Raw genomic sequence first — 102,433 nt, 5'->3', positions numbered from 1 at the left:
CCCAGTAATATTGATGGGGTGAAAGTTCCTTTTGGGGATGATTGTAAGTATCTGGGTGTTAATATAAGGAAAGATATTCGTTGGGGTAATCACATAAATGGGATTGTAAATAAAGGATACAGATCTCTGCACATGGTTACGAGGGTCTTTAGGGGTTGTAGTAAGGATGTAAAGGAGAGGGCTTATAAGTCTCTGGTAAGACCCCAACTAGAGTATGGTTCCAGGGTATGGGACCCTCACCAGGATTACTTGATTCAAGAACTGGAAAAAATCCAAAGAAAAGCAGCTCGATTTGTTCTGGGTGATTTCCAACAAAAGAGTAGCGTTACAAAAATGTTGCAAAGATTGGGCTGGGAAGAACTGGGAGAAAGGAGACGAGCTGCTCCACTAAGTGGTATGTTCCGAGCTGTCAGCGGAGAGATGGCGTGGAACGACATTAGTAGATGAATGAGTTTGAGTGGCGTCTTTAGAAGTAGGAAAGATCACAATATGAAGATAAAGTTGGAATACAAGAGGACAAATTGGGGCAAATATTCATTTATAGGAAATTGAGTTAGGGATTGGAGATGTTCAATAAATTTCCAATGTCATTGAAATCATTTAAGGAAAGGCTAGGAAAACAATAGGAAGGGAATCAGCCACCTCGGCGACTGCCCTAAATGCAGATCAGTATAAATTAATTGAAGCATGATACCCTTCATATCCACTTTCAATATGCTTAAATCTTGGTCAATTGATGTGAAATTATGTTTTAAGTCTGCCATGGCAGAAAAACGATTGTATCTTGAAAATTCGACAGTCAGGCGATTATTACATGTAATAAATATCATTTTTGGTCCGTATTGATGATATTTGATTGAAATAATAACTTAATGTTATTATTTCAGTCAGGCGATTACCGGTTATTAATGGACCAGAATGGCATATTTGCAATGGCTTGTCTCGCATGGATATAAACCTGTAGTCTTGTACCTTTAATCAATTAAATTTGTTACCTCAACAAATATATTGCCAAAATTTCCGTAATCTACATTCCTTATTTCATGGTATGTGGATATATTTTCTGCCAGTGTGTGTTCCACCATAAACAAACATTGGGATTACATGCTCGAAATCAGATATAGGATTAAGCTTGAGGGAATGGTATAATCTGAACTCAGATCAACTCTTAAAAATTGTGCTTGATAAGCCAAAGAAGGCCTACAACAGAATAGATAAGGCAAACTAAAGTTATTTCATGTGCCAGTAAATTTAATGACATGAGACTGTCTTTTATACCACTGAACTGGGCCAGAGGGAAACCTGTAAACTAGGGCTCAGAAGACCAGTGCTTTACCATCTCAGCAAGCTCTTCTTGTTATAGTGACCACTGAGTAAATAGTAAGAAATAAGAAGATCACAGTCCATAATGAGGTTTGATGGTGCCATGGTCATAAGACAGCAGTTCCAGTTTACAGACCACAGAGTCCACAAACAAGCATTTTTACTCTGAGTTGATAGTGGGTGAACACTGAGTTGGAGGTCAGAAGAAGCGATTTGAGAATGTGATCAAGGCTAAATGAGAAGGTTCAACAATTCTATTGATCATTGGGAGACCTCAGCACTCAACCATTCATCCATCATTAGTCCACTATGGTATAATGCGTTTTGAAGAAAACTGCCAACAAACAGTGAATGCCAGAAAGCAACGTAGAAAACAAAAAGACCAGCTGAGGAGAAATGGAAGAACTCTGGCTGACGCCCATGGGAATCTCTGTCCGTGCGTGTCTCCCGCATTGGGCCACACAGTTACCTCCGGACTCACACAGATGATGTCATAATAATGTTCATTTCAACAGTTAACAGCACCGAACTTAATGACTTTAAAAACTTCGCTGAGTTGTCAGCATTAAGACCAGATTTGATTCCTGGCTGGGCCAGGGATTTTAGCTGTGTTTGGTTAATTCCTTGAATTTGGGGCTGTGTGTTCATGATAACAACTAGGAATATGTAACAGTGAATAAATCCTGCCAGGCTGAGTAGCTTGGACTGTTCTTCTGAGTTCAAGTTGGCATGTTCGATCCTGGCTCAGTCTGGTGCTCAAATACGACAGACTTTGTCTGTAAATTTACGGACACATTACTCCCACGGGACAAACATTCTGGCACATTGGAGTTTCTGAAAACCATGAAACAAGAGTTACTAGGATATAAAACCAACAACAATATTATGAATACATCTCTCCACGAAGGGTTGGTGTCAGGAATGGCATCTGACATAAAGCTGGCCTTAATCCACATCAGTGCTTAAAGCACATAATTGGGGAAAGGCCAAGAAATACGAAAATTACTCCTTGATATATCGTACACAAACTTAGAAAAATTTAAAACAAAATTGCTCATTTTTGGAAATCATGTCTGCATCATATTCCCTTCATAAAATACGGCCCAGTTCTCATTATATCTCACAGGATACATGAAGCTGATGATCATAAGCATAATTATTTATTTATAAGGGGCGATTAAAAAGTTTCCATTCGACCGCCATACAGTCCAGAATCGGGATGACATCAGGCCAAATCGCTGTGAGCATTGAGGGATTCGTCCCACCGACGCACTAGGTTCAATATCCCCGTGTGGTAAAACGCTATGTCCTGCTGCACATCTTTGTCCGACAAGAAGCGTACACCCTTCAAAGCTTTTTCAAGGGGACCAAAGGCGTGATAATCGCATGGGGAGACATCAAGACTATAAGGTGGGTGCTCGAGTGTCTTGCACTTGAGATGGTGTACCTTCTGCATCAGGCTGGCCTCCCAGATCGACCAGGTCTTGTGTCAAAACGCAACCTGCATGGAACCCAACCACAGACATGCTGCCCATCACAATCTTTATTCTCCGATGGATGTCCACCGGTGTTTGTCCTTCGGCAGCCAAGAGCAGAACAACAGCACGTCGGTCCTGTTTGGATGCATCTTGTGGTACACGTGGCCGCATGCAATGCATGCACCTTGGCACGACATGACTGCCACACTAATCCCTTTGCCTCGCATGTCCGCTGCAGCAACACCCTCAAACAGAAACTTTAGGTCACGCCTTATATTTAGCATATGGCTTTATGCTGGGAGTGTCCGAGGACATGTTGGGGTTGAACAGTGCAGATGTTTCTATTTGGTGCCCATGGGCGACCTGTGCATCTGTATGTGGGGATGATGATGATGAAGTAGGCACATTGCCTACTTCGGTCGAATAAAACCAAGGGGTCAGTTCAGGGTTTTAATGTTATATCCACGAAGAACAAGATGGCATCAATGAATATTTTTGTTCTTCCAGAGCTCATCCGACGTACAGATCATCGCCAACAGCATCACATGCCCTCACTTGATATGAACACTGCGTAGAGGTTTGGAACTGAATCCAGGCTTATGGCACGCAATCTATTGATTAGAAATTGTACTATTTATTTATTTATTTACACTGTTTACGCCCACATTGGAGCACAAAAATCAAACCTTATACAACAAAGTCTTCAAAGAATAAGTTCAGCTTTAAACCCTTGACAACTTTCCCAAAACTTCTTGATTCTGGATATATAACATACTGCTTATGCAGTATGCTGCAATATTTTTAGTGATAGTCTTGTGCACTTGTTATATAGAATCCGTTTCTCTTCTCTATTTTCAATTTGATCTTTAGTAATTTTCAATTCATCTAAATCCATTTGTATTTCTTTAAACCATGTGTTTTTTGTTTTACTATTCCAAAAGAAATCAAAAAGTTGTTTCAGGAATCTAGTATTTGGTAAGCGGTATGTGTGTCCAAAGAATGCAATCCTTCATTTTTGCATTGTGTCAATCAATTCAATTTCCTTGTAAAGTACTGAATTTCGCAAAAGTCTGCACTGGCCATCAATCTGGTATTTTTAATAATAATTCTCCGAAGAATTCTTCTATCAACTTTCAGCAGTTTGTCTGTTGATTGGGTATTCAGTTTACACTTGCATATGCTGCTTCTGGCTTAACGACGGAGAAATAACGTAGAAATTTAGCATTAATCGAGGGACTTTTTCTTGTAACTCGGCCAGGTAATTTGTTGTGCTCGTCTCAATATTTGAGTTCTACTATCTATGGGTGCTTTTTAGTTAGCATTCCAAGTTATAATCTCACCAACATATTTAAATTTGTCTACAACCTTTATTTTCTATGTTTTTCTTTTTTGCTAGTTGTTTTTACGTCGCACCGACACAGATAGGTCTTACGGCGACGATGGGACAGGAAAGGGCTAGGAGTGGGAAGGAAGCGGCCGTGGCCTTAATTAAGGTACAGCCCCAGCATTTGCCTGGTGTGAAAATGGGAAACCACGGAAAACCATTTTCAGGGCTGCCGACAGTGGGGTTCGAACCTACTATCTCCCGAATACTGGATACTGACCGCACTTAAGCGACTGCAGCTATCGAGCTCGGTATTTTCTATGTTAACAGTCAACTTGAAAAGATGGCATAATTTCTGTTTTCTCAAAAGGAATTTTCAACCCAACCTTCACTGCTAATTGTTCCAATTCCTCTACTTGAAATTTAATTTCTTCAATACTATTTGCTAATAATGCTGGATTATCAGCAAATGCAAGACAAATACTCAAATATTTCTTCCAATCTTAACAGTCGGTGGACATACCTTATTCCATTCACACATAATTTTTCCCAACACACAATTAAAGAATGGGGATAATCCATCTCCCCGTCAAAGACCAGTATGAATTTCGAATGGCTCAGAGATTTCATTTCTGAACCTAACTCTAGATTCTGCATTTCTAAAAGTGACCGCAATAAGGATAACAAGTTTCCGATGTAAACCAAATTCAGTAAGGATATGCAATAATGATTCACAGTTCGACTCGTTGGCTGATCTACTATTCTTCGGTTCAGAGGGTCCCGGGTTCGATTCCCGGCCAGGCCAGGGATTTTAATCGCTTCTGATTAATTTCTCTGGCTCGGGGACTGGGTGTATATCTGTCCCAACACTCTCCTCATCATATTCAGACAACATACCACACAACAAACCACTACAGAAACACGCAATAGTGATTGCATCCCTCCATATAGGTTGGTGTCAGGAAGAGCATCCGGCCGTAAAACAGGGCAAAATCCGCGCGCGTGTAACTCAGTTTGCACCCGTGACCCCACACGTGTGGGGAAAGAGCGGCAGGAAAAGAGGATGCAATAATGATCTACGATGGATACTATCATAAGCTTTTTGAAAATCAATAAAAGTGATCATTAAATTTTTGCTCCTAATCCTTTGATGTTTTATAATCCATTTGAGACTGATAAATTGATCTGGACAGCTTCGTCCTGGACGAAAACCACCCTGATATTCACCAAATTCACTATAAGTTATTCATGAATTCTGGAATATAAAAACTTAAAAGTGATATCCAGCAAAGAAATTCCTCCATAATTACTAGAATCTGATCTATCACCCTTTTTGTGTAGTGGGTGTATAACTGCAACATTCCATTCTTCAGGCAATTTTTCAGTATTCCATATGTCAATGAGATGTTTATGTAAATTCCGAATAGTCTGTACATTTGTTGCATTCCGTGAAATAGCTGATTCCCTCCTGCCGCTTTAACATTTTTAAGTGCATCATTAGCTGCATGCACTTCAGCGTAAACCAGTTGTATGATCTTTTCCAGAGGTGTTTTATTTCTCGGATACAAATCAAATTCAAAAGAATCTTCAGCTTCATCACTATTAAGTAGTGTTTTGAAGTATTCAGCCAAAATTATTGCATTGTCATAATCATTATGGGCCACCTTTCCATTCGTATCCTTCATCAGAAGAGTAGGGGGAGTATAATTTGTTTGGTATTATTTAAATGTCCTATAATGGTCTCTTGTTTTATGGTGATTGAAAGCTTCATCAGTATGTTTTAATGTTTCCTTCTAACTCTCCTGATTTCTTCGGCCATTAATCATCTAGCATGGATTAATTCTTCCCCCAGGCTTTCAGTTTTTTGTTGCTGGTCATTCAACCAAGCTTTATACTGGCGTATTTTTGCTGTATCACACTCTTCATTCCATCATGCCCGGCCCCATGGCTAAATGGTTAGCGTACTGGCCTTTGGTCACAGGGGACTCTGGTTCGATTCCCGGCAGGGTCGGAAATTTTAACCATAATTGGTTAATTTTGCTGACACGGGGGCTGGGTGTATGTGTCGTCTTCATCATCATTTTATCCTCATCATGACGCGCAGGTCGCTTACGGGAGTCAAATTGAAAGACCTGCATCTGGTAAGCCGAACTTGTCTTCTGACACTCCCGGCACTAAAAGCCACACACCATTTCATTTCATTCCATTCCACCAGGCATTATTATTTGCTTTACGCCGCACCGACACAGATAGTTCTTATGGCAATGATGGAATTGGAAATGGCTAGGAGAGGGAAAGAAGCAGCATGGCCTTACTTAAGGTATAGCCCCAGCATTTGCCTGTTGTGAAAATGGGAAACCACAGAAAACCATCTTTATAGGTGCCAGCAGTGGGGTTGAAACCCACAATCTCCTAAATGGAAGCTAACAACTACACGACCCAGACCGCACAGCCTCTCGCTCTGTTTTAGAAACTGTATACCACTACCTCTCCCACCATACCAGCCAAAATTCTGATGAAGTTTTTCCACCAATGAGACTCAAACTAGCTAACCACTGTCTTCAAACCCTACAGAATAAACTAATTCACGTTTATGACCTACATGCAACTATCTTCTAGAAGTATTAATTTAGCAATCACAATGCCTAGAGACAGGTTTTTTTCGCATTAATTTTTGTTTGATTTCGCGAAAAGAAAACAATTTTTCGCGTTATTTCGCGAAATAGGGCTGATCGCATCGCTTTAATCATTTCGTAAAATTATTCACAAAATGTTTAATTTGTGAGATTTGTGAATTATTTATGTAAAAGATAAATAAAAAGAAACAAAATTACTAATCATTCATTATGCCTTATGTAACAATCTTGATTAGAACTATAATATAGGCCTAATCAAAAACAAATTGCCCTTTTCACTATATATGGCGGCAGCCGTCACTCTATATCGCCATACCGTTAAGGGTTTTTACAATTTTAATTAATACGAATTGAGAAATCATTATTCTGTCATCTGTTTCTCTTCACACGCGTGATATTCAAATACAATTTCAAGATCGTTATTTTCAATTAATTTCGCTGCATTTTTGCACTTATCGCAAAATAAGTTCATTTCGCTTTAAACTGGCCTTATCGCTTTAATTCGCTGCAATTCACGAAAACAAAATCACTGATTTCGTAACCAGAATCATATGATTCTTTAAGATATCTCAAATTTGCTTCAAAATATTTTTTGTCGCGTTTTTCGTTAAAGCAAAAAAATCATGCCTCTAACAATGCCTATTTCAAAAACAGGAGTAACACAAGAATTTACATTTGCGGTACAAAGTAACGCTTCAAAATTTATCAACAGCAGCGAGTCTGCAAAATACGAAGCTATGATGATACAGAAACAAAGGAGTATGTAATTTCGTCATCTACAGAGTATTTTCTTCTTGTTGCCTTCAAGAAAACAATTTATGGCAAATATTCCTTCATGGAAAGGGGGGGAAACAATGAAAGCTGCATTTTATTCAGTGCAGGTTTCCAAGGTCACTCATTCAAAGACAATGGGAACTGCTTTAAAAAAAAAAAAAATCAATTTTGATTTTACGTTAACAAACTGTTTAAAAAATATTTACAAAATTAAACTGTTTTATAAAATATTTAAGAATGATGAAAAACGTTATTACAACATGCTAATACATTTTTGCATTTAAAAACACACATTTTAAACACACAAGTTAAATTTCGTTCTTTTACCTTTTCAGAAACAGTGAATAGCTTAACAACTGTGTAGCATTCATCATTGAAATACTCTTAGTAAGAGGATGTTCAGGTGCTCATCACGGAGTACACGTAACAAGTTGAAATTTATTTCATTTATGGGTCTACAAATCAATGTGCACAGCATATTCATGCAACAGTCACTCGTCTGTTATTCTGGATCATATCACGCACTTGTTCAATATAGGCATCAGTTACGGCTGCTGATGAACGCCAAGATCTTTCCTCCTACTTCAAGCTTGTGGGACCCCTTTTGAAATGTTCCATACACTGGTAAACACTTCGCTGTGGTAAAACATTGTCCCCGTATTGTGCTGAAAGTCCGTACCTGGTACACCGTCAGACCACAAAAACCCGGATTACGGAACGCTGTTCACCCTTGGTGCAAAGAGAGAGTGGCGCGGCCATGTTTACGTCGCAACAGTGCAAGCTGTACTGATCTAATAATGCTGAAACCTACCACAGATGTAGACAACGGTGCCATCTAGCGGCTGGTGAGCACACAACGCCATAGAGCCAATCTAAAGACAATTAGAGCAAAATTGCAGATATTTATTGACTTGCCTATGAATATTCTATTAAAGAATGGTTGGGCCTGTTGAGTTTTTGATTAAAATCATAAGAATTTCCCCTTTTGAAAGGGAAACAATAGTAATCAAAGCTTTTTTTTTTTTTTTTTACAATATGCTTGAAAGTGTGAACTATCACTCACCAAACTGTGAGTTTAGACTGATGACTAACCACTGGTTGTTAAACCTAGATTTTTAAAAAAGCCCTTTTAGTAAATTTTATAACAAAACCTGGAACAAATAAAGCAGAATTAAAGGCAATATTTTCAAAAACCAATCAACACAATCTACAAATTTTTAATCTTATACACTACAATTACCCTGTCGCCATTAACAAAAAAAGATAGTTTTCTGTAGTCACGTGCCAACACGCAGACCCGTCTCCAGTTCACTTATTATTGCTTTAGGAGATAAAGTAAGCACAGTGAAACTAAATTCTTTCAAAATTACAGTTTAAAATATTAACTACAGGTACATACATCCTCAGGTCAAATACAGAACAAAAAAAATTTATGCAGTTCTTCACTGAACTTGGATTATCTTCATACTCTTTTTGTGACTGGTCATAGTAGAAAATTTCCCCGACTTTCCAGGCCACTATGAACTTTGCTGTACATCAATATAACAATACGTACTGGAGTGATTTTATATATATATAAAATAAGAGTTTTGTCTGTACATTGCTCAGAATTTAAAAAGGATGGCATTTCTGTATCGGTCATATCCATAGTAGCAAGGAAATGCACTTTTTAATTTTCCGTAATTTCTGTCTGTCTGTATATATACGCACCATGAGAGAATGGCTGAAGACAGTTTAATGAAAATCGGTATGTAAAATCCGGGAATAAGTCGCTACAATCTAGGCCATAAATAATCTTATCCACGCTGAAAGAAATGGTAGTTTAGGGCAAGCCTAAACTTTAATTCTCAAAATTGTATGTTATTAGTGGTCCTAACTTAATGAAAATCGGTATACAAAGTCGAGAAACAAGTCGCTACAATCTAGGCCATAAATAATTTTATTCACGCGGAGTGGAATGGTAGTTTAGGGGAGAGCCTAAAATTTATTTCTTAAATATTTGTGTTATTAGTGGTCCTATCGACAAATACTACATTACTAAAGTTATATAGTATTAAATTTCCGATCATTTATGTCTTACATATTTTTACCGTACCGGCTATGATAGAGATATTCATGAATTTGGGTTTTGTTGCTAGGTCCATATCAGCGCCAAGTCACGAGAAAATGGGTAAACAGAATTTAATGAAAATCAGTATGTAAAGTCAGTGAATAAGGAACTACAGTGTACGCTATAAATAATTTTGTAAGACGCCCTAATATCACAAAGTCGAAAGAAAACTAAATGTGAACGCCTACAATACAGAAAGCTCAGTACATTCAACAACAATATTACACTGTCCATTGTTTATTGTGATGTGCTTTGTGTCTTCTGTTGCCAGTCATGTCCAATAGATGGGATTACCGCTGTTTACCGATTTTTAATTTTTTTTTAAAACTTGCTTTACGTCGCACCGACACAGACAGGTATTATGGCGACAATGGGATAGGAAAGGGTTAGGAGTGAAAATGAAGCGGACTTGGCCTTAATTAAGGTACAACCCCACCATTTGCCTGGTACCACGGAAAACCATCTTCAGGGCTGTCGACAGTGGGTTTCGAACCCACTACCTCCTGGATGCAAGGTCACAGCTGCGCACCCCTAACTGGACGGCCAACTCGCCCGGTTGTACCGAGTATAACAGCCTGCCTGAATATTGGCGGGAAGTAGCTGGGGAGTTAGATAACTTTCTTCTTTAGCATGCTATTTCCTCTGGCTCAAATTTTCTGACATAATTAAAAGTGGCGTAGTGACAAATTGAAATATGTACATAGTTTTTTACCATTCAAAGATTAAAAGAAGGTTTTGATATGTTATCAAAGTAAAAAAGTCTTCTATTAATCTTAGATTGGTAAAAAAGCCATGTTCATATCTCAATGTGTCACTACGCCAGTTCTAATTATTGCTATAAATTCTTGTTATTTTATTAACACAAGGTGTGAATGGACTTTAGACTTTCGTACTTTGATAACATATCAAAACATTCTTTAAATCTTTGAATGGTAAAAAACTATGTACATATTTCAATGTGTCACTAGGCCAGTTTTAATTATTACACCCTTGCTCTTTTGTTTGTGATTAATGTGTTTATGGCCGATGACGACATTTAAAATGTCGAAACCGGTCCCATATTAAATGAATGTTATAAATAATATCAACACAATACGTAATTCGTATTGAAAAGGTTGAACCTTATAAATAACTTAGCTCTATGACCATAGTACTGTTTGTTAAAAGTGAGAAAATATACGGTTTTTCATCTGAGCAAGTATTTTATATGATAACATTGCTTTTAATCCCTACATCCTACTGACGTTTTTGTAATGGCCTCAGTTAGGTAAACCACAAAGACAGTCTATCTGAGAATCCCGCAGCGAAGCATGGGTACATCAGCTAGTAAACAATTAATTTTGAGAGAAGACCACATACAGTTGCAGAGGAAAAAAAAGGCTGGGCAGGCTTATACAATTGTTAGTTTACGAGAAGTCTCACTGGTGCTAAGTACCTAGAAAGGTTAAATGATATTCATCCTCTCATTAATGAAGAAATTGAAAATCAGGGAGATTAGAATGACAGAATGGCTTTAAATGAAAATTTGCTTAGTTAGACAGTGGCTCAATAATACATTAGATGAGTTTGAATAAAGGGGAATACCAAATGGCCTGCAAGAACCCCTGATTTAAGACCCTTAGATTTCTTTCTATGGAAGTACCTAAAACAAGTCTTTTTAAAAACAACGGCCTGGTACAATGAAGAACACTGACAAAAAATAACCACAGCTTGTAGGAATATTCCTAAATGTATGTTTCAGAATGTTAAATGAGATTCTGAAAATAGACTATTGTTGTATGAAATGAAATGCAAGAACATTTCAACCTATTATTTTTAAAAGCAATTTTCATTTTATGTATTACAATTATAATAAATTTAAATAAAATAAACTTAACTTCTGTATTTAAACCACATTTGTGGTTTGTTAAATGCTAACAGATTTAATCTAAATTTTGTACATAATAATGTTTCAGACAAATGTTGATAGAGTTTTTTGTGTGCATAAAACCAGAAACTGATATTTTAGAAATTGGGGTTCCCATTTAAAAAAATAGAGTCAACTTCAAAATCAACCACTAAATAAAGTGTAACTAATATAATGCCCCCACCCCCCCAACTGGAAAGAAGAAAAGTTTGGCATTTTTTTTTTTGAAAATGTATTGCTTTTGATAAGCAATTGGAAAGTTAAAAAATACCTTATGCATTAATACTGTAGAGAGAGAGTTATACCGAGGGTAATCTTAGGAATCACTTAAATAGATTTACAGTACCGGTAAGTAATTTCTTCAGCACTAGAAAAGTTCCAGTTAGTCTGTATATAATTATGTTAGCTTGTTTGGGAGCAGATATTGTTTTTATAAAAGCAGAGCAAGTCAGGAAATTTGGGTGTTTGGAACCCTTATTAGTGAATATGTTGCCTTACCTGTTAGTCCAGTTAAAAATGGAGTGAACCAAGTGTACCTGGAATTGAATTCTCCACAAAACAATAAGTTCATAAGCGTTTTGTGCCTAAAAATTTTCCAGGAAAGAAAATTCTCTTCGATTATTTAGTGCATGCCTTATTACAGTAATAAAAACAAAATAGCCTTATCAAAAAAGGGATAAGTTTTTTCTTCGTAACTATCGGTTTGCCAGAAAAATAAATTTTTACTGCAATACAGGAACATTTTAAGGCTGAAGCCCAGGGCGTTTGAAAGTCGAGCACGGTACAGCCGGGTGGTTAAGGGTGAAAATAATCTTTTACTATCTGTTGGCAGTGCAAATACAGCAATCATAATTTTTCATTCTGTGGCAGGACGTATGAAGTGAAAGGCTAGGGCAAGGAAAGAGAATGTGGACCAAACCAAAGGAAATGCATGTCTGGGACCCTCAGAACAGAATACTCTGCCTAATCTGTTAGAAGTATACAGGTTCTGAAAAATATGTTTCCTGGCTACAGCCTTGGACATGATAACTGATGTACAGGGCAAAAGAGGGTGATAGTGGGTAAGTTATTATTAGACTGTTCGGAACTTTAGCAGCAATGCACAAATCTTAACGCAGGCAGAGCCCCAGGACCTGGTAGTATAAAGAAAGGGGAAAAGTTTTACCTAACAATTTGTCTTTACACAAAACTTCCAGACCACAAAATTGAATTTTCAAAACAAAAACAAAATCTCCTCCTATAATAATAGGCTAAATGACCACAAAACAGAATGAAAACTTCCCCTCTAATAAAAGGTTAAGCTGCGCCAACGAGGCACTAAGATCACAGAAAAAAGTTGTTCAATTCCATTAAACAGGCTTTATTAAAAAATAAAAAGGAAACGAATAAAATTCTGAACGTGTAGCACGCACTCTTGAACTTGCACAATATCCACTGTACACAATGTTTTTTTAAATAGTGTGTTTATCTTTCTTGAAACAAAATAACAAAAACATTTAAAATACATCACTGGTACAATTATATACTTATTATAATGGCAGTGTATCACGTATAGGCAACTAGAGCAATATAAAAAACAAACCTATAAATAAAAAATAAAAAACAACTGAGAATTTCTTAAGAATCTTGTATTCATGCTCATCAGGATTTGCCTAGGAATTACAATAGGATCGCAAATTACCTTACGTGAAACATTAAGTTCCGGCAGTAACATCCAAATTTTGAACTACTTAAAACAGAGACAGAACAAGGAATTTTGAAACCATCAATAGTTCCTATTTCTCTTTTTACAGCAGCTGAAAATAACTTAAGAAAATACAAATCACTGAATACACATATTTATATTATCCCTGATCCATATTTATGTACAATATTACATGAATACCTGGATCACAGTAAAGTTCTCAATACAGCCAAGCCACTCAAAAGAGTCATTTAATGGGACTTATAGTTAGGATAAAATTGAACCTATGGAAACCATTCCTCTATTAACCACAGAAGAGACATTTTGAAAAAAATAAATACTTATAGCTAATCTATAGTACAGTAGTATTCCATTATACCATATCACGATGCAATATGCACCATATTAAATCCTTTCTGATATTTCTTCTTACATTTTAAATACATGTACGTACACTTCCATCCCATTCTGAACATGCAATATGTTAGCAATTGAAGCCAACTGGTAAAAGAATTCAATTTGTTGCATTAGAACTGTCATTACCAACAAAAAATTTCCCCTCATCCACATGCAGCAGTCCATTTGACCATTATTATTAATATCAATAAAAATAAAATAAAATTTAAAATGCAGAAATTGGATGGAAAGCAGTGTGGTGGTAGTGGTGGGGCAGGGGACGGATATTCCAAGGATTAACTGTCGCTCGATATCTTCACCCAGCCAAGGGTCAGCTGCAGGGTCAGAGCACCGACCTTTAGTTCAGAGGGGTCTGGGTCGCAGATTTTAGCCTTATTTCGTTAATTCCTCTGCTTTTGGGACTGGGTGTTTGTGCAATCTTCATAGCAAGAGATAATGTTATTGGCTTTACGTCCCACTACTTCTTTACAGCTTTCGGAGACACCGAGGTGCCGGAATTTAGTCCTGCAGGAGTTCTTTTATGTGCCAGTAAATCTAACAACACGAGGCTGACGTATTTGAGCACCTTCAAATACTACGGTACTGAGCCAGGATCGAATCTGTCAAGTTGGGGTCAGAAGGCCAGCACCTCAACCGTCTGAGCCACTCAGCCTGGCGATAGCAAGAGATAAACAATAGGATATTTGAGGGACAGGTACTGCAAAATGACTAGCAGAAGTGTAATCATGGCTATCCTTAGGATTCTGTTTCTACTTGGGACAAAAAAACTCACCACAAAAATGTGTTAGAACTTAGAGCAACAGACAGTACAGGTATACAAATTCTAGGGGCCGAAATGAGCTAAAAAGATTTTTGTTACTCCTAAGATGTCCCTGTTTTGATACGAAGGAAACCAGGGAACAAAGGAAAACAACAGAGAAGCTTGCTGCCATTCGTTTAATCATGGATGCTTTCGCTGAGAACTGCAAAAAGTGTTACAGTTGTAGTGAACTCATTATGGTTGACAAGATGGTGGCCCTTTAGTTTATTCTGTATAAACCAACGAAGATGGCCTGAAGATGTTTTCCCTATCAGATGCAGGAATTTCTTTTTGCAGCAACTTCAAAGTGTATTGCAAAAAACAACCCGAAGGGCAATATCAGGTGTCAAATTCACTCACTGAATTTGTAAAGAGACTTGTAGGACCAATAGAAAATTTCAACAGGAATCTGACAACATAAACAGTACAACAGTTTTGCTCTTGCCGACTCAAGTTGTGTAGGAACATCATTTTCCTGAGTATGATGAGAAAGAACAAACGTGAAATACCAGCAGATTTCTAACCTGACAGGAAGAAGAAAGTAGGAATATCAACGCCTGGTTTTTTAAAAGACAAAACATTGATGTCTTTCGCACCTAGGAAAGGACGAGCGGTAATCTTACTGTCCACCATGCATGACACCGCTGAAATTGACGAGGAAACAGGGAAATCTGTAATGACTTTAGATTATAACAGGACAAAAGGACGTTGCTGACCAGACGAGTGCCCCATACTCGACTTCACGAACAACAAAAAGGTGGCCACTGGCGTGGTTGTAAGCATTTTTGAACATTGTTGGTATCAATTCGCAGATATACTTCAAGATTTTCGCTCCCCTCAATTTGTGATGGTGACTCAACAGAGACAGACTGTCGTTTTGAATCTTTACCACAGTGATTTTGTCCTGTTTTTTAATTATAACACACTGCAAGTTTTAGACTAAGACGTCCACAACCTCGCGATAATCACAATTGTTTGTTTCCGTCATGTCTCTTCTGTTTTTCATTCCCTCCATTTTTAAACACATTTTTAGCATCAATTATGCAAAAAGAACTTAAACCCTTTTTTCACTGAAGATGACTCAAACGAGTTGAAACATGTTTGATTATTACTATTCCATCTAATAATGGAGATATGTATGTTCTGAATAGGAGGTCATTTTAAAATTTCTTTGCACAGTGATATACTTCTCTCTGAACAATCCAGATGCAAAACTGCAGAGAAGAATATATATCTGAAAAACTTGGCTTGATGAAAGAACAGATGATAGATCGAAAATTCATCACCGCCAGCTGATTCTTATCAGCATAATAATAATGCTATTGTTTTTACGTCCCACTGACTACTTATGACAGTTTTTGAAGACTTCCGAGGTGCCAGAATTTAGTCCCGTAGGAGTTCTTTTACGTGCCAGTAAATCTACTGACACAAGGCCGACATATTTCAGCACCTTCAAATACCACCGGACTGACCCAGGATCGAACCTGCCATGTTGGGGTAAGAAGGCCAACGCCTCAATCGTCTCAGGCACTCCGCCAGGCTTTTATCAGCATACAGACAACCTAAATGTGACGCTGATAAAGAAATGGCAAGTCCTCCACCGAAAAAACCTGGTATATATTACAACATGATATTGATACTGAAGCCTCCACCTTATCAATACATTTATTTACATACTATCATTCACAGTACCGGTTTCGATCCTTCAAGGATCCTCATGTTGTAGCTACAATCAATACGGAAATGAAACTTATAGATTATGGTGGTATATATTGCCATTGATGCTTTCACGGTCCGTACTTATAGACATGATACTGTATAGGCTTTTGGGTTTATGGCGTGTCAAGAAAATAAGGAGAAATTCTTTACGTTTTGCAGAAAACTGTGCTCTGCGTCATCAGAAGAAAACGCAGAGCACAGTTCTCTACGAAATGTAACGAATTTCTCTTTATTTTCTTGACACGGCATAAGCCCTAAAACCTATACAGTATCATTGTATATATTTCCTGTAAGGACGCAAGAAGAACTCTTCTACGTCAATTAAATGTGATAAAACTGACTGGTATGTCCCTTTGGTGTATTATGATAATATAATACGTAACTAATATTAACATTTATCATAATATCGACGCTGTAAAAAGTACGTGCGGCTGCTAACATCACATAACCTAGCGCACCTGCCGGAGAATCCAGCACCCGCACCCATTCATTGAGATGGAATCTGTTTTATGCCACTTAGGGTGGCGTGCACCATCTTGGAGTAAATTACTACGGAAGTAGCGTTTACTAAAGAAGTCCATACTACAGAAGTAAATTACTACGGGAGTTATTTACTCCGGAAGTAACGTCGGAGAGTTGAAGTACAATTTACTCTTTTAGTTACTACTACAGAAGTAGCGTTCGTTACTCGCGGAGTAGTGCTGTGTTCGTGCATCTTCTTTAAAGAAATCCAAATAGATAAGGTTATGTGCGATAGGAAACGGGGGAAAAACGTAAGCGAAAAAGATAAATGCTTGTTAATAGAGATAATGACGATCTATGCAAAGGATATAAGGTGTAAGAAACACGACATAAAGATGCTGGATAAGAAAGGAAATTCATGGAAAGTCGTGGCGAAAGAATTCAATGCTTCGAGTGACGGAAAACGCAGTGAAAAGCAAGTTAAGATTCTGTAGAAGGACTTAAAAGCAAAGCAGAAAGTCATGGACACGCGGGAAAAATTAAAACTGATGGCGGTTTCTTCATACAGATGGCCTACATCCACAGCAAAATTTTCCCATTTTCACACCAGGCAAATGCTGGGTCTGTAGGCCCTACCTTAAGGCCACGGTCGCTTCCCAATCCCTAGGCCTTTCCTGCCCTATCGTTGCCATAAGACCTATCTGTGCCAGTGCGACGTTAAGCAAATTGAAAAAGAAAAAAAACCTCTTCCGATTTCTGAAAAGTTCACCGTTGTCACCGAGAGGGCAATAAATGGGAATATGTGCGCAGTCACAGTCAATTGCACCCACGACGTGTGGAAACCTGCCAACGTGAAAAGTATCCTTTTATTTTCCGAACGATCATCATCATTTGCAGGTGTACCTCCCTCTTAGCCTCAACTAGTGCTTTAACCACGCGATGAAAGATACGGCTAGCAGTTGTGCGGTAAACGTTAATTAGATCACCGGCAACTGTACCGTACCGGTACTGAAATGTTCCGGTACGAAACACTCGTAGGGCACACAGCAACTGTAATTTTACAGATACAACAAAATTAAGACAAGAATTCAGCTGTAAGTGATCTCCAAGTAGATTTAGAAGGAAAGTAAAGGATTCCTTCCTAAGACCAAAAACGTTCCTGAAACTCGCCGTGTTCACATTACACGGCTCTCGCCTTTCACGCACTGTAGGCCTACGCACTATTACATTTCCCATCGTTTACTGCGTCGAGATCGTCAATATAATCTAAGTAATCCATAAACACGTTTGAAACGTCTTTCCTCTCATACACGGCACGATATTATCATTAGTCAACAAGTCTAAACTTAGCTTACTCCATGCACGACGTGAGAGTAAATTCGAACCTATATTCGTACGTTATTTACTTCTTTAGTAATATACTACAAGATGGTGCTCTTCAACATTTTACTCTTGTAGTAATTTACTCCAGGAGTATCTGAGAGGACTAAAATACTTCGGAAGTAATTTACTCTCGTATGGAAGTCGCCGAATGCTGACTTCAAGAGTACTTTACTACGGAAGTAGAACTTACTCTTGGTTGGTGCACGCCACCCTTAGAGTTGGAATGTATTTGGCCCCGTTTTCTGTCGGTGAGGAGACTATCAAGGGAAATATGCAACTGGAAACGGACATTAATGCCGCAACTCATGGATAACGAGGTCTGCTAGGTTGATGAATTGGTCATACCGTGATCGAACACAACACCTTGCATATGGCCATACCTTTTATAGGATCTTGTGCATGGGATTTTGTCAAGGACAATGTTTACATCCTTTCACTTCCAAAGGATTCAGAAGGCATCATTACAGACGTCACTCACGATATGCTTGCAAAGGTTTGGTAAGAACGGGAAAACCACCTTGTCATCTGCCGTGTTACATGTGGGGTAAACACTGAATAATGCATTTAAGGTAAAACAGCACACAGTACTAGAGAAACCAAATAATTATAACCTGTGTATTTTATCGCTGTCTACAACGTTACTAAAGTAGCTAATACACTTTTCATGCTTCTCCTTACTTTTAAATATCTTCATGTAAATGACTTTCTTTAATAAAATAATTACTCTGTACTGAATTGCTTACTGTTGTAATTTGGTAGCTTTTTAAGACCTATTCAAGAATCACAGAAATAATAAATAAAATCCAAACAATGCACAAGAGGAAAGATTATACATTTACACTGTGCAATTGAGGACTGAAGTATGTTTCGTGTTTAATGCTCCTTCAGCTGCAAAGTTCTGGACGGTGAATCTTCACCCCAAAAGGAATTCTCTATAGTACATCTCTATATACCCATACATAACGGTCTCACATTTAAGCTCTTTGATTGGATGAGATTCAGTACTCCAACACTAGGTCAAACTAGCAATTGCAGGCTAGCTGTGTCACGCAGACTGACAAAGACAACCCACAACCTACAAACCCAGTTAAATAATGCATGACAGTTTCATTCATTACACAAATTTCTTTCAGAAAAATTTTAGAATTTCGGAAGTCATATTAGAAGGGCAAGAGTTACCTATACATAGACTTTTCATCTTCTACAGCTTTCCCCACACCTGTGGGGTTGCAGGTGTGAATTGTGAATTTGGCCCTATTTAACAGCAGGATGCCCTTCTGACGCCAACCCCATGTGGAGGGATGTAATCACTATTGCGTGTTTCTGTGGTGGTTGGTCATGCAGTGTGTTGTCTCAATATGAAGAGGGGGGGGGGGGAAGAGTGCTAGAACAAACACAAACACCCAGTCCCTGAGCCAGAAGAATTAATCAGGTGGGATTAAAACCCCTGACCCAGCCGGGAAGCTCTGAACTGAAGGCCTCGCCGCTGACCATTCAGCCAAGGAGTCATATAATGGATATATCTAGAACATTCTTATAAAATAGAGCCATAAATGTGAAATTTGATAATGTCTCTTCTGCAGTCTGGACTCCTAAAAGTATGCATTTTAATTAAAATATATACATAATAGAATATACAGCGATTCCAATCATGCAGTCAGTGATTATTATACACTTTTACAAATACATACTTCAAAAGTTAAATGCAATTACAGGGAGAAAAAATTCAATTTGACTTCAAAACATGCTATGCCAAATGTATTTAATAAAGCTCTTGTAAGAACTCTCTTAAAATTTAAACAGCAAGCAGTATCTACCTTCAGTAGTACCTTCTTGACTACAGTAAGTAGTAATTACAAATGATCCATAACTACGCAGAGAAAATTTTAATTTTGTCAAGCGAAGAACTTAAATACATAATTTGAGAACAGAGCTTCATCATAAAAGTTTACTGAAGGGATCATCATTTTTTGGTATTCTAAAGACACCTGCCACAATTGGACAAGACTCCAAAAGGATGCACACCTAAATTTGATCATATTAGTCACTTTAATCACCATGTTTGTCATTTTGTATTCTGTTGAAGTGTACGAGGTAGATTATTTCTGAGGTTAACGCAGTTGTTCCAAGCCCAGACTAGACAAGGAGTACTAGGACTTAACAAAAGCATCAGTCCTAATAATTGCCACGTACAAACAACTGAAAGGTGTGGTGTAGATATAGGTTTTATGGCAACGATGGGATAGTAATGGGCTAGAAGTGGGAAGGAAGCGACCGTGGCCTTAATTAAGGTACAGGCGGCATTTGCCTGGTGTGAAAAGAGAAAACCACAGCAAACCATCTTCAGGGCTGCCGACAGTGGGGTTCGAATCCACTATCGCCCGAATACAAACTGTAGCTACGTGACCAACAAACCACGCAGCCACTTGCTCACTGAGAGAACTTAGGTTGATAGCCTAATTTACAACCACATAGAGTTGCCAGAGAGATAGGTTTGTCTCCAACAATGAACATTCCTTCTGTATAATAAAAACAGAGAAATTGGTGAAGAGACAGAACAGTGAGATGAAAGTTTTAAGTATGATAGGAAGTAGAAGAAAGGAAAGAACAAGAGATGAGGATATAGGGAAGGAAATCGAAGTAGCAAAGCTTTACAACAGAATGGAAAGAAGACATCTCGAGAGTGTAAAGAGAGACTGCACTGGTCGTAGCAAGGCGATGTGAATTATATAGCCTTTAGAACAGGGCACGATAGTCGAGGCCAAATAGATGGAATATTCCACTGCCAAAGTTGTCTGGTCATTAAAATTCCTCCATCGAATTGGGAATACCTCACGGAAGGCATTAATTACCACCCATAGTGGCTAGAATTGTTTGTGGTAACAAATCACATCCACATTCAATGCAGGAGTTACCAGACACATATCCAGCAGGCCAGTGCAGAGTTCTTCAATGTTGGTGGGATATGAGAGCAGAAGACCTACCAGAGTACACTACACCGGGCTCAGTGTCTCACCTGGGCACGTGATGTTGCTAATTGGACACACATGTAACTGGCTCCAATGAGTCACTGTCCCAATTGTTTCAAGCTGATGGTAGGGACCCAAGTTGTCAATATGGCACCGTACAGGCTGGTGGTGGTTCCATAATGACGTGTCATGGGCTGGATCCAGTGATCCACCTGAACGGTGACTGCTACACTGAACTGATGGGTGACCACTTGCAGCCCTTCATGGACTTCATGTACCCACACAAGGACAAGATTTTGCCTCCTATAACTCTGTTGAGTATTTATGGGATGTGGTGGCAATGTCCATTAACACCCAAGACTCCGCATCTATAAGTAGCAGGAAACTGTACGGTACTATCCAAATGACATAGTTCAAAATCTCTCCACATTTCTTTCACTTGTTGAATCGTATGCTACAATGCATTGCTGCACTTGGCTGAGCCAGAGGAGGGCTATGCAGCTGTGAACTTGCATTTGGGAGATAGTGGATTGGAACCTCAGAGTCGGCAGCCCCGAAGATGGTTTTACGTGGTTTCCCATTTTCACAGCAGGCAAATGCTGGGGCTGTACCTTAAATAAGGCCATGGCCACTTCCTTCCAAATCCTAGCCCTTTATCCCATCTTCGCCATAACACTATCTGTGTCTGGGCAATGTAAACCCAACTGTAAAAAAGTACGAAAATTTAAAAAATCGACAAATTTTCAAGGAATTGAATTTTCTACATTTTGTAATCTTTCCTGCAGTTTCTCCCTTTCATTAGCTCAAGTAACCAGTAATTCACTGTAAGTGGGAAATCAACTTGAAGCAACTAGACCAAACTGGAATGTTTGCTTCAGGCTAATGAAGATAGATGGTAAGGCAAAGCATTCTTCTGGTTTTATAGCCAAGGGGGATTTGAAGGCAAGTTTGATCAGTGATAGTCTGTTGTGGCTGTGCCTCCTTGTGACAGCACGTTATGGCCCAGCCATTTGACAAAGCATTGGTAAAGCATATATCAGCTGCAAAATGAGACATGGGAGTTAAACTGAATTTTTACATCAACTGAGAAGTAGAATGGTAGATACTGCTAATTACTGCATATTAGGAATCGCCATGCACAGTATAACAAATTAATTTGCACAAACAATGTTTAGTTAAGTTTTTCTAGATCAAGCTCTCCATACTATTCAGCATGCAGATGCAAGACTATGTGCATCTATCATTTACAAAATAACCGAACCAACTGCGTGCTAAAAGCGTAACGTATCACAAAACCGACGTCCCATTAATGTCACTAAATTGAGAGCCTGATCGTCAAATGAAGATCCCAAATTCACTGCCTTGCAGAAAACAACAAGTCATTCTTTTCATCCTCTCACACTTCATTTAAGCCAACGAGTAAATGTTACTTCACTTGATACCAAAATGGTATACACTGTCAGTTATGCAATTATGTAGTTACATACAACAGCTTTTTTTCTCTTCTTCAAACTCTTAATGTTTATATTTATTTGCATCCATTCTGACACCAAAAAGAGAGATATGAAAAAATAGAACAGAGGAGAATAAGACCAATCACAAGAGAAAGATGTTCAATGCTCAATAACATTAAAGTTGCTGGTAAAAATATCATCTTCAGTAGCTACCAGTGAGAAAAAGAGGATCATCTTTCATTTCTCCCTATAGTCATACGCTTGTTTTTACATAACGGAGTCTCATGGAATGGCATACAAACTTTTCTTCATGGATGTACTGAATGAAACAACTGCTATCTTTCAAACTACAAAGTGTTTCTTAGGGCAACAGAGATAACAGACATTTTACAGGATGCAAAACAAGCAATTTTATACTGATCTTTACAACGAGGAGCGCCACATTTCAGTAACCTGCTGTTCCGGAAATTTTTGCTCAAATTTTGTCTTATACTGCTGGTTCCTTGCCAAGTAGGAACAGGAAGTTAACAGAATTCAAGATTCCGCAGTCTTCTGGATCACAACTGAATATAGAGAAAATGAAAACCTGAAGCCTGTCATTTCCAACCTCTGGTAGAAGGTTCATGGCATGCCTCCCACCACTCAAATCAGATTATCTCCTATTTTCATTCATTAAGATGCATGTTAAGAACATTCAACAAATCCTTAGAAAAATTTAAACTAAAAATAAATATAAAGAAAATAAAATTCATGATATTAGACAAAAAGAAGCCTACAGGCAGAAAACACTTAAAATTAAATAACACACTGATAGAACAAGTTAGAGAATTCTCCTATTTGGGTAGTGTAATTACCTCTGATAACAGATCCCTTTCAGAAATCAAGAAAAGAATTGTGGCAGTAAAACAAGCCTTCCAAAATAAGAAAAATTTATTGCTAAACAACCATCTCAGTTTGGAGACCAGACAATCATTTCTCAAGACCTTTGTTTGAAGTGTGCTACTGTATGGGTGGCAAAACCTGGACATTAGGGAAACAGGAAGAAACAAAACTTGAGGCTACTGAAATGTGGTTTTGGAGAAGAATTACAAAACAAGTTGGACAGATAAAAAACAAATAACTTTGTTTTAAAGAACGTAAAAGAGGATCGATATTTATTAAATGCTATAAAGAAGAGAGAAACTACGTTCCTTGGACACGTACTGAGACATGACTCTTCTCCAAACAATCATTGAAGGTAAAGGACTGGGAAAGAGATCCAGGGGACGACCAATGATGTCATACATCAAGAACTCCGTCGGTGAACTGGCATGGGGTTCACATAGCAACATGAAGAGGCTAGCAGAAGATCGTCAGATGTGGCTTCAGCGACAAGGCATTGCCTTTAGTAGATGATGGTGAGTACAAATGTTGAAATGGGATGGAACTACCATAAATACGAAGCAGAGACAGAAATGCTACAAATGCCCCAAAAGATGATGCATTAAACTCGCCCTGCAAAAGACCTCTCAACAACTTACAGAATTTCATTTCCCAAAATTAATTACATTCTGTTTACACCCAGGATAGAAATAACACGAGTCGTGCAGTTACAAAACCCGTTATGTGCAGACATATTTTTCAGGAAGGGCAAAAAACTGTCATTTGTTATGCAACAAAGACAGGAGGTTGAAATTTTGTAATTAAATAGTAAGCATTCATTTTCGCCATACTGTAAAATCTCATCAAAATGTAACTTATAAAACCCGCGCTAATTACAAAAAACCTTTGGACATAATAAGTTTTGCAGCAGTTTTGTGGAGATAAAGGTATGTGCAGCAGTATATGGAATATAGTGTTCAGATTTATGGTGAACGTGTTTTATTAGCTACATTTGATAGTATTACACTATGAAAATAGCATGAATGGAAATCATTTCAATGTTAGGATATAATGTTTTGATATCTAATCCTGCTCTTTGATTTTATGATTACATCAAGAAATCGTCTTTCATTCAAAAAGTTTTATAAGTTCTTTAACATTTTGTACAGTTATATTAACAATCCGTTATTGTCCTCAACAAAATCTCCCACATCAGTATCATAGTCTGGCATTTCACTGTTTAAAGTTTGCCGCTGGTCAAACAGTGTCTCGTAAAACGTGAGGCCATGATTCCTTATCCACTCTTTCCCTTAATGTTTGGTCAGCAATGTGTTCATATCGTTGAGCATTTTTTCCTCCACTGGTACTGGCACAATAGCTGAAAAGGGTTTCCCATGCTTAAATATGCTTTTCGCTTCCACCACAATTGCTGTTATAGTTTACTTCACCTCTTATCCCACAGTTGTAAGATAGATCCTCTTACAGGGTACTGGGACATAACGAGCTTCGCTCCATAACACACGCTGGACATAACTACTTCTGCAGCAGTTCCAGTTATTTGTCACCTTTAAACGTATGGATTAAATGGACTTTGCTCACATATTACATTACTGGATTGTGTATTTTGATGAGCTGCATACTATGGCGGTGATAACTCATTGTGAGAAAAAAAAAGTGGACATAACGGGTTTTGCAACTGGACAACTCATATAGTAACATCAGATTCACTGATCTGGACAAACAATAAAACCAAAAATTTAAGCACCTGTAACAATTGCATAAAAAATGAACAGAAATGACTACTTCTAAAAATGTCAATTTATTTTCTCATTTGGCAGGTTAAAAAAAGTTAGGTTTATGTCCAGCCCCCACAATATTTTAACATTGTCTTCGTCTCTCTGGAAAAACAAAGATCTCAAGTAAGTCTGCAGTTAAATAACTCCTTTTCTACACAAGAAACACTCTGTAGGAACTTTACAGAGAAAAAAAACTAATGTTAAATAGTTTGTTGTTCTGAAAGGTAGAAACCACAGAACATTATAATACTGAATTACAAAGAGTAGCTTGTCTTTTATAAAGTCAAGACACAAGGAATGTTAAGAAAAAGGCAACAGGAATGGAACTGTGATAAGATAAATTTTCACCGTTAAACTTTTAACACAGGTAGCTAACAGAAAAATCTATCTCTTGTGATAGGTATCTAGCACAGCTAAAAATGGTAGTCTTACTTTCCTCCAAAAAAAAAGAAACCTGTTCTTAATGAATCTCTCTTCTTGTTCACACTAATATGCAGAGAAAAAGGTGTAAATCTAAAATGAAAACCAGTTGTTCCTTGCAATGTGTCATTCCACATTATTATTTTTCATAAAGCTTAAGTTAAAGCACAGGACATCCAAACTGAATTGTAACAGAACATGCAGAGAGAGCAAATAATATAAATTAAAAGTCACAACCAGCTTCTGGCCAACATGAACCCGCAATGTTGAGATGCTTCTCACATTACTAGAACTTCAAAAACATTTCTCATTCAATTTGAGGAGTTTTCCACATCAATCCTTCCAAATAGTGATTACATCTACTCATTCCCCCCACATTAGTGACAGGCAATAGCAGTGGCGGCTCGTGCTGAATTATGTTGGCTGGTGATTCTGCTCTGTGACGCCCAGTCCATTGCAGTAAGTATAACACACACATCTAAAGTCGTATTGCATAAGGGGAAGAGCCAACTGAGCTCATTTTCATCTGTCCTCCAAACCTGCAGAAACGCTTAAGCCCAAGTCCTATCAGTTTGAAGTTCCAGACAATGTACAAAAAATACAGGTCAATTTGTAAGACCCCAATTTTGGGGGACGTTGATGATATAAATAACTGACTTGCACAAAAAACAACAGTTTAAAAGTTTCAAAAAAAGCCTTTCTATCTATGGAGCGAAAGAGGCCCAGCGGGGACCAGATACAACCAATGCTTCCTGGACTGGTTTGAAGTGATAGTGGTATCATACTATTGTTGCCTTGTAGGTAGAACCGTTATTATTGTTAACAACTTGGGCTCCCAGCTGTCGTAATAATAATAATAATAATAATAATAATAATAATAATAATAATAATAATAATAATAATAATTTCGTGTGGCTATTTCTAGCCAAGTGCAGCCCTTGCAAGGCAGACCCTCCGATGAGGGTGGGTAGCATCCGCCATGTGTAGGTAACTGCGTGTTATTGTAGTGGAGCATAGTGTTGTGTGTGGTGTGTGAGTTGCATGGATGTTGGGGACAGCACAAACACCCAGCCCCCGAGCCACTGGAATTAACCAATGAAGGTTAAAACCCCCGACCCGGCCAGGAATTGAACCCGGTACCCTCTGAACCGAAGGCCTGTATGCTGACCATTCAGCCAACGAGTCAGACCCAGGAGTTTGTTTTTCTACCATCTAATTCCACACACATTACACAGCCCTTGGATGTAGCACTGTTCAGACCCCTGAAAAGAGCATGGTGAAAAGTTCTGGAAAACTGGAAAAGTAGAACTAACAACAAACTTTCAGGAATTGATAAGAAGTATTTTCCTTGTCTGCTGAAAGAAACTTTTGACAGGTTATCTCCAACCACAGAAGAAGACATTTGCTCGGGTTTCAGAAAAACAGGGATCTATCCTTTTAACATGAAGAATATTGCCAGATGAACATGATAGGGAACACAGCTCTGTCAATGACAGCCTAACAGAGTTCCTAAAGAAACAAAGGTGAGGTGGTAATGACAGCCTACACAAACCTGGCAGGAAAAGGAAACTGAATGTACTACCTGGCAGAAGTATCTGTACACATGACTTAGAGTCAATGGAAGAAGCGGAAGAACACAGTGATGGTAACGGTGATAGCGATCATGATCACAACACTGGACAGACAGAAGCTATCACAACCACAATCCCTGATCAACAGTCTGAAGAAACTGGAGCACAGGCATTACATGTTGGTCAGTGGGTGAAAGTGAAATATGAGAGCGTTAAGAGAGATATGAAATGTTTTATTGGGAAAATTACTTTTGATGTGCATGAAGGAGTGACTTATGAATCATCGTTCTTGAGACAAACCTCCAAGGATGAAAACATTTGTCTTTCCAAATGTGGAAGATTTGTATGAATTTGACCAAGATCAAGTGGTTCAAATTATGAAGGAACCAACTGTTAGACGAGGCAGACATAGTTTTAAGTAATGATTGTGTACTGTATCATTTAATGGGTTTTGTACTGTATTTTCTTACATTTATCTGTGTCCCGTCTCGAATGACCCCATCCTCGGGGTGAATAGGGACACATTTTAGTGGCAAATTATTAAAAATTTTGAAACACTATGTGGATGATACTAGGTTCAAAAGATAGCATGTGTCATAATCTTTCACTTTAAAGAGCAGAAAGTTTATTGCAACTCTTATTTCTGGATTTATTGTTTTAAAAATAAATAAAATCTGTCCCTATCCACTCCAGTTTACGGTACATAACTCAGAAGAACTGTACCATTAAGGAGAAACATATTCATGATTACTTGTAGGCTTAGAACTAATTATCTTTGTATGAAAGAGAATGTCGTTGGATAGAATTATGCTTAAGTCCTAGCCATTTACACAAAAGGTACAGAAATATACTTGTGCCCCAATCTTAAACGTTTGAAGACTAAACAAGAACAGTAAATTGATTTTGAGTTACTTATTCAAAACCATCCTCTTTTATCATGCATTTCTCCTGTATTTAAGCTATTTGGGATTTCTTTCTACTGAATAGAACCATCACAACTATACTGTAGTATCTGAGAATGCTGACATACAAAAATTTTAAACCATATTAATATCCGCACAGTTCTCAAAGTTCTCTATTTTTACTGATAAGTACAGTGGCGGGAGCTTCCAGCCAAACAGCTGACTGAGATTTCAACATGCTCTGCTCGCACAATGATTCTCTCGCAGACGGTGGTGCCCTAGTGTATTATTTACTAACTCTACAGTCTCAGCGGCATAGCCTCCACGACGTGTGAATAGGCGTGTTACACGGTACGCAGTTCATAGATAACCTTATGGGAGACTCTTAGCTACCTACTGGAGAAAGCTGTAGTTAAGTGCACTCTCTCGTGCTTTCAATCTGATGTTCTGTTGTTCACAGATCCCAACAAGGTTGCCAGATCACCAGTATCTGAATGGGTATAGATCTTTGGCTCAATATCAAATCTCAATATGAAGGATGGGATCGCTAATCGCTGTATATTGTATCTTTCATTCTGGTGGTTCAGCACCTCTGCAGATTGTATTTTCGAGCCGCGCCTGCCCAACAGGATAAAACGAAGATGGTTTAGCACAAGCAATATGCTACTAATATGGCAACTACTGGCTCAAAACTATTGAATTACACCCAAGTACTAATTTTTCTATTGTTTTTGCATGCAAAGAGGAAAGCAGCCCATTTCACACATCTTCCGAAATATGACAGTAACCACAGGCTGAAAAAACTGATCATCGAAGGCAAGATAGAGGAGAAAGGTAGACATGAACAGAGAAGATTATACTGGGTGCGGAACCTCTGATAGTGGTTTAATATCCACGATACAGCAAGTCTTTTTTTTTTTTGCTAGGGGCTTTACGTCGCACCGACACAGATAGGTCTTATGGCGACGATGGGATAGGAAAGGCCTAGGAGTTGGAAGGAAGCGGCCGTGGCCTTAATTAAGGTACAGCCCCAGCATTTGCCTGGTGTGAAAATGGGAAACCACGGAAAACCACTTTCAACACCAAGTCTGACAAGGAAAATGCAAATTAAGGAAAATCATTACATGATGGCTGCTAGCATTCTATGAGGACGCGACCAGGAATCGAACCCGGGACTCCTTGGATCAAAGGCCGGCATTTAACCGTGGAACTGGACACTGAAGAAATTATCTGAGTAAATACGTTGACATTCAGTTTAAATTAAATGGCATATGGCTTTTAGTGCCGGGAGTGTCCAAAGACAAGTTCAGCTCGCCAGGTGCAGGTCTTTTGATTTGACGCCCGTAAGCGACCTGTGCATCGTGATGAGGATGAAATGATGATGAAGATGACACATACACCCAGGCCCCGTGCCAGAGAAATTAACCAATGATGGTTAACATTCCCGACCATGCCGGGAATCGAACCGAGGACCCTTGTGACCAAGGCCACCCCGCTGACCATTTAGCCATGGAGCCGGACACATTCAATTTAAATATGTCGTCACTTAATTTGCAACTTCAGAAAGTTTCTAAAGTAAATGACTAGTAAAGATAACATGTTAATTTGATTGCTGCAAGTAACACTACCTGAGCTAGTATATTTTCTTGTTTAATTCCTTTCCTAACAATAAATTAAAATGAATGAACAAACCCAATATAGAAATTGCATTAATATGCCTTTATTCCTCTTTCAGTGCACAATATTATGTACCAACTTGTGAGATAATTTAGTCAAATGTTCGAATGAGAGTTGTATCTGCCAACTGCCATTTTGTTGTAAGACATTCTCGACCCTGTAGGGAAATGGAACAAGGAATTAATACACACCTGCATATTCCTACTTTTGTTCTAATGTTTTAAATCTTGCCTTTCCCCTAGTTATAATCTTCACCTCCACTCCGTTCTATCTCATCAAATAGGGACAGTACCGTATATGTGTTTCTGTTCTTTCTAAAGCAGTTTCCTTAATGATGTCTGTTGAGTTCTACTTATTCATCAACAATTTTGCAAATATTTGTTTCATTTTTACATTTAATTAATGCAGGTTTCTGATTTAATGTTTGTTTCTTAAAATTATATAGAAGAAAATAAACTGGGCAAAGACAAGACTCCTAATCGGAGACGCCGCGGTTCCATTCCTAGTGATTTTGGGCAAGATTTTCACTAGGACAAGTATGTGGCAGCCAGAAGGACGTCTGGTCTTAAATCTGCTGCCAAGTCAGAAACTGAGTGTGGCTGCTCTGCTGACTTTACACAATGTGGGAAGATAAGGGGAAAAGAAAAAAGACAATGCTGAAGAAAATTAACTATTGAAATAGAGCCTCAAATATGCTGCCCTATACCACAAAACAGCAACATTCATTTTGGACCCAGTCAATTTCAGAGTCCAAAGATGTAGATCCAAACAAAAATATAAGCTTTGTGTATTAATATGAAAAAGTACACAACGATTTTTAAAACCTAAAAATTTTAAGTTAAATACCATAACTCTTTTGGTTGATAAGTAGCCCCATTTTCAATGCACGTATCTACTAGTAGATACAATTTATTTCCAAGAAATTAATTCTTCAACAAATTAAAAAAAATGAAATTGTAACAGGACAATGTAAGTTAGCATCTCAACATTAAACTTTCCCCATTAAAAGTTCAATATTTCCAAAAAACATGCTAACAGCTTATTCCAGAACAGATTAAATATTGACAAGTTTGAGAAGAAACTTGCTAGAAATAGGAATGTTAGAACATGTGGCCAGGAAGTAGTCCAGCATCACAGAAAATATCAGCAGTATGGAAAATACTAATAATGTAGATTGACACAAAGTAATGCCAATGAAACAATTTCACCAGGATTGCACTATCAAACTTTTCTAATATTACATATTCCTTGCACATCTTGCTTCACCCTTAAGTGCACAGTTTACAGGAAAAGTTCAGTCCTCCTGTAAAAAAAACAAAAAAAAACATTCCAATCAGGCAATGGAAACACACAAGCACATAACAATGTGCAGTAACATGAAGTAGAAAGTACAACAAAATTTAAATCCACATAGCCACTGTACTACGACCTTACACTGAAATACATACAAGAACATTTCTTTATGCATGTTTCATTAATCTTAGAATAATCTTAAAACTTGCTGGCAAATTACACAAAATGCTCTTCCAAAATATAACCAAACAGTCAAAAGATAGGTGGTCATACCTTCAGCTGTCTGTTCCATCTAAAGTCTTTTGCTGCAGAATTTCTTACAAGAACTGAGTAATTACATACATACATTACATACATTATCATTATAGACTGTTATGCCTTTCAGCGTTCAGTCTGCAAGCCTCTGTGAATTTACTAAACGTCGCCACAATCCTCGATTTGCAACTAGTGTTGTGGCCTCATTTAGTTCTATACCTCTTATCTTTAAATCGTTAGAAACAGAGTCTAACCATCGTCGTCTTGGTATACCTCTACTTCTCTTACCCACCATAGCAGAGTCCATTATTCTCCTAGGTAACCTATCCTCCTCCATTCGCCTCACATGACCCCACCACCGAAGCCGGTTTATGCGCACAGCTTCATCCATCGAGTTCATTCCTAAATTAGCCTTTATTTCTTCATTCCGAGTGCCCTCCTGCCACTGTTCCCACCTGTTTGTACCAGCAATCATTCTTGCTACTTTCATGTCTGTTACTTCTAACTTATGAATAAGATATCCTGAGTCCACCCAGCTTTCGCTCCCGTAAAGCAAAGTTGGTCTGAAAACAGACCGATGTAAAGATAGTTTCGTCTGGGAGCTGACTTCCTTCTTACAGAATACAGTCGATCGCAGCTGCGAGCTCACTGCATTAGCTTTACGGCACCTTGATTCAATCTCACTTACTATATTACCATCCTGGGAGAACATACAACCTAAATACTTGAAATTATCGACCTGTTCTAGCTTTGTATCACCAATCTGACATTCAATTCTGTTGAATTTCTTACCTACTGACATCAATTTAGTCTTCGAGAGGCTAATTTTCATACCATACTCATTGCACCTATTTTCAAGTTCCATGATATTAGACTGTAGGCTTTCGGCACAATCTGCCATTAAGACCAAGTCGTCAGCATAGGCCAGACTCCTTACTACATTTCCACCTAATTGAATCCCTCCCTGCCATTTTATACCTTTCAGCAGATGATCCATGTAAACTACAAACAGCAAAGGTGAAAGATTACAGCCTTGTCTAACCCCTGTAAGTACCCTGAACCAAGAACTCATTCTGCCATCAATTCTCACTGAAGCCCAGTTGTCAACATAAATGCCTTTGATTGCTTTTAATAATCTACCTTTAATTCCATAGTCCCCCAGTATGGCGAACATCTTTTCCCTCGGTACCCTGTCATATGCTTTCTCTAGATCTACAAAACTGAGTAATTAAATCAACAATATTTAAAAAAAAAAAAAAAAACATTTAAAAAATGATTTTAAGTCATAACATACAATACAAAACTTACAAAATCCTTCAATTAATTTCCCTTGTGTTGGTTTAATAATACTTCTTTGCTTGACCTATCAATGATCGTTGTCATTATTTTCTACTGAACTGTCACTTGGCATGTGACCACTTTAGCTCCCTCTGTGGATCAGTGGTAAGGTGTCGCTCTGACTTCCAAGATAGCGAGTTCAAACCCAGCAGAGATACAGTAGAAGCTCGATTATACGTTCCCGGAAACTACGTTTTCCCGTATTATTCGTTCAAATTACGTGGTCCCGCGAGCATCCCAATTAAATCACATTGTAAAACTCCCGCATTATCCGTTCCTCGAAGAAACGATTTCCTGGATCAACCGTCCAGAAATTTCAGTCCCATCAACGCCAAATCCTCGATCACGCGTTTTTCAAGAAACTGCATCCTACGAAAGGACGGCTACGGCATACTTACGGATCTTGGTGTTGACGTCCTGTCATTGCGGTAATTTGAAGAAGCACTGTACTGGAAAAGCGATCGGCGGTGAACTCGCATTCGGGTAGTACTGGTTAGAGAATCATCGGAAATCATAAAGCAGAGAGTGTCCACGAAAATTGGAGCGCATTTCAACAGCTCTATTTGAAGACGGAACTAGTTTTGTCAAATGTTCGTACTTTTTTCGAGTGTATCGCCGAACAGGTTTTCGGCATTTCCTTCAGGACACTGTATAGTCACTGGGCTTTCAGGCAGGAATCGAAACTACTCCTTCTTAAGTAACACAAATTTGGTATTTTCATATTATCGAGACCAGAATAGACGTTGCACATAACATACCGTACATAAAGCCATGGGAGGTTTTGGGATTGCCTATTACTGTTTTCGTCCCGTTATTAAGACTGGGAATTTCATGTTACATTTAAAAACTTCGTATCATTTCGCACTCGTACAGACTTGTACAGTGAGCGCGCTTTCCAGCTGAGCTCAAGGTCGCGAATGATCGTAATTTCGGAATGTTAATGGTATTTTTTCTCTTTCCAATTTGATTGTGATTAGTGACGGGCAGAACTAAATATAATGCATTCGAGAACTTGAGAAATGATACTTTCGAAACCATATTCTCGAGTTCAACATAACCTTTAAAAGTCGATGTAGGCCTAATTTATGCGGTACAAGATTTCCATAAAATGACTACGAACAGTATACCGGTGACCAAATTACAATGGAAGATTTAAAAAAAAAAGGATTTTGCCATCATGTTGGACGCTTTTGTACCTAATGTGCTTTATTTTATTAGATTAGAGAATGAAAATCTACTTGTGGTCGATTGTTGCTAGGCGTTAAGGGTATTCGATTTTTCGAAGAGTTTGGCTGATCAAAGTTGCTGAACTGAAAGAAGCTTTCAAAGGAATATGACGTTTTCAGAGGAAACTGACAAAGTTTCCCCGGTAAAACTGAATGTAAAGTTTTGAGATTTTAGGTCGCATACCGGTAATTAACGTTTGAAGCCCCCCGCGGTCTAATTTTCTTGCCTCTCACCCGGAAGGCCCGGGTTCGATTACTGGCCAGGTCAGGCATTTTTACCTGGATATGAGGGCTGGTTCCAGATTCATATATTCTACTATGATTAGCTTTAATTGAGGAGCTATTTAATGGTGATATGGCGACCCCAGTCTAGAGAGCCAGAAATAATGGCCGAGAGGATTCGTCACACTGACCATGCATCACCTCATAATCTGCAGGCATTCGGACCGTCAACAATTTGGCTAAACATCACAAAAATGAAACATGTACACTTATAATCTTACAAACTTTCCCATTTTCACACCATGCAAATGCTGGGGCTGTACCTTAATTAAGGCCACGGCCGCTTCCTTCCTACTCCTAGGCCTTTCCTATCCCATCGTCGCCATAAGACCTATCTGTGTCGGTGCGACGTAAAGCCCCTAGCAAAAAAAAAAAAAGCCCCTAAACCAAACTAGACTACAGCCCCAATGGGCCTTCCGCCTACCAAGCATCCAAAAGGTGCAAGGTAAAAACTCACTGGCAAATAACAAGAGAACGTAGAAAACGAAATTTTTTCACAAGACAAAAGTTCAAGATGCACTGGGTATTCAAAGGTCTTTTAAATCTTGATCTGGAGATTTGAACAGGCTGAAAATGATCCTAACTAAAGGCCGAAACCGGTCCCAATTGTGATCGACTTATAATGTAGCCATGTTAGATTGCATGAAGATAATCTGTATTTTACTATAACTTAACCTTTTTCACTCCTATGTCGAGTGTGGTTCGACATTAAAATATTATACTTGTGCTCCGATGTCGAGCTCCACTCGACATGACAATTTCTCGTACTTTCAGCACTCGTATGACGACTATGCCGTGTTCTGGTATTGTAGAGCTATCTAACGGTCTCTGAGAGAACACGTTTTCCTATTTACAATAGTTCGCGGGAATTGTGGAAACCTTTTAAAGCTCTGTTATTCTCCAATGTTTATGCAAGCTCACAGATGTTGTTTGAATGTAAACATGGCTTCTGCTTCATCTTCACTCAGGGAACTGGATATTTTAGAACAGTTAGTGGACTGTCATAGTGACGATGATGAACCAACAACTGACTTGGATGATTTATTCGTGAATAATGTAAGCGAAAGTGAAAAAAGTGATAGTGATAATGAAACCGGAGGTGGTGATGCTCCTCCATAACCATGGCACGAGTGGAAAGCTGGCCATCCTGATTTACAGTGGAACCTCGATTCTCCGTTTTTCGAGGGACCACAAAAATAAAACGTACAACGCGGGAAAACGGAAAACGTAGGAATGAATGAAAACCATCAACAATTTGACTAAACATCACTAACATGAGATATGTATAATTATAATCTTACAAAAACTCCTAAACCAAACCAAACTACAGCCCCAATGGGACTTTGCCTGCCAAGCGACCGCTGCTCAGCCCGAAGGCCTGCAGATTACGAGGTGACGCATGGTCAGTATGACGAATCCTCTCGGCCGATATTCTTGGCTCTCTAGATCGGGGTCGCCATCTCACCATTAGATAGCTCCTCAATTAAAGGTAATCACTAAGGCTGAGTGGACCTGGAACCAGACTTATATCCAGGTAAAACTGCCTGACCTGGTGGGAATCGAACCCGGGCCCTCTGGATGAGAGGCAGGCATGTTAGACCGCGAAACTGCATTAATTACCGGTACGCGAGTTCAAAATGTGGATACTTTATATTCAATTGTACAGGGGAATCTTCGTCAGTTTCCCGTGAAAACTTCTTTCAGTTCAGCAACTTTGATTAGCCAAACTCTTTGAAAAATCTAATAACGCCAAGCAATGACAATCGACCACAAATAGTTTTTAATTCCCTCATCTCATAAAATAAAGCACATTAGACACAAAAGCGCCCAACATGATGGCGAAATCCCTTCTTTTCTTAATCTTTCATTGTAATTTGGTCTCCGGTATACTGTTCGTAGTCAGTTTCTGGAAATCTATCGTTACCGCATAAATTAGGCCTACATCAACTTTTAAAGGTTATGTTGAACTTGAAAATATGGTTTCGAAAGTAAGTATCGATTCTCAAAAGTTCTCGAATGCATTTAATTCAATTCTGCCCGTCACTAATCCAATCAAATTGGAAAGATAAAAGAAATATCATCAAAACTTCAGAAATTACGGTTATTTTTTACCTTGAGGTTATCTGGAAAGCGCGCTCGCTGCACATTTCACTACGAGTTGGAAATCATACAAATCATTTAAATGTACCGGTAACGTGCGCCAATAAAACGACTGCGGTTTTTGGTATTTTAACACGAAAACTTAAAATTCTCAGTCTTACATTAGGACCTAAACAGTAATAGGCAATCCCAAGACCTCCCATGGCTTTCTTTTTTTAATGTAAGGTGCAACATCTGTTCTGGTCTCGCTAACATAATCGCGTACGATAATATTAAAATACTAAATTTGTGTTACGGAGCAGTTTCGATTCCTGCCTGCTCGGTAGTACGATCGAAAAAATTTAAAATATAAACATCTAACCATGGACATAATGTGAACATTTGACGAAACTTGTTCCGTCTTCAAGCAGAGCTGTCGAAATGCGCCGTGTCTCCTTACAATTCTTGTGACCACTCTCTGCTCTATGATTTTCCGAGATTCTCTAAACAATACTTCCAAATGCGATGCTAAGATGGTCCATTATGCAAGTTCACCGCCGATCGCTTTTCCAGTACCGACACATTACTGGTACTTGCTCTAATTATCGCAATGACGGGGCGTAAACGCCAAGATCCATACGCATGCCATAGTCATCCTTTCGTGAGATACAGTTTATTAAATAAATGATTGATCGAGGATTTAGCATTGATGGGACTGGAATTTCTGGACGGTTGATCCGGAAAATCGTTTATTCGAGGAACGGATAATGTGGGGTTTTTACAACGTGATTTAATTACGATGCTCGCGGGACCACGTAATTTGAACGCATATTCCGGGAAAACGTAGTTTCCGGGAACGGATAATCGAGGTTTCACTGTACCTGCATTCTCATTCAATGAAACAATTTGTGGATACAAAGCATCAGGTAGGAACAATCCCTCAACACCTTACGGATTTTTTCAACTTTAGTGACGAGTTATTCAAGCAAATTGCTGATGAGACCAACAGATATGCTAAAGTCAAAATTCATAAGGTGAGAAAACCAGGTCTCCACCCCGAAAACTGTTTTGAAAAGTACCACACAGTGAAAACATACAAGGATTGATGTATTTTGTGTGCCTAATTGTAAATATATTCATGTAACATACTTATATTTTGTGTTAGATTCCTTTGCATTGTTCACAACCTACAGCTATTCATAGTGGGCAAATTAATTAGGAGTGGAGCAGGAAGCATACGCTAAGGGTAATGGAGTTCAAAAGGTTAACAATAACTAATTTTACAAAACAAATACAGTATAATTATTTTTTTTAAAGCAATGAAAAGATGACAAATTTCAGAGCAATACATTATCTGATCAAAAGTATGGGGTATCTGAAAACCTACTTGAAACTGTCCTCCAAGTGTTCCCTGGCTTTACTATCCAGTAGTGCACATAAATACAGACTGGTCTCTGTGAGTGTCCCACCAGATGTCAGAACATCTCCAGGGAAATGGCAAAACATTCTACCAGTAGAACTGAAGCGTCGTTAATAACGAGGGTTGTTGGGGGTCTGCAGTGAAGTTGCCATATTTCATACCAAAGGTGTTTGATAGGGCTGCAGTCGAGGCTCTGGGCTGGACAGTTCTGGAACAAGGTTGTTCATCAACCACTCCAGAAGAGATCACGCTTTATGGCAGGCAGCATTATGATGATGAAATACACAGGGGTGTAAACAATACGCAGCTGGTCAGTATCCTTATATCCTTCTGTCGTTAAGCGTTCTGTACAAATACAAGAGGACAAACAAAGTCCCTTCCATGAAAAACAACCCCATACTGTCACCCCATATTGGCCAAAATTTCACTCACCAGCACTGTACAGCTAGTATGTACTGGTCGTCTACTATCTGCCACACCCAAACCCTTCCATCAAACGACCAAATGGTGGAGCATGATACATCACTCCAAATCATCTGTCTCCAGTTATCCACAGAATAGTGGAAATGCAGCCCTCAGTATTCACTAGTGAAATTAACAGGGTATGAATGGGTACTCAGGCATTGAACCCGAATCCACATATCTTCCCACACACATTCAAGGTGCTGAACACAATAGTGGCACCATAGAATTCAATGGTGATGGCATACACTATGTCATGTCATTTTCCCATAGTCTTCTTCAGCACTAACGGTTCCTTTTGGTTAACACAGGTGTCCTACTCAACCGTGGTTTTGCCTTCCTGTATCCATATTGCAACTGCATTCCTGTCAGTTGATTCGGACAACTTGAAACGTGAAAATGGCCTTGCTTGATTGCTTACTGATGTGGCAATCGATAACAATTCCCCGTTCAACGTCGCCCTACCATGCAATAGCAATGAAAAACATTGTGCCTTCAGCTGCCTATTATGGCAGCAGTGGTGGGTGTAGAGACATCTAGGCTCTAGTTTACATGTACGAGGGGTGTCAGGATACTTCTGATCAGATAGTGTATGTATACAAATCTACAAAAATGCATCAGAGTTAACACATAGTTCATGAATTCTTTTAATACTAAAATATTCAAATGGTTTCATTTGAAGAGAATTTCAAAACACAAAATACTTACACTGAGCTGGTGTTTGATACTGTTGTGGCAGTGGGTGGGATGTCGATGGTGCGAGTTTCATTTCCTAGGATCAGTCTCAAACGTTTCATGGGTGGGTGAATAACAGGCTCCCTACTGGCACTTGACATGGACGAGTAAAAGCTACCCGAGTCCTTCACGTGGAACATATCCCGCCCCTCTCTCGCCCGCCTTTCCATAAGTTCTCTTAGTTTACGGTGTCTCTTCTCCCTATCTTTTGACTTGTGCCTCTTCTTACGATGAGAGCTATGCCTCTGTTGTTCACGCCCCGCCAAGTCCAGTTGGTTTTCGTTTCCAACACCCTCTACACGCAGCACTTCGTATTCCGGTTCGTAGCTGTCCGCTTCACTCAAACTGTTCCCGGATTCTATCACTTCATCCAGAATAGGACTACGTTTCATGCGCAACGTTAACCTCACGCGGGCAGGTTCTCCTTGTTTAGGACACAAACTGACCCCACCGACAACATTAGCACTTTCACTCCTTACATGAATCGGCTCTACAGATAGTTCAGGCATCTCTTTCGGTTGACATTCTGGAGTATTCCAGCAATTATTAGAGACTGTCTTAGCTGTCATCACCCCAACAGATGGTCTGGATCTTCTTAATAGCCTAGGTTCATCTGCTTCACTATCATCTTTATCATCAAACTCATAAATGTCTTTTGTCCGTTCCAAAACACTACTTCTATGATCAGTCCTTACCACCTGAGCAGGTGGTGTGGTAGTTGCTGGCATTCTTCTGTTAAGCTCATTTTCTACAGTTGGCTTTGGCACACTCCCATTAAAAACTTTACGGTTACTAAGAAGGCTATCCACATTTCTATCACGTGAACTTTTCAACAACCCTATGCCAGATGGACTTCTCCGCGAAGAAGTCACTCTACGAAGATGATGATCCCAGCACCTGTCCAGTTTGCCATTTCCAGCGATTTTCCTTGTAAGCTGCGCACTGTTACAACTGTTAATTACACTTGCACGATCTACCTTATCCGGTTTTGTTTGTGTTGCAGTTTCAAATTTTGTTGTGATCTGAGGAGCCTGTTCCTGCAGCGGATTTTCTACAGTATCCACTGTGACTGATCCTACGTCATTCTCTTTCATTGTTACAGCGCTCTCTATCCTGTCTTCCTGTAGCCTATCCGCAGCTTCATCAGCTTTCTCCTGAGATCCACACGAAATGTCGTTATCTTCAATCTCCAGTCCTTTTTCACACTTAACTTCTTCCTCTAGCTTAAATTCTTCTTCAACCTTATGTTCTAGATTAGGTTTTGCCTCTTCCTGAAATTCATTACTAACAGATTCTTCAATCTCTATAACAGTTGGAGCATCTGTAATCAGATCAGTCAGTCTTTTATGATTTCTTAAAGTAATTCCATGCTGTTCGACAGCTGGGTCATCATCACAACTTTTATTAATTTCTGAACACATTTCTTCTTTCTGGCCAGCAGAATTGCACAACAAAGGGGGTTCATGCTGTTCACTACCTACACTACTACAACTACTGCTAATACTACTACTGCTACTACTACTACCATAGTCATCTAATGGATTAGAAGAATTTCTGTTAATCAAGCTTGACAAGGACACATTATCATCATCGTCATCGTTAGGAGAAGGAGCAGTTTGTTGTGCCTCCAGGGCACACTCAGGCTTGTTCTGAACATTGCTATTTCTGCGCTGTAATCTAACGGGCTTTGCATGCACTCCCGATCGTACACTTTTAGAAACACTTATTTCCCTACGAGGAGCACGGGAACTACGATCTCTAGTGGACCTGTCCGATGACGCTAGACGAGTTTGATGGCCACTCGTAGGCAATGAAGAACCTTCACACGCGGAACCTATTTTATCTGAAGCAGCCCTCCGTGTACCACCACTCAATCCATCGTCGATATCAGAAAACTTGCATCCCTGAGCTATTAGTAGCTCGGCATCATACTTTGTCAGACCTTTTTGCTTCAGTTCCTTCATGCTCAAGGGTGCAATAATCGAGGCCATCTTTCCTTCACTGCCTGTAGAAGAAGATCGGCTGTTAGGATGGTTCTCTTGCAGGGCCCGCTCGCTGCTAACGAATTCTGATTTCTGGTTTGATGTCTGGCGATGTTTTGTACGATTTAAACGGTTATCAGTCTCACGAAGCTTGTAACCAGAATTCAACTCCTCGCTCTTCGATTTGCCTTTTGCAAATGCTCCAGTGCCCCGCCTAGAAACAAAAGAAAATTATACATTAATAAAAACACTTGTCTTGGGTCTCGTCTGGAAAAAGATAATTACTGGAACAGGCAAGATAAAATAGTTATCCAAAACTGGAATATTCCCAAATCTGTAACAGAAATATTATGACTCAATTTCTACAAATTTAAGGCAGGCAGCACACTTGTAGGTATTGTGTTTACATAAACTACAGACCAACAGAAGCAGTCTAGTTTTCAGTTTACTTTGTCTGAAAATTAGGAACAACTAGCTGATGTACCCGTGCTTCGCTACGGCATTCTCAGAAAGACTGACTTTGTGGTTTTCCTAACTGAAATAAACATAGGTCATTACAAAAACGTATGAATGTAGTGATTAAAAGCAATGCTATCATATAAAATACTCGATCAAATGGAAAGCCGCACGTTTTATCACTTTAAACGAACAGTGCTGCGGTTAGATTGCGGTGCCAATCTAATAGTCCAAAGTTCCAGAGCTGGGATGACCAGGCCGTAGATTGCCATGAACACTCATCTCCCATTATTTCGCTAAATATGCACACAGTTCATTCCAATCCGTGCCTCAGAGTAGGGATTGAATAGCCCGAATGCTATGATGATCCAGTGTGTTACGTACCAGTAGTATCAGAAAATTTATAAACCAGGGGAATGGCATGCTAAAGAAGACAGTTATCTAACTCCCCAGCTACTTCCCATCAATATTCAGGCAGGCTGTTACACTCTGTACGACTGGGCGAGTTGACCGTGTGGTTAGCGGTGCGCAGCTCTGAGCTTGCATCCGAGAGATAGTGGATTTGAACCCCATTGTCAGCAGCGCTGAAGATGGTATTCCGTGGTAAGGCCTAAGGCACTCCTAGCCCTTTCCTATCCCATCGTCGCCATAAAACCTATCTATGTCGGTGCGATGTAAATCAAATAAAAAATACTCTGTACGCAGCAGTAATCCTATCTACCAGAGATGAGGGGCAACAGAAGACACAAAGCACATCACGACAAACAATGGTCAATGTAATGTTATTGTTGATCAATGTTATGAGCTTTCTATATTGTAGGCCTACACATTTAGTTTTCTTTCGACTCTGTGATTTGTGAAATATTTTATACCGTAAACTGTAGTTTCTTATTCTCCGACTTTACATACCGATTTTCATTAAATACTGTTTACCTATTTTCTAGTTACTCTGCGGTGATATGGACTTAGTAACAAAAATCCAAATTCATGAATATCTTTGTGATCATAGACAGTACGGTAACAATGTATAATACATGAACAATACAACATTTAATACTATATAACCTTAGTTATGTAGCATTCATCGATTACACCTCTAATAAGAAATATTTGAGAATTACATTTTAGGCCTTCCCCTAAACTACCATTTCACTTAGCGTGAATAAAATAATTTACAGCCTAGACTATAGCGACTTATTTCCTGACTTTGCATACCGAGTTTCATCAAGATAGGACTACTAATAACATCAATATTTGAGAATTAAATTTTAGGCCTTCCCCTAAACTACCATTTCACTCAGCGTGAGTAAAATGATTTATAGCCTAGATTGTAGAGGCTTATCCCCCGACTTCACATACCGATTTTCATTAAATTATCTTCAACCGTTTTCTCGTGATGCGTGTACATACATACATACAGACAGACAGAAATTACGGAAATGTAAAAAGTGCATTTTCTTGTTACTATGGACATGACTGATACAGAAATACCATTATTTTCAAATTCTGAGCAATGTACAGACAAAACTCTTATTATATATATATATATAGATTTAAAATTAGACCATTGCAGTTAATGGAAGAGCAAAGTTATCTTTATTATTACTCATGGAGTAATTACTTAAATAATCTAATACAGAAGGAAACTTGGGAAGGAAGTGGGAGGGGTGTTACACAAAGAAGCAAATTCTGTGTCAAAATTACCTGTACGTAAGTTCTGAAAACTAACCTCAACGGTACTGCATTTACAATTTTTTTTAAAGGTTTCGAAACATCTGCAGATACATAGATACATCGAGAGTCTACTGTATACCATAATATAAAGACTGTAGACATACATGCAGTAAAATGGTTTGAATGAAAATTTGCAAACATTATATTATTATCATTTTTTACAGTTGGCTACAAAAAAGCCAGTCCTAAGGTGGGGTTGTATCTGTAATGAAGTAGTCTTATTAGCTGTGTACACTGCTAACATCATACTAATCTATTTTGAAGAGGGTATTCTGTAATATTTACTGAAGTATGAATGAAACTCTCTACATAAATGCAGGTATTTTGACGAATACTTCTCTTTAACTGTGACGATCTTCAGTCTGCCGAAACAAATGCAGGAAATATAACATTAGAAAACACCTGAAAAAGAAAACATTAATAGAAAATACCTGAAAAAGAAAACATTTAATAACAGATTAGACCTGAAAAAGATATCATTTAATTTCAAAAAAATAAACAAAAACAAGTTCATAACCCTCAAACCAGTAAAATTCCTTCCTTGAAGCTCAAGCCTCTGAAATCCAAAGAAAACCTCACAGCAATTGCAAGTAATTATGTTATCATGTACCTTCCAGAGATGGTTCAGCAAAGTGAAACAACAAAAACAGTACCTATAAACCATACAGGGTCTCTGATATAAACCCAGAACGAAGGCACAGTATTTGTACTCTTGTCGTGTGAACAGTCATACCTCTCACTATTGGTGTACAGAAAATCCGAACGGCATTTTTGAAGTAGGAAGACAGGAAGATTCGCGTTTGATGTGCTGTTAGTACAAGATGAATAATTGAGCCTATTTTTTCGAGACAACAATAAATGCAGAGGGGAACCAAGACGATATTTTGATGCCGTTCTTCCACCAGTTAACGGAAGAAGAAAAATCACATGGGTGGCTTCAACAAGATTCAGCCCCTGCTCATACAGAAGAATATTCCCTTCTTACAATCTCAGAAGTGTTTGCAGACAGAGTGATCAATGCTGTCTATTACCCCCTCATCCTCCAAATCTAACAGAGTGTGATTTTTACTTGTGGGGTAAACTGAAAGAAAAAGTATATCAAACAAATCCTCACACATTGGACGAACCTTATGAATGAAATCGGAAACATGACAGTGGCAGAACTCACTCACGTCAGCCAGAATGTGGTTACCAGATAGAATGGTTGCATAACCCAGGAAAGACAGCATCTTTTATAAGGTAAGATTTCATACAAGATTGCATACATGCTTAAAGCAGGGCGGCCGCGCGTGACATAAGTTCGGCTGAGGCAGCTGCCACAGTGCACAGTACAAACACCGTGAATACGGACTGAGTTTATATGAGAGACCCTATACTTTCATATAACTGAATATCGGACAAGGGCAAGAGTTACAGACTCATATAAAGATACCTTAACTTAGAAGTAATCGGTCCCGTAATCTATGGCAATCATTGTTTTAACGGGACGTGCAGCAACAGACTACTATGGCGAAATAGAAATTTTCTACAAGGGGCAGTCAAATGAAAAATGAACAGCTGCTACAATGTGCCCATGGAATGGTTTCATTCAAAAGTAATTACCAAAAGTTTTAATAAATTTATCCCACTGGGAGATGAGACTATCAATTCAAGTTTTGTAGAAAGAGGTAGGTCGCTGACAGATCCATAACCGCACCCACTCTTGCACTTCTTCGCCCAAAAGTAACCGATGTCCATGGATGACTTTCTTTAGGTCACCAAAATTGTAAAAATCATAAAGTGAAAAATCCAGGCTGTATGGAGGATGTTGAAGTGTTTCCCAACCAAATCGCTGAAGCACAGCCTTTGCCAGATTGAAAGTATGGGGGCGAGCATTATCGTGAGACAGGATGACTTCGCCCGACAGCATTCCAGAGCGTTTTGACTCTGGCACATCGCAGTTTCTGCAAAGTGTCTTCATAGCGCTGTGCAGTGATTGTGGTTCCATGCTTGAGGAAGTCGACAAGCAGAGGGCCCCTGCAATCAAAGGAGGTCATCATGACTTTACCGGAACTTGTGTGAACAGCTTTAGATTTCTTTGTCAGGGGAGAATTGCGATGTTTCCATTGTTGGCTTTGCCTTTTGCTCTCAGGCTCGAAATGGTGGTACCTCACTTCATTCCCTGTGACGATAAGGGACAGAAACTGCAGATGACTCGGACATGATACCATTCTGTCAATCTTTTGTCCCTTTGTCAGTTGATGCAGAACCCATTGTGTACAAGTTCTGCGGGAATGCAAGTGATCTTTGATAATGATATGCATGGAGCCATGGCTATGCCGATCTGAACACGAATTTCTTCCACCGTGATTTGTCAGATTTCCCGGATAAGGCCATCAAACCACCCTATCGCATCAGGAGTAATGGCTTGATGGGCCTGCCCTGGGTGTGCATCGTCTTTTAGTAATGAGCGGCCTTTTCGGAATCTCCTATGCCACTCGTGTGTACACTCAACATGGACATGCAGTGTTCGCCATACACAACGGACATGTAACTATGAGTTTTGCATACTCCAGCAACCTCAGCTACCCCAAAACAAACTACAGTTCTCAGCTCTTCTTTGCTTACAGCTGGACAAACACACTAGACCAGTCCGCGCACCAACGAAAACATAACCCAACAACTGCATGCACCTGTGAGTTGTTAATACGGAGTTCTCCTATCACAGCAAAGGCAGTATCGATATGTAACAACAGTGTTGCCACCTTTCGAAATGCCATGGACTTCATAATTAGGGCAAAGAACTACAAAATTTAGAACCTTATGGCTAAGGAGTAAGAAACAAAAGACCGAAGTTTGAAGGATTTATACTTGGGTCAAATTTCTCAGCAATGGAACACTTATTTTAAAAAAGGCCAGGTAGAAGATGGGCATGGATGTTGCTAGATGCACACAAAGAATGAGACATACTATATCTTAACCACATACAGGAGTACTTTTGTAAAATCAGCCAACTTCAATTCAGCATATATTAGAGTCTCATTAGGGCCAGGAATAAAAGAACATTTTTGGAAGATCCATGGGACAATAAACAGGAATACTTTGACGACCTGAGAAGAGGATTCCTAGACCTATCTGTGCTAGGCATTGGATTGTAAGAATTATGTGACAAGATTCACAACAGCAAAGAAGTTCGGCAGACCTAGTAGAACCACACATTTACCTCCTCAGGGCATCAGAGCTATGACTGGAAAGAGAGGAACAAGGAAAGCAAGGAGAACTGAAAGTAAAAAAGAACAGGATCGAATATGCAGGGATCGAAAAGCTGACAAAAAGGAGTGCAATTTGAAAGCCGAAGATATGCAAATAATATCAGGGAAGCGCCTGAACAAAATACATGAAACTATCTATCGTATTTACTCGTGTATTACACCCCTCCCCTGGCTTTTAGAGACAAAGTAAATCTCGCATATAAGACCCCCCCAACGTAATTTGTCAGAGAACAACAACGATTCCGCTTCGAAGAGGGTACAAGTCTTATTGCAGCTTCTGGTGACATCGCACAAATTTGTGAATAGTTTCGTCCATTCAACCTACGCATTGAAAACGCGTCGAATCCATACGGTACATCTGTGTTTTGTAGTTAAGAAATGTCCGCCTCCGTAGCGTACGTCTAATGCAGCTCTGATGACGTCGCACAAATAGGCGAATAGGCCTAGCTTCGCGTCCTATCTGCACATTGCAAGCATGCATCAGACATGCTATATGTCTCTGTTTTTTAGTTAATAATGTTCGCCAGCGTAATGGTTAGCACAATTAGTTGCTGTTCTCGGGAGTCTGACTTCGATTCCCGGTACCGTACTGCCAGAGATTTATGAATGGCAGGAAGGTTGATATGCGGTAAAAGCGATACATGTAACTCCCCTCCCCTGGGGGTGTGTCTAAAAATAACGGTACCACCTCGGGATGTGGAAAAGAGTTTACTTTAGCAGAGAAATATTCGCGGTTGTTGCTATTTATACAGCAGTCAAGATCATTAACAAAGTGGTCGTTTAATATCTCTAACTCGGGCCAATATAGGTATATATTTGGAGAGAAGTAAACTTAAAACATGATAAAAGCTATCCAATTAAAACAATTGTTTTACTCGCCAATGTACCTAACAAATAATAATAATAATAATAATAATAATAATAATAATAATAATTCTATGTCCCCACGTACTTTAAAAGATTTTCGGAGACGCCAAACAAAACATACTAGGGTATGCGTTAATTAAAAAAAGGGACAACAAACATACGAAATTAAACATTACGATAAAACGCATTACCGCTATACCTGTAGATATCCATAAATGCTGTATATTTTCCTGTTATTTATTTTTATTCTTTCCGTCGAGGAACTTTTGGCACCATCAAGGCGATAATATACCTAACCTAAACAATGTGGTCTGTCTTATCTCCTGGACAGCTGTTTATAAAATCCTGATGTGATAAATGTAGAGAACAAGCATGAAATGTACTTAAAAATAAGGGTCTGTGTTTCAACAGCCATAGTTATCAAAATAATGTTTCCAGTTACTATGTATTACATTCGGGAAGTACAACTCGTAACATACGCTAGTTATCAGCTGATGGTTTGGCATGCCTTCTACAGCACGGCTTTATTCGGAAGGAGTAGCTTCTGCTACATATACACCAACTGGGAATATAAGACACCATCTCCCGAAACCATTTGGGAATAGATTCACACTGTTTAGACTCTATAGTCGGGAACGAAATGATTTTTAACACGTTCCGTGCCCCGAAACATGTTACTCTTACCCGTCGGCGCGAACTTCCCAAAACTGCGAAGTAAGTAACTACGTCCTAGTTAAGAATTTCCGTTAACTAATGGCAACATAGTGTTCCAACTGGAGTAAAGGATCGAGGCATACTGCTAGTTTTGATCGGCCCACCGGTGACCCGGGTCACCCGAGTCCCGATTGTTGTCTGACCCATATTTTTACGCGGGAATCACTTGGCGCGATTATGGTGAATGAAGCCTAGAGTGTTGCTGCCCGCAGATGGTAGATTGTTGGTTAAGGAGTACCACCCTTCTGATATATGCTTTCTACATTGCTCTTAGGTAAGCAAATAGAGGTTACTGGAGTAGTTATTGACATATTTGTTACCTTCTGTAGATAATATTTACAAGCAATTTCACGTCCTTTATTCGTTATCTTCCGTAGATAATATTTACAAGCAATTTCGCATCCTATTTAGGCATGAAGCCTTCACATTCTGACACATCGGAAAAGAAAGAGGTTTAGGACAGCACTGGATCCCGGACGAATTGTTCATTATTTGGAACAAAGTGGGTCATTTGTTTCACGCAATTGTTGAATCGGAACACAGTCGCGTGCGCGAGAGAGAGAGAGAGAGAGAGAGAGAGAGAAAGAGAGAGAGAGAGGTGTGTGTGTGTGTGTGCGTGCTGAATGTACGTCGGAGAGACTGAATCAGAAATGCAGACTTGGAATGCAGAACTGGTGTGAAGGACGTCTTGATTCAGGCTAAGTTCCTAAAATTTAAATGGGCAGGACAAGTCGTAAGGAATACACGACAGGTAGAGCAAGAGGGGGAGGCATAGAAGATGATATTAGAGCTGAAGATCCATGTGGAATCACTGCAACCAACAACACACCAAGACAGAGTTCAGCGGAAGCAATTGGGAAGGCCTTTGGTGGTGGTGGTGATTTTTGTTTTAAGAGGAAGTACAACGAGGTAATCATCCTCACGGAACAAATAAGTAGAAAATAAATTTAAAATATAAAACAAAATTATTTATTCAGCAATGGAATTTGGAAACGCAGTACAAAATAAAACAAAAAACAATTATAGAATTAGGCAGAATTGATTACTAACGTATCAAAAGGGAACGTACGTTCCCTGAGTAACAGTACACTTGTAATTTATATACCCTTGATAAGTCCACTGTCGCACATAAAGCGGATAACGAGATCAGCAGTAGTCACGTCATCGGCTAGTATGCGATCTAGTGTTTTTTGCAGGCCGAGGCTCCGTCTTAGGCCAGAGAGATCAGCGCACTCTGTGAGGATGTGGGCCACGGTGAAGTCGGCACCACAAGAACACAGTGGGGGGTCTTCCCTCTTTAGGAGATAAGAGTGTGTGGATCGTAAATGACCTATCCTCAGCCTGCACAGTACTATGGCCTCTCTCCGTAAAGGTCGGAAAGAGGACCGCCACACGGTAGTTGTCTTCCTAATTGCTCTCAGCTTGTAGGGAGTTCGGATATCTAGCCACTCCGATTCCCAGGACGCCAAGATGGTTCAACGTAGCTGAGAACAAATATCCTTAGCAGGTACATTGACTGGTCTTGGAGGTAAAAGTCCAGCTTCCTTTGCAGCTTCATCCGCAAGTTCGTTTCCCGCAATCCCAAACGTGGCCTGGAAGCCACGCGAAAGTGATTCTGGTGCCAGCATCCCCTAACCTGGCTAGAAGGTCATGTATCTGCTGCACTAGTGGGTGTTGCGAGAAACAGGTTTCAATAGACTGCAGAGAGCTTAACGAATCGGTACACATAAGAAAGTGGCTTCTTGCGTCACGCAGTGCAAACTGCAGAGCCTCCATGATGGCGTAAAGCTCTGCACTACAACACCAATGGCTAACAACTATACAACCATCCTCAAGCATGATAAAAGAAGGAAAAGTTGTTAATCTTTGTAGAAATTGGGATATCAAATACAAAAAAGTGATGGATTACAAACTGTAGGGGGAAATAACCCCTTACTACGAACTGCATATATAATACAAAAATAAATTTTGACATGAATGGCAACAGGAGAAACCAGGCACAAACAAATGGAAGTCAGGTGGATGACATGGTCACTAAGTAAGAGGCCTTGAATGGAGAACAGGACTAACGAAGCAATGTGTTGAAAAACAAGTTGTTGTTAATTTTCTGATCATTATAAAAGCATGTTAAATATGATATATCTAAGGGGATATTGAGTATAGTGTTACATCGTATCTATCGGGTGTCTCACCTAAGAGCCGTCAAGCACCTTTTCTCTGGTGTACGGAAGATATTTTCAATTTTGGTTTTGTAATGTGTAGGTAGTCAGTCCAAACAAACACTATTCATCAGGTACGTCATGCGAATGAGAGTAGCACTGGAAAACTTTGTTTAGGTTCTCGCTGCAAACAAAATGTTTAAAGTGTAATTTTATGTGCCCAGTCGATAGAGCAGCCTCATAGTTTATTGCGATATTCTGTTCAAGGATATCTACTGACGGTGACTGCAAAACAAGAGAAAAAGATAAATACTTAATATATCCAGATGCGACTGAGTGAAGCTGCTGTATGAGAGTAGTATGCAGACAGCATGGTGCACTGCAAGGATGAGCAGTTATAGTTTGGGCTGACTATCAACACATTACAAAAACAAAAGTGAAAATATCTTCTGAAACACCAGAGGAAAGGCACCCGACGACTCTTAGGCAAGACACCTGGTATAAGTCAAACTTTTAAGGAATGAAATTCATTTGAGAATTCTCAGAATTATATATCAAAGAACTGAGAAAACACTAACTGAATTACCTTATTTTTTGCTTCAGGCTTATAAATTGAGAAGGTAAAACCAATCTGCTACATTATATAGCTATGTCGGGCAATAACCAAAGAATACATCAGCAAGCTCTAATGGCAATATGTGAACAACAGTTTTGGAAGCACCAGGCTGCGTTTGGTCTTCAGCATCCAGCTGTCTTTAATGATTCCTAAAACTTACTTGCTGCCACTTCAACAGCAAGCTCAATACAGAGGTTCCAACACTCCATTATGGAGGACACACTTTCTAAGTTCTTAATTTAATTCCACAGATACTGTTCTAAATTTAAAGAGGTTCTACAGAAGAATAGATACCCTAGTCACAGCTCCAACAGGAACGTGTTGATGAATTCATATGCCAAAATGCTGCAGTTTTTCATATTCTCCCAAACTACACGATACCCTCCGGAAGGAACAGAATTTTTACCGAGAACTGAGACTTTAAAAGTAACTTTAAGCAGTGTCATTAATCATCTGGTGAAGTGGTTTCTGCGACATTCTGTACAGCTGAAAGAAAGCAGGTTGTAATGTGTGTCTGTTTCAAAGAGTGTAGAGATTGCTGAAGTGTTTTAAATATTTAACTGTCACAGAGATGTTTTATACATCAATCATTGCTTACAGCAATAGTGACACCACCTATGAAGACACTGGCTGATATGCATAGTATTCACAATAAATACAACTGAATCACACTAAGAAAAGTCTATAGGATATGCATCTACTTCTCACACAGTACTTATCTAGTACTAGCTGTTACAAGCTGCATCACTCACGTGGATTACATAATTAGATAAAAGTAATCGTTCCTCAGTACTGCACTAAGACATTATCTGAAAAGTCCAAAAGTGTAAAAAATCATCGAAAAATTGGGTTCACCTTATTTTACCCTAGAACCCCTTTGTACACCACATTTGTGGTATTGCCTTTTGGTGCTACGATGACCAAGCTACCGACAGCACTAACTCTGGAACACGCTACGTAGAACTGTACGTGAGAAACAGTCCCCTCTCAAGTCGAAAACAAAAAAGAGGGTGTTTATTTTTAAAGGAGATTCCAAATACCTATTTCAACGTCTGTCATATCTTCAGTTTTATGAGATAGAAGTACCCTCATAACAATTTTTTTTTTTTTTTTTGTCCGTAACAACTTCAGTTTTTGAGAAATATGTATCCTCATAAAAGAATTCAACTCCTTCTTTCAACCACCCCCCCTTCCCAACTGGGTTTTCTGAGAACAAAATCATGTGTTTCTTTTATTTTTAAAGGAAATTCCAAATACCACTTTTAATTCCTGTAACATCTTCAGCTTTTGAGATTCAAGCATCCTTTTAAAAACTTTAAAAATTCAACTACACACACTGTACTGTACTGGCAAATTTTTCAGAGGTACCTTCCCCTCCAAGCCACGATATCAGGTTTTCTATCAACAACTTTCGAGAATAATGCCACATAATCCACCGGAACTCCATCTCTTTCAATAGTCTTCGAAGATACTCTCCGCACATGAACTATATTTTCTGATTTTAACACAATGTTCAGATTCTTCAATGTAGGTACAGTTATTTTCATCACATAAAATTAACTTATTTCTGACATATCACACCTTTCATGAAGTCACCTGTTTCGATCCTCTTCTTATGGACCGTTCTCTTGCCACGACTAAAGAAAACTGCGAACGACCCTTGGCCATAGATGTATTATATGTTTTACTAGTGACTTTGAAACCCCAACCGATTCATTTGTTGAAGCCACAACAATATAATTAAGTTTACGAACGGTTTTATCTTCTCGTAAGTGACTAGATATCTTATATGCTATTTCTCAGGCTTGTCCCCTTAATGGCCATCCAGATTTGCTACCAGACTTCAAATTACCAGCCATAACTACACTCAAATGACACTGTCAGAACAATATTCTACATAACTCTCTATATATAAAAACATTTACTAATGAAGTACATCCTACGTGATAAGAGATTATAGGACTACAACTAAAAGAAAGAAAATGTGTGTAAAACCGACAAAACAACAAGAGCGTAAAATGGATAAAGAAGTGGCAACGAAACTCTTGTATCTTCACAGTGTGCACAGTACGGTGGCCAGACAGCATGTGACCCTCTCTACTACTCCTGCATGATGTCACATGCCAACTCAGAGAGAATGCACGGGGAAATGAGCTTTGCGGAGGATCTTTCGATCCTTACAGGGTAAAAGCAATCTGTTTCTGTGCATCAGAGATGCCTTTGGTAATTAGTGCCATATCATCACCAAACGCTCGACAGTCTATGTCAATACCCTTAACTTTTGGTTTTTGATTTTATATTTTTATTTTATTTCCTTTATTTTTGTGACGGCATTTTGAATACTTTTGAACTACGCACTCTCGACTGCAAGTGTTGGTGGCATGCTTCGTTTGAGAACTAAACATTAAATGATGTATTGTATAAAAGTTCTTTGTTGGTGTTCTGAGATAGCAGCCATGGCTATAAAGCGAAAGAAAGTGCTTTTAACTTCAATGCAAAAGCTTGAATTAATTGAAAAGTTTGAGAAAGGAGAATCAGTAAAGAAATTAAGGAATGATTATGGGGTTGGAAAGAGAGGAAACTCTTATATTACGTTGAACAGGGAGACTTTAATTATAATAATGTTGCACATTTTTTTCTACTTGCTTTACGTCGCACCGACACAGATAGGTCTTATGACGACGATGGGACAGGAAACGCCTAGGAGTGGGAAGGAAGCGGCCGTGGTCTTAATTAAGGTACAGCCCCAGCATTTGCCTGGTGTGAAAATGGGAAACCACGGAAAACCATCTTCAGGGCTGCCGACAGTGGGTTTCAAATCCATTATCTCCCAGATGCAAGCTCACAGCGGCGCGACCCTAACCGCACAGCCAACTTGCTCGGTAATGTTGCACTTTGGAACATTCATAGTTGTATACAAAAGAATTTAAATGAATTTCAAAAGCAAAAGAACATTACTGATTAATGTCCGCCGAATGACAAAAACGGACGTTTTATATACTTTTCGTACCTCAAGAGTTTTACCAACAACAAACGTAATTTTTATAAAGGCCTACTTTCTTGACAGAAGTGGTTATTGAATGTGTTAATTGTTTGACATTGCATTTTCAAAGAATACTGCATGTTCTGTATTATTAAAAGTTTAGTTGTACATTACAATGCAAAAAATTGTATTATCCGTGTTTTCAGTTATCCGTGCGAATTTGTCCGGTGATTAACCTGTATAATCAAGAGTTCGCTGTATTTCCGCCTGATGATTAAAAAACACGTCCCCTTATTAAACCTACTGCAAGTGTTTTAAGAACTTTCAGAAATATGTAATTGTCTAATTTATTGGATATTTATCACCAAACAAAATGTGATGTTATAAAGAGTGTATTAGTTTTCTTTATGTTCAGGCCTTCCCCCCTGTCCATCTCCCTTTCCACATGGATGGCAAAATTCTGGTGGTTGTTTGTTTGCCCAACCCTTGTCCCGTTTCCCTATGGGGTCGGATATGAGGTGAGATGAATCTGTCGTGGCGTTTTTTTTTAATGACCGGATGTTCTTCCTGACGTCAACCTCATCAGAGGAGTTCATGAGATGAAATGAATGACGTGATATATGATAGTAGGGAGAGGGTGAAACCCGGTGCCGGCACATAGCCTACTCCTGTCTAATAGCACTAAGGGGTCTGCTGAAGGCTTAACGTCTCCAGCCGACGGACGAATCACCACCAAGAGCGTGATATGCCCTCACTCCAATATGAGCACTGCGGAGATGTTTGGAATTTAACCCAGGCTTTTGGCATGCAATCTAGTGATTAGAAATTGTACTACCTTGCCGGCCAACATTCTGACGGTGAAATTTTTTTCGACCAACGGGAATCGAAATGGCTAACCTCTGTGTCAGACCGTTTAGACTTCAGCGTCTTAACGATCATGGCCACCAGACGGGCTATACAAAAACAGACAGATGTCCACACAAAATGTTCAAAACATGGTAGGAATGACCTCCATAGAGTTATCAGTCACTGAGCTTACATTTTCACAACGATGAGGTTATAGAACAATAGAGTACATAAATAAATAATATTCTACATAAATTTTCCCATGAGCATTTTCCAACCATAAGAGATATGTTTCATGGTTCCCCTGAAAAACCCCTCCTGGTATATTCTGTCGAACAACATATACAGTAGAACTTCTATAATTCAAAATCCTGCCTAATTCGAAGAAGGTCCCCTTTCCAGAAACACGAGGTACGGTTTTGCATGTTATTTCATTCGAAACACGGATAATTCATAATTCAAAGAACAATGTCGGTCCCATTACTGAAATTCAGACTTTTAATTCAAAACTGCCTTTACATTTTAAACAAAAAGTATTTAAGAGAGTAATATAAATTCAAAATTTATCCGCGCCATGATAGAATGCGTCTTCTGGAATGTACTGGGGTAGCTTTCCGTACTTTCACTCACTTCGGTGTGTCCACAGTGTACTTCATATCCGGTCAGTTTAAGCAAAATCGTAATTCTTTTGTATTCAGCATTTTAAGGAACGCCACAATATCACATAGCAGGCACCGAGTGGAGAAGCAGAATCCGGGAACACTGGCGGTATTGACAGTTGACGAAAAAGAGTGGCTCATATAATCAATTCAGATGCATCAAATGATATCGTCAATGCCGATGAAATTGCATTTTTTTAAATGCCGATCCCGAACGGACTTACGGTTTTAAAGGAGAGAAGTGTCAGCCGGGAAATCGTACAAGGCTGGGGGGTGATTGCACTGTGTTGCATTGCACACGGAAGCGAGGAACTTTCTCCTAATTATAGATTACGAACTTTCTCCTCTCGTCATAGAAAGTTCGATAAAAGGCACGATGTTTTAAGGGTGTCTGGCACTTTCCATGCAAGCATAAGGCATCTAAAAAATGCAAAGAGTACAGTAATCCAAAAAAATAAAGCATTTGCACAGGGGAGCCAGCATAATTTGTCCTCGTCTTTGAATCGTGTGTTTCTTCCTTTCGTTGCGTGAGGTTATGTTTGCCAGTGATTTATCCAAGTGCATTATTTGAATAATGTAAATGCACCTTGTTGTATACATTTTGGAAATAGATTTTTCCATAGCATTTGAAAGGTTTAAACTGTGAATCAAGGTGATTGCATGCATTAACCCTTAGCCCTCCTTTTTTTTTTTCTGAACACTCCTGCCTTTCCAGCTCCATTTAAGAATCTGCTTGTAGAGGGATGAGACAGCACAAACATACTGACAGCATATTTATGAAAATCAAATAAAGCAAACACAAAATAAATATAATACAAGTACAATACAGTATTCAGGTGCAATTTTCAGCATTTTTAAGCCTGAAATTATCTCAAACAGTCACTTTTTGTCTGTAATAGTGCAATGTGTGTAACTTCTCAAAGCACTCACCGGGATGTAATCCAGGGTTTTTTCAACAAGTATTGCTGAAAAACACTGTCTCACATCGTAATTCAGGCTTACTGTTCATTGCTATATTGAGGATTACGCCTAAAATGTTTTGATAATGAGGTAGGGAGAGGGTGAAGTCCAGTGTCGGCACATATTCTTGTCAATTAACACCAAGTAGTCTGCTCAAGGTTTAACCTCCACATCCAACAGACGAATCACCAGAATCCATGATCTCCTAATAGACTCACATCTGAGGGGCATAAAATTTTGAATGTTTACACTGGCATACCGGTTAGTCTCACGCACAATTTCCGACAATAACTTGTCAGTCATGAATAACTGGAAAAATTTAAGTTCACTCTTAGGTTTAGTACCTTGCGGTGGCTTATAACCTGATGTACCTGTGAATGGGTTCTTTTGAAGTCCAAGTCAGTGTCACGGTATTTCCTCTAGCCATGAGTAGAGGTAACAGCAATGCAATTTAGCATAAATTTCACATTATCGGGATCTTCATCACTCAACTCGCCCACACAATTTCGTTCCGCAATGTCTTCCTCACCACTCAATTTAAAATCACTCTCACTATCGCTGAAATCAACATCACTTTCATCTAAAAGTCTGGATATTTCTTTCTCATGTTGCTTGAACAATGCCATGTTGCTAAACAATGTTTGTTTACAAACTCGCATGGTCTTCAAAGAATGCGCGCAAAGCCTAATTTCAAAGATATTATAGCTATAAATGGCTTCAAATTGTCGTCGAAGGATGGTAGGAACTTAGTGTATCTGTAATTCACACATACGTAACCCGATAAAGGAGTTATATAGGGAAGAAAATCATGTCGGGCACGGGCATTACCTGACATAGGATCTATGCGGGATATTCTCGTTGTCGGGCATGAGTGCTATGGCTTAATGAGTCTTAGAAAAAAACTGTGACGCAGCAAGTGTTGGCATTTCTGAATTACGAGTTGGTGGTTAATTCAAAATCACGTAATTTGAACTCCGACTTTTGTGTCCCAACGACTTCGAATTAACGAGGTTTTACTGTAGCTAAGGTCCTACTTCCCCTTATCTTAAATTTAAATACCAACTGTTTTCGAGTGCTGTAACAGACAAATGGATAAGAATTAAAATGAATCCAACAAAGGCCTTGTCCTTATATAAAACCTAAGTTTCAAGTTCAAGAAAATATTGAAAAGCAAAGACAGGCAGATTTTATATACGCCTAGAGAAAAAAGTAAGTCTAAAAAAATGTTATTGCGTACAAAGTGTGATATAATGATAAGGGAAAGGATTTTTAGAAAATAAATATCTTTTTATGCAAGTACATTTTAAAATAATTTTTCTAGATATACATAAATTCTTAGACATGATAATATAGTATTTGGGCTTTTGCCATACCAAGAAAACGATGAAATTCTTTACAATTCGCAGAGACTTTGCTCCGTGTCTTCAGAAGACTATCTCGCCTGTTCACGAGGAACAAGAACGAGTTATATCTCAATTGGATCTAAGATGGCGTTATCACTTCCCACTCTGAAGGCGAGTGCAGCAGAAAAGAGAAAAATGTAGTTGTTTGTATATTTAAAACTAATGAAACTCTCAGCAAATGTTCACTTTTGCTGGCATGTAAAGAAATGTCAGCAACAAATCATGTTATAGAAGTTAGGCTGTTCAATGAAAATATGCATTTACTGATGGCAAATGGTGTGAAATACAATCGTGTGTTATGTGAACAAAACTGCCACTACCGTTTGTGCGAGTCATCCAAAAATGATACGAGTAACTTGCATTGTACACGCTTTGCACAAGGCGTATAAAACTATTCAAATACTGTAAACACATGTGGACATAATGGTGTCAAATTAAAAAAAACACCTTTGTTATGTCACAAAAGAGCAATCAGTCTCTTCTGGAACAAAAACATACAACTCTATTTCTGCCAACCCCCATAGTAATTCGATGGGGCACAGGTCTTGCCGCAGTTGTGCACTACGCAGATTATGGAGTTTGAAATCCGCTGCAAATGAACTGGATGAAGAAGATACTTCTTCAATAAAAATTCTCCCTAATCTATCAAGGACAGTACTTCAAGAAACAAATTAGAATACTATCTGCTAACTTGAGTTTTCACTGCATCTCCATCAAAAACTAGAAGCAACAACAAAACTCTTGAGGAATACTCTTAAAGAACTGGATAATGGTGACAGAAAAATCCATCTGCTCACAAGGACTAAATGGAAACTTTAAAAGGAAAAGAAAAATTTGTTTGTAAAGATTGGGGGGGGGGGGGGGGGAAGGAAATGTGAAACTTTGTATGCAGACTGACTTTGTGTGTGGTATAACGGTAATATCACAATATCGGGCTCTATTCCAAAATAATCGGCAAAGATTTCATATGGAGAACTTGGAGATGGCGTTCGATGTCCACTGAAATGCCCAGAAATTTCAACAAGTGAGGAGGCATGATCGGTGAAAATTTGACATTTTTCACAATTATTTTTTTCATTTTTAACGCAAAAATAAATATTTTTCAATTTTTTAGCACCTAAAAATCTTTTTCCTAGTAATGATAAATCCAATATACAGTACCAAAAATAATTGTCCAAGCTTCCCTAAATATTTAACATCCGCATGCAGTATGCTCCAGCAAATTTGCAGAAAGGCAGCAGAATGTTTCATTATTAATAATGTACTCTACAAAATCCTTACCTTTCACAGGTTTCACATTCACAATAGCCATTGCCATCACCAAAAAAATCTTCTCCATAGAAGCATGTAATTTCTTCACCAACTTCAATATCTCTCAACACTTTCACGCAGGCAGTATCCCTCCCCGTAGCAACAAACTGCAACACAAATTACCAATTGAGCCACATATACTGTAGTGTAAGACATGCACAATTCTGAATATTTTAATCAAATGAAATAATACCAACTATAAACTATGACAAAGCACAGATTAACTAGACCCACAAATTTTCTGTTTCGTATTAGGAGTTTGGAAATTGCTTTATCAGACTCACTGACAAATGCAGAGAAGCTGACTGCTAAACTGCCAAATAAGATGTAGAGGAAAGTTACACTGAAAACGTGAGGGGTGTATAGCAAGTGTATTTGCTATGCGCAAAAGTCAATGTTCTCCATTTTGCCGTATGTTGCACACAAAGCGAGTGTTTGTAAACTCATACGTACTCACTGCACAAGGGTGTCTAAGAGGAATGTGCAATTTTCGAGGCACAGAGCGCTCGAGCGGAATTATCTGAGTTAGTACAATTTACGAACTTCACTGTATAGATCCGTGTTCATACAGTTATCTGAGTTACCGTGCTGCGAGTTGCGAATGTAAATAGACAGCATGGAGGGATCACCAAGAAACATTATCAATAATGACAGATTTATTTCCGTGAATTTTATACCCAAAAGTGAATCAAATACATATCAAAGGTCACAAATTGTTTGTAAGTGGCCACGTGAAGCATTATATGAACAAACAAAAGAGCCAGCTGCTTCAAATATCATAGGTGTAAATAACAAAGTTTAAAAAAGATTTATTTTTCTTTACGTCGCACCGACGCAGATTCTTATGGTGACGATGGGATAGAAAAGGGCTAGGATCGAGAAGGAAGCTACCATGGCCTTAATTAAGATACAACTCCAGCATTTGCCTGATGTGGAAAAAATGATCCCTAAGGGTTCTATAGGGGAGTTAAGACCTGAAAACAAAAACGCTCATTCCTCCAAAACCATTTTTAACATATGACGACAAAATTCCAAACAGCAGCATACATTTTTAAATCTCAGGTGTTAATTGAGAAATATTTTAAAACATTCCATCCCTAAGGAGTTAAATGAGGTTAGCTCTGGAAACAAAATAATTCATCCCTCCAAAACTGTTTAACGTATGAAGTTGTAATTTTACAAGGTTATTCTTTTGGTGTCAAATATGATACACAGTCGAATCTGCCATAACAACACCTCCCCATACAGGAATTTTTCCACGGAACAGCTTTTATTTTACATAAGACAAGTGTTAAAAACAAACCTCATTTAAGCGGACACTTTGAATTATGGACAGCGGAAATCACCATTAATCTCGTCCATTTGTCTTAAGCGGAGACTGCACGTTCCAGGACACTGTCTTTGCACAGGGCATTATCTTAAAATCATTCTGAAAACATACATGTGTGTTCTCACCAAATTTAGAACTGTACATATCTTAAATAGTGTAATATTTTAAATTCAATGTATTGTTATCTTGATATATTTATATTCATGATACATTTAGCAGCTGAAGATTATCCCAACACAGGATTGAAACTAGTCCTGCACTCATAATGTACTTTTAAATGTAAATACTTATAATTAACACTATACAAGTATTGATTAGGTGGAGAACCCCAAACCTAAAATTGTACCTTCCATATACCTGAAAAATATTTTTTTGGTATATACCTTGCGAATATAACATTCCCTTTCACGTATGCATGTAAGAACAGCTAAGTTCAGAAGGGGACCGGCATCATATATACTGTAGCCTATATATGAAAAGATTATTTCAGAAAGGGGCCCAGTCTTTTTACTAGTTAAAAATGTTAAACTTTGGGGTATAAAAATTATGCTTTTATTTAAAGTATTGTTTATCTGTACGTAATGCATATTGTACACTATTAGGAATAAAAATCACGTCAGATTACTTCCAGAAAAAAGGGTTCAATATCAGCTGACCGAGATCCCTATCTGCAAAAAAATAAAAAATTGAAAGCGCACAAAAAAAGCAGCAACACTCCAGATTTTGCACAGAAAGCAATTCACTTTATTAAAATCAATGACTAACTTGGGTGTGTTATTCTCATGTAATTCACTAAGAGCAATTTTCATTAGGAGAAAAAAAAAAAAAAAAGCTAAATTCACCTTGTTTGCATCAAAAGTTATTTCCTCTTACTACTCAAATGTTACAGTTATTACTGCACTGCATTTCTGCATAAAAACAGCACACCACACACACTCACTCTTTCAGAAACATGTGAACTGTCACTTGTAGCACGAATCAAATCAAGTGCCACAACGTCGTGTTGAGGAATGAGCTCCCATTCTTCTTGAAGGACTTTCTGCAGAGCCTACATGGTCTCTGGACTATGACTATGCACTATTCTTCTCAAAATGTCCCATATATGCTCAAGTGGTTTGCGAGTCAGACTACTACATGCAGGCCATTTTGGATCTCTACTTCGAGGTACTAACAGACACATCTTGCCACATAAGGGCATGCTGCCCTGCATTGACAGAAAATATTAACCAATGAAGAGTTCTTCCAGGATTTTCGACTGCATTATTGGTTTTATTATTAATCTTGGTATTGATCTTTAGGATCCTGAAATTCGTGTCATTCCTTTTTTATATTTTAAAGATGTACCGTAATTAATATTATATGGTCATTGTGCTGATTTATCCCTTTTCCTACCCTCTCCGTCTCAGAGCTCTGTGAAGAGGCTGGTCCAAGTTCCATACTGCGAACTGATATACTGTAGCCAATGTGGCTGGACTACATAACAGTGTCTGCTTCAAGTGATATCATTATCTGTATAATGTGTTTCTGAAATTGTACAGTGCTATTGTGTTCGTGTTAAGTGCTAATACAGTGTATCGTTATCAAGACTAGCATTTTAGTGCAGTGTAAATTTTACGTAGTATAATATTCATAAAATGTAATTCCAGATTTTTCTCGAAAATCGGTAATGCAAATTTTCCAGTTCTAGCATCAAGTCAGCAAAATTGGAAAATGCCTTGAAAGTTAATAGTTGAATATTGAAGTATAACAGATGTTACCAACAACCTTCGAAATTATCTTTATTATTTTGGGTTTCTTAAAAATAATTATATATTATTATTCTTTGCATCCTTCTCATTAAGGTGGACAGGCTTTGATTTTTGAAATTTTGGACGATGCATGTGAGATTTTATAAATTAGGAATCACGACCTGTGGTGGTGGTGGTGGTGGTGATTATTTTAAGAGGATGTACAACTAGGCAACCATCCTCTATATAACACTAATAAGAGTGAGGAAGACAAGGGCCACGAAGGGCGTGAAAATTAGACTCCCCAGCCCTCGCAAACCTAATAGTGTCGGGGTCGGAAAAGAACAAGTGTTGACCAAGAGAGGTCGGATAGGATAGCTGAAAGTGAGGAGCCTGGCACAAGTAGGGGGAAGCAATGTCAGGACTCAGCTAAGGGCCCCATAGTCGCCAACCCACGCTCCAAATTTCAGAGCCCTTGGGGGCCCTTTTAGTCGCCTCTTTAACTACATCTGTCAAATAGCATCCCTAATTGTACTTATTACTCATGTATATTTCCACTCCACGTTTCATAGCCAAACATAACTGATAGTTTGCCATTGTGTTTTGTATTACTATATTTGAGATATACTAGCATGTTCAAAGTTGACCAACACTAAACATCAGAATGTAAATAAAACATTATGTACTATACCAATTTGATTTCTAGGTTAACTTATAAAGCCGAAGATGATCCCAACTCAGGTTGAAACTAGTTCTATATAATACAGTGATTTAGTAAACACATTTGTATTGATTAGGTGGATCTAATTCCATACCACAGTTGTCTATCATCAATACGGAACATAAAACTAATACTTTGACAGTAAATATTGCCCAGCTTCTTGTTCTTGTATGCTACTGAAATATACGAGGACCTTCTATTTTGTAAAGTTCCTTGAAAGGAAGCCTACAGCTGAAGATATTTTCTCTCTTGTAAATTTCTTTTTTATTGACAACAATCTGTCATAAACAAATTGTTGGTATAGGACTATGAACTGATAGGGTAGCAGCATTTACTGGAACTATAAAGGGGTTGAGAGGAAGAGTGCTATTCAACTACTGTACTACTGTGAAATTCACACACTGCATGATACACAGGGCGGGATTGGCTTCAAACGTATTACAACTGGAAGTAAAAAGAGGGCTCAACGAAACAGCCAGTGTTGTAAATTTTGTGAAAGCAAGAGCTTTTTCCATTTGAATTTTCCATTTTTTGCAAAGAGATGGGATCTACTACACGACACACTTCTATTGCACTCTGAGGTACGTTGGTTGTCTCTTGGTCGAGTCCTTCACAGTATTGTGGAGCTGAAGACTGAACTTTTGTCTTTTCACATTGGACAGCAGTCCTATATTCACAGCTCTGTTTCTGGATGAAAAATGGCTTCTAATACTGTAAGTTAAAGGTCAAAATAGTAATATTAGATGCAAAAAAATAAAATAAATATATGTTGAACTCTGATATGCACTAAGAATATTTAATGGCATATTTTTTATTATTATTATTATTATTATTATTATTATTATTATTATTATTATTATTATGATACTTCAAGACACACACACATCAGGCTACAGACCATGATTAACAAAAGGTCTAATGGGAGGATGTTTTCAATTGAAGAAATTGAGGCAGCATCTGTTAGAATGAAGAAATATTGGGCTGATAAAAAAAAACCTCTCCTGCGTAATTGACTGAAGTGGTCAAATGCAGGCTATAAAATGCAAAATAAATTGATTTTTAAACACCCTCCAAGGAACGAGGTAAAATATATTTTAGTAATTAAAGGAATAAAATATGCAATTAATAAGTTTCTGCCTTAGATATGATCTACACACACACAGTAGACTGTTCAATATACATAGTTTTACTTTGATATTTTAAATTTACAAAGCAGAATCTCCCAAATAGCTGTAAAATTCCCATTAGGGCCAAAGTATTCACGCAAAATGGCCATTATACACACTTTTCTAGAAACTAAAAACAAAAAAACCAGTGGGACTATCAGTGAAGTTTTGAAAGCAATGGTGTATGTTTTTAGTGTGCTTTATATCCATGCCCATGTCTAGTAGTTTGGGCACTGAAATATAAATTTTTCACTGTTCTAAACCAAACAACACCAAACCCCATCGCACAACAGAAAGGGCCATGGCTTACCAAGTGACCGTGGCTCAGCCTGAAGGCCTGCAAATAATGAAGTGTCATGTGGTCAGCACGACGCAACCTATCGGCTGTTATTCTTTGCTTTCTAGACCAGACCTGCTATCTCACCGTTGCATAGTTCCTCAATTGTAATCACGTAGGCTGAGAGGACATCGAACCAGCCCTCAGATCCAGGTCAGGCATGCTACCTCTACTCCACGGGGCCGGCTTTCTCACTGTTCTGGTTGAATCAAAATTCTCTAATGACGGGACATTAACAGGGGTAGAAGAAAATATAAATAATTCAAGTAGCCAGCACCTTTTTATCAAGAGCCAGCACATTTTTCGCAAATATACATTATGAACACCAAAGGTTAGACTAGGATCAAGCTACGTATTATTTTTGAAATGTGGCCTTAAGTAGTCAAATTTCAGTTCATATAAGAATGGAAATTTATATTTTAAGAGATACTAACCCAAATAATCACCAGTCACCTTCAAGGTCAGCATCTTTTAAAATTACACTACCTGTGCCTGTTTGATTTTCCACCAGTAACATTCAACTTGCAGGTAAGATGCCATGAACAATGCACTCATATGCTGTAACATATTAGCATTCATTTTCTTGACGCACCTCGCTAAAAGGGCACATTCGGAATTTTTCATGAAACTTTCAGCCTCCTGCCGGCCCTGCAGTGTAGTGGTAGCGTGCCTGCCTCTTACCCGGAGGCCCGGGATCCGATTCCCGGCCGGGTTACGGATTTTGACCTGGATCTGAGGGCTGGTTCGAGGTCCACTCAGCCTACATGATTACAATTGAGGAGCTATCTGACTGTGAGATGGCGGCCCCGGTCAAGAAAGCCAAGGATAACGGCAGAGAGGATTCGTCGTGCTCACCGCACGACACCTCATAATCTGCAGGCCTCCAGGTGGTTACACCACTTTTTTCAGCCTCCTGACACTTAGAGGATAGGATTTTTCGTATGTTTTAAACGTTTCCAGTTTAAATGGTCCTGAAATCTGGATACACCTTTAGAATGTTTATCGGCAATACTATGAAAATTACTGCATAATTTACACTTTGCAATTCCTTCTTCATAGCACAGCCACGGTAGTTATTCAAGCTACGATTCTCTGCATTGTGTATCATTCTCATACTTCTTTCAATCAGTAATATTCAGCTTCCTTAACAATGTAAGAAAAACCTTCAAAATCAGTGTAGGGTCTGTTATTTTTTGCAATAGATAAGATGCCATGAAAATGCATTCATATGCTGCGACATATTAGCATTCATTTTCTTTACGCACTTTGCTGAAAGTGCTGAAATTTCTGTTTGCTTGAAAATTGCAATTTCGACGTATTTTTGATGTTTGACCTATCGTCTTGAACACCATAAATTTCACGCTGGTCATCATCGCCCTGAACTCTTCAGTCGTCACTTCCATCAAGTGTTTTCTCACATTCACTCCCTTCGGTATCACTTTGTGTTACATTTACGGGCCCTACTTACGAAGAAATCGGAGAGAGTACACTGTTTGTTACTCGCATCGGTCAATTTGTGCGGTTTTGTTTGTTTCATTTTGCTGATTTTCTGAAGTATAGCATTGAAACGTAAAATACACCAGCGTTAAATGGCTTCCAAGTTCGCGGGCTTCGATGTCTGATGCTACGTTGCCAAATTTTCCATAAACGCACAGGAATAAAAATAACCATATTTATAAAATGCAAACTGTTCAATACCAAAATGCTGTAATTAAATTAAAAGTATAAATATTGTTCAGTGAAAATACAAGAATTGATAAACACGTCATTCCGTATGTTCTAAATGCAAAGAATGAATTCCATGGGAATTTATCAGCACTGCTTTGGCGGCAATAGTTGAGGAACGGCTAGTCACGGGAAGGATGGCGGTAATGTAGTGTTTGTGGAATTATTTAACGTAGTAGTTTTCTGCATTTCTCCACAACTCTGGTCTGATCTTTGTACTCGGCTACCGATAGCTGATAATAGAACTCGATGTGTTACGATATGTCCACATGAAAGGATACGGGTTACAACGATAGCTCCCATGACCGCTAGGCAGCTCCCGCGCAGAACTGAAACGTCCAGTTCCAAGGTACGAAGAGCAATTACAGAATTCAAGACTGCCAAAAGCACAGAAAATGTTTATTGCACATACTAGTATATATTAGCTACTAAAAACAACGTGAAACACCAAACGACTTGCTACTTTGTAAAGTAATGGGAAAGTACATGTAAGGGAACTCCGGATTTCAAAAAATAAATTTTCAAAACCGAATTTGAAAATTCAGGCACCAGGTAAAAATTTTCAGGCGCCATGGTGACTGGGCGCCCGGTATTTTTTGACCCCTGGATATTAATATTAATAAACATTAAATTATTAAGGCTGATCGACACCACTGAAGACCTCAAATGGTTATTTATTAGATTCATTAAACTAAGCCCTCTCTGATGACGCAGGTAAAACTGACACAATTACACGTTAAAAACATCCTTGTTCCGTACCGACTCTAAAATTTACGGACAGCGGTTGGGGAGATTAACCATATCAATACAGCCTTACAATCATTCTTAGTGATCAATAATATTTACAAACAGTATATCTTCACCTGTTACAAATAGCCTAAATTAAAATAGATGTACAGCAGCGGCCGCGAAGCCTGGCCACGTTACTTACAAGGGAGTCAGCTCTAAAATAACATGATAAGGATAAGTGAAATATTTCCGCACAATTCATTAGAGCCATAGGAATTTCAACTGAAGGCCTTCCCCTAAACTACCATTTCACTCAGCCTAAATAAAATTATTTATAGTCTAGATTGTAGTGCATCATTCCCCAACTCTACATAGCCTGCCGATTTTCATTAAATTCTCTTCAGCCATTTTCTAATGATGCCCGAACATACATCCGGGAGATAGTAGGTTCGAATCCCACTATCGGCAGCCCTGAAAATGGTTTTCCGTGGTTTCCCATTTTCACACCAGGCAAATGCTGGGGCTGTACCTTAATTAAGGCCACGGCCGCTTCCTTCCAACTCCTAGGCCTTTCCTATCCCATCGTCGCCATAAGACCTATCTGTGTCGGCGCGACGTAAAGCCGCTAGCAAAAAAAAGATGCCCGAACATACATACATACAGAAATGACGTAAAACTAAAAAGTGCGTTTCTTAGTTACTGTGGACACGGCCAATACAGGAATACCAATCTTTTCAAATTCTGAGCAATGAACAGACAAACTCATATACAGTAGAGTCTCGCTCAATCGACCTTCGCTTATCCGACATTCCGTGTTATCCGACACTGGTAGGCTTAATTTGAACTTTAGGTGGAGGCAATTTTGGGACACCCGGTGTGGAGGGTACAACCATGGGACAAGCACTGGCAGTCATGCAGTAGGATTGTTCAGTGTAGTACTGGTTGGGCGCGGATGTTATAGTTTTCATATCCTCTGAGTATGGCAAGTAAACAGAAGAAAGTGATTGTTTCTGTGGAAGACAAGCTGAGTGGGTTAAAGAGACTGGACAAAGGGGAAACTCTTCAAAAAGTGGCTTAAGATTATGGTGTTGGATGTGTTACAGAGGGAGACTGGAAACATAAGAGGGAAGAAATTGAAAAGTGGGACTCTACCAGAGCAACAAGTGATGCACTGAAAATTTTAAAAATGATAATAAATGCGAGTACAAAAAAGTAAGTGGAGCACTATTTCTTTGGTTCGCTCAACACCTGGAAAAGGGCTTGTCAATCTGGCCCCGTTCTGCGAGAAATGGGAGTGTATTGCCAGAAGGAGTTTAATGAAGGGGACCCTAATTTTACTGCCAGTGCTGGGTGGCTTGATCGCTGGATAAAACGGTATGGCATTGGGCAGCTTAATATCCGTGGAGAAAAACTGTCAGCTAAATCCAATGAGGTTGTGAAATTTAAAAAGGAATTTCAAGAAATAATTCTTGCTGAAAGATTAACCGGTGATCAGGTTTTTAATTGTGATGAGACTGGGCTGAATTTCAAGATGCTGCCATCAAAACTCTCGCAGCCCAAGTCAAGACGTCTGCTCCTGGCTACAACGCAGTAAGGAAAGAGTTACTGTTCTTGCCTGTAGTAATATTACTGGGAACTTAAAAGCAAAACTGCTTATGATCGGTAAAGCAAAGAAGCCTAGGGCATTTAAAAATATTTCTGTTAATGCTCTTCCAGTCCATTACATGAATCAGAAGGCTGCCTGGATGTCTGCTGACTTCTTAAAAGACTGTTCTTTACACAGTTTGTTCCAGATGTACAAACATTTCTAGCTTCAAACAATCTCCTTAGAAAAGCTCTTCTTCTACCAGACAATGCTCCATCACACCCAAATGAAGAACAACTTAGAAATGGTGACATCAAAGTCATGTTCCTCCCTCCTAACGTGACGTCATTATGCCGCCAATGGACCAAGGTGTACTGGAAACATTGAAGATGAAATATCGGCGGAAACTCCTTTCATCCCTGATAGAGAAAATGGTCAATGGCAAGGACATGATAGAAAAGTTAAAGCGAAACAACAGGAAAGACGTGGCAAACTGGATAGCGAAGTCTTGGGAAAAAGTTGAAACGACAACGTTAGAAAGTCTTGGAACATATTGTTGAGCAAGTCTGGACATCGAGAGGAGGTGGTACAAGAAGACGTGGAAAACATTCTTCCCTTAGCGAATTGTATTCCTGGCTGTGACGATGCTACGACTCAAGATATGAGTAAGTAGTGTGCACAAGATCAGCTGTTTGAACTAACTGACCCTGATATTATTGTTTTTGTGAATGCTAACGACAATGAGGATGAAGAAGAACGAGGCATTGCGGAACAAAAGGAGAAAACGATGACTCACAGTGAAGGATTATCGTCGACGGCGGGATCTCGCAGCAAGAAAACGTGAATCAGCAGCCAAGCAGACATTATTGAAAAGTTTCTTTTCGTAAGACATTTGAAATGTTTTCGTTCAGTACTGCATCTACTGTACAATTGAATTTATAGGTCAATAAATAGAGAACCGTAAAACCTTCCTGTTTGTTTCAGTTCATTGTCAATGTTATTCTGTATTATCCGACATTTTCGGTGATCCGATGTACTCCAGGTCCCGTTTAGATCGGATAATCGAGACTCTACTGTATATATATATATAAACAGAACATGGATGCAGAAATCCCGGACACACGATACCCACGGCAACAGTGATTTTGCTACTGGCGACTAAGTGTCAGTCCCACACAAAAATCCGTTTTCTCTTTGTTCATACTTTCTTCTCCTACCCAAAAATCTGCAACAAAAGCCTCGTGGTATACGATGCGGCGTAACTGAACAAGCTTAAAACCACGCCCCTACGGAACCAAAGAGAAAATATAATTTTTCTTTGCATGGGACTATCGATGTATATTGATGAGTGAGAGAGACTTAACACTATCGATAGTGGACAGTCGATGCACGTAATGCAGATGACCCTCACGTGTTAAGGCAGCACAGCCTTTAATGGAAGAATTGAGAACTATTTACTTCATAGTTACATGTAGTCAAAACAATGAATCTGTGGTACTGTGTTGTATTTCAGAGTTTTTACGTGTGCCCTCTGTTGTTGTTGTTGTTATTATTCTTATTCTTATTATTATTATTATTATTATTCAAGTATTAATAAATGCAGGGGTAAGGCCTGTAAATCTTATAATTTTTGAGTTTGTGCGAGCGTTTAACGTTGTGCAAGCCTTCCAACATAATGACAAATACGAATGTGATGACCAATCAGACCAGGTGGTGATTGTGGTGGTGATTATTGTTTTAAGAGGAAGTACAACTAGGCAACCATCCCCTATATAACACTAATCAGAAGGAAAAATGGAAGGGATCCAACACTTCGAAAAATGAAGATATCGGCCAAAGGAAGACAAGGGCCACGAAGGGCGTGAAAATGAAAGACTCCCTAGCCCTCGCAAACCTAATAGCGTCGGGGTCAGAAAAGAACAAGAGTTGACCAAGAGAGGTCGGATAGGATAGATCAAAGTGAGGAACCTTGCACAAGTAAGTGGAAGCAATGACAGGACTCAGCTGAGGGCCCCGTGGTCGCCAACCCACGCTCCAAAGTTCAGAGCCCCTGGGGCCTAATCAGACCAGGCTAAGTTGACAATTCTTCACAACTCCCATCCACATTAAGCAGGTAATGGGAGAAAACAAAGGCGCAGAAAATACGATTGGTTCTTCCATGATCAGCACAAGAGTTCAGGCTTCCAGTCCTTCAACAAGAGAGCCCATAAATAAAGTTAAATCTGAAATAAGAAATGTAGCAGATTTAGTAGGCCTACAACCAGCTAAAAGATAATTCACAGGAGAATGGTGTAACCCTGGCTAGCATTTAACAAACCTATACGCATGGCTCAATTTTTTTTTTACAACTTGATTTATGTTGCACCGACAGAGGTAGGTATTATGACGACGACGGGACAGGAAAGGACTAAGAGTGGGAAGTAATCGATTGTGGCCATGATTAAAATACAGCGCTGGTATTTGCCAGATGTGAAAATGGGAAGCCACAGAAAACCATCTTCAGGGCTGCCCACAGTGGGGTTCAAACCCACTCCAAAATGCAAGCTGACAGCTATGTGACCCAAACCACGCAGCCACTTGCTTGGATGCATGGCTTAATGTAAGTCTTGTGTTTTGTTTCCAAATTTTTCACATCAGTCCTTCGGAAATAGTAAGAGGTTTTACAAGATTATTTAAATGAGAAACATTATCTAATCACGTAATTACACGCAGGACCCCCCACCAATTCAGTATGATACATCAAAAAGCATCCTATATGGCGCAAGGTTATGTCAATCAAATTGCTTGTACTCAAAAGTCAGTATGAAACGCTCAACTTGATGGGGCTCTTATTTTCCTGGTAATGCAGAGAATACAAAACTTCACCTTGAATCCCCAATTTATTTAATCTTTGGGATCTGCCTGATGAAAATATTCAGGCAGCAAATCATACCACCTCTCAGGCATACAAATTACAAACTATTTTGTACAGAATAATATTGGAAGAAAAATTGGCACCAGGTGCAAGATTACGCAGAGGCTCATAGTTGGAAAATGAATTAACTGGAGGATTGAAACTGACTATTATTCTTTGTCCAAGCAGATCTAATGCCTTTGCTGGCAGGACCTAGTGTTTACAGTGCACTATGTCTTCTGGTATAGGCTAGAGCAATTTTGTTACTTTCATAGATCTGTCTCTGTCTTATCTTTGGTTTTGACAATATGAAAGTGACTGAGGTATGAGCAATGCTAGTAATGCCAATCCTTATGCAGCCAGTCCCTGCTATGAATGGTGTGAAAATGTTGCTCATAGGGTTGGTTGGTGTATGCATTTCAGTGGGCTTGGCAGACTGATATGCAATAGCAACTCGGTGAGGAAAGCAACGGGAAACTACCTCACTCCTCATTTCCCTAGTATGCCTCTTCAGTGATGCCTAGGCCATCTATGACAGCTGATGGCAGAGTTGTTGAGGATCGCACCAGCGGAATCGCTGACGGACTGAACATACATAAGCAGATCTAATAGGGGACAGTAGGCCTACCCGAACGAGCACCTCCAGTACCGTGCAATATATTCAGATTTCCCTCAGGTTCATATTCAGTTCCAATTTCTTCCCACATCACTTATTATCATCTTTTTCATTTCCCGTTTCCAGTCTTCTGGGTCAGATTGTGAATCAAGGATCTCCACAGTTTTCTATCTCCCCACCACTCCCTTCCTTCCGACAGTATTTCTTCTACTATTACTCCTCTTTAATCCATACTCTCCTTCATTATATCCATCCACCTCTTTCTGGGCATTCCTCGTTGTCTTCCTCCTATTATTTTCTCCATAAATATTCACTTTAGAACTCTATACTCTTTCATTCTCATCATGTGTCCATAACATTTCAGCTCACTGGTCTCTCTTGTCTTGCAGTTAGGGAATCCTCAGATTTCCATGTTTCTGATTTTAATAATAATGTTACTGATTTTATGTCCCACTAACTACTTTTACAGTTTTCGGAGACGACGTGGTCAGATAAGGAGAAATCCTGCTACCGTACGCGACAGTACACAGTACAACCTGCGGCTGTCTGGCCGAGGGTTGGACGGCCAGTACCAAACCAGACAGCCCAAGGGTGAACCAAAGGCCATGACCAGAAGAGTTCCCCTTAGGAGTTTTGATGAAACCTTTGTGTAGGAAATGACACATGAATTAATCAACGAACTGCTGCCTTGCAGATGTGACAGGGGACTGCTAAAGGCTAAGGGAGAAACAACCCTGATAGAAAAATCCTCCTAGGTGATAGGCCTAACAAGTCAACTGGAAGAGTACTTAGCAAACTGCTTTCAACCAAAGATGAGCCTCAGAATTAAAAACTGAAGATCCACTTCCGAGTACTTTTGTAAATAATGACAACCCGAGAGAGTCCGAAGCTCATCCAAATAGTATAAGAAGAAACACTAAAAGGAGACAAAATAAAAGAAAATCCAGCCTCAGAGTTGCTACCTTGAACATACAAGGGCTGAAGTTTTTAGCAGAGTGTGAGAGAAAAAAATTAATCTGTAAAACAACAATTACAACTTTTCAAAATACTCTCTATTAGCACGTATACATTTTTCCATTCTATGAAACCACTTAGAAAACGTCTCAGTCCAAGCTTCTTTCGGGATGTCACTTTGTGCCCTCTCGTACACTGCAATGGCCTCTTCATCTGACGACCACTGCCTATGAATTTTTTTCTTGGTCTTAGGGAACAGAAAGAATGGGGATGAGGTAATATTCGTACTATTTCCTTTTCCAAAAAGTACATTGTTCTGGCAGCCCTGTGCTCAGATGCATTGTCGTGATGTAGCAGAAGGTGCCCACTGTTGGACTTCGGGTACTGTGACTTCCATGTGGGAAGGACTTGGGAAAGACAATCATTCACGTACCATTCACAACTGACTGGACGTCATGTGTCCAAGGTCACAGAGGTGAGATGCCCCATTTTTGTAAAAAAAAGTTGCCACCATCGTCTTTCCAGAGCTCCAACTTTGTTGAACTTTTGTGTGTGCTTCCTTCCCTGGAAAGCACCACACAGAAACACTGACTCTTAATTTCAGGGTCATAATGGTAGACCCAGGTTTCATCACCTGTGACTATATTGTAGGATGATGTAGGTGTCTCGAGACTGCCTTCCATTGAATTCTTCTAGCATGAAACGACACCAGTCCACCCTCGCCTCCTTTTGGCTTTTTGTCAGGGAATGTGGCACCCAATGGGCACATCTCTTAGTAAGGTCTTAATAACTGTGAACGACGGTCTGCGCTGCTGTTGACCCAATATTTAGGGTCCCTTCAATATCACAAAATGTAAGATATGGATCTTTGATCATTTTCTTCAAGGCATCGATGTTTTCCCGAGTCACAGCTGTTGCTGGGTTACTGGGATGAGGTTCATATTCAAGTGACTGCCAACCACTTGAAAACTCGCAAAACCAATTTCCAACCGTGGCCCTAGAAGCGGAAACCTCACAAAAAATAAGCAGCAAAGAAGAATGGTATTTTTCGGCACTTAAATTATTTTTATAATCATACAAAAATCATTGCACAAAAATTGTGACGCAACAGATCCATCCTGCCCCATGTCTGACTCAGCACTGACTGTGCTTTCTTCCCGCGCTGTGAAGGAACCACTGCTGGGAGGGGTCGTGCGCGCAAGTTCCAAGGATGAGAAACGTCTCTCTTTTGAATGAAAAGAATCCCATACGGTTTACGGGCTGCTAAAACCTTTTGGCATAGCCTTCGTATTAACACATGGGAAAATATAATGAAATAACAGATATGACGAAGCGTGGACACATTAACATCTTAGGTCTAAGCGAGTCAAAAGTACTGTAGAAGGGATGCAACACAAAACTACTGAATGATGGATACAAAGTGTACTGGCGTGGAAAGAAGACAAAAGCAAGAAATGGAGTTGGCTTTGTTCTTGATAAGGGCATTTGACTGCATTTCTGATGTTACTTTCATTAGTGAGCGGATTATTAAAGCGAAGGTGTGCTTGAAAGGAATATAACATTTTTGTAAGTCTATGCCCCTCAGCAGGGATGTTGTGAAGAAGAAAAGCAGAACTTCTTCCAATAACTAGAGGACAGTATAAATGAGGAGAACCTATCACTAATAGATGACCTTAATGCCCAGGTAGGAGTAGATACAACTGGATATGAAGGGACTACGAGGCCTTTCAGACATGGGACAAGATACATGGAAAGAGAACTTCTACTCGATTTGTGCTTAAGGAATAACTTGCCAATAAAGAACACATGGTTCCAGAAGGAAGAAAGTCATAAAATAATATGGTAAGCTGGGATGGTGGCTGTAAGCTGCTAACAGATTTCACGATAACTGACCTAAAATGTGGAGAACAAGTGCGAGATGTGAAAGTTATTCTTAGTGAATGTCCCGATGGCAACCATAAGCTTCTGGTGGCTGACCTGACAGGAATCAAAGTGCAGAAGACAAAGACCAGGAAGAGGATACGAAGGATTAAAGACTGGAAGCTAAAGGAAGAAGACTGTAAACAGAAGTTCCAAGAAATTATCAAAAGCAAGTTACCAATGTCAGAGTCCAGTTGTAGTGATGTGGAATGGAATAATTTTAAAACTAGTTTAATCAGTAACGCAGAAGAAGTATGTGGAAGAACAAGTATGAAAGTACTGAATTAAAGGACATCCTGGAATGACAGAGTAAAAGAGGCAATAGAAAAATGACATAATGCCAAGGAAGTGAGGGATGTTGAAAGAGCCAGCGACAACAGTCAACTGACAGATGATAAAATACAAAAGCTAGACCAAGAATACCAAAACAGGAAATTAGAAGTTAAAAGGATTGTGAGAAAAGAAAAGAAGAAGTCGTCGTCGTCATCATCATCATCCCACTCGAGTTACCCCGCTGTGGTTAACAAGCCTCCTCCACTCCTTTCTGTCCTTCCAATTTTCCTGCTCCATTACTTTGGCCACATCCAGTCCAGTTTCACTAATGTTCTTCCAAATCTGATCCATCCACCTTCTTCTCGTCTTCCAACTGGAAGAAGTGCTGGGGCAAATTTACCCAAAAACTACAGGAAGATAGTAAAGGAAACGTGAAGATGCTGTGCAGCCTGGTTAAAAGCAAGAGATCTGACAAAGACATCACAGCACTAGAAACAGTAAATGGAAATGTAGTCAGGAGCAAACAAGAAATTAAATGAAGACCTATTTCAATACACTCCTGAACGAGGGAGAAACTAATGAAGAGGTGAAAGAAAGGCTGGGGACAAATGATGTTCCAATTACTTGGTCCGAGGTGGAAAGTGCTCTAAAAACATGACAAGTAGTAAGTCAGCTGGGATTAATGAAGTTACTGCTGACATGGTTGAAGCAGCAGATATACCTGGTGTGCAGTGGCTATACAGAACTTTGAGAGCAATATGATGTGAAAATCAGGTTCCAAATGACTGGACAAAAAGTATTATTATACCTTTATTTAAAAAAAGCATGCAGAAGAAAGTGTGCCAACTATACTGCTAATAATAAGAGTTGGCATCTGACATTTCTTAGAGGGAGGTCCGTTTACTGCCTGCCGAGGCGGGATAAAGGGAGTGGCTGTGTGGTTGCCATGGAAACGAGGGTGGGACGACTGCGGATGCCATGGAGATAAAACTTTAGGGCAGCTCGTCTTGCTGGGAATTGCCAAACCTGTCACTGTCACTGATAACAACCTGATTGTTTGTATAAGAGTGATTGCAAATGGGACGACACCACCTGGCCAGGTAGTCCACAACAGATCACAGCGGTCAGAATGAAGGAGGGAACAAGTGAGCCGGATGCGAGGGGTAAGAGCATGTAGAAAGGAATGCTGGAATATGGCAAAATCGTGAAATGGCACGTGCAGTGCTCCTCCCTCCAACCTTACCTGTCAGACACCAACTTTAGTTAAGTCTAGTATACACGGGTATCGCACTTCTCTCCCATGGTTTGAAAATAATTATTGAAACCAGACTGTGGGCAGTAATGCCCTGAAAGAACAGCATGGATTTAGAACCAATAGAAGAACAGACCTAATCTTCACCCTAAAGATGTTAATGGAACAGCTCTGGGAGAGAGTAAAATACCTAACTGTAGTCTTTTTAGATCTAGAAAAGACATAATAGGGTGCCTAGACCAGTCATATGGAAATGCCTCAAAAAACTGGAAGTGCCTGAACATCTCACAGGCAAGGTCCAGATGCTGTACCAGAACTGTAACAGCTGTGTGCGTATTGGGGATGGCCACCGCAAATGGTTCAATACCACACAGGGTGTCCAACAAGTGAGCAAGTTCTTACCATTACTATTCATTACTGTCATGGACAGTATTCTTACAAACCTAAAGAGAGAACAAGATGGAGAACTACACACATTGGTATTTGCTGACGATGTAGCCACCTGGGGAGAGACAGAGGTATAGGTACAAACTAGGTTGGATGAATGGGTAGCAAAGTTCAAACAGTATCAGATGAAAATTAGCATAACAAAAGTTGTTTCACTGGAAATGAGTAGGAAAGATACTGGCTGCCACATAAAGCTGGAAGGTGAAAACATTCAATGTGTACAGGTATTCAAAGGGCCCAGGAGTATGATTTCCAATAGGGGTACTGCAGATAAAGAAATAGTAAACAGACTGTTTAGCAGTTCTAACTACTATAACCTCGTAAGACACTGACTTTGGGATAACAAACTGCCCATGAAAACCAAGTCATACTTTGTGCCCATTCTTCACATACAGACTAGAAACATGATGTAGGCCTACACTCAAAGAAAGAGAAAGTAAATTGCAAGCATGTGAAATGAAGTTCCTAAGAACTACCCTCCAAAATAAAAAAATGCAATGACCATGTAAGGAATCGTGACATCAGGATGGAACTGGACTCGATAGAAGAGAAGCTAAGGACTTCGAGACTAACATGGTGTGGACACGTAGAGCGAATGCCTGGCACAAAAACACCACAAGAATATCTAAAAACAACGGTTGAAGGAATGCCAGTGGGAAGACCTAAGAAGATATGGCTACACCAACTGAGAGATGGTGTGGAGGGAAGAGGAGGGAACTGGGAGTCAGTGGTGAGAAAGAAGGCATTTCTGGACAGACAACGATGGCGAAGTCTTGTTCAACACCACCCTACCCAGTACACTTGAGGGGTTCTACGATTATGATGATGTGCCGGAATTTTGTCCCGAGGGAGTTCTTTTACAAGCCAGTAAATCTACAGACACGAGGTTCATGTATCTGAGCACCTTCAAATACCATCGGACTGAGCTAGGATCGAACCTGTCAAGTTGGGCTCAGACGGCCAGCGTCACCATGTTTTGTTTTTGTCCATGTGTCTGCTGCGTATGTCAAAATTGGTGTATAATACAATGAGTATAGAATTTTCTTGCATTTCTCTGGGATGTCCCAGGTCCACATTATACCTCTCACACTTTAAGTAAAGCTGCTCAGCTTGTTTGATTCTCTTCCCAATTTCTTCATTTATTTTCCCATCTTCTGAAATTACACTCCCCAAACATTTGAAGCTTCTCACAACTTCTGTCTCCCATTTACTTCAATATTCCCTCTTCCTTCTCTATTACATTCATCACTACTGTCATTGTCTTCTCCACACTTATTTGCATTCCACATTCTTCTATTTCCCGATTACATACAGTAACTTGTTCTTGTACTTAATTCGTAAGAAATATCCTCTTAGCTCAACTGGTTATATACAGCCACGTATAATTCGCACACTTTTTAGTGATTGATTTTTGTACAGGGGTGAGGAGTAAGGAGGGAGCTCTCCTGGTTCTGGTAATACTGCCAACCGAATGGAAATGAAATCTGAACTTAATCGATAATATGATCAATCGATATGAATTTTCTAAACCTTTATTATCTTAAGCCAACAACTGTGTTACACACACATTATATAACATTTCTCGATGCGAATCTTGTTCCTAGCATGAATTCTATAGTTTGGCTTTGCTGTGTAAACAACAACAGTGCTAGTATGTAAAATGTACGCCAGATGTCGCACAGCGATGCATAAGCAATTCACAGTTTGTGTTTCAAAGGTTACCAATACGAATCTCGACGATAACCGAGGTCGACCGATTCAGCAGTAGGGTGTCCATGTATTACTAAAAGGTGCACGAACTATAGCTGCATTGTGTTTACATTCAGTGAACTGTGTGTTTTATCTAAGAAAACATTTTTTTTTTTTAAAACACTTTATTTTAGCATTCTGTGCAGATCACTTGAATCTAGGAAGTGTAGAGAATTCACTGGTTCCAAGAAATTATATGTTTAGCCAACAGATGGTAGAAGAAGCCTGTTTGAAGGTTGAGCACACCCTACTATGTAAAGTGCAGGAGACAATGTGCGAGTCCAGTACCCTTTTCTACACAAGCCACATACGGTAGTCCGTACAATACATGTACAGTAAATATCCTTACATATAAGGATGTACATAATTAAATGGGTTCAGCATTGCTTTTGTATAAAACTTGCCAAATAACGTGCTTTGTAATCATCGTGTACAAGGAAAATAAATAATTACTTTAAAGGTTGCCATAAGCAACGAAGTACTAAATAAAAGGTGTTTATATATTAGGGCCTTAACATGTTCAACTTCTGTAGTAATACGTCATGCTTTTATAAACTTACCCCATTCCCATGCAATAACAAAAATTTCTGTCATGGGTCTACAGTACGCATTTATACAATGACAAATATTCGTCATGCTGCAGAAGTTGTTCTTCCTGGTTGCCGTGGATACGTATTGTCATTCAATAATTTTCACAATGTACCTTAGAGATAAATTATGAATGTTTGTCATATCACTTGGCGCGAGAACGTAAATAGAACATCACGGTTAACTCATACGATATTGAACATGATAAAATAATACGTTTGGTTACATCGCGCATTCTTATCTGCAAAATATCACTGTAAAATTTGTCACAAATGGAACATAATAATTGCTTTTACACAGATGAAGTGAAAAATCTGCGGCAAATTAAGAAATACCGTCGTTATTACAGAAATATGAATACATACTTAAGGCCTGTAGATAGAACTCCTTTATGTCGAATTCCACTGCTGGTGCCGTCTTTTGTTAATTTCTTGAGGTCCAGGGCTGGCACCGAGGAATGGGAGTGCTATGTCTATGGATTCTCATTATCTTTGTCCATCATGACTAGAGCGGCCAGTTCGAACAGCAAAATGGAGGTGAACAGCATTCACGACGTTATTTCGTTTTTCAATGAAGCAAATGACCATGTTATAGTGAAATGACAAGACCTTAAGCTATTGCCGAAGAAAGGCAGATGTGTGAGCAGGAAGTGTAGAGGCAACTGCACTTTGGTGAGGAAAGAGAGCGGTGGATTACTGGGATTTATTTTTAGGTGCAAAAGGTGCCAGAATTTAAGAAGCCTCGGGAAAGGCACATTTTTTAGCAATTCTAAATTAGACGTGAAAACTATATTCATATCAATGTGGTTATGGGCGTCTAAAACTCGCGTCTTAGCGAGTGCTAATATCCTGAACATGAGGAGGGACTGTGTAGTGCAGCAATACAGATATTTCCGCGACATTTGTTCGTGGAAATTGATAAATGATAAAGATAACTTTCAGTTCGGTGGTGTAGGCACTATTGTTCAGTTGGATGAAAGCGTCATTACCAAAAGGAAATATAATGTTGGAAGAGCAGTTAAGCAGAAATAGATTTTCGGCATTTATAACATTCAAAAGAGGAATGATTATTTATGTGGAAAAAAAAAAAAAAACAACACTGTGATTGGTAATCTGTCTCTATATTTCAGTTCACTAGTCCACACATTCTTATGTACATTGGCCATAGCTTTTTGTCGCCTATTCAATCTTGCATATCACGATACAATTCAGAAAATTATGTCATTTCTTCTTCCTTTACAGCACTACCGTGAATCGACAACTGAAGCAATGAAACGCAAGCAAAGAACTTCAGTGAACACAGACATCCCACACGAAATTGTTGAAAACGTAAGACAAACAAAAGACATATACGTGTGTTACTGTGAGCGTAGCACCAAAAGTACTTGTACAGTAGTAAAGTAGGTATACATAATATTCTCCAAAAATTACAATATTTCTTAATTTACTGCAGATTTTAGACTTCATCTGTGTAAAAGCAATTATTATTCTGTTCCATTTGTGACAAATTTTACAGTGATATTTCGTAGATAGGAATGCGCGACGTACCCATACGTTTTTTAGACAGTGACTACAGTGACACTTTTTCTGAACTAAGTGATGGTGAATTATATTCAGCAGTGGGTTGGCCAAGTGCTGCAAGCACACCCTTAAGATTGCAAACGAAACATTGGAGTCACTTTTCTGTGAAGATAAAACCCACTACAAACAAGAACAGCCAATCCAGAAGGTGCACGGCTTGCTATGACAGTGGCCGAAAAATCCCGCTATGAATGCGATAAGTGCAAGGTGGCATTGCATATTGATGACTGCTTTAAGCTCTACCACACTGTGTTGAACTATTGTTGTGTGTAGTTCTGTACATTGTTGAGATAATTTGTTACAAGTTTAGTGATAGTTATCAATGTAAATTAAATTGCATCTGAATGGGTTAAACAAAGTAAAGTAGGCTATGATAAGAGTAGCATTTCTTCAAGCAACTCTGTTGATACAGTACACAAATACAAACTAACAAATTATTGTGTCAATCCATATGTCACAGCCTATGCAGATGAATGTTTCAACCATTACTTGTAGACTGAAGCAGGTAACTAGAGCCTAGCACAGCCCTGAGTCAACAACGTGGGGAAGTACAAGCCGAGTGAGGGGAAGTGACTTGCGCCCTCATGGACAAGTATATCCAGCTTACAATGGGCAAGCTCTAACACGTGTGGGTTAAAGTAATTAGGTACCGGTACATTTTGATTTACAACTACTAGGCCCATATAGAAATCAATGATGACTTTTCCGAATCGAAACCTCTGAAACAAACTATCGGAGTCCTACTAGGTGACCCTTTAAGTCTTCCACAATAACTACAGCAGATGTGATTCGGTCAATAACCTCTGAGGAGGTTAAAATGCACACCTACACTAACGATGTGGTAAAAGCTTCCATGTCACAAAATGAACTACAGGCAACCTTCAATCGACTGGAAGAATGGGCAGAAAGAATAACTGAAATGTATATTAAAGAAGAAAATACCATGTCACTGACCTTTACAAGAGGAGGAATACGAGGTGCATTTCATCGTAAGACCGGATCGATATTATCTGGAAACCTGCACACTAACATCAAAGGATTGTAGTAGGATTCAAGCCTGTGAAATGAAATTTCTTAGAACTGCCCTCCAAAAGACCTGACTTGATCATGTGAAAAATGATGCGATCCGATCTAACCTAGGTCTAAATGAATCGACGGAGGAAAGACTTAGGTTATCTAAGCTTAAATGGTTTGGGCATGTTAAACGAATGAATAGAACAAGGTTACCATGTGCTTATTTGGAAAAGAGAATAACAGGTAGAAGACCGGCTGGAAGACCAAGAAGAAGATGGATGGACCAACTGAGGGAAGATGTGGAGCAAAGAGGATGGAAGTGGGAATCTGTCTTGGACAACAAAATGTTTTTGAAGAGGCAACTTTGGAAGACGCTCGTTTTCAAACACCTTACCCGGCTCACTGGAAGGGCAAACCGATGATGATGATGATGATGACCGGACCAATACATACAGTGATAGACTTCAAATATCTTGGCGCAACGTTTCAGACACCTAGCTATACATACACCTTGCACATTAAAGGTCAGTGCAGCAATAAAAGCAATGAACGGTATAAAAGCATCTCAGCAGATTATCACTTGGAACAGCCATAAAACTATTCCACATAAAGATATTGCCTGTCACGACATGTCCTACAAAACATCTGGGAATACCTAACAATAAGGCACTTTTTTTAGGACTGGATGCAAGCAAATTATGCACCATGCCATGTAATGGCCAGATTTGTGGTGCACGGTTTGCACCATCTGATATGTGGTAATACAAGACTTCACCAACCAAGATCATCTGAGTTTGCAAACTGTGTGTGGAAGATCACATGATGTAAAGAAAGACATATTTCCCTAACAAAGTTCAGCACCACACACAGCGATGATGATGATAATAATAATAATAATAATAATAATAATAATAATAATAATAATAAAGAGTTCTCTATCTTATATGTGGCCACTGACTGCATTAAATACCGTATCTTCCTGAATACCAACTGCCACCGAATAAGACCCGCACACCTGAATTTCAAACGTCAAAATTTGGAAATAAATAAATCGCATGTTTTCCTACCAATTTCTTGATTTCTGCAAATGTCTCACAAAATTGCTAATTTAGAACACTTTACAAGTAACAAAAACACTAAAACACCAGAATGAGAAATAAAGAGTTCAATGGGTAGAAATTCCGTGCCTAGATGCGTGCACTGGAAAATGGTAAGTCTTACTGAACTTTTTCCGCAATATTTCTGTAAAAAAGAAAGTGCGGGTGGTATTCAGGATTATACGGTACTTCATCTGTCGCAGTTGATAATCACACCTGCCTGTAATGAATTCTGGGTGCAGCCCCATTCTATTATAAATTTCAGCAAATAGCCATGACTGATGACGTGGGTGAAAAAGTCACTGCCCATTATAGTAGCACCCTAGTGTAGGCACTCCAGCATATATGACAACTTCACTAAGAAATATATATGAACTGTACCTTAAAATCCTTTTAGAAGAGAGATGTGTTCATTGCCAATGCCAGGGACCTACCCAGCTCACCCAAAAAGGTATGTTTACTTTTATAGCCTAACATAGCCAAAGTTTTCACGCACCATCGAGCATTAGCCGGCCAGCTAAGAGCACAGTTATTGGCCAACATTACGTCATTCCCGTAATTCCTAACCTGCTGGTTCTGTTACCAACCCGCGCAGAATAAAAACACAGCAAGAAACACGCCACGAAAAATATGTAATTTAGTAGCTGTAACCTATCTTTCCAAATCCAGGCCAACCTCTGCCATGAGAACAGTGGCCCCCTACTCCCTTCGAGAGGCTCTTAACTACCGCTGCAGCGCATGCTGCCCGCATGGTAAGAAAAAAAGTAATTTAATAGCCGTGACTTCTCACTGCAAATCTACGCCAAGCTGTCATGAGAACAGTGGCCCCCTGTGGGGGCCACACTCCTTCCGACAGGCTCTTAACTATCGCCGCGGCGCATACTGCCCGCACGGCAAGAAAAAAGTAATTTAGTGGTTGTAACCTATAACAAATTTTGCAACAACAGTCGGTTCGACATTCCTTTAACAGTTGGCAAAAGTTCCTAGATCACTGGCAGATCGTAAAGGACGCTCCTATCGGCAATCCCGTGAACTAAAAATAAAAGAGCATCACCGGCCGCCGCCTTTCCGTGTAAAGCAAGCGGAGTGAGTGGAGTGCGCACAGTACGGTTATGCCCAATTTCCAAGCCTATATTTTCTTACCATACATACATACATACATACATACATAATCATTATAGACTGTTATGCCTTTCAGCGTTCAGTCAGCAAGCCTCTGTGAATTTACTAAACGTCGCCACAATTCTCGATTTGCAACTAGTGTTGTGGCCCCATTTAGTTCTATACCTCTGATCTTTAAATCGTTAGAAACCGAGTCTAACCATCGTCATCTTGGTCTCCCTCTACTTCTCTTACCCTCCATAGCAGAGTCAATTATTCTCCTAGGTAAACTATTCTCCTCCATTCGCCTCACATGACCCCACCACCGAAGCCGGTTTATGTGTACAGCTTCATCCATCAAGTTCATTCCTAAATTAGCCTTTATCTCCTCATTCCGAATACCCTCCTGCCATTGTTCCCACCTGTTTGTACCAGCAATCATTCTTGCTACTTTCATGTCTGTTACTTCTAACTTATGAATAAGATATCCTGAGTCAACCCAGCTTTTGCTCCCGTAAAGCAAAGTTGGTCTGAAAACAGACCGATGTAAAGATAGTTTCGTCTGGGAGCTGACTTCCTTCTTACAGAATACTGTTGATCGCAACTGCGAGCTCACTGCATTAGCTTAACTACACCTTGATTCAATCTCACTCACTATATTACCATCCTGGGAGAACACACAACCTAAATACTTGAAATTATCCACCTGTTCTAGTTTTGTATCATCCGACAACTGAATTTCTTACCTACTGACATCAATTTAGTCTTCGAGAGGCTAATTTTCATACCATACTCATTGCACCCATTTTCAAGTTCCAAGATATTAGACTGCAGGCTTTCGGCACAATCTGCCATTAAGACCAAGTCGTCAGCATAGGCCAAACTGCTTACTATATTTCCACCTAACGGACAGCAAAGGTGAAAGATTACAGCCTTGTCTAACCTCTGTAAGTACCCTGAACCAAGAACTCATTCTACCATCAATTCTCACTGAAGCTCAATTGTCAACATAAATGCCTTCGATTGATTTTAATAATCTACCTTTAATTCCGTAGTCCGCCAGTATAGTGAACATCTTTTCCCTCGGTACTCTGTCATATGCTTTCTCTAGATGTACAAAACATAAACACAACTGCCAATTCCTCTCATAGCATTTTTCAATTACCTGGCGCATGCTGAAAATCTAATCCTGACAGCCTCTCAGTGGTCTGAACCCACACGTGATTTCATCTAACTTCCTCTCAACAATTGATCGCACCCTCCCTTCCAAGATGCCAGTGAATACTTTGCCTGGTATACTAATCAATGAGATACCTCGATAGTTGTTGCAATCCTTACTGTTCCCTTGCTTATAGATAGGTGCAATTACTGCTTTTATCCAATCTGAAGGTACCTTACCAACACTCCATGCTAATTTTGCTACTCTATGAAGCCATTTCATCCCTGCCTTCCCACTATACTTCACCATTTCAGGTCTAATTTCATCTATTCCTGCTGCCTTATGACAATGGAGTTTATTTACCATTCTTTCCATGTATATAAGTCTCTGGTAAGACCCCAACTAGAGTATGGTTCCAGTGCATGGGACCCTCACCAGGATTACCCGATTCAAGAACTGGAAAAAATCCAAAGGAAAGCAGCTCAATTTGTTCTGGGTGATTTCCGACAAAAATGTTGCAATGTTTGGGTTGGGAAGAATTGAGAGAAAGAAGAAGAGCTGCTCGACTAAGTGGTATGTTCCGAGCTGTCAGCGGAGAGATGGCGTGGAATGACATTAGTAGACGAATAAGTTTGAATGGCGTCTATAAAAGTAGGAAAGATCACAATATGAAGCTAAAGTTGGAATTCAAGAGGACAAACTGGGGCAAATATTCATTTATAGGAAGGGGAGTTAGGGATTGGAATAACTTACCTAGGGAGATGTTCAATAAATTTCCAATTTCTTTGAAATCATTTCGGAAAAGGCTAGGAAAGCAACAGATAGGGAATCTGCCACCTGGGCGACTGCCCTAAATGCAGATCAGTATTGATTGATTGATTGATAATTTCACCAACATCATTTTCCTCCTCCCCATGAGCTTGGCTGTTCGCAACACCACCAGGATGATTTCCTTTTACATTGAGAAGATGTTCAAAATATTCCCTCCACCTCTCCAGTGATTCCCTGGGATCTATTATGAGTTCACCTGAATTACTCAAAACACTGTTCATATCCTTTCTCTCTCCCTTCCTAAGATTCTATATTACTGTCCAGAAAGGTTTCCCTGCTGCTTGACCTAGCTTTTCCAGGTTATTACCAAAATCTTCCCATGACTTCTTTTTGGATTCAACAACTATTTGTTTCGCTCTGTTTCTTTCATCTACGTACAAATCCCTATCTGCCTCGGCCCTTGTTTGGAGCCATTTCTGATAAGCCTTCTTTTTACGTTTACAGGCTGCTCTCACTTCATCATTCCACCAAGATGTTCGCCTTTTCCCATCTTTACACACAGTTGTTCCTAGGCATTCCCTCGCTGTTTCTACTACAGCATCCCTGTATGCCACCCATTCACTTTCTATATGCTGAAATTGCTTACTGTCTACTGTTCGAAACTTCTCACTAATCATATCCATGTACTTCTAATTTCCTTGTCCTGGAGATTTTCTACCCTTATTCGTTTGCAGACAGATTTCACTTTCTCTACCCTAGGCCTAGAGATACTTAGTTCACTACAGATCAGATAGTGGTCTGTATAATCGAAAAATCCGCGAAAAACTCTTACATTCCTAACAGATTTCCTGAATTCAAAGTCTGTTAAGATAGGCCTATAGTCTATTACGGATCTGATACCCCTAGCCTCCCATGTGTAGCGGTGAATAGCCTTTCGTATCCTTCAGTTCTATTCCCAGCTCTCACATTGAAATCACCCATTAGCACTATTCTATCCTTGCTGTTGACCTGACCACAATGTCACTCAATGCTTCATAAAACTTGTCAACTTCATCCTCATCTGCACATTCACATGGTGAATACACAGACACAATTCTTGTCCTAATTCCTCCAACTGACAAATCTACCCACATCATTCGCTCATTTACGGCCTAAGAGAAACTATGTTGCGTGCAATGGTATTCCTGATAAAGAGCCCTACCCCAGACTCTGACCTTCCCTTTCTAACACCCGTCAAGTACACTTTATAATCTCCTATCTCTTCCTCGTTATCTCCCCTTTCCCGAATATCACTTACTCCTAGCACATCCAGATGCATCCTCTTTGCTGACTCAGCAGTTCTACCTTCTTTCTTCCAAAGCAAATATATTTCTGGGGGCAGACTGATGGGTCCGTAGCCTTGGCAATAAATAAATCATACTCCTATGAATAATATAAGGTAAGATATGCATGATTTACCTTTCAAAATAATTTAATTTATGCTGAGGTGCATATTGTACAGTTTTATCATGAGCTGAGAAATCACTGTCATGACCCACTGTGGCCTGACAAGATAAGCAGATCAAATAGACCCTTTTAATACAAGGTTTTGTAAAGTAAGAAAATGTTTTTCCAACATCTTCCAATACAAAACAACAACAACAAAAAAAGAACTGACTTTCTTTGACTTACCGAGATGAAGCTCAAGCACAGGAATGATAAACTAATAATTATCTACACTATTTCTTGATCCATACTTCTGTACCACCAAGATTTAACACACCACCACAACGATTCACAAACCAGAACTCAACCAAAGCCAGATCCTCCAATTAATAATGCACTATCCCTAAATGGGAGTTTCTGGCTATCTACGAAGCACTATTTTTCAAGTTGCTATACTGAGCAACGTGAAAAACACTTCCACATCCACACACTGCACACAAATTAATCCCAAGGACAGGACTTTGCATTAGATCACTCGCTGATTATACCACTGAGAACACTGGCGTGGATTGATGTAACCAGCCTCACCTTGCAGTTAGGCCGGCAGTCATGGTTGATGAAGGCAGCAGGACCAAGCCACAATTGAGCACAGTTCTTGCGACAACTGAACATCACCGAGAAATCATTCTTTCCAGAATGCAAGAGCAATTTCTCTTCCAATTCCGTCAGCTCTGCAATGCAGCCAACCAAGCAAGAGATCTTCTCGTTCTTATACCTGAAAATAAAATAAATTTTAAACAATGCTATACAGATGCTGTGTAGTACAAGCAGCAGCTGTACAAAGTTGACAAGTTCAATTCCTATAACTATTATTTTCAGTTTCATTAGCCTGTGACCTATTTACCGACTCATTCATGTTCACGACTATAAGCTCAAGTAAACAAGGTTACCTAAACATGTTTTCCTGTTTTGGGTCAACCATACATATCCTGATGTATACACAGTTAAAAAACAGATGGTTCAATGAAAGGAAAAGAATAACTCTTCCCAGAAGTGCAAAAGTAAACATTCTTTCTGTACTAGCAAGGGGATATAAGGAAAACCATACTAACCATTTCTTGGTCGCAGATATTTTTGCTCCTTTCTGGCCTTCAAGCGAATACCTATAGCAGGGTTCGATGATAAAGCCCGAGTCCCGATCAAAAACTCGCAGATAACGATAGATCTGGAAAAATATATAGCCTCATAACCATCATATAAGTGATTCCAAAAATTAATTCCATGAAAGTTGAGACATGGAACCTACATGCTCCTCCAACCGTTGTTGCTGTTGTTTTGACTTATTTGGCAGACGAGGCATCCATTCGCCAGAAGTCAACCGACTGTAGGCCTTTTCATAGTCTTGAGTTCGAATGAACTCTTGAATTATTGATTTTAATTCGTCCTTATTGGCCTTTAATGGTCTATATCTGTAACACAAAAACAAAGCAACAGTTATAATGCACATGTAATTAACTCCTCCTTTAAAAAGAATTAACAAATTTTTAGAAATCTCTCTAGATACAGTGAAGTACATACACCCAAACGAGCTTCATATACAACAGATTTGATTCTAACAAATAATTTCTATAATTTCACCAGAGCAGCATAGAACCACTTTGCCATGTTATTGCAACTATGAATAATTTTTCAATGATGCATATATAGCATGCAAGGCAGATAGTTTCAGAAATATTTAAATTATTTTAAAATCTGACTGATAACTGAGCCACATAATCAAACAATTGAAAGAGCCATTAGATCACGTATTATGTTTGAAAACAAAATTATCTAGCGTTCAGTCCCACCACCCGCCTTCAAGTCTATGCATTAAAGGATTATAAACCTCTGTTGGTACTGTATTTTAAGAAGTCTTGCCATTCAGTAACAGGGAAAGTTACATCTGCCATCTAGTAGGCCTAGAGTAAAGCAGAAAGTCGAAATTGAGGAGCAGCCAGCCAGATGGTGTCAAATTGAAATGTCTGCACACGGTAGCTGAGGCCATACGATTATTATTATTATTATTAATGCATATAAAATATTATTGCCGATGAATACTATAAATAATTATGTAAATAATACAGGAAAGCTGCCAGGACCAGGTGATCCTACAAACTTCCATTATTCATTATTGCTGATTAATCGATGATTGAGTTCAAGGGGCATTAACACCACACTAAGGTCAGGAAGGAACAGTTCTGTCCCTCCAAGGAAAGGAGGGGGGGGGGGAAGGGTTAAGGAAGCAAAGATTTGCAAAGGTGTGAAAACAAAACACTCACAAAACTAGTGTGGTTGTAAAAGAACCAGGAAATTTGGATGCTAAGGATGAGAGACAGGTGTTGCAGAAGTACTGTACAGCGAAACCCTGATAATTGAAATGACCCCATATGATACCTTCCTATACCCATTTCTATCCACACTGACATTTCAATAAGTAGTGTCACACTCAAACATTTCAACAAGCCACGAAAGGATATTTTAAAGACTTTTAATGATTCACATTTATCCATGCATCTTTTTAATTATTGTAATACTTTTCAGTATGTACAAAATATCATATGCCAATTTTCATGGCAAAATTTTGAAAATACTCATTAAAAAATGGTATTTTTTTGTAGGTGAAGTTGGACCAAAATGAGCCAGAAACATATAGTTTTTTATATAATGACTATACGAACATACTGAATACATGAAACTTAGAAGTTTATGTTCTATTAAGGAATAAAAGTTCTTTACGGATAGAATAGTTTTTATTTTCCACCTAAGATCAATATGAATCTTAATGAGGCAGTTGCATTAATAGTGGAGAAACTCGCTACCCTCAAAATTTTACTTGCACAAGACTACATTAGCATGTTCAGTGATCATCTGGCTAAATTAGTCTCTCTACATATTACTACTATGAATCCCAGGTGTAGGGGTAATGAGCCTGCTTCTTACCCACAAGCCCTCAGCTTGATTCCCGATTAGTCCATGGATTGGTTACACTTTATTAGTATTAACAAACTTGACCATTTTCGGTTCCTATTAGATAAGAAGAAGGGATCCGTGTGTCGAATACAATTATAGGCATTTTGTACTTGTTTTTAGATAACAAGTTTTGAATTTTTGGATGCTTCAACAAACGTTTCAGACAATAGCATTCAACATAGCTAAAAAACTGGAATGCTGCACTTAGTGAATGGTACTCTATTTGCACAAGTGGAAGGGTTTTAATGCTGAACAAATTTTCTCAAGAAAGAAAATGAAGATATGTTTTCGGCAATGACAAGAAACAGAACTGTCGAGATTTTAATGTGTTTTTTTAAATATAGATATTTTAATGAGTCAGATTTATTTTAAGGTTTTGTGTGTTTTACATTTAAGTATCTCCTTAGGGATTTTCACATATCACTGAATAAGAGAACATATCTATTTTCTCGAAACATGTATAATGGTGGTATGAATTAGTAAGCTGTATATACCAATTGTATTGACAGGCTGACCATTATTAGCCCCGTTTCTCACAGGTTGATGAACACTTTCTTGGTTTGTTCACATTTTTAGGAACCTGAAAATTGTGTTGATCAAAATTATGTGAAGTGATACCTTAAGTAGATGAGAGGAGATCCTTTTTTTTTTTTTGCTTTACGCCGCACTGACACAGATAAGTCTTATGGCGACGATGGGATAAGAAAGGGCTAGGAGTGAGGAGGAAGCGGCTGTGGCCTTAATTAAGGTAGCCTACAGCCCTAGCATTTGCCTGGCGTGAAAATGGGAAACCACGGAAAACCATCTTCAGGGCTGCTAACAGTGGGATTCGAGCCCACCATCTCTCAAATGCAAGCTCACAGCTGCTCGACTATAACCGCACGGTCACTCCGACTTATATGCCCCACAGTTCTTTCAAAAGACCCTCACAGTAACTAACATCTACATTTTGTAATGCATGCTATAGGCTAAAGCTATGTATTTACAAAATTAGAAGCGGGGACAGAACTGGAAGATTAATTAAGGCCACAGCTGTTAGCTTCCCAATACTAGCCCTTTCCGATTCTTGCATTGCCGAAAACCTTCAATGTGTTGACGCAACGTTAAACCAGCAGAAAAAAAGAAGTCGGAATGAGGAGAGAGAGAGAGAAGCAAATAATACAGTGAGGAAAAAAACAAAATGAAAATAAACTGTAAGCACATTCCTTGTAAGATTGACTAACTCCATTATTTGGTAATAGGCTATATAGACAGTAATATGGAAAGGAACACAAAATGGAGGAGGGGGGACCTCCAGGCTAAATATGACATCAGTGTGACAGAAAGAGGTGAAAAGGACAATTATGAAAACACAAAGGGCAAGAACAGTCTCTACATCTTCAAACTTATTGGCTCTCTCCTAATCAAGCGCAGTTGTTCTACATTGATTTCTTCTCAACTCTCGACTAGCTCATTTCTGCTTCCCAGCTTCATCAGAACAGCAGGCCATCTAGACGGATCTTCAATTTTGATGTAGGGAAGTGTTGGATAAGAAGAAAGCCAGATAAAAGATAAAAACACTAATTTAAATTTTTTTTTACATGTACACACTCAAAATAAATAACTGTAACACATAAGACATGGTATATCTATAGATAATGGATAATCATTAACACACAACACCACAATGCTGCACCAATACACAAGACTCCAGACTAAATATGTCCAATAATGTTGGTTGGGAACCATTCCAGTATAAATGATAAGAAAACAATAGTAAAATGTAATTATTTTTGTATCAAAAACCTGCAATGGTATGGACAGCATTTAACTTTACCACTGCTTGGCTATCTGAGGGAAGAAAAATTATACAACACGTCAATCACACCTGTAGAACTCTGCGACTGGTATAGCTGGTAACCCCAACATGGTGTTGGTTTGGTCAACAAGGCTTCCCTGCCCCACGTTCGATTCCAAGCCATGTCAAGGATTTTTACCTGGATCTGAGGGCTGGTTAGAGGTCTACTCAGTCTACATGAGAACTAATGACGAGCTCCCACGAGCTCCAGGAAGCCGAAGCCAAACATAATGGCTAAGAGGATTTGTTGCGGTGACCCACATAATCCACAGGCCTTTGTGCTGAGTAGCAGTCGCTTGGTAGGCCAAGGTCCATCAAGGCTGTAGCACAATGGAAATCGGGCCAACTCTGTACTCAGTTTTATTTAGTAGACAAGTATTACTTCATCTTTCTCCTTTTGCATAGTTTAATTTTTCCTGGTCTTCTTTCATAATCTAACATAGATGTATCACATTCCCCTTGCTCATAGTCTAAGAAGCACTGGGTTAATAACAGCCAAATGAAACTTTAAAAAGAGACAGACCACAGTTAGCTAACATCTGACCATTCTCCCAGCAAAAATATTAGACTGCCAGGCAAGATGAAGCTGAACACTCGCTGCTATTACATGCAGAATTCCATCCCAAATAGGTCAGCGAGGTATCTAGCAGAAACGGTTATCCGAAGGGCTTTATATTTAGAACTGTGTTACCTATGGGCAATACAGACCTGATGGGTCTTGGCCTACTAAGCGACCCCTGTTCAGCCCAAAGGTAAACAGTCAATGCAACGAATCCTTTCGGCCATTATTCTTGGCTTTCTAGGCTGGGGCTGCTATCTCACCGTAAGAGATATCTCCTCAATTGTGATCAAGTAAGAGAGATCATGGACTTACCATGGAGAGTTACTGTCCGGAAAACGCCAGTACATACAGAATGGTATCAGCTTAAACAACAAAGTCCTTGGGTCACAATACTCAGTCATGAGTGAAACGACTGGAGAGAGAGAGAGAGAGAGAGAGAGAGAGAGAGAGAGACTGAGTGGACCTCAAACCAGCCCCCAGATTCAGGTAAAAGTCACTGACCTGGTTAGGAATCAACCCCAGGATCTACTGGTTAGAGGTAGGCTCCCTAACCTAAAACTACAGGGCCTGGTCAGGTACAGAATACCTGGAAAGCAATCAATTATAGTAAAATAGGAACACATATTACAATAAACAATATGACTGATTAGTGTGGTAAGAGGAAGCAACATAAATAAGACTGGGGCAAAGACAATCTGTACATCTTTTCAGCCAGGAAACAGAAATAAGTTCATCAGTGTCTGAGAAGAAAACCGGAAGAATAACTGGGATTGTCGATCAGACGAGCCTATCCACGTGAAGACTGCAATCTAATGAAAATCCTTATTCTTTCATATTTTTTCTCTCTTCTTTCTGTTGTTTCCTCTTTTCAGAATGACCCGTTCCTGCATTTATTTTAATGTGTGATTCTACACAAGATACTATCATTCTATGTGTGCCTTTCCAGTACTTAAAAGCAAGAATATGTATAGAATCTTCAGATAATGTTAGTCAATAGCAGGAATTAATTGGGCACTCAAATTAACTTTTGCCAGTAATTATGACGTAAGAGTGCTTCAAGGTGTACCGGAACATAACCAGCCACTAACAGTGATATAAAGGATGCAGCACAACCTTGCCATCCCTAACTTGACCTCATGTACAGTAGTTTTTGGTAGACCAGAATCCACCCTGTAACTCTCTTCTTTATTTTATGTCGCATCAACACAGATAGGTCTTATGGCGACGATAGGATAGGAAACGGGCTAGGAATGGGAAGGAAGCGGCCGTGGCCTTAGTTAAGGTACAGCCCCAGCATTTGCCTGGTGTGAAAATGGGAAACAATGGAAGACCATTTCAGGGCTGTCGACAGTGGGATTCAAACCCACTATGTTCCAGATGCAAGCTCACGGCCGTGCACCCCTAACTGCACTGCCAACTCGCCCAGTCATCCATCCTGTAACTAACAGTAATTATCAGGTGTTAATAATAATCACTCCATGTGAGATTTGTGATGGACAAGGTGGAGGTGGGACTACTCCGGGTACTCTGGTTTTCCCTGTCATCTTTCATTCCAGCAACACTCTCCAATATCATTTCATTTATCACTCACTGACCACTGCCCCAGAGGAGAGCGACAGGCTTCGGCAGCCGGCACAATTCCCATCCTCGCCGCTAGATAGGGGCTTCATTCATTCCATTCCTGACCCAGTCAAATGACTGGAAACAGGCTGTGGATATTCATATTCAATAATAATCATAGTCTATGCCTCAACTACCATGAGCAGGCATTTTTATTTGACACCATTTAAGCTGCCTGAATGTACCAGTACCAGATGACAGGGAAACAAATGTCTATTGGTTGATCAATACCTAATTAATTCTGTCAGGTAAACACTTCATGTGTCATCCGAGATCTCTTAGCTGCTGACTTCGGACATGGTATGACATGGAATGCCATATGGATGCTTCTTCCACCCTTCAAAAAATCTGACTAACCGTGAACTTGGGATCCAGACGCCGACATTTTGTGCCTGATCAACGCAGGGAACATAAGGTAAGGAGCCTTTATCACTGACAGTAATTTTCATTATTACTACAATATTATCATCATCAACCACATCAAGTGTTCACAAATTGCCAGCTATCAAAAATCAGCACTGATCTATGACTTGCATGGGCGAGAAGAGAGTGAGAAAGGAATGACACTAGGGAACTTTCAACTACAGAAACCCTTGCCTCACAGGTCTGACTCTTTTCAACATATTGAAAAAAGTGCTACTCATACTGATTATAAAACTCACCCACTGGGAATTGATGTTTATAGAAACAGGTTACCGGTACTTCCTGTGGCAATGTATAAGATGAACGTCCAATTCTACTAACGACAAAATGTAATCGTTAGTACAAGAATTTACAAAATGACATTGATTGTAAAAATGAAGTAGGCTATATCTTCCAAGAAAGAAATAGGTATGGAAATTTTTAAAATACTGCACCCCTTTTCATTCTACCCTCAGAACTGTATTACGATACATTTTCTATATTTTCCACAGTATAATAATAATTTTGTGTGGCTATTTCTAGCCAAGTGCAGCCCTTGTAAGGCAGACCCTCTGATGAGGGTAGGCAGCATCTGCCATGTGTGGGTAATTGCGTGTTATTGTGGTGGAAGGTAGTGTTATGTGTGGTGTGTGAGTTGCAGGGATGTTGGGGACAGCACAAACACTCAGCCTCCAGGCCACTGGAATTAACCAATGAAGGTTAAATTCCCCGACCCAGCCGGGAATCGAACCTGGGACCCTTTGAACCAAAGGCCAGTACGCCGACCATTCAGCCAACGAGGCGGACTTTTCCACAGCAGGCCTACAAGATCAGCTTATGAGAGGTGTGCTCTCGTTTTGGGTAAAAGTTTCCCCACCTTAATTAAGGTATAGCCCCAGCATTTGCCTAGTGTGAAAATGGGAAACAACGGAAAATAGTGAGGTTCAAACCTACTTACTCCCATACGCAAGCTCACAGCCACGCAACCCTAACCGCACTGCCAACTCGCCCGGTCATCCATCCTGAAACTAACTGGCTTAGATTTGAACCCAAAATGGCAAAATGGAATGTTTCCTGGCACAAATCATGCTACTTGGAAAGGTGAATCATATAACTCTTGTCTCACGACTTCTAGGAAAGTGACGTTTTGACTGCCAAGGCCACGGAACCACCTGCCGACCCTCTCCCGAAAATGTTCAGTTTTATACGTTAACATAAATCTTGTGACATTTTGCATACCTTTGCTGCTACTGGCTGATATGTAATGTGACATTACTCCCAGAATCCAACGCAGACAGAGTCATTAACAAACTACGTCACAATAAAAAAACCTAAACCATTTGTGATAAATTATTGTACACACGCCTAAACAAATGTCGCTAGGCTTGACCCAAGTTCCAAGTTGGCAGCCTTGTGTAGTGTGCTGTAATCTTGTGCGAGTCATGGCAGGTTGGATTTTTAACTGCTCATTATGAACAATGCATAATAATAAAGAGGAAAAGCTCACAATGTGCAGGAATATTTTTTACACTCATCAGCTCAAGTACCTCCATTAGTGAACATATTCTACAATCTCCAGCTCATAAGGGCTATCCATTACTGTACTATTAACTCTCAAATCACACCACGAATTACAATGAAACAGAAGCTCTGTGCATTACCTGATGTTCATTTTATGGGTAACAAATCCAAGAAATGGATCCAACACCAATGACGTCGCAAGGTCATCATTTTCAGACAACTCCCTAGGCGACATTCCAGTCGGCTGCATCTTTGGAAATAACGGGCGGGAGGCCTGGTCCACAACCATTCTGACCCTCTGTTAAAAAATAAGTATGATAAATGAAAAAAATAATCTAAATTCTTAATTTAGATTATTAATTGATTATATGAGGCTAACACATTTATAATTAAGTTACTAGGATCACTTTATGACACTTCTAACCTGATGCTTTCTCTTCTCATTTACTTCAGTTTCCAGGTACATTCGAAGTAGATTTCATTTCTGTGTAACAAAGACTTATGCATTTTAAAAATCAAATATTTGAGTCCATAAAGAATTCAGATTTAAAATACCAAATATTTACCATGGTTCCTAGGTCACATTTAACAAACTATGAGCATATACGAACATAAGTAATCACGTGTGTTATAAGTAGCCTAAGAAACATTTGATATTTATTTCTAAAATTATATTCCAATAACAACTTCCTTCCTCAAACATTAAAGCAATTTGTTCGATGTCTGACATGAACATCTTGAGGAAAAGCTGCCTTTGTTCACGCTGTAAATCATGAGGAAATTGTACCCCAGGTATGTTAATGTAACAGTACACCATAACCAACCTATATTAAATTCCCGACGCGTACATCTACATTTGTTTACATTAATACTAGGTGAATACGTCAAACATCTCTATATTTACGTTAGGTAGAAATCTAATTACGTCACAATGCTAGTGTCGCGTTGCAATGTTGGTATGCTCTACCCTACTTTTGTAGCAAGGACCATTTGACAATTCCGAGAAAAATGGACCTGGAAATAATTCAATAATCTAATTACAAATTGCAGCCTTCCTTTATCATACTGCAAATAATTCGCACAAACTAGACGTTAATATCACATTGACCTTTAAAAATGTGAGGATACTAACGACTATTCCAACAATATTACCGCACCCCCTGTTTGACACTCCCCCCTCACAAAGAGTACAACGTTAAATTCAACAACGTGAACTTGTCAACGAAACTAATCATCAAATAAACGAGTTACTTTCAGGGTAATCATTTCATTTCCTTGATCTTAAGACCCTAACGGCATAAAAATGTCACATAAAAAAGTTCGTTAAAGAGTTCAATGGCTACATGGCCCTAACACGAATGCGTCATTTCTAAAAACAATATCACCAAATTACACTCTCCTGCTTACCTATAAAGTACTAATTATTACACTATGATGTTATATCTTTAATCAGCTTCCCATTAAATAGCCGTACACGAAATATTTATCACGCATTATACGAAAATCTTTACAGTATCCCGCTTCCTCAGAGACGCTTGAAATCAATCATGGCAGCCGACCGCATCACTCAATAAAGAAACAACAGCTGATCTATATGGTTAATTGTTTAGATATATTAGCACTAAATTATAGTTCCTTCCTGAAATACTCTAGTTACTTACTTAAAAATACATATTCTAAACATCGCATGCTATTTACAACTCGAGGAGACACTAATTGTCGCAGAACTACACACACTTGCGCGGAGGAATTTAGAAACGCAGAGCCCCTGAATAAGCGTGATATTCTCGTTTACGTGTCTTGTCGATGATCGCTTTCCATACGGACAATTTTTTGATTATCAATAGCTGCAGTTCAATCTTAACTAATTTGAACTCATGAATATTTGTATGTCATTCTAGTCAATTAGATGTTTTCATATTATATCGTTGCACTGCTTCTGTTGGGGAAGAATGTAATGCAAATCTTACCGTCAAAATGTCTTATATCCTGTTACAGACGTCAACTTCTCGGCCATCTTATTGCACCCTCCCCATGTATGGATCCAAACAATTTAAAGGGACAATATGAAGCTTGCCAGGGAAAACGGGTATGAGGCAGAAAATGTTCAAAATAAGATAAATCCACGGTGTGAGTCCTTGAGGGGATTTCGATCTTTGGTCTAAGTAGTATATAAAGTCAGAATTAAACTAAGCTTAGGCCTATTTGTAAGTTTACAGTATTTCATTCCGTCCAACAGTACAAGTACGCTATGTGAGTGAAAAGTACAAGTTATTGTCCGACTTCTACCTTTTTTCCCTGGCAGCGTAGATATTTTGCTGTTACGTCAATTAATGGGAAAATAGTAACAGAGGGCCGATGACCTAGATGTTAGGGCCGTTCAAATAACATGCATCGAAAATAACGGAAACGTGTCCCTAACATAGTAGCATTACTTCCCTCTAATTTATGTTTGAAGGACAAATAAGGTTCAAGTTGATATTGCTAAATATGCTAGGGAATCTGGAATGTACTACTGTATATGAGAAGTACCATAGTCGAGTATTAAAATTATATAATTTTATTTAATAAATAAATACACAAATATCACCCGCCCGCCTTGAAGCACACGGCGGTTGTATCTAACGTAAAAGTACATGTTTAGACTGCAATAAGCCGGTTGCTAAATGGGAATATCTAGAAAGCAGGATACATCAGGATAGTACAATATAGGAACTCATGTCTAATGAAATTCTTACTTGGTTCTATCTATAGTCATGGATATCGTTAAAGAATTGCATCCTCCACTTTAAATGAAAAAATAAAATTATCTTTTTCTTCTTTGTATCGTGCTTTCAAGAGATATTCCATTGCTTGTTCATTCTGACTCAACGAATAGTTTGCAGCTGCTTTTTGATAAATGTGCAAGAGTTTGGTTCCTTCCCTCAGTCTTTGAGCTCTTTCATCAGAAGAAGTGAATGATTCTAAAAGAAGTTCTATATTTGGAGCAATGCTTGGTGGAAATACACTAGATGGTATTTCAGTCACACTTTCTGTGACAGAATCACTGCCAAATTCACTGCTTCTCATCAGCGTCTTTACCGAACGAGAAGTTGTTGGTTTGCATTTACACCTTACTCTCTGGAATCGGGTAATAGACCTTCGTTTTGAACGTTCAGAGGACTTGATTGATGAGGTGGAGGTCCATATGCAGAACGCTGAAAGCAGACGCCGTATTAGGTTTGGCTCAGTGCTGACTGTTGATTTTGCTGTGTCATTATTTATCATTGTATTTAACTTCTTGAAATTATTTACACCATGGGCTCTAACCCCTGTTGACATAAAAAGAAAAAAACATCTTCATATTAATTGGTGGTTGCTACTCATATTACAGATAGCAATAAGAAATTGTAACAAGGGAGGTGAAAGAAAGGAATTGTACATCAATTGGAAGGCTCTAGTGCCTGCATCAGGTAACTTGAATCACGCTGCAGGAGAGACAGAAAGCTGTACTTTGTTAAATATTTTTAATATTTTTAAATATTAACCCGATACTTTGATTTTATATCGGACTAGCTGATGTACCCATGCTTCGCTACGGAATTCTCAGGAGGATTGTCTTTGTGGTTTTCCCAACTGAAGTCAACATAGGTCATTACAATGATGTCAGTAGGAATGTAGCAATTAAAAGCAATGTCATCATATAAAATACTCGATCAAATGAAAAACTACACATTTTCTCACTTTTAACAAACAGTACTGCAGTGCCGATCTAACAGTCCAAAGTTCCAGTGCTGAAATAACCAGGCCGCAGACAACCGTGAACACTAGTCTGCCATTGTTCCATTAAATGTGCACTCTGCTCATTTCAATCAGCCCCTCAGAATACGGATTGATTAGCTGGAATGCTATGATGAACGAGTGTGTTATGTACCATTAGTATCAGAAAATTTATGAACCAGAGGAATGGCATGCTAAGGAAGGGAGAGATCTAACTCCCCAGCTACTTCCTGCCAATATTCAGGCAGGCTGTTATACTCGGTACGCAGCAGTAATCCCATCTGTCGGAGATTAAATGCAACAGAAGACACAAAGCACATCACAACAATGATCAATGTAATGTTGATCAATTTTATGAGCTTTCTATGTTATAGAAGTTCACAATTAGTTTTGTTTCAACTGTGTGATATTAGGGCGTCTTATAAAGTTATTTATAGCGTAGGCCTAGACTGTAGTTCCTTATTCCCCGACTTAACATACCGATTTTCATTAAATTCTGTTTACCTATTTTCTCACGACTTGGTGCTGATATGGACTTAGCAACAAAAATCCAAATTTATGAATGTCTCCGTTATCATAGCTGGTACAGTAAAATAAGACATAAATGATCGGAAATTTAATACTATATAACGTTAGTTATGTAGTATTTATTGATAGGACCACTAATAATATACAGTAAACTACCATTTCACTCAGTGTAAATAAAAATATTTATACCCTAGATTGTAGCGACTTAGTCCCAGACTTTACATACCCGTTTTCATTCAATTCTCTTCAGCTGTTTTCTCAGTCGAGAAAATGTCTGCTGGCACCTGTAAAAATATCTGTTATATAGGGTGGTTGTGGCATCATACACAACCATTAACCCAGCTCAAGGGTGATAGGGTCACCGTCTCTATCCTTCACTTGAGTAATTCTTGTCTGGCGCATCCACGTTGCGGAGGTGGGTATCCTCCACATCAATAGGTCGGTGTGAAGGAGAGCTAAGTTCAGACAGGGACCCAGTCTTGCGGGTTATAACATGGAACCCATGCCCAAGGTTACGGATGAAGACCTTAACAGAATCTTAGGCAGAGAAGGAGACCTTTGGAATGGCAAAGATGGTGGATGAGGCAACCCATCCTCTCTGGGGAAAATTAAGAGGAAACCACTGCCTTGTGGAGAAGAGGAATCTTCAAAGGCTAAAGGAGTAAACCCCAAAAGAAAATCCTCAAATGCGTTAGGCTTAGCAAGACAGCAGATGAGTAAATTTGTACTTGCTTTCAACTATAATACAAGCCTCAGATGGGAGTTTAAAAATGGAAATGGAACTGACAAGTCTCTGGCTACAGTTGCACAGTATTATGGTAATGCTGATGTTCGTGCAAGTGTAAGATCAGAGAACAAAACCCGATTTGGAACAATAACTATTTTAACAATGAATGGCAAGGAAAATGAATTGATTGACCTAATGGAGAGATGAAAACTTGACATCCTGGGATTAAGTGAAGTAAAATGAAAAGGGAAAAGAATGAAGAAACTAAGAAAGGGCTACACCTTGTACTGGATGGGTAACAGTAAAGAGAAAAGAAATGGAGTGGGATTTATAGCGAATCAGAATGTTGAACCAATATCTGAAGTTGAGTATATGAATGAAAGAATTATAATAATGCACATACATGTAAACAAGGAACTACTGAAGACAGTACAGGTGTATGCTCCACAGACAGGATGTAATGTGGAAGAAAAAAAAGATTTCCTCAATGAATTGGAAGCACATATTGTTGGAGATGGGATCATGATAATAGGAGATCTGAATGCTCATATGGGAACTGATAGAATGGGATATGAGAATGTTCTGGGTCACATAGGTATGGCGATAGAAAAGAATATGGAGAGAAACTGTTGAACTTTTGTATCAGAAATAACCTGAAATAAAAAAAACACATTGTTTATGAAGAGGAATAGCCATAAGATCAGCTGATATCGTTGGGATGGACAGTATGGAACACTCATTGATTTTATAATAACAGACCAAGAATGGGGAAGATACGTCATGAATACACAGATAATCCGCAGTGAAAGTATGGAAGGTGATCATAGATTATTGATTGCAGAATTAAAACAAGTAAAAATCCCTAAAATTGTATGGAAGAAGAAACCAAAGATCAGGATTTGGAAATTGGAAGAGGAGGATAAAAGAATGGCATTCCAAGAATGTATATAAAGAAAGTTGCCTAACACAGAAATATGAAGTGGAGAAGACGAGTGGGACAATTTAAGACAGACATTTGTGGAAGCAGCAATTGAGGTACGTGGGAAAACAAAAGCAAACGTTAAGGGAAAGGAGACACGGTGGTGGACAGACAAAATACAAAAAGAAATAAAAGAAAGGAGCAAGATGAAGAAAGAAATGTATAAGGGAAAGCAAAAAACATATCAGAGGGATGAGAATAAGATAGAAAGGTTGCATGTGGAATACAAAAGATTGAAACTGCAAGAGGAGATTCAAGGAAGAAAAGGAGAAATGTTGGGGAGAGTTTACGAACAAAATTGAGCAAGATAGCTGAGGAAATCAGAAACTATTATACAAAAAAATAAAATGAAAAAAAAAAAAATTGAAAAAATTCAAAACATTAGAGAGAGAAGATGGATCCATAGTACATGACGAAAAGGGTCTTCAGAAGCTGATGGCAAAATATTTTGGAAAACTTTATAATGAGGATGACTGCTTGGAGGAAGAAGGAGATAAGAAAATGGAAATAACATGGAGAAAAAGAAGAGAACCTGATAACATGGTTGGAACTTGAAAGGGCAGTGAAAACAATGACCAAAAGTAAAGCAAGTAGAAAAGACTAATTCAATTCTGATATGATTAAGGCAGCAGGA

At 39.1% G+C, this 102,433-nt stretch overlaps 1 protein-coding gene across 1 annotated transcript; it reads right to left on the bottom strand.

Annotated features, from left to right (window-relative positions):
- Positions 1-29,287: 29,287 nt before the first annotated feature.
- Hmt4-20 (Histone methyltransferase 4-20) lies at positions 29,288-97,534 on the bottom strand. The gene is made up of 9 exons (XM_067156070.2): positions 97,468-97,534; positions 96,231-96,290; positions 95,947-96,104; positions 88,162-88,324; positions 87,968-88,080; positions 87,444-87,630; positions 58,667-58,803; positions 38,729-40,951; positions 29,288-30,968 (listed from the first exon to the last, which is right to left on the bottom strand). The coding sequence occupies exons 2-9, from the start codon at positions 96,270-96,272 to the stop codon at positions 30,947-30,949; spliced, it is 3,045 nt and encodes a 1,014-aa protein (XP_067012171.2). The 5' UTR covers positions 96,273-96,290; positions 97,468-97,534; the 3' UTR covers positions 29,288-30,946.
- Positions 97,535-102,433: the final 4,899 nt, after the last annotated feature.

Source organism: Anabrus simplex, chromosome 12, assembly GCF_040414725.1.
Source record: "Anabrus simplex isolate iqAnaSimp1 chromosome 12, ASM4041472v1, whole genome shotgun sequence".
Taxonomy (NCBI): Eukaryota; Metazoa; Arthropoda; class Insecta; order Orthoptera; family Tettigoniidae; genus Anabrus; species Anabrus simplex.
Note: the sequence above shows the minus strand (reverse complement) of the source record. Positions and strands in the feature narration are given on the sequence as shown.

Bases quoted from the DNA above. Each gene is read 5' to 3' on its own strand.
- Hmt4-20 (XM_067156070.2), bottom strand. From the start codon at position 96,272: ATGTACCTGGAAACTGAAGTAAATGAGAAGAGAAAGCATCAG. The intron at 88,081-88,161 runs GTAGGTTCCATG...ATATTTTTCCAG, and splicing joins AACAACGGTTGGAGGAGCAT to ATCTATCGTTATCTGCGAGT. The intron at 40,952-58,666 runs GTAAGGATTTTG...TTTTGTTTCTAG, and splicing joins GAATGTGAAACCTGTGAAAG to GCGGGGCACTGGAGCATTTG.